This window comes from Bombus vancouverensis, unplaced genomic scaffold (assembly GCF_051014615.1).
Source record: "Bombus vancouverensis nearcticus unplaced genomic scaffold, iyBomVanc1_principal scaffold0075, whole genome shotgun sequence".
Taxonomy (NCBI): Eukaryota; Metazoa; Arthropoda; class Insecta; order Hymenoptera; family Apidae; genus Bombus; species Bombus vancouverensis.
The window spans coordinates 39081-183259 of NW_027468966.1; the positions used below are offsets into that span (position 1 = coordinate 39081).

General features: G+C 35.4%; 9 protein-coding genes, 4 long non-coding RNA genes and 4 pseudogenes across 23 annotated transcripts; 10 read left to right on the forward strand and 7 right to left on the reverse strand.

Annotated features, from left to right (window-relative positions):
• Positions 1-267: 267 nt before the first annotated feature.
• On the reverse strand, positions 268-6721 carry LOC117164322 (omega-amidase NIT2-A-like). Of its 2 annotated transcripts, none has more exons than XM_076627569.1 (5): positions 6594-6721; positions 2087-2271; positions 1517-1685; positions 1009-1242; positions 268-857 (listed from the first exon to the last, which is right to left on the reverse strand). In XM_076627569.1, the coding sequence occupies exons 2-4, from the start codon at positions 2168-2170 to the stop codon at positions 1109-1111; spliced, it is 387 nt and encodes a 128-aa protein (XP_076483684.1). In that variant the 5' UTR covers positions 2171-2271; positions 6594-6721; the 3' UTR covers positions 268-857; positions 1009-1108. The 2 variants fall into 2 exon arrangements, with proteins under 2 accessions (XP_076483684.1, XP_076483685.1); XM_076627570.1 differs by having other exon boundaries at positions 268-860.
• Positions 5111-10019, forward strand: LOC143305015 (venom serine protease Bi-VSP-like). Its single transcript, XM_076627571.1, has 9 exons — positions 5111-5289; positions 5361-5515; positions 5844-7276; positions 7489-7584; positions 7661-7939; positions 8015-8283; positions 8367-8463; positions 8626-8730; positions 9163-10019. The coding sequence occupies exons 2-3, from the start codon at positions 5384-5386 to the stop codon at positions 5997-5999; spliced, it is 288 nt and encodes a 95-aa protein (XP_076483686.1). The 5' UTR covers positions 5111-5289; positions 5361-5383; the 3' UTR covers positions 6000-7276; positions 7489-7584; positions 7661-7939; positions 8015-8283; positions 8367-8463; positions 8626-8730; positions 9163-10019.
• Positions 10020-12613: 2594 nt separating this feature from the next.
• LOC117164188 (rRNA biogenesis protein RRP5-like) lies at positions 12614-17816 on the forward strand (annotated as a pseudogene).
• Positions 17817-34348: 16532 nt separating this feature from the next.
• On the reverse strand, positions 34349-34467 carry LOC117164300 (5S ribosomal RNA; annotated as a pseudogene).
• On the forward strand, positions 34368-36823 carry LOC117164016 (uncharacterized). Its single transcript, XR_004465548.2, has 3 exons — positions 34368-34493; positions 35467-35552; positions 36022-36823. It is a non-coding gene; the product is annotated as an uncharacterized LOC117164016 (long non-coding RNA).
• Positions 36824-37195: 372 nt separating this feature from the next.
• LOC117164014 (katanin p60 ATPase-containing subunit A-like 2) lies at positions 37196-40969 on the reverse strand (annotated as a pseudogene).
• Positions 40970-40980: 11 nt separating this feature from the next.
• LOC117164015 (uncharacterized) lies at positions 40981-55181 on the forward strand. 5 transcript variants are annotated; one of them, XR_013061684.1, is made up of 6 exons: positions 40981-41068; positions 41820-41915; positions 45861-46067; positions 47160-47308; positions 52958-53208; positions 54393-55181. XR_013061684.1 is itself a non-coding variant. In XM_076627573.1 (5 exons), exons 3-5 carry the CDS (start codon positions 45962-45964, stop codon positions 53096-53098), a joined length of 396 nt encoding a protein of 131 aa, XP_076483688.1. In that variant the 5' UTR covers positions 40981-41068; positions 41820-41915; positions 45861-45961; the 3' UTR covers positions 53099-55181. The 5 variants fall into 5 exon arrangements, 1 of the variants encoding a protein (XP_076483688.1); XR_013061685.1 differs by having other exon boundaries at positions 41823-41915; XR_013061686.1 differs by lacking the exon at positions 40981-41068 and adding an exon at positions 41257-41678.
• A 542-nt stretch (positions 55182-55723) lies between these two features.
• LOC117164017 (omega-amidase NIT2-A-like) lies at positions 55724-63889 on the reverse strand. Of its 2 annotated transcripts, none has more exons than XM_076627575.1 (5): positions 63735-63889; positions 58962-59146; positions 58392-58560; positions 57884-58117; positions 55724-56194 (listed from the first exon to the last, which is right to left on the reverse strand). In XM_076627575.1, the coding sequence occupies exons 2-4, from the start codon at positions 59043-59045 to the stop codon at positions 57984-57986; spliced, it is 387 nt and encodes a 128-aa protein (XP_076483690.1). In that variant the 5' UTR covers positions 59046-59146; positions 63735-63889; the 3' UTR covers positions 55724-56194; positions 57884-57983. The 2 variants fall into 2 exon arrangements, with proteins under 2 accessions (XP_076483690.1, XP_076483689.1); XM_076627574.1 differs by lacking the exon at positions 55724-56194 and adding an exon at positions 57377-57732 and having other exon boundaries at positions 63735-63888.
• Positions 61896-63066, forward strand: LOC143305018 (venom serine protease Bi-VSP-like). The gene is made up of 2 exons (XM_076627576.1): positions 61896-62656; positions 62985-63066. Exons 1-2 carry the CDS (start codon positions 62525-62527, stop codon positions 63021-63023), a joined length of 171 nt encoding a protein of 56 aa, XP_076483691.1. The 5' UTR covers positions 61896-62524; the 3' UTR covers positions 63024-63066.
• A 78-nt stretch (positions 63890-63967) lies between the features above and the next one.
• On the forward strand, positions 63968-66297 carry LOC143305017 (uncharacterized). Of its 3 annotated transcripts, XR_013061690.1 has the most exons (7): positions 63968-64469; positions 64682-64777; positions 64854-65132; positions 65208-65476; positions 65560-65656; positions 65819-65923; positions 66001-66297. It is a non-coding gene; the product is annotated as an uncharacterized LOC143305017 (long non-coding RNA). The 3 variants fall into 3 exon arrangements; XR_013061689.1 differs by having other exon boundaries at positions 63968-64489; positions 65819-66297; XR_013061688.1 differs by having other exon boundaries at positions 65819-66297.
• Positions 66298-86208: 19911 nt separating this feature from the next.
• Positions 86209-88340, forward strand: LOC143305016 (carcinine transporter-like). Its single transcript, XM_076627572.1, has 2 exons — positions 86209-86556; positions 87389-88340. The coding sequence occupies exons 1-2, from the start codon at positions 86339-86341 to the stop codon at positions 87567-87569; spliced, it is 399 nt and encodes a 132-aa protein (XP_076483687.1). The 5' UTR covers positions 86209-86338; the 3' UTR covers positions 87570-88340.
• A 5375-nt stretch (positions 88341-93715) lies between these two features.
• Positions 93716-101203, forward strand: LOC143305007 (organic cation transporter protein-like). The gene is made up of 9 exons (XM_076627564.1): positions 93716-93857; positions 96683-96878; positions 97208-97466; positions 98435-98627; positions 98734-98839; positions 99572-99675; positions 99741-99955; positions 100351-100526; positions 100985-101203. The coding sequence occupies exons 1-9, from the start codon at positions 93802-93804 to the stop codon at positions 101201-101203; spliced, it is 1524 nt and encodes a 507-aa protein (XP_076483679.1). The 5' UTR covers positions 93716-93801.
• Positions 96682-98702, reverse strand: LOC143305008 (uncharacterized). Its single transcript, XR_013061681.1, has 3 exons — positions 98566-98702; positions 98244-98348; positions 96682-97440 (listed from the first exon to the last, which is right to left on the reverse strand). It is a non-coding gene; the product is annotated as an uncharacterized LOC143305008 (long non-coding RNA).
• Positions 101204-101415: 212 nt separating the features above from the next.
• LOC143305023 (carcinine transporter-like) lies at positions 101416-110244 on the reverse strand. The gene is made up of 8 exons (XM_076627579.1): positions 110207-110244; positions 109071-109281; positions 107970-108248; positions 107342-107352; positions 107013-107227; positions 106082-106257; positions 104983-105155; positions 101416-104901 (listed from the first exon to the last, which is right to left on the reverse strand). The coding sequence occupies exons 1-8, from the start codon at positions 110242-110244 to the stop codon at positions 104805-104807; spliced, it is 1200 nt and encodes a 399-aa protein (XP_076483694.1). The 3' UTR covers positions 101416-104804.
• Positions 110245-134628: 24384 nt separating this feature from the next.
• LOC143305020 (uncharacterized) lies at positions 134629-141213 on the reverse strand. 3 transcript variants are annotated; one of them, XR_013061693.1, is made up of 5 exons: positions 140986-141213; positions 139344-139525; positions 138690-138794; positions 137918-138213; positions 134629-137513 (listed from the first exon to the last, which is right to left on the reverse strand). It is a non-coding gene; the product is annotated as an uncharacterized LOC143305020 (long non-coding RNA). The 3 variants fall into 3 exon arrangements; XR_013061692.1 differs by having other exon boundaries at positions 140518-141034; XR_013061691.1 differs by lacking the exons at positions 138690-138794; positions 140986-141213 and having other exon boundaries at positions 139344-139476.
• On the forward strand, positions 134970-139815 carry LOC117164961 (glutathione S-transferase-like). The gene is made up of 4 exons (XM_076627577.1): positions 134970-135111; positions 136069-136236; positions 138184-138326; positions 139354-139815. The coding sequence occupies exons 1-4, from the start codon at positions 134970-134972 to the stop codon at positions 139519-139521; spliced, it is 621 nt and encodes a 206-aa protein (XP_076483692.1). The 3' UTR covers positions 139522-139815.
• A 1389-nt stretch (positions 141214-142602) lies between the features above and the next one.
• LOC143305019 (glutathione S-transferase-like) overlaps positions 142603-144179 on the forward strand; it is a 2138-nt pseudogene continuing 561 nt past the window's right edge.

Genomic DNA, 144179 nt, shown 5'->3' on the forward strand with positions numbered 1-144179 from the left:
TATTATGTACAGTTATATATATATATATATATATATATATATATATATATATATAATAATTCTATATTGAAAAAAATATGAAATTAACATGATATATACATTACTACATAAGTTATATATAAAATATGTATATTATACCCTTGCCTACTGACTGATATGAATTTCTTTCGGTCTCGAATGCGTTAAAAGAGAGCGCAAAGAAGTCGAAATTACTTATTGTAATTAGTAAAACGACCTGAGAGGCAGACAGATACAAGAAAGAAGGAATATTATATTAGCGGCATTATCATGTTTTTGCTCTCTTTAATTCTTTCATCGAGACAGACAATCTACAGGTATTAATCGACCAATTTCTCCAAGCTGATAACTTCGAATTGATGTTTATATATAAGAAGTGTCGTTAAACGATACGTAATTGCCTTTTGATCGTAAATTTTACTATCAAGGGGTCTTTTATGTATGCGTAATCATTGTGAATTATAACAATTTATGTGATCGATATTAAAGGTGTTTAAAAGCATGTATTTTTTTCTATATTATTATTCTCCTATATTATTATCCTATATTATTATAGCATTCCTATATTATTATAATATCCAATTACATGTTGATACACAAGATATACAGATTATTATTTATAACGTTTTAGTTTTCTTAATTGAGTCATTCATTTAGTACAAATGATAAGAAATTAGTAATAATTCACAAAAAAAGGATATCGTAGTAGAAATATTATAAAAAAACATTTTCTGTTTTAGTGTAGAGTTACTCCTTCTTACAGACAGTGTCGTACAAATCTGTACGTCTCTGAGAAAATGTAGGTATCCGAGCCCTTACTTCCTCAACAACTTTTAGATCTGCTAGAAAAAAGAAACATACGAAATAATAAGTAATGCTTACTAATAAATTCAACAAATACAAAGGAAGATGGCTAAATCGATAAATTAACGAGACTAAAAATTAATTACATCATGGATCTCTCGCTTTTAATTTTAAGCTGTAAATTACCGATATCGGTGACTGCCATATTCTCTTGAGTTTACAAATCGTAAAGAATCTTTCCTCAGGGATTGGTCAACTGTGTATGTCCCCATGCGACGTAACTTGCTTAAGGAACACGAGCCGGTGATATGCAGGCAACGTATAATTGATTATCATTCGCTCTGGAACGCTGAAGTAATGACCAGTGCAGTGGTCCAGTGGTCATATTGAATGCCGCTGGATATATCAGCATTTGGCAACCTAACCCAGAGAAGCAGGAAATATGAAGCCACCGAATACCAATTAACTTCGTAGTTGCACGGTTCACATTCCATCATTTCTGAATATGCGAGGACAGTCCTCTTATTGTGCTTTTAATTCTTTTATTTGTTTCATTTTCAGCAAATATACTGGTTTTTTAAATTAAGCTTCTTTTTATACAGAGTTACAGATTATATTAATTTTATATAGAATATATTTAAGAAAGATATTTAATTTTTTGCTAGTTAAGTATTGATCGATTAAGTTACTGTACCTTTGTTCCGATAAATGCGTGCCATTTCCTCGAATCTAATATCATAGCAAATGCCAATACCTATTTTGCAGCCCTTCACATCGAACGTCGTTAGGGAGTTACCAGGACTGAGTGAATCACTCTCTCGAAAAGTAATCTTATTAGGAATGTCGATGTCGAATAGATGTACCTAATAACATAAAAATGTGGTCGCTAATTATATTGCTGCAACTTTTGTAATTTAATATCAAAGTTACCAACTCCTAAACTTTAATTATTTTTTATTTAATAACTGACAGCGTTTTTATCACTTTCTTCTATTAAAAAATCTTATCATTTAATAATGTTTAAAAAGGAGAAAAAATAAGTATAATAATATTTTAAGTATGTGAAAAATTTATACAACAACAAACACATTACAACAAAAATGGGCGTTTCCCGTATCATAACGTATTTTATAAACCGTAAATTATAGAATTGGTTATAGTATACGTATGTACATATGTATATTCCTAAATTATTCCTAGATAGAGTCACTTTCTTCACCCCGATATTTTCAAATTCAAAGCCATAAAGGAATATATTACTTACCTTTCGGTGTCTTGCTATCAAAGTTCCATCGGGACCCCAAATAGTACAGGTATTGTACAATTTATCGCCCTCTATTTCAGGCATCGTACCACCAACTACATAGATGTTGTTTTCTTTAGCTGCGTTCGATGAAGCAACGCTCGTTTCACCATCAGGAATACTCTCGCCGTATTTAGGAAAGTACTCTGCATTGCAATATTTCAATTAATGAAAAATAACTGTCTTTTGTTCCAACCATAAATTAAATTGAAATGTTTGTCAGTTTTTTATTTTCTAAATTATCAAAATAACCAAGTTTTATATTTCGACTTAATTAAATATGCAATTTCTTAGCTAATAGTATATATAATAAATTGTTTCTACAGGTTCAAAATGAAAAATGAATATTTAGAAATATTTAATTACGACAATGCTATTTGTGTTAGCATCAGTGGCTTGTTACTCAACGACTTTGCTAGTATAAGTACCCAATTATTAGTATCTTAAAAAATATATTTATACAAAAATCACGATAATCATGAAAATGGGGAAATCCTATATTCTCGAATCAATTCACAATTTATTTTGTATATTAATTAGATTCCGCGCTCATCAGTACGTACTCACTGGCGACATCGAGAAAATGTATCGGCAATTCCTCGTACGACCAGAGGATCGGAAATATCAAAGGATATTATGGCGCAGCGCGAGTGGAGAAACAGAAACATATGAGCTTAACACCGTAATACTCTTATCATAGAAATAGAAGCAGTCCTCAATTCCCGCCCGCTAACTCCTATCTCCACCGATCCAAATGATCTCCTAGCCCTCACTCCCGGACATTTCCTCATTGGCGATTCATTAATGTGCTTACGTGATCGAGATTTCAGAGACATTCCATCGAACCGACTCTCCAAATGGCAGCATATCCAACAGCTTAAACAACATTTTTGGAACCGCTGGCATAAGGAGTATTTGAACGAGCTAACCAACCGCAATAAATGGAGCAAGGGTGGACACAGCATCCAAAAGGGCACAATCGTCATCCTCAGAGAGGACAACGTTCCCTCCATGCATTGGCCTCTGGGCCGAGTTATCAAGGTTCATCCAGGCGCCGATGGTGTCATCCGGACAGCTACAGTTCAGACGGCAAAGAGCATTTTGGATCGGGGCGTCAAAAGGCTTGTCCCACTGCCAATTCAACCCGATCTCGAGAAACCCGAACAACTAGCCACCGAGACGAAATAAGATGGGAACTTCAACCACACCTCGCTAGTTTGATCGGTACCCTCTCAACGGGGGGAGAATGTTACGCCATGCGGCTTACCATAGGTCATATTCTTAACTATCGATAGCGCCACTATAATGTCGCAGACGGATCGTCGCGTCTGCCCGGCAAACAAACATTGTAGTGGCAAGCGCGTGGTTCATTAAGCAGGGCGACTTCCAGAAACGTCGACTCGTGGCCCGTATTTTACCTCGCAGTAAAAGAATGTGGCGTGATCCGAACGTAGTGGGGGTCGCCTTCCAGAAAAAACGAAAAAAATCGAAAGGCGTTCAGAACTTTTCGAGAAGTCGAACCGTCAACACATGTGGTATGTCGCGCTTTACTTATCAACCAAAACGCAGTTACATTTTTTTTGTTCCATTTATATCTTTCTAGTTAATAAGTTGTTGAAATAAACATTAATTTATTTGTGTTAATTCTGTGGAATTTCATTGAACTACCCTTATTATCATAATCGAAATAAGGGGATCGATCAGTTCGTGGCGTCGATTATTTAATCGTAACGGGAACTTACAACTCTCGTTGACGTGCTATCCCGCGATCGCGTCTCTCCGCGAACGGTCGAAACAAAATGATTCACTAAAAACTGTCCTGAATTCCTAAGAATTTATTTACCGCAAAACTGACAAAGTGTTTATTTAAAAAATGAGGTTGAAGGTAGTCCTTTTCTTTCATTTCATTCATTTTCATTTTCTTTCTTAAGTATGGCTAACACAATATCTAATCAATTAAAATTTTATATTTTCACGTGAAAAGTTTCTTTAGATAATTATTATCAACATGTTGACTAACTCTTACGGATTAATACGTGTCTGTAGGGCAATCCGGTGGACTTGATCGGCTTTTTACTTCGAAAGTTGAGTAATCGGTGTCGCTTTCTTACGCATCTTTGAACTGTATAAATGTTTTAAAATTGTTTGATCCAGAATGTACGTACCACACCGGACAATCAAGAAGGCACGTTTTATGTCTTTCTTTCCGATTAATAATAAGCCATTTACTGCAAAGAATGAACTTTAAAGGCATTAAACAGCACATCAATGTACATTTCAATTAGACTAAATAATAATGCTATGATTTTATCGGTAGTAACTTTACTTATTAACTTGAATTATTTCTTTCTTTTACTTCATGTTAGGAAGAGTATCTTTTTGCTTGAAATAAAAAATTGATATAGGAGTAATAATATAGATAGAGATCAAAAACTGTTAGGGCAGAAATTACACGTTTGAACTTTATAGTTCAGTATAGTTCAAATAGAAATTATATAGAATTATTTAATAATTTGTATTCCACTGGAATAAAAATTTAATTTCTGTCTTTATCAAATCTCTATTTCAGAGTATTTGTACGTATGTACTTATCGTCTGCTGTATGATCGAATATCGAATAGGTAATAATCGTTGTTACTCGTTATGTGAGAAAAAATTATGTATATTCACAACTATGACTATTGCATTTTAGGCGCTTGGCCATGGATCGCTGCATTAAGTTTTCGTAATCCCCGAAACCCAGACAAACCACTATGGAAGTACGGAGGTTCCCTGATAACGGCTAGGCATGTTTTGACCGCAGCACATTGTGCACATATGGATGGAATAGAAAACATACACAATCATAATATTGCCATTCTTAGATTGGTGGAGGAGGTGCCATTTTCGAGTAAGTCCTCAAATATATATATATATATATATATATATATGCTATTGAGTATTACTGAAGTATCATATTCTGAAATTTCTTACTGTACACATATATTGTGTCATAAAGCGTGTACAATTCTTTCTCATACTTTTGGTCATTCGTTTCCTGCATTTTCATTTATTCTTTTATTTTTCAGGGTACGTATATCCCATTTGTACGAAAGAGCCCCTACGAAAGAGCAACTTCGTCGGCTATAACCCCCTTGTTGCTGGATGGGGAGCATTAAGATATAGTAAGTGATATCAATTTTATAATAAAATTAAACAGTTCCAGTCTTAAATATCTTTCTTATTTTCTTCGTAGGACGACCACGACGTAATGCATTAATGGAAGTACAAATGCCAGTGATTAAGAACGCCGAATGCAAAATAGCTTATTCCAAATTTCCTAATGCACCTGATATCACTGATGGTATAATATGCGCCGAACATGCTCAAGGTGGAGAGGATTCTTGTACGGTAATTAAGTTACAGAGTTACTACAAACTATACGGTATCTGAAGACACGTCAATTTGAATTAACATCAAATCGACGTCTTAAACATTAGAAATAATAGATAAACACAATTTAATAGTTTTGCCCACTTCTCACACCTCATTATGGTATTTAGTCTAATTTCCTTCTAATCTTAGTTTTGTTCAAAATACATATAACATGTACATTATAAATTGGAGTATTTCTATACACAAATCAATAGAAGATTATTACTGTATATAAGTATAATTTCAATACAATTCGATCGATATATTTCAGTATCTTTGATTAAAAATTTAACGATCCTTTCAGGCTGACCGCGGCGGACCACTGCTGATACAACATGAATTAACCTCGTATTTAATAGGTATTGTGTCTTACGCTTATAAGTGCGGCACAGCTGGCTATCCCAGCGTTTACACTAGGGTCACATCGTACCTTGACTTCATTCTCCAAGCGATGGAATAATATGATATTACTGTTCCATAAATATCATTGTGTAAAAAACGTAAAGTTGGATTTTCTTATTGTGGAGATAAGAAACAGCTCAAATTTACATTGTTTTGTACGTTACAAATTATAGGCTTAAAATGTACGAAATGTAACTTTGAAACGACACTAATTTTTTACGCACGATAAACCTCCACGACTTAGGTATGTAAAGATGATAAACGTATATTAATTCTATTAATTTGGTAATAATAAACCAACTTTCTGAGAAGTTCTGTAAATTTCGTTTCTGTTGTATCAAGAGAATAATGGAATATTCCACTTAGATCGTATACTTCTTGTATGTACATACAAAATTTTCCGGCTAATCTAAAACACTTCATAAGATAGAGAGCTTCTGGAAATTCGGACACAGAGAGTACATAAAATACAAGATAAGTCTCGTGTCTTTCAAAATTATTTTTTATTCGCTAAAAACGTCCTGTATATTCATGCAATCACATGCAACCTCGAAACTTCACTTATTTTTTATCACTTTCCAATTCAATACACTGTTTCTGCATTTTTGACTATATGTAAGAGAAATTTCCATTCAGCCAAAGGTGTACTTACAGATTATAGATTCCTATACGACTCTCGGTAAAAATTTATCCGCACTCCAGATAGTTAAAACTTCTGTCGACCATATTGATCCATCTGCACTCTTCGTATGACGTCTATATCTGTTCAGTGCTGCTGCGTAGGTTTCATTGTGTTACGTCAATTCGTTTGTGCAGGATGCTGTGATTCGTTTCTTGTGGTCTGAGGTTATGTTTAATGCCTATATTTATCAAAGATTTAATGCACATTATGGAGAAAGTGTTTTGTCATGAAGTGTGTTTGAATGGGCACAAAAGTTCAAAGAATATCGCACAAGTGTTATGAAAAAACAGCTGGACGCCCGTCCACATCCACGATGACAACATTGAACGTGCTATCTATGGAATAGACGAGTGACACTGGATAATGTGGCAAATCATTTGCAAATCAGCCACGGCTCTGCTTATGCAATAGTGCACGACAGATTTGGGTTTTAAAAAGTTTGTGCGAGATGGATGCCGAAAAAGCTGATGAAAAGGTGAAGACGACGATGCATTCGTGGTTTGCAGCTCAGCCCAAAACATTTTTTAACGAGAAAATATGAAGGTCCTTCAGCAAATGGACAAAGTGTATACAGAAATTGAGTGATTATGTCAAAAAATGATGTATGTCTTTTTTGACAATTGCTTAAAATAAATTCTACACCGACAGAGAGGGTAACTTTTTACTCACCCTCGTAAGACACTTAAATTTCCAATCTATTATGATGAATAAAAGAGTTTATACTATTAAATCTAATTGTATTTTGTTGCATGAGAGTACACGTGTATGTGATGTACATTACCTTTATATCCCCTTGAACGCTTCAATATTGCGCATATATACTATATTTTGTGCAGCTTCTATAAAATTTTGTATGTTTGTTTAGGCTGTTAATCGAGAGGCTGGAGTACAAAGAAGTGGCACAATGATGTGGGCTGATGACATTTATAATTATCAAGGAATCACCCCTACATTCGCTCAGGTATATATCGTTGACTATAATGTATTTAACATATATGATTGTTAGAATATTAATAATTAATTTTTAATTCTATCAGAATTTTAATGAAACTGTCCCTTGGGAAGGAAGAACTGATACCTTGATATCAGGGTTTGTACATCCTATATATACGACAAATTTTAGAACATTATATAACGAAGAACCAGATCGTCGTGGCCATGTGATGTGAATAAAAGGACTTGAATTTGATGATATTTTTATAATGTTAGATAACATAACTAAGTATCTTCACAGTAAGATAGGATGACATGGTTTACATGATCTTAATGTTGTTCACTTGAGTGATGATATTATAAGGAAAAGTGTAATATCACAGGTAGGATGATTCATAATTTAGAACTACTAACTCATGTATGTATTAAAAATTAAAGAAATATATTAAATTTTATAGGATATTTATGTTTAGTAACCAGTAATTCAGAGATTGGTATTCATGGTTACTATAACGAGGCTGTAGAAACGCACCCTTTCTTCTTTGCAAATGGTCCTGTATTTATGTCTAAGCCGAAACTGGAACCTCTGAATAATTTAGATTTATTCTTGTTATTTTCTAAAATACTTATCTACAGTATACCATAAGGAATGATACCGTATCACACCTAATCAAGTGCCTTAAGAAACATCAACAGGATATCACAGTAATCCCTTATCGACTGATATGTAAGTAAAAGTTATGTGTCATTGTTATACACAGTTATGTGTTAGTGTTATACACAGTTATTTATCATTTTCTATTAATTCAGTTGTAGCCACTACAATATCTATGACACCGGTAGTAATTATAAGATCAATAATGATGTTCTATAAGAGGAAATGATGATTAGGAACAAAAACTTACAGGTAAGTCAAAGTATATGTTATTTGCCATTTGAAAAGAAAGTTACTAACTTAGAATTTTTTGATAAATAACAATTGTGCAAAATATATTGGATTTCAAATTTGTCAAAAATTGAAATTTAAGAAGCATTGTAATAATATAACATTAATATTTTGATTTTTCAGGAGATATCATGCGGTGGATGGATAATATGTAAAAAATATTAAGCAGTATATGAATTTTCATATTGCGTAGAGATAACAAAATGAATTTTAAAAAATGTCGACATGGTAATAAGAAATAGCATCATGACAAAGAATATATAAACACAGTTTCATTTTTTATAAATAAAAATTTGTTGTTCCAGATTTTGAAATATAGTGAAACGTTTAATTAGTATCTTAATATCTTTAAATAATTATTATTTTAGAATCAATTGTAATTGTATCATACGTACTTTTGAATTCGTGCAAGAACATATGTAATTTTGAAGTAGTTATTATTAGGAAATTGTTAGACGCGAACAGTATGCGAAAAGTTAGTATGCAGTGTAATAATTATCAATCAAAACACAAGAATTAAATTCTTGAGGAAAAAATTTCCGGAATTTCTTATTTACATGATTATAAAGAAATCCATAATAAAAAGGAGCTGCTTTCTAATACTTCTCTTCCTTGTAATGCCTACGTTAATAATAACGAGGTTCGACTTTTTGTTTTTAGAGGGATACTGGAAAATTTGAAAGTACAGTACCATTGGGAAGAAAATCACGATATTGAAAACGATATTTGCAAGTAAATTTCCAAAAAATCTGTTTTCAAATTTTCGCTTTCTATTTCACATTAAAAGAAAGGGCTGCCTTCTTTCTCTGCAAGACAAAACAAACATTCTGAATCTCGTATCAATGAATGATGTCAATAAGTTATTTTTCTTTTCAGATTGAACAATATTCCAGATTTATTCATAATTTCATACTACGCGAAGAATAGACTTTCATGGGTATATAAAGGAAATATTAAGTATAGGAAAACTCTTTTTCGTTGTAGGTGACATATGCTTCACGGTTGAACACAAGTATTTTTGAACACATATAAGTGAAAAAGTACTCTTATGGAGAAAAAGAATTGATACCTTCGATTGACATTAGATAATGTATATAAACTTATGAACAATCACTATCGGTTTGTATTTTAGGTGCACACGCAGATTTGTTGGAGTTCTTATAAAATGTACATCCTGTACGAACGTTTTATTCTTCCAAATTTTACGATACTATGTCTCATATAATAACTATATGGATTAAACGTAATATAAATGATCCGAAAATAGACTCGAACGACATTAATTGTCTTTCTATTTATATCAATATCGAAAATACAAGTAAAGCTGGAACAATAGTATGCAAGAATGGACTATTTATTATTTTAAACCAAATCATAGCATATTCAGAATGCACAGTATTATCATGAAATGTAAATGAATCAGTTGTAAACGAACGATTTTACTGTAAAATCGTTGCCTCCTTTTTTTCATCTGAAATATAGCAGCAATGAGTACATTCTTTTAATATATAATAAAACGAGATATCTTTATAAAGTTACATATGTCATCACTGGTAACTGTTATCTCGTATGACACCAAATATACCGTTAGTATGGAATGATATTTTTATGAAGATATACTTTAATGATAGATTTTATGAATGAAACGTTATATAAGAAAAATTATCTCTTGTTATTCTATGATGTGTAGTAGCTAATGAAGATTAATTTTACAAAGTATTGGAGCAAAAGAGAATTAAAAAATTAAAAAGATCTAAATAAGATTGTTCGTGTGGCTTAATTATCTCAATTCTGGTACACCACTTGTTACATTCTAACTAATTAGCGCTAAACAATAACTTGCAAATATTAAAGATATTAACACCTTAATATTAACACCTAAAGGTTTTCAGGAAATTTTATAATATTTGATTATTGTATATCTAGTCATTGATTGATAAAATTTCTTGTATAAGCATAGATCGAGGTTGACGTCATACGCAGATTGCATATCATTGACAGGTATCGTTTTAATTTATTTTATGGCTAGAATCATTTGAATATTATACGAATAATTATTTCCATTCGAACGATTAATAAATCACGTACCTATAAAAGATATATTATGAAAAAGACGTGACGAAACAAAAAAATATTGGAAATTCCGTTGTCATTAGATCAATTATTTTTGCAATGATTTTTATTTCCATGTAATTACATATGAAATGGGTAATTCATTAACATCTCCTCGAATCGAATATAATTCGTTACACTTCACAACGATTCAAATAATGGACGGGAAATATATAATAACTTTCCTGTCCTTGCGTTAAAATAGTACTGTACAAATCAGATGATACAGGAAATACCCAAAAAACCCAATTACATCCACATTGCATGACAGCACACTTGCAATGGATTTTTGTGATTTCAATGTCACAGACAATGACACAACTAATCAGAACACGTTCGAGGCTATAGACATTGAAATTACCGCGTGTTTAATACGTTTAAAGCATAAATCTAAATTTCACGCGATTATTTCTTTGTACATTGTGAAACTCTTAAATTATCTTAATCGAATAAATAATCCTAATGTAATAAAACATCTTGAAATAGACCTAGATATCTGAAACAGAAACTCGAAGGATAAGAAATCCTAAAAGGTACTAATCCTAAAATAACAAACTCCTAAATAATAAACAAGTGATAAAACCTGTTATAAATAATAAAGCTTACCTGGAATAATCAAATCCTAACTAATCGAAAATAAAATAAGGCAAGCAATTCTTAATGTTTCAAGTAATTTTTCCGAAAACACAGAAAGATAGAGAAATTAAAAAGACGCAGCACAAATTGCAGCACAATGAAAGTTTCAGAGCGATGAATACGATCGTATTAAACTAAATAATTTTCAAAAGTGAAATTACACTGAAACGTATATCGATGATATTTGTCATTTCTACGATCTGTTTCGCTTGATCGTGCTTCTTTTCTGATGTAAATTCAATTTATAATACGAACTAAGTTTCCTTTATTATTATTAGTCCTGCGTCTTTTTAATTCGTCACTTCTTTTATTTCAGAACAATGACGGGCTCCAAGATGCTGTTCGGATGTTTGGCGTTAATTGCTTTTCTGCATCCATTAGTTCACGTTTGTACTTCGAGTAGTACAGCTCAAGGTTTGTACTTCGAGTTGTCTTTTTCCATGCACTTCAAATTCCAATACGATCTGGTCACGTGGCCTTCGTACAATTTCGAAATTTTACCTGTTTGGTAATCGTCAATGAAAAAAGAAGTTATGCGTGACCTCAACACATTGAAACAATTTTTATGATTTTTTATTTGCCGGTTGGTCAGCAAGTTAATGGAAACATTTCACTTAACTATTCGCGTTAATTTCTTCGGTTTAACTTTTGGGAATTGCTTCGTTAGCTTCGGGAATATTCCAACGATTCGTTTTACGTACAAAATAAGCATGATAAATATTACATCACGGTAATGTAATATCGGAATATATTAAAGGTGTAATTTTGTCCGATTAATTATAATTTATTAATAATGGATTGAAAATACAGATATTAGTTAGACAGAGAAACGATGTTTGATTAACAGGAAAACTAAATGCAACGCTCGTATTTTTTATATTTGGTAACTCTCTCTCTCTCTCTCTCTCTCTCTCTCACTAGCAACTCTAACACTCGACAATTCTAACGACTCTATGCTTCGACGTCTCGATCAACTCTGACCCTCGCCAATGCATTCCTGCTCGGTCGTGCTCGCTCTTGCTCTCGTCCTCTCACACACACACACACACACGCACACGCACACGCACACGCACACGCACACACTTTCTGGCTCACATGCTCTGGCCTCTCGATTGCCACTCCTTGAAATATGAAACCGTACTTCTGTTTTGACGCTGTTTATCTTTTCTCGCGTCACTGTTACTAGGCGCTCTTGGATGTAAACAAACTACAAAAAGACGACGTACACGGTGTTTTCTAATTTCAGCCGATCTTCAATCAAAGCTATTCTACGATATTACAGAATTATATTTCCCCCTTTTTAATTAATTATATATATATATATATGTCGGGTTTACATTAGAATTAGGGTTAGGGGCGTGAAACGAATCTTCGTTTGGGTTACACGTTGTCGTTATGCAATAGAGAAGACATTGACAAGTGCAAATACGATTATTATAGAACCGGACAAGTAACCGTGGTAGTTAGGTACTCGAGAAACTAATGACAATGATCCTAGGTTCAATAACGATTCCGCTGTGACATCAATCACATCTCAACCTACATCAGTGATAATACATCGACGGCCGACTCTCGAACACTTTTGGACACATCACCACCTTATCATCATAGCATACACCAAGACTGTGACGCACCTTAGTCCACATCAGAGATAGGATATGGACCCCCGACCTTTGGACACTTTTGGATACATCACCACCTTATCATCATAACATACACCAAGACTGTGATGCACCTCAGTCCACATCAGAGATAGGACATGGACTCCTGACCTTCGGACACTTTCTACATCATAACCTACACCTAGCCCCTCAACATCCTAAAACCAAAACGTATATAAACCGAGACTTCACCCAGCTCGGGCAGTTCTTGTTCTTCTTCTAGTTGCTGTACTCATATAACCCCTTTTCTCCAGGTCGGTATTATTTTGTAAGTGTGAACATTTATAATAAAGTTTTATAAAGGAAAATAAGTAGTTGGGTTACGACTCAGCCTTCTTACTACCACACAAGTACCGACTTTACGTGACACCGCGGTCGACGGGATGATAGATGAACGTGCTCACAAAATCTAAGTTGGACGCGTAATATTCACTGGTCGTAAAGGGTTACTCTTTTCATCGATGAAATCGCGAGCGAGAATGCCTTTCCCGTCCTGATGATGCCACAGAGGAAAACTATAATGGGGTGTGTCTAAGGACACGAGATCATCGGATTCGTCGAGAAAAGCCTTCGTTCAGAAAGTAAGGGAAATTGGCGTTGCTGCTAATTGGTCAATCTCCATATCGGTGGTTAGAAAAAGATGCTAGCCGCCCTCGAGGGAAAGTTGCTAGTGGGAGACGCCGCTCGTTGAAAAATAGGTCTCCCCTATTTTCCCGTAGGTGGGACAAAGACTGTTTGTCTGTTTGAAGGACTTTAGTTGACTAAATCTTAAGATTTATAACGGGCCTTCAGGCTAGCCGAACATGTACTGCGGAGACGCATCGACATCTGGCAATAATCTTACTCGGAGAATAGGCTCTGCGTGTGATGAGCTACAGGACAGAGACCGTTGGAATGTTTACCGTCGCGTGCCGTCACAAATATTTCTTTTAAGGAGGGCTATAGAATTACTCCATACCTTTGTTAGACAAAGCGTTCATCCCTTGGCCGCGACTACGTTAGGCGACGGACTGTCGCCTCGAGCCAAAGCTCACTATCACTAATCTCGAACAATTACAATCGGATTGAACAACTACAATTGTTTAATTACAGCTATAGTAGACTCTAGGTTATAATGTTGCGGGATTATCCAAAATTCCAAAAGCTCCGGTGTTCTTTCATCTCCGACAAATATAAGTACTGTCGAGAGACGCTCGTACAAACGTATTCGTAAAAACAGTGTATGATTGCTCGCATATGACTCGATAACTCGTATAACTCCGTTAATTACCGTTAATAACTCGTGAAACTCGAATTATAACTGACTCGCTCGCGACTGCTTCCTCTTATTGATAAATGATTTTTTGTCTATTACACGCCTGTCAGATTTCTTTACGAGCAGAACTGTAGCAAGTGCTATTGTAGCAGAATACAAAAAAATGATGCGTGCCTATGTGGGTGTCACGTTTATCTGCAGTTACGAAAATCTGAACTTTAGAAAGAGAACGTTGTTGTGGAAGTAATGATAAGTAAAGTGCGAGTGTTTGTGTAAATTCATATTTTTATAAATTGAAAAAATTAAATCTGAGCAGACGATTGTTTTATTATAAATGTTATAAGGAGTACTATATCTTGTATATTTCATACCTCGTTCGGTCTAATACTTCATATATGAAACCTATAGTGGTCATTGTTATCTATATTCATTCAATTAATATTTATTATTAATATTTATATTGAAACAATTTATGTTTATGTCTATGTATGAAGCATAAAAGTTTCAGCAACTATATGGTACGTGGTATTAGCATTATGCTAGGCATTATTTTACATTAGTCTTTGATTCCCGCTCTCTCGCTTGCGCGAATGAGAAGGATTAGGTTCTTACTTCGTTGGAATTGAAACTTATAACTCAACTTAATATGCCTTCGCAATTACTTAACTTGTGACTTAGAGAGTACACGTAGATACCCCGACCATTACACTAAACGATTGTATGTGCCAGTTTATAAAATATGTACGTTGTCATTTACTATATAACATTTAAACCTGGCGACGTGGTAAATGTAAAGATTACAAATATTGATAAACTGAATGATTTCGTTAATGTACAACTTGGTAAATTTAATGTTCAAATTCCACCAGATCATATATCTGACGAAGATCTAAGTCCCTTACAAAAGCTGAAAGTCGACAAAGAAGTAGAAGCAAGAGTCTTGTTCCTTTATATAGGCCGAAAAAAGTATATCTCACTTTGAAAAGGTCTTTAATAACGAGTGACTTGCCCATTTTAGGAAACATACAAGACGCGAAAATTGACTCGAAACACCACGCAACTATCGTTCAAATACATAAGCGTGGAATATTGGTAAAGTTTTTCGGGGATGTCAAAGGTTGGATTCCACATACTGCCCTCGAGCTGGAAACATCTAACGTAAATTGAAACTATTCAGCTGGACAAACAATTTTGGTAAAAATTCAAACAGTGAACACAGATTCGGGAAAAGTAGTTCTAAATGTGGCTAATCAAGACATAAAAGTTGAAGAAGCAACATTCGATATTGGTGAAGAAGTAGAGGGCACAATAATAGAATCATCCGCTCAGGGATTATATTTAAGAGTCAGTAGATATAAAGGACAAACTGTTAGTACAGGATTTTTACTAGATGGTCACATGTCACCTTGTATGGAGATTGCAGCTCTACTAGCATCAAAATATGTTCCTGGTCATACACTTTCAGCTCTTCTATTTGCTACAGTACCTAATTTAATTTTAACTAGGACTTTTGCAACTCAAGGAAGGTACAGGAATTTTGAAAAACTGAAAATAGGAGACTGTATACCTTGTACGATCAAGGATATGGGTATAAGACTGGTATAAGACTTATTTTTCCAGTTGCAGAATATACGCCATTTGGATATGTGTCCCATAGTAACGTTAGTAATTTTAATCTACTGCACACAAACCAAATTTTATTGGCAAAAATATTTTCTATTAACAGGAAAGAACAACAATTAAGACTAACATTACCGCTAAAGAAAATATACATTGAATCCATTGATCCTGTATTTTAATAAATTAGTAGAACTTTCAAGGAATTCATATTACAAAAACAGACCCATTGCATCTGTCAAATTAGGGCAGAGAGTTACTGGAGAGATTGAAAAAATTACGCCTGATTGGTTGGTTGTTCAATTGCAGAATAACTTGCTAGGTATAGTGTCTAAGAATCATTACTCTGAGAATAAAAAAATAGGGGACAAAATTTCTGGGACGATTATATGGAAAAATTACGTACACGAGCTTGTCCAATCGACCACGTTATCGTTAATAATGCATAAGTGCCAAAATAAGTGCCAAACAAAATAAGCAAATACAATTTCCTGACGGTAAATTGCTACGTGGTAGAATCTTAATGGTGACAAATTGGTTTATCCTGATGCTCCTTCAAGGTATTGGCAACGGAACTTTAGCTGCGATACCTGTACGTCGTCACATAAATAGTTTACTGCCAGATCTAACACCTTATACTATTCATTCTAAAATTAAATGTTACACCTCATTAAATTTCAAAAAATCCGATATTATGCCTCTCAGCGTCATAAAATCTGCATTTGAAAAGAAGTGTTGTGTGAGAGAGAAATCGGATGATAATAATAACTTAAAAAGAAAGAAGCAAAATCAAGAGTACGTGGCACTCGCCAAAAAAATAAAAATTGAAAAGTTACGGGAAGACGAAACATGAAAAACAAAGGGAAACGAAACAGAGAAAAACCAGAGAAAGATTTAGAAAAGGAATATTCAAAGAGAATGTGTGTTGAACAAACAGGAGAAGAAAAGATTAAACTGGAAGATACCAAAGCTTCCGAAGAAGATTTGAAATATGCTGACTCAACTCTCCTTCAGGATAAAGAGTCATCTTGCGATAGTGAAGATGAAGTAGAAGAAAAACCAAATCTGAGAAATAAGAAATTATGTGCCGCTGAACGTCGAGAACAAAAAAGACAGGAGAAACGTGAAATACGTCAAAGAGAAGAAGCACTCGCCAATAACCAGTTACCAAATTCTGTACATCAGTTCGACAGATTAGTTTTAGCTAGTCTAGACAGTTCAATAGTATGGTTACAGTATATGGAATATCATTTACAAACAACAGAAATCGAGAAAGCAAGAGCAGTTGCAAGAAGAGCGGTGAAAACGATTAATTTCAGGGAACAGAAGGAAAAATTAAACGTTTGGAAGGCTTGGTTGAATTTGGAGTCTAAATTCGGATTTCCTAAAGCACTGAATGATGTTTTTCAAGAGGCAGTGAAGTCTAACGATTCACTGAAAGTATACAGTCACATGTTGACTGTTCATGTCGAGGCTAGCAGGCAGATGGAACTAGAGAAAACAATTAATACCATGATTGGAAAATTTAACTGTATTCCCGAGATGTGATTTAATTGTGGAGAAGGGTTGCTAAAAATGGGTTTGAGGGACAAATCGAGGCATATTATGCAGAGAGCATTCCAATCTTTGCCAGCATCTGAATGTATGTACACTACAGAAATAAAGAGAGAGCAGTAACTCTGTTTGAGCAAATTCTAAGTTCTTATCCGAAACAGGTGGATATATGGTCTTGTTATGTTGATTCTCTAGTTAAATCTAATGATACTGATATAGCAAGGTAAAAATATTTTTTCAACTATATTTTGTCTTTTTAATTTCATACAGAATTTATCTTCTAATAATTTGTATTTACAGGAAAGTTCTAGAGAGAGCAGTTGTTCAGGCATTACCGCCTAGAAAGGTAAAGATCCTCTTTAAAAAGTTCATCAATTTTGAAGAACGAGTTCTGCCCGAGCAGTCGAGCTATGCGTACGTAAAACATAGTGCCTCCGACATTGTGCGACAAGAGTAGAGCAACAGAACCAATCGAGGATGGAAAAAGTACCATCAATAAGAATACTAAACAAAGGAGAAACATACACTATAAGCAGGGCAGTAGACCAACAGAGCCCAATTAAAACAACAAGAGAAGTACAGGACTGCGCAAATACAAAAGAAATAGAAATGGAAATAATACAAGAAGACGACGTAAAGAGCAATACTAACAAGGATCTACCACAACATAACGAAAGTTGGAGAACTGTAACTCCCAGCAAAAAAAGAAAAATAAACACAAACACAAACGATAGGAGGACCACAGAAACAGAAAGTCAACAATGGCTACAAGAAATTCCTACACAAAACTCCTTCAGCTCACTGACAGAAGAGATGGACACAGACCCTACAGAAAAACCAAGAACACTCACTCCCAAGCCACCACCAATCTACATAGACGCAAAAATAATAGACCCCCTCATTGATCTGCTAAACAGCACGGCAGGAAAAGAAAACTGCACTATCAAACAGCTCAAACTGGACCAGGTAAAAGTACAGACTAATACCCCAGAAACCTACAGAAAAGTAACTAAAGCGCTAAAGGAAGAAAACGCTGGGTATCACACTTGCCAACCCAAATCCGACAAGAGCTGCAAAGCAGTAATCAGAGGTCTACACTCCAAAACAAATACAAACAAAATATGCGAGGAATTGGCCAAGATCGGACACCAGGTAAGAACGATCAACAATTTAGCCAGATTTGACACTAAGCAACCACTACCGCTATTCCTAATAGAGTTAGAACCGAAAAGCAACAACAAAGAAAAATTTGAAATTAAAAAAATCTCAAACACAATAATCACAGTCGAGCCACCCAGATATAGAAAAGATATACCACAATGCATGCGGTGTCAACAATACGGACACACAAAAAACTACTGCAACAGAAGCCCGGCGAACACAAGCCAGCTACAAAGGCTGCGTAGTCAGAAAACAACTACAAAGCAAACTCTTCCCGCCGATTCGAAACAGGACACACAACAATTTCCACACGCAACAAGACAACACAGAATCTATGTCAGCACCAAATACACAGCATGTAATGAACAATAACCACACTAACACCAATACCGTCAAAAACCGAAGCTACGCGCAAATAGTCAACCGGTCGTCACCCCTAGATAATCAAGAATAGAACAACCACAGCAACGACGCTACAGAAATCAAAGAGTTAATAAAACATTCCATAAAAAACACCGAAATACTCACAAAAATGATAAGCGAACAAAACGAACTCCTCAGACAGCAAACACAGCAGATAACAGACATGTTACAATTACTTACTAACGTGATGAGCAAAAAATAAAAATAGACACGCTTAAAATAGCAACCTGGAACTCTAACGGCCTACAACAAAGGGCCCTAGAAACTAAAACATTCCTGTATAGCAACAACATCGATATACTACTCGTTTCAGAAACACACCTCACAATGAAAAGCTATATAAAAATACCGCACTACACCATATGCGACACCAAGCATCCTCCAGGGAAAGCACACGGAGGGATGGCAGTAGTAATAAAAAACATTAAACATCACCTACACAGTCAGGTCAGTAAGGAACATATACAAGCAACCACCGTTACCGTACAGACTAACAGCAACCAACTGCAGTTGTCAGCAGTATACGTACCGCCGCGACACAAAACTACAACGCAAATGTGGGAAGAGTACTTTCGACACTTAGGTGACAAGTATATTGCAGCGGGAGACTACAATTCAAAGCACACACTATGGGGATCAAGAATCACTACACCTCGAGGTAGAACCTTGGAAAAATACATTAGAAACAATAACCTCAATATATTATCCACAGGAAGACCGACATACTGGCCGACAGACCTGAGCAAAATACCTGACCTGCTAGACTTTGCAGTTACAAAGGGACTAAACGCAAATAAACTAAACATAGCACCCAGCCTCGAGCTTACCTCCGACCATACGCCCATAATAATTGAATACAGAAACAAAGCAATACTTTACAGCAGCACAGAGAAGCTATGCAATAAAACCACCAAATGGCAAATATTCAAAGAAATAATAGAGAGCAAAATCAGCTGCAACATCCCACTGAAAACACCTGAACACATCGATCAAGCAGTAACAACATTCACAGAAACTATCCAAGAAGCAGCAAGGGCAACCACTATACCTGAAACAACCAACAGACAAACAAAAACAGTTCCACTAGACATCCTCGAAAAAATTAGAGAAAAAAGAAAAGCGAAAGCAAAATGGCAAAAACAAAGAACAAAAGAAAACAAAAAACACCTAAACAAACTCACAAAAGAAATAAAAGACAAAATAAAAGAGCACAATAACAACGAGTTCACAAAGTTCATCGAGTCACTATCTGCTCACGAGAACTACAACTACTCCCTATGGAAAGCCACAAAAAAAATAAAGAAGACAATAAAACTGGTACCAGCAACCAGAAGAATGGGCAAGAAGCAACGAAGAGCAAGCTGAAGAATTTTCCAACCACCTATGCAACACATTCACCCCACACAACATCAACAACAGCAACCACAATAGCCATACGGACGAGGACGCGCTAACTACTAGTACACCAACTGACAATCACTACACCATACCCAAAGCAACAGCACAAGAAATCAGAAACATAATTGAGAAAACAAAAAATAATTAAGCACCAGGAATCGACCTAATTAACGGCAAAATCTTAAAAAACCTTCCGCCAAAAGCAATAAGACAAATCACAATAATAGTTAACGCAATACTAAGAATACAATACTTTTCAAAAACTTGGAAACTGGCACAAATCATAATGATACCCAAACCAGGCAAGGACCCACACGAAATCAAACCCTACCGACCAATCTCACTACTTCCGATGTTCTCTAAGATACTAGAGAAAATAGTTTACTATTTGGGGATAAACCCCATAATAGAGAAGAATCAACTAATACCGGATCACCAATTCGGATTCAGAAACAAACACTCCACAATAGAACCAGCGCACAGACTCGTCAATGAAATCTTACAGGCGCTGGAAACGAAACAATGCTGCACGGCACTCTTTATGGATATCGAAAAAGCATTCGATAAAATAAACCACACTAGCCTACTTCAATCAATCAGGAAACAGTTCCCGGAGCAGAGATACCAATTAATCAAATCATACTTAAGAAGCTTCATAGTAAAAATCAAAGACACATACTCTGAAGTTAAAGAAATCAAGGCAGGAGTTCCGCAAGGAAGCGTCCTAGGACCAATTTTATACACATCATACACGGCCAACATACCAACAACTAACAATAGCAAAATACTGACATTCGCGGATGACACAGCTGTACTAGTCAGGCACACTAACCCTGCAACAGCAGTTACACTACTACAAGAACATATCGCAAAAATAGAAAAGTGGCTTCAAGCAAAACAAATTAAAGCAAACCCCGATAAATGCAACCATATTACATTCACACTGCGAAAACAGAAACCACCAAACATTGTACTAAATGGCACACACATAATACAAACAAGGCAAGTCAAATACTTAAGACTCCACTTAGATACACGACTCACATGGAAACAGCATATTAAAGCAACAACAGACAAAATACAGATGGCAAGGAGACAAATGTACTGGCTAACAAGTCGAAAATCCAAACTAAGCATAGAAAACAAACTAAAAATATATAAAATGATCATAAAATCAATCTGGACGTACGGAATAGCACTATGGGGAACAGCAGCAATGAGCCATATAACCAAAATAGAGGCAACGCAATCTAAAATACTCAGAACAATAGTAAACGCGCCATGGTACGTTAGAAACGAGAACATTCGGAAAGACCTGGGAATACCAATGGTCAAGGAGGAGATTAACAGAAGTGCAAGAAGGTACAGAGAAAGAATACCCAAACAAATACAACGCACCCAAACCGGCTGGCAGCGGAAACGGTCGACACATCAAGCATAAAAAGAAGATCTCACCTAGACCTAACAGAAGACCTAACAGATCTCACAAGGACATAACCTAACAAACACGATAATGGTACCCCGCTGGGGGTAGCCACCCACATGTTATATTAGTATACCGCTATAATATTTTACCAAATGTCCTACTGGACAAATTGTAAAAATTGGCTGTAGAATATGTAGAGAAGCAGTGTACAAAATGATTAAAAATAATAAAACATTTTGACACATATTTCATTACATCACGTGAGCAAAACCTATGTTACGTGGCGCAAGATGATCCGTGCGACGTCCTTCATTGTCGGACCGTCAAAACCCAAGCACCATTAAACAGGCCCTCAATAAATCTAAGGCCCCACCATAAAACTTTAACTTTTTAACGTCATTATTTTAACACATGTTTTAAGTTAATCCTTTTGTCCTGGAGGACTTTTTAAGCCTAGAAAGGTTTTCGGTTTATAGAGGGTTATTGGAAAGGTCCTTAGGCTTATTAGGCGCTCTTAAAAATTACGGAGACTGCGGGCAGTGACCTAACGGAAAAAGTGGATATTTATCTAACGGAAAATCCGGCTTTTTCCGGATTTTTTGTAAACAATGACACCCCCTAGCAAGGTTGGTAGGAGGTTTCCTTCTCCTCTCACCACTCATTAACATGACTGAAACCAATAGGCATCACATATCGTTACTCTCACCTTATTAACGAAAAGTGTGAGAAACGAATCCGCTTTCTTCGTTCAAGAAAACACACCCACACCGAGCTTTCCTCCGTAATTGCATGAGATCGGAACATCAGTCTCCTCTATTGCTACGTCAACTACAACAAGAAACTCAACTGTAAGGGCCTTGCTGTATTACCAAAGAATACTGTGCATGTGTATCGCATCTTCATACGCCAAATCGTCGTCTACGACATATATCATACGCAACGGCGTAAGTTCGTTGTATCAATTTGTTGAAAATATATAGTTTATAATCCTGTTAATCGCAGCGCTATATCACCTCAACCACCTCTATTATCTTAACGGAAATCAGGAGATCGATCTATTCGCGACGTCGATTATTATAATCGTAACGGGAATTTACGACTCCCGCTGATGTGTTTCCGCGCGATTACGTCTCCCCGCGATTGATTGAAAATACAACCTTAATTACACAATACCTAAAACAGTCCAGTTATGTAAAGTTTTCTACCACATATACAAAATACTATTAATATTGATACAGATAAAAATGAAAAAAGTAATAATAAATTGACATATTTACAATTTCTCTGATCTCAAGTGCGTCCTTTTTATTGATTATTCTGTAATGACAAAAACAGGAATATGTCTAATCAAAAATCTTTTAGTACGTTTGGGACGCAACTGCTCCATTGTGCAGCAGTAGTTTTAGCTAATCGATCGTTACAACCACGTCCGCGCTATTGACTTCTTCAGAGGTCTCGGCGACATTTGAATTGTGCCTGAAATTGTACAATTTGGTTTTGTAGGTACCCAGGTAAATACCCTTGTCCAAGAAGTCTTCGTTTTTGTACTTCCCGTTCGTGGTTATTATGTTTTGCGTCTATCTTCTTAAACATATTTTTTGAGGTAATCCATGCTGCGTCACGAAGACATTAAATAATGTAGATTTATATTGTTTCGACTCGAGATCTCTACCGATTCATTTATGTGATGCTCTGTATGAAGTGTATCATCGATCAATTTGAAGAGAGACACGATTTGAATTTTTGGACGAACTACAAATTTTTAATAGTTAGTAGCCAAAATTGAGAAGCTAAATCAAAATCCGCGCGGTCACCGTCTACTTCTTCATAAATGTAGTCATAGACTATGGACATAAAAATATGGATCGTACCATAGGTCTATGGTTTATTCATCTCTGGATATAATGTTCTTGATTCGTGATGTAGTCGCGCGTGGGTTGCCTCGTTGCTTATTGCCCCGGTGTGGCTGATTCCTCCATCTGGTTTAGGATCAGTTGTCTGCAGCTTGTGAAGCAAAAAAATCAGAGACTGTTGAAGAATTTTGAAGATAGATCTGTCTTATACTGTTCATTCTAAAATAAAACGATATATTTCATTAAGTTCCACAGAATAAATTATTGCGCCTATTTGCATGGTAAGATTTGCTTTCGAAAAGAAATACTATGTAAAAGACAAGTTGTGCGATAATAATAACCAAAAAGGGTTGATATTTCTAATTTCATAGTGTGCTTACTTCATAAATGAAATTTTGGGGGTGTCCTGGAGAAAGTACTTGTTACGTTCGGATACTGGCAAAGATTGCAATGCTCTCTGCATAATGTGCCTCGATTTTTAATAATCCTTCTCCACTATTAAATCATGTCTCGGGAATATGTTTAAACTTCCCAATCATGGTATTAATTGTTTTTTCTAATTCCATCTGCCTGCCAGCCACGACACGAACAGCCAACATGTGACTGTATATTTTCAGTGAACCGTTAGACCTCACTGCCTCTTGAGAAACATCATTTAATGAGTCAGGAATTCCAAATTTCGATTCTAAATTCAACTAAGCCTTCCAAACGTTTAATTTTTCCTTCTGTTCCCTGAAATTAGTCGTTTACACCGCTCTTGTCGCGACTGTTCTTACTTTCTCTATTTCTGTTGCTTGTAAACGGTATGCCGTATACTGTAGCCATACTATTGAACTGTCTGGATTAGCTAAAACTAATCTGTCGAACTGATCTACAGAATTTGATAACTGGTTATTGACGAGCGCTTCTTCTCTTTGACGAACTTCACGTTCCTTCTGTGTTTTCTGTTCTCAACGTTCAGCGGCACTTAATTTCTTATTTCTCAGTTTTGGCTTTTCTTCACAATCGCTAGATGACTCTTTAGGCTGGAGGAGAGTTAAATCAGGGTTGTTATCCCAGTAAAATCCATACGCAAATATCCTTGGCTTCCGCTCGTTATCGTCACCATTATTAACATTGTTAAGCGCATATCTCAAATCTTGTTTGGAAGGTTTGGTATATTTCAGTTTAATCTTTTCTTCTCCTGTTCGTTCAACACACGTTCGTTTTTCTCTGTTTCGTTTTTTATCTTTGGTACTTCTTGTAACTTTTCAATTGTTATTCTTTTGGCGACTACCATGTTCTCTTGATTTTGTTTCTTTCTTTTTAAGTTATTAATATCATCCGATTTCTCTTCCACACAATAATGGAAGATAGTGTCACGTAGAAGACACAGGAAATCACGAAATTAACGGATCATGTCTTGTGAATTTGAAGTGTGTAGGACGTAATAGATGCCAAAAAAAAAAACACTCGGAGATATTTAAACAGTATATTTATTAACAATTCTCTCTTTCGACACTTTGCGTAGAACTCGCGATTACACTTGACGATTCGCAATTCTCGGTTACAACTGATAGACGATGAGTTAAGGTGGCGATTGAGCAAAGTGCGCGATATAAATTAAGATGATGACTACTCAAGGAACGTAGAGGAACTGTCCTTCTGTGACGATGACGCTGCGGAGGTGTGACTAAGGGTACGAGATAATCGGATTCGTTAAGGAAAGTTTTCCTTAGGAAAGTGAGGGAAATGAACGTCGCTGTTAATTGGTTAATTTCTATGTTGATGGTTGAAGAAGGATGCTAACCGCCCTCGAGAGAAAGTTGCTAGCGGGAAGCGTCGTCCTTGAGGAAAACAGATTTCCCGTATCTTCCCGCAGTAGGTGTTAGAGATTTAGGGACTGTTAGGATAAAGACTGGTTGTCTGTTTGAAGAACTTAACTAGTTAACTAAATCTTAAGATTTATAACAGGTCCTCAAGCTAGCTGAACATGTACTGTGTAGATGCATCGACGTCTGGTAATCGTCGCACCCGGAGAATAGGGTCTGCGTGTGGCGAGCCACGGGACAGAAACCGTTGGAATATTTACTGTCGAGTACCGCTACAACTATTTCTTTTTAAGGAGAACTATACTATTACCTCATACTTTTGTCAAGCAAAGCGTTCATCCCTTGACCGCTGCTACGTTCGGCGACTGGTTGTCGCCACGAGCCCAAGCTCATTATCACAAATCTCGAACAATTGTAATCGAGTTAAGTTATAGAGGCTAAAATATTGAGGGTTTTCCGATGAATTCCAAAGGAAGGCCCCGGTGTCCTTTCATCTCCGACATATATATTTTGTGGCATGCTTGTAAAATCTAGACATCATTCTTTTGGTAGCTTTTTATGATTGTATCACAATTTTAAGATTAATTAAACGAATATTTAATAATGATTTTAATATCGAAAGTAACGATTATTATACTACGAATTTTTATATGAATAGAGTATGTTAGAATATGTGAAACATAAGATCCGGTCAAGTAATAGGAACAAACGAAAAACAGTTTTGTACGAAGAAAAACAAGAAAGATATAAAGAATAACAGGCTTTGTTTTCGAGAAAATTGATCTTGGAAATCTGTTTGAAACATGTAAATTTGGTTAGTTACCGATTAAGCAGAGGGAAGTTATTCGACGTGCAAAAATAAGAGAAAAATGTGGAATAAGATCTTTCCATATAAAGCTTCATTTTCAAGAAAAACGAATTACTTCGTGCTCAGTTGATAACACTGTTCAACACGTAATTTTGCAACCTTCAATTTCTTTTACCACCGTTCCTGGTATGCCATCTACACCAACCGCTTTATTCCGGTTCATCTCAGCTCCGGCATCCAGTAGCGCTTCCTTCGTGATCAAGCCCTCGCTGACACTAATACTCCCGTGGGTTCTACTTATATTTCCCCTCGGTCTCGTTAAGAAAAGCTACGTCATGATAGCCCTGTACGCCCTTCGCTATGGATCCCTGCCCAACGAGGCACAGAACTCCTTTCAACCCTTCTCCTTGTTGGTTCGAATCAGTTTCCTCATCTGCCTCTTCTTTTTCCGCAACTCCTAAATCCACTGTGCCGCGTCTCCAGTTCCTCTCGCCATTGCTCTCTAGCTCTTCTTCTCGTCGTCATCACCTCCTTTCTTAACTTCATCGACTGTTCACTCCGCCAATAATTATGATTTTTCTTGCTCATCGGAGGATAAACCCTTTTTAATTCGGAGGTACATGAGGTTTCCACTGTAACGGCATACATCGAGCCCTCCTGCATAGATGTCCCTCGGTACATGTTACTAAGCTTTCCTAATTAACCATTGCCACCAGGTGGCCCACTTAGCCAGATTGACACATACCATTTCATATTGAATAATACTTCACTTCATACATGTAGATGGCACCACTCCTTAATGTATCATAAAGCCCCTAAAGAAGGGGCCCGCTTACCTATTGGCAACCGTATGACACGTGCGCGTCTCATCACGTCGTTCAAATTATTATGTGAGCCCTACTTCCTACACTCCATTGCATATAAGCATTTGCATTTGCATTTCCCCTATCCCATCAACTCACAGTTGACCCTAGTGACAAGAAAACCTCACCTTGCCCCAATGCTACCACCCACATGTATCTTCTTCAATTCATCGATCTACTAATATTCATGTGCCAATCCAGCAGGTATTAATCGTGTCGAAGCCACCCAAAGGGCAGTGTTAGTGTATTATTGTGTTCCATCGTGTGCAATTGCATTCTCTATCATACTTCATAATCTTACACCATTTAAATCTATTATATTAATTATCATCTCGAAGCCAATATTAAATACTGTTGCGTTGAAAATTAATACAAAACCATTCTCGTTATTCAATTAAAAGTAAAATAAATAACGACTAAAACAAAAACAAAACACGATAAACAGACTTAGCGTGATGAGTTATTGTTATTAAAGGCGTTTTTAATCTTTCCATTCTTAACCATTAATTTAATAGTTTGTAATTAATTAATTAATTAATTTGTAGTTATGAAGCTATAATAACTCATCAATAAATGCGAACAACCAACGTCCTTTCGAATTATCTACAACAACGTACTCACGCATATTAAACATTTACTAATACGTTATATACATTAATTTATTACTTTTTAAATTATCTACTGTTTCCTATTAATTCCTTTCTTTCTAATTCCACTCTCTAATTCTTTCACTGTTTTCCATTATGAACTGACTTTATCTGATGAGTCATTATAGTTCCAAACATATTTATCCTAAGCTATTGTATTTAAATTACTTAAGGTTGAAAATAAATTTCTTCTTAAAACTTTATATTTATATAGTTCTTCAATTATATTATGTAGTATTCTACGTAATACTCCTTCATTATATTACCACTCTTTATTATATTTTATTGAACTCTGGCTTCTCCTAATTCAATTCTAATTTTATTTCCTTTTAAAGTTTTATCATTTAAATTGAGATTCGTAATTGCATTTTTTTATAGATACTCGACTTTACCAACTCCTCTTCATATTTTAATTCAATAATTCAATAATTTATTGCCTTATATTCTTTGATATTGTTCATCTATGACTCATCACGCCACGATTATCGAGCATTATACTTCTTGTTTCTCTCACATTTAACATTAGATCCTCCAATTATTCCATTTATTTTTGTTCAGCGAAGATATTACCATTTAATTATACCCAAACATATTGCAACTCACTCACTCGATCATAATCCACGTCGACTCCCTTGTAATATACACCCTTTTTTTTTTATTAACGTGGAGGAAATCCGCACTGACACCAGGTCGCTTCTGGGGAAAAGCGGCGTGGTAGTGCCGGACTCCAGCCGACTAAAACCTCCACGATGACCGCCCCGGCTGCGATTGAAAGGGGCCCGGGAATTGGTGTGAGCGATACACCGCCCCCCCCCCCGCCTAATACCGCCGCTTGATGGAGCCATGTATCATACACCCTGATATTCACTTAATACTATTCCACTCACACCAATTCTCCTATCACCTCATCCCACTTCACACCCCTTACAATTTATCGTAATAATTCATTGCACTTCCCTCCCTCTTTGTAATCCACTGTAACCCATTGCAATTTTGTTGAAATTCGCACAAGCATACTGTATTTTCGACCAGTCGTGGGGAGACGCTTTTGCTAGGAAATGCGTCAATGGAAGTCGTAAATTCCCGTTACGATTGTAATAATCGATGCCGCGAACAGATCGATCCCCTGATTTCCATTGAGATAATAGGGGTGGTTGAGGTTGTATAACGCTGCGATTAACAGGGTTATAAAGTATGTATTTCCAACAACTTTACACAAGATAATAACGCCGATGCGTAAGAGGTAAGTGAAGAATAAATGGATTGCTCTTAGATGAGAGAATCAGTGTAGAGACGATGATTGATCTAAAGACAGAGCTCGCGTCCTGGTAGATATGTTGTCGTCGACGAAGTCTTGAGATGTTGGGTATGTTAGAATGGAGAGTTAACTGAACTTCCGCTCTCATGTAATTACGGAGGAAAGCTCGGTTTGTAGGTATTTTTTGAACGAAGGAAGGGGATTCGTTGTTCACACTTTTCGTTATGAAAAGTGAGGGTAACGGTCCGCGATGCGGCTTGATTATAACCCACGTTAATGCATAAAGGTATGAGGAAGAAGCCTCCTACCAACGTGGCTCATGGGTGACCTTGTTCATGGGAAAAACCAGCTTTGTCGTTAGACAAACATTCGTTTTTCCCATTAGGTGACTACCCGCTCTCTCCGTAATTTTTAATAGCGTCTAATAAACCTGACGACTTGTCTAAGAACCAGCCATAAACCGAAACACTTATAGGATTAGAAAATCCTTCCGGATAAGCACATTAACTTGAAAACATGTGCTAACAGTTAAATTAAAAAGTTAAGGTTTATGGTGGGTCCTTAGGTTTATTGAGGACCGGAATGACGGTACGTGGACCATAGGCTGCCAGGCATTGTCGTGACCAGTTTCGACCATTTTGTTTATTGACGGTCGGACGAAATGCGTCGTCTCCAGGTTTTGCGTGGCGCGTATCCCAGGATGGGAAAGTCCCTGGAGCGAATTATATACGCTGTGCCGCAAGGGTTTCAATACAAACGGTCGTACAATATCGCCTGATACGTCGTAATCAGGAAAACGTATCTTCCTTAATTGTAATGCGGATGTATCGGACTTGATGATGTTGCGCAGCTCGGTGTCGTTTTCTTGCGCTGCGGCGAGAGTTTTATGGTCCACAGATTTCCCTATCGCTTCGATGCGAGATAGAGCGTCGGCTACATTATTGTCCAAACCTTTAATGTATCAGATGTCGGTCGTGAACTGTCCAATGTAGTCAAGATGGCGAAATTGTCGCGGTGAACATTTGTGTAGATATTGATTGAACGCGCACATGAGGGGTTTCTAAAACGTTTAACTGCGGTGTACAGAGCAAGAAGTTTGCGGTCATATGCTCTATATTTTTTCGCTGCGCGGAGGTCAAGGATTTTGTAACAAATCTTAACGACTGCCATTTGTCGTTTACGCGTTGTTGTAGTACTGCTCCTATGGCGTAATCGGATGCGTCTACCGCGAGGCTGACGGGCCCGCCTGGTATCGGATGCGCTAGTGTCACACGCTCAGTAATGTCACATGTTGAGAAGCAGTAATAGGGTGGACAAAACATACTGCATGCCACAGCTATCGATACAATAACCAGATAGTAACGGAATAGCCGTCTCTGATATACACTCGGGGATAATCCCTACAGGGGGACTAAAACCTCAGCATAAAAACCTTTCCAAATTAGCGCTCGATATCTTTTTTATTATAGCACTCTGAACCCTCACTATTTTGGATTCGTACAATAAATTTTACTACTGTTAGGTAGATGATACATTTACACTGTACATGTGAATGTGTGTGTAAGCGTCAGAGGGCGTCCAGGTATCAGTTGAGACAAAGACGATTCGAAGCTGTTAGAAGAATCTGGTGGGGTCGGTTGACAACAAGCGTGCGTACAAGAGGGTTATCGAGGTCTTCGGAGTGTAATATATGTCGGAGATGAAAGAACACCGGAGCCTTTGGAATTTTGGATAATCTCGCAACATTGTAACCTAGAGTCTACTATAGCTGGAATTAAACAATTGTAGTTATTCAATCCGATTGTAATTGTTTGAGAGTTATGATAGTGAGCTTGTGCTCGAGGCGACAGCTAGTCGCCGAACGTAGCCGCGGTCACGGGATGAACGCTTTGTCTAACAAAGACATGGAGTAATTGTATAGCTCTCTTTAAAAATGAAATAGTTGTAACACACGGCAATAAACATTCCAACGGTCTCTGTCCCGTAACTCGCCACACGCAGACCCTATTCTTCGAGTAAGATGATTGCCAGATGTCGATGCGTCTCCGCAGTACATGTTCAGCTAGCCTGAGGGCCCGTTACAAATCTTAAGATTTAGCTAACTAAAGTCCTTCAAACAGACAAACAGTCTTTGTCCCAACTACGGGAAAATAGAGGAGACCTATTTTTCAACGAGCGGCGTCTCCCACTAGCAACTTTCCCTCGAGGGCGGCTAGCATCTTTTTCTAACCACCGATAGGGAGATTGACCAATTAGCAGCAATGCCAATTTTCCTTACTTTCTGAACGAAGGCTTTTCTCGACGAATCCGATGATCTCGTGTCCTTAGACACACCCCATTATAGTTTTCCTCTGTGGCATCGTCAGGACGGGAAAGTCATTCTCGCTCGCGATCTCATCGACGAAAAGGTTGACACCTTACGGTCAGTGAATATCACCAAAGAATCTGACATAGAGTACGTACACCTACCATCCCGTTGGCTGCGTATTTGTTAGTGAACCTAAGACCATTGTCACTAGTGTTGCAAGTGTGTGATCATCGTCAGTTTGCGTCAACTCTGTAACCTTTTTGTTTGTGTCAATAAAAGTCACTTCCGTGGTCTAAGAAGATGGATAGCTTCAGTGAAGAATCATTACCTACCCCAAGTCCTCACCGTGATAGCGACTCGAGCCCGGACTCGGATCGTGACTCGACATGTCAATAGGAAAGGATGTACTTACTCTTAATAGGTGTGTACCCCTACGAGGTAAGACTTGGGCGAAGTGCGGTGATGTGTGAAGAAGGTTTCGATTTTAGGAGGTAGAACAGGATATCCTGAGAAGTGGAGTTTTATATTAAATTATATTAAAGTTATATTAATTTTATAATAGTAATATTATTATTATGGCAATAAACATTGTGCAGGTACGATGAAGTTTAGCATTTTTTACCTATTTAACAGCAGATAGTTTATTGTAATTGACTATAGAGTTTATACGATTAATTGTTTACTAATATCGACTACAGAAGGAGGTTTTTAACTCTCCATATATCTATCAATGTTTATGTGTTTTATTAATTATTACTTGGTTGTAAGCATATATGAAGGAGTTACTTACTTGCTTTTACTAATGTACTTACTTGAGAGGTAAGTCTTGGCTTGCGTAGTGTTTAGGGAACGAGGTTTTTGATATCTAAAAATTGACTTTGAATTATTATTCATGAAGTGGATCTCGCTAGGATATCTATGCTCATTTTAATAATGGACCATTGTTACTTGATTTGTAGAGAGAGTTAGTTTATATTTAGTTTTTATATGTCGGAGAACAGTCAGGAACAGGGTTGTGGGCGTTTGATAGACCTCCCTTGGAGTTGGCCATCGTTGTGTGATAACGAAGATACGGCCTGATGCTACGAGTATGGACATTACCGATTCGACAATCAACAGCGGTGGTTGGGCACTTGTGATGTTAGTGACGTTGGTCTTAGGTCCGATGACGAATCCACGGTCAACGGGATGAAAGATATACTTGCTCTAACTCAAACTCACTGATCGTCAGGCGCTGCTCCCTTCGTCGGTGGGATCTCAGGAAAGAATGAATTTTCGTTTCAATGATGCCACAGAGGAAAACTATGATGGGGTGTGTCTAAGGACACGAGACCATCGGATTTGTCGAGGATAGCCCTCGTTCCGAAAGTAAGGGAAATTGACGTCGCTGTCAATTGGTCAGTTTGGGACAAAGACTGTCTGTCCGTTTGGAAAATCTTAATTGCCGGAAAAACCCAGGTTTTGTAGCGGGTCCTCGGGCTAACTGGATTTGTGCTGTGTACGTGCCTCAACATCAGGTATTCATTGTCCGAAGGAACCGTTGGAATGTTTTACTGTCACTCTACGTACCTCTATTGGTATTTCTTTTAACGAGGGTCATACTATAACTCCACACCTTTGTTAGGCGAAGCGCCCGTCCCGTTGACCGCGGCTACGTTCGGCGACTGGTGGTCGCCTTGAGCCCAAGTTTATTATCACAAATCGCAAACAAGTACAATTGGGCAGGATGACAGCAGATTGTTTAATTACGACTGTAAACTTTAATTACAATTTTACGGATTTTCCCGAAGTTCCAGAGGGAAGGCTCCGGTGTCCTTTCATCTCCGACATATATGTTTGATTCTACTTACTATATAATGACAATAAATTTATATTTTATGTATTTATGTATATGAGGTACTTACTTTGAGTGATAGTGATAAATTGATGATGGCATGTGTCTAGCGAAGGAGGTTTTGATGCCTGTAAGCAGGCCTCGAGTTAGTTTTGTTAAGAGGATTATTATATTCTCTTGTTTGATTTTGACTATGTGATTGTTATGTTACGCTTTATGCTTTATATTTATTTTGTCTACTCAAATAGATGTACTAGGAATGATGTACTTACTTCTAATAAGTGCGTGCTCCTACGAGGCAGAGAATTGGGTGATGAATGTGTTGAGGAGCAAAGAAGGAGCTGATCTTAGAAAGTAGAATGAAGAATTATCCTGCGAAGAGGAGTTTATTTTAATTATATTATTATATTAATTGACATTGAGTAGGTATTATGGAGTGTAGAGTATTTTTACTTATTTATTAGGATACTGTTATTATAATCGACTTTTGATTTTAGAGTTGTACGATTAAATTGTGTTATTAATAATTGACTAGAGAATAAGGCTTTAACTTTCCATATATCTATCAATGTTTGTGTGTATTATTAATTATTACTTCGTTGTAAGCATGTATGCAGGATGTACTTAGTTGCTTTACGTACTTATTCTTACTTGAGAGGTAAGCCTTGGCTGGCGTAGTACTAGGTGAGCGAGATTTTTCGATATCTGAAAGTAGATTTGAATGATCATTTAGTAAGTGGACCTCATTATCATATAATATATATTTTATTTATTAATGTACTATTAATATGGTACTATGAGATTTATTATATATTAGGCTATTTTACTATAATAGGTGACTATGTATTAGGTATAGTTATTATGTTTTAATAATTGACTAGTGATATAAAAGTATGGAGTTTGGTTTTTGTCTATAGTATTATAAGGGATGTACTTACTTTAAGAGGTTGTGATATTAAGTGGGTTGCTTACTTATTGATTTAATTTATTTAATGGTTAACTATTGATATATAAGGAGGTACTTACTTCAAGAGATAGGGTTAATTCGAGGATGGTCTAACGTCATGCGAAGGAGGTCTTGATGCCGGTAGTGATGAACTAGTTTGCGATCGTTAGTGCTTTTAGCGGTGATTGATATGTTTATTAAGTGGTGAATTGCTGGTGGACGTGAGCGCACCAAGCCTGAACCTCACCGAGGGGCGCGGCGGGCCTAGCGCGCTTCGCCAACGCCACACGGAGTTCCCAGGCGATCACCCATCCAAGTACTCTCCGTGTCCGGCGCTACTTAACTTTCGTGATCTGACGGGAACGAGTGCACTCAGCGCGGCCAGGGCGTTGGCATTTCTATTTTTTACTTAACATGTTTGTAAGTAGTTGTAGCATGACTGTAATTTGTTGTGTTTGTTGTCTGAGTACTGCATTTTGCTCACATATTTTTGTTGACTGCAGCGTCGTTATTGTTGTTGTTTTGATTTTGGTTGTTTAAGGGTGGTGTTTAGTTAGTTACTTGTGCATAACTTCGGCTACCAAAGGTGTTGATGGGGTAGAACTGATGCCGATGGAATTTGACGAAATCGTTATTGTGTTTAAATGTTACATTCGTCCATTAATTGTCGTAGAATATCGAGACTACGTGATAAGTAACACACATTTTGAGTCGATCCGTTAATTTTCCCACGATCAATCTATCAAGTTACGAGACGAGAAATTTTTAATTTATAATAAAAATGTATGAGATTACGCTTTTTCGATGTACGCTTTTTCGAAGATCTGTAGCGCAAAGAACAATTCTCTCTCCAACGGTTTCTTTGATACATATTATAGCATCGCCGGAACACTGTTTACGAAAGGCCGACGAAACACATACAGTGTCGCGATAAAGCGTAGGTGCCGACGGGCCGAAAGTGTCGGGAAACTTCAATAGGCCTAATGGCCCACCGATATCCCTTTGGTCCTTCCGTAAAATAATCGGAAGAAGGCGTATATAACCAAAATAGCAGACGGTTACGAACACGTGCGTAGCGGGGATATTGAAAGATGACAAAGGGAAGAAAATTATTACTGGACGTCTAGGTTACATCATCGAGAACACAAAAAGGAAACAAATATGTCCTGACCATACAGGATCTATTGACCAAGTGCTCCCTTAAAATTCCTACTGTAGCGGTTCATGGCCATAAAGAAAGTTCCAGGGCTGAAGCGCACGTGCTGGCCTGTGAAATGTGACGTCCGAGGTCAGGACGTCGTCAAAGAATAGACCCTATGATTTACAATAAAGCGCAAGTGCTTTCGATAAAGGAAACTGATTCCCTACCCCAGAAGAAAACATTCTGTTTCAGGCACCTCGGTATCCTATATGAATGGCAACGAGGAAAGGCTAGAGAGACGCAGAGAGATACAACTGATCAGTGAAGTCGAGTAAACGGTGAGTATGCGAAGAACAATACCAGTACGGCCCAGGTAACGCGTGCTGGTAAAACTATCAGGTCTTCCACGTATAATTAATAAACTCATTGTTAAATCAATCCGCGGAGTATTTCTTTGGCACCGTACACGTCCTACCACCTCACTGATAAAATCGAAAATAAAATCTAAGGAATATTACAACAGACGGATCAATAAACAAAATTTCAAAATGGTAGATTTGTTACATTTAATGAAAGAACTTAGTAGAGGGAAATCTCAAACGGATATACAGAACCTCATAAAGTTCCCAATATTTTCAAGTACTATAATATTGAAATCGAAGTAAAAGGAATGCCATGGTCAATACATATAAATAAATTAAAATTAACGCGCTCGCAATAGATAGTGACGAGCATTCAAACAGGCGGACCAAACACAACAAACAAAAGCAACACGTTAATAATGGAAACTTTTCCTATTATATACAGTACGGGCATCGTTTTTTATGAACAAGAACAAGGAGAGGAACTCTACGGTCCTTGGGATGGAGAACTTCCAGCCTATCACCCGGAGGTGTATGGATAATTACTCACTTACTGTTACCAATTACTCCAACACGCTTATTAAAATATCTTCGACCGTATCATTTGTCAAAACTGTTATTACAATGTAGATGAAATGCCAAAAGCAAAAAGGAATCGTAGACGTAGAGGCTATAATCCAGAATGATCGAGCTCTGTATACGACTGTTAAACTCGATATTTTGTTATCGAACTCACGATAAGAATAAATATAATGACCGAGCCCTTCTCGCTGGGGCATTCGATTGTTGCATATTCACTACCGTAATCTCCAGGTCGCATTGACAAATTTTGAACAGATGTTACGATAATAAAATGAGCCGTGACACTTTAACAATTTATGATTTTACAATCCGCGGGAAAATAACATACTCAATATTCTGATTTGTGACTCAACAAAAATAAAGAAACACATTTATACGTCCTCTGTACTGCATATGTCGTTGAACATGTGGAAAATCGCTAGTAGCACATAGATTATGAAGATACATTTTGCTTGTTATGATATAGTAATCCTACTTTTTCAGCACTGTATCATATTTGGATTTAGGCTTGAAGAACGCTTCTACTTTACTAGTGTTGCTGTTTTTAAGATCTGTTTCTCGTAGTAGGTCTATAGAATTGTACTATATATTCAATATTACTTTATGAATATATTATGAAAATTATGTAAGAAAATTTAAATAAAAGGCAAATTTGAGGTAACAAACTGATAGAGCATGTTATATAAAATATGTTGTAAAACGAATAAACTCACTTCACTTCACTTTTCGTTCACTTTTTATAACACTTCGTGCTTTGCTTTTTTGTAAAATGTTTCGACGTATTCATTTTTTTATTATTTTTATGCAAAATTATGTTATTCTGCCAGAACTTTGTAATTTAATTCTCTCAAGTTAACTTACTGTTTGAAACTGACTCCCTTCTGCGAAAACATTTTTTGACTAAATTTACCCAGATATTTTCTGTATCCAATACTCAGATCCGATGAATATTCGGAGCAGTTCAAGGCTTGAATTTCGAAAGAGGTCCCGGTGCACCTTTATTAAGCGTCAAGTAGGCCAAGGTGAAGAAATTTACCTTTATATATGATAATAGAGTTTATTATGCAGATCTAACAGAGTAACGGTACAAAATGTTACAGAATGATTCAAAGTATTAAAAGAGACTGCGTCAAAATATTTTAACAGATTGATTCGAGCGCTTATTTTGGGGGGTTTTTATATCGTGCTTTCTATACTGTGTGACACTATCGTGGGGTTTTAGTCGGTAAGTCCGACACTACCCCGACAGTGTCCATGAGGATCTCCCCACGAAAAAAAAGTTCAAGGCTTGAATATTTTTAGAAAAATAATAATTTCACTGATCTTAGTATTAATTTCAGTGATTTCAGTAAAAATAAATGTAATTTTCAGTATTACTAACAATTTGTTTTATCCTCTTCCTACCACATTTTGAAATACAAATTTTTAAACCTAAAGTTCAATCTAACAATGAAGGTCATCATCGAGGTTGATACATGTTCCAGTTTCGAATATACATCAAAAGAAGTATTTCCTTTCTTAAGTTGAGGTCACAATAAGCATCTTCAATCAGCATTTTATTCTTTTGTCTTAATGGTGAAAACAAGTGATCGAAGAGATAGTACGCATCAAAATATAATACAATATGCTCAAATATACTACACAACCTGCTACAATATACTGCAAGAGTAATTGAGACCGAACACGGAAGACCAGGAACGATAGCGTCATAAGCAGCTTGTTCCTTTTTGTTCTTTATTTGGAGTTTTAGATTTCTTCCCTTACAATAAGTAGCTCTTTGTGATCTATCTGTTTCCTCTCCTTTTTCCATCTACTTAGGGACTCATTTTTTGGAATCCGCGGACACAGTACGTAATTGATCTTCATCGAGCAATCTTGTCAATACGCATCGTCATTTGCCACTCCCTCATTTGAAGAGATTTGATGATAGTATTCCTATTACGGCATGTATATATTTCATGATATGGAGCAATATCATATGATGGTAATAAAAATTTCTCGAACGATAATCCATTTATTTATATTTTTCAATATCTGTCCTTACGATTGCGTATTTATTTGTTCCACGTATCATATTTATCCATTTGCATAACTGTAGGTGACATTTTTTTAAACAATTTTGCTAATATTTCATAACTTTTTAATTCATATTTCAAAGTGGTAACAGGTGTTTCTTTCTTTTCAAGTCTCCTCCATATCGGGCTTATTTCTAGTAGCCACGCTTGCTTACAAAGCAATTTTATATCTGCACAAGAATATCTTTCAGTACATTTTACTATGTGGTTTACAATATCTGTATTTTCTAATAAGTGGTTGCTAAGGTATAATTTGAATATACCAAGTCGAGCAACTTCATTGGGTAATGATACGTATATTTGCTTTTCGAGACGCCTGAGTAAAGCTGCATCAATGCCCCTAATAACATATTTACAATAAATATTATCGTTCTATTATACTAATAATAATGAAGGAATACTTCAAACAACACAATAACATATTTGGAATTTGGAGAAATATTACGATATTTTCTACTTAGAAAACATTGAAATAACGTGATATACGTACCAAGGGGAATTAGTTGTAGCCAGAAGAACTACATTAGAATTCTCATTAGACACTAATCCATCCAATCTAGAAAGAAGTTCTGACCTGAATCTCTTTGCAGGTTCAGACAATATACAGTCTCCTTTATTTGTGGCGATCCAGTCAATCTCGTCGATAAAAATAATTGTAGGCGAATGACTATAGGCAAGTTCAAATAAAACCTGTTCAGTTTAACAAATGTATTATTCATTAAATATTATATTCGAAATTCCTTAAATTCATTGCCTCATCACGAATATGATATCATTTCGTTTTCCAAACAACTATTCTATTTATATATAAATGACGAAAAATAAAATCAAATCTTTTTATACCTAGAATCTCTCCTTCATAGACAAAGGAACAAAGAAACTTATATAGACAAAGCAACTTACACGTATATACTTCTCGGAATCGCCTCTCCATTTGCTGACAGTTATGTTAATGAGCTGGCAGTTATGTTAAAAAAAGGTGCAATGGCATTCTGTCGCGACTGCCTTCGCTAACTTCGTTTTCCCTGTTTTGTATATTTCTTGTAAACACGTACAGAAATGAAAAGAATACGAGTATCTTACCTGTACCAGGTGGGCCGTACAGCAAAATACCTTTCCAGGGGGAAAACGGGCCATCAAAAAAGATATGATACTTAAGGGGATACACAACGGCCTCCTTAACAGCGGTTTTACATTCCTCTAGGCCTATAACGTCATCCCAATGTACATTTAATTTGTTTACTATGATCTCCTGTGACGATACAAAGATAAAATGGCGTCTTCTCTATATTAAGTAAGTGTTACGTAATTTGATATTTGAAGCGTTACTGAAATCACGTCATTGTCGATATACGTTGGACGGTTTATCGACGGGAATTTTATCGTTTAAAAGCTTTACGATACGTATATTAATCGAAAATAACTTACGCATGAGATGTCCTCAGCAATTTTTCGTAATTCCGGATTATCTGAATAAAGCTTTGCAATGCATTTCAATATCTTCGATTGCATGGATTGTTCCATTGGGACGTTAAATAGCTCTTCTGATGAACGTCCATCACTCTCATTGGGGAATATTGACGTCACTGTCATTGCGAGATTAATATGATTCGCATTATCATCAGTTATCTTCTGCTGTAGATTCGTCTCTTTCACAGGCTCACTTCTCGCTTGTTTACTAACAGATTTGGCTTTTGTCTCAATACTTCTACAAACACTGGATCATATTGTAATACGATACGTTGAATACGATACGTTGAATACGTTGAATACCGTTTAATATCGTTAAATAATTTAAATTCTTACGTTTTGCTTGCATTTGTCACTTCCCTCGTCATTTCCCTTCCAGTTATTTTCTTACACAATATGGGATATTTTTGAAATTTCATCTTGTAATAATTTTCATACTCTGCAACGATAATTTCCAAATCGATGTTGTCGCAAACCCGATGTTCGGGAGATAGACGAGCTTCCCGGAATAATACATCGCTAACGTCTATATACATAAAAAAATGTAGTTTTTAATTAATTATAGTTTTTAACTAATTAAAAATATTTTTCGCAATGACTGAACACTATAAGATAACCATCAAACAACTGTTTTATCTCTAGGTAAGACAGGCAAAAGAATGTATTTACTATATAAATCCTCGAAGATAATTTCTTGTCTTCTGCTTTTTAATTTCCAATTTTTAGATGGATAAGAATAATTTGAATTTATACTTCATATATTTGTTTATAACTAGTTAATCTACATAATCGATTGAGTTATTCTTAACTACTGAATTACCGATGTCGAATTTTCAAATTTGGTTTCGCCTTCTCTTTCCATGATGTCCACTGATTTCTATTTCGATTGGTCACTGACACTATTCAAAAGAATTGGAACTAGGAATATATTTTAATTATAATATACTCACCCATTGTGTTCCAAATAATCACATACAAGGTATAATATGTTCCGATGACGTTCCGAAATACGACTCTCCTCCTAATGCAACATGGATATAGAAAGATGGATGCAACATGGAAATAGAAAGAGAACACCATGTATAGATACTTCCTGTCCATGTTTAATCAGGCATGCACACTAGTGGACACTGACGCTGCTCGTATACCGCTGTTACATATTTCCTGTACAAGTGCGCGTCATTAGACAAGGACGGAACATCCTCTCTCTACTTCTCTATCGCGTTTTTAGTTCGCTCACGCGCTCTGTACTTATATCTATTACATTTCCACCCTAGGCAGCGGCCGTGCAGTGACTTACAAAAGTTCCGAACGGTTCCATCCTGGGCGGACGGTTAATTGCGTTCGGTACTTCGAGGCAGAAAGGTGAGTACAGAATCGCTCCTCTTAGTACTCTTATTAGAAGTGTTATCATCGAATATAAGTTTTTTCAATAAATTCTTATCGTTTTACGATCTTTCTAGAATACAATGACGCCAGCAATCGATCATTTTCGCGAATTTATTGTAAATTAATTGGGGGAATATCTGGAGTTCTTTATCGGTTTCGACTGTAAAATCAGCAACTATTCGAATTTTTCATTCATAATTGTGACATTTTCGACACTTCCGTTGCCAAGACCCTCTTGAGAGATTTTTGGCACGTTCCATCACCCTTGTTAAACGAGTGCACATTGGTGGATATATTGATTTTAAAAACCAATACGTGTACGAGATTTATTATCTCACTGGGACAAAGAAATCCGTTTTATTCGCGAATTTTCCGTGTTTCTTCTTAATTTTCGTGAGTGTCTGGCGCGGAGCATTATTTGAATGAACTTTTCATCGTTCAGATTATATTTCGTTTAAAAAGATTGAAATTGATGTCGAGAAGAAATGAAACAAGGTGCTCGGGCATTCCATCGTTTCCCGGGGAAAGAGAAATATGAAAAAAACGGTCGTTCTTCCTTCTGCCATTTTCGTCCATTACCAAAATGGTATGACCCAAATGTCCCGGGCCGTGAATCAATCAAGCGAATTTTGAATAATTTTTGAATAATATCCAGTTAATAATTTGTGAAACAAATTAATTTCATTTTATTGTTGGAAACAAATTAGTTGGATTTTTCTTTCTTTAGCAGTTTTCGCCGGAGTTGACCTGACGTGCTACTTCAGTTTCCATCATCGCTTCTCGAAACTTCCAACGTCCTTGGTGTTGGAGTCTCCTTGACCAGGTGAGTACATAGCTTCTAGATACTCGTCGCTGTTCATCCTTACGAGCCTCTCGAGAAAAATCCGCAGTTAATATTCTGCTAATCCCTGCTGCTTTTAAAGACCATAAGTAGTCGTCCGTAAGGTTTAAAAGATTTCGAGTAGATTTGTATTACGTATTTTATCTTCTAATTTTTAAAGAGAGGGTCGTGTTTAATCAATTGAAAATGACGAAACTGTAATGGGACATTATTATCAAATATTAAACGTGGTTCCATTGGGTACTTTTATGGTCTTTGCGAGATATATATGCATTATACGTTGCTACTAGCAACGCGTAGCGATGAACGATGGAGAGCAGTACCTTCGTTATCTCGTCTCGGTTGTGTACATATCAGTAATGCACAGTACTCGTACTAAATATCTTACAAATTCCATACAGATTTTCAGATTAGTTTCGAATAATACCAACACGACCATGATAGTCACAGTACAGTATTAAATGGTGCCACTATGCATAATACACTCCTAAAATGTTTCTACAAATATATTTGTCCGAATATTTTTGTCAGCTACTATATCCTAACCACGGTTTATTAAACAATATATAGATTTAAAAAAGAATATATAACGACATTACTTGTTTAGGCTAGATTGGTTTAACTTGTATAGTTTTAGTAACTGTGTAAGATCAAACAAGAACTTATCGTTAGTTTGGCGAGATCTGATTACACGAAGCAACATAATTGCTTTGAAACTCAGGACAGAAAACAATGTCAACCGGTAGACGCGTTTGTCTGGTGAACGTGTAACGCGTGAATAATAGATAGCGACAATCACGCGAACGCTAGTTACAGCTGACTTGGCTTACATTGTAGCATTCAAACTAGAGTATACGAGCCGTAAGCACTATTGAAAGTTCAAAGACCGACTAGTGAGCTTCATCCTGTCTCATTTTTTAATCAGGCGATGGATCGACGAATCGTATTGATTTCGAGGATTATTATAGTTCTGTGGAAATTTTAAAGCGTGGTTTGTCTAATCTTGTCTCGTTAGCTACAGACTCTTTGGCGAGCAGCCTGAAACTTGATCCAGTTTCGAGAAAATGAAAAATTCGTTTCTTCTCTTTGCTTCCCTGTTCCTTCTTTCCTCCTTTTTCCCTTTTTACATCGCGTTAGGACCCGTTAAATAATATTGACTGCCGTGGACGCTGGCTGAGAAGTGCACTTTATAACTAGCTTTAAAATCACTGACGTCGATGAGGACAAAGGTAAGTTAGAGGGTCATTTATCTGAGCTGGTGTTATTCGACCTGAACCCTGCAGCTTTTCAGAGTTTCTTTCGTTTTTCTTTTAAGAGCAGAGATGTTAACTGGTCTCTTGTTACGTGTAAGAAGTATGTACTAAAGCTTATTTATCACCAATTGGTTGCTCAAAGTCGAGATATACATACCTATATTATATTAATACGTTACAGAAGATTACGCGTTAGTTAGCTTATGAGAATTTATAGTGTGTCACAGATCACAAAAGCAGAATGACTACTTTTTCATAAACGATATATGTATATGAATTGAAAGTTTAACTATTACGTCACATACTTCTCTCGATAAAGGTCGTCGAGTGCATATTGTTAAAGAATATTAGCCATTTGAATTCAATAGTTTCGAAGATACTAATGCTTCTGTGAAGTTTTTGCAGGCTGTTAATTTTTTATTGAGATACTACAAATTTTAAATAACTTCGATTAGAAATAAAAATCACATTACATTAACGCGTAGAATGTAACGTAACGTAGATAATGTAAATATAAATTATATTACAAGGAAACAATACGGGTAGGTAATGTGAAACATTCTGGTTAAAATTGCATCCTTTGAAGGCTAGGACACACAGTACTTACGAAGTAGATTAAGTACCAAATGGGGTACTTAAGAAAATTCATGTTGTCATTGTTTAATAAACATCTTCAGCTAATAGCTTTCTGCAAAAGCTGGTTTAAGTTATGCTAGCTTGTTCCTTATTAATTGCAATTATATTGTTCGTATCTCCTAGAGGATTAACAATCCATTTTTATAATGGATAATAAAAGTAAATTCCTATTAGGTTGTCCCAAGTTTCTTTCGTTTTATAAAGAAATGACAGTTATGTTATTCTATATTATTTTATATTAAATTGGAAAAAGGTGGATCACACGTAATTCAATAAAATAATATAAAACGAAAAATGTTGTACATCTATTACTTTCTTATAAAACGAAAGAAACTTTTGGAACAACCTAATATTTCTCTACTACGATGCTTCTACAGTGCTAAAATATTTGATAAAAATGTTAAGAAATTCTAATATTGATTTAAGCGTATCGATTTATCCACTCTTCATATTTGATCAAACAGAAATTGTTAATTATGATTTACACTTAAAAGCGGATTGCATATTATGAGGATAAATTATCAAATTCATCTCTAATATACACATTAGAGAATCATTCATAGCCGCAATCCTGTTTACCGCTAACATTCCTGGTACTCAATAATTCATTAGGTGTCTGCTTTAGCCGCACAGAATACACCTGTAAATAATTAATCGCCATTAATATTCCATCGACTTTTGAAAATCCCTCATGTGATCTATTTCATGCGATGAGAATATGTATAAATTGAGATTGCGATCGACCATCCTCAGTCGGATAAATCGAGTGATTCAAATTATAACACAAAAAAAAGTTAAAACTAGTTACATTATCTTTTTCAATTTTTATGTATTATTTGGCGGAAGAAACTTTGGTAATTGGTAAGTAAAGTTCACCTCCTTAATGTTAATGATTTTAATATGTTATTAAGCTCAAAGTTCTAAGGAATTTTCTATATATATATATATATATATACATATACATAACTGTGTGCGTATATATATAATATACGTATAACAGCCAAAGTTCAGCTCTCAAGTGTACGCAAAACTTTTATGTTCATTTTACGCTATACCAGTATGTTTCATGAATTTGTTTGCTAACAGTATCGAAACAAATAACAAGCAGAGGACGAGCTATTCATGAATTGTTTTGCCAGCGTGTACGCTCCCAATATTTTCTATTTGAGAAAACATACTTGTTGCTATTGCAACTACAAATATCTTTACAGTCGACGCTTTTGCCGCGAATCATTGACTAACATGTAAAATCGAGAAAAAACATGGTTTATTGTGATGGAAATGTGGAAAACCGCAAAACCGATATAGAAGGGAAAATAAAGGAAAGGAAGGTAGGGATAAGTAGAAGCTTGGGGCCAAGTTTAATTCACTGAAACCGAGCTGCTTGTATTATCGCAAAACAAAATTGCCAGTACGTCATTTCCGTACTCTCGTCCTCGCGAAAATGGTTTTGCTCGTTAAGAAAAAACGAAGAGACAGGGAAGAGAGGAAAAAGCAAACGGAGAGCGCTTTTAAAAAGCTGGCGAACCGTGTGTTACCACAACGAGATACGCGGTGCTATTTGTCGCTTTAAATTGTGTCGCAACTCGTTTTTGAGATCTTTGCCAGGGACGCGTTAAAACACGCTGCAAATATATTTCTGGCTTTTCTGGGGTTTAACTGAAATATGACAAATAACGTTGTAAAACATATGTACTTATGACTTACAGAGTAATTGAGTGTACAAAATATAATAGCCAGCGATTTAGGGCTTTAAAAGATCAAAAGAAAAGAAAAGAAAAGAAAAGAAAAGAAGAAGATAATATGTTGCGGCAGTTTAAGTCGATCTAAGAAAATAGATAACGGGAGGGGGGGGGGAGGGCAAAGCTAGTTAATCTGGAAAGAATCCAAGCGTCAATTTCAAGCATTTACAGAGAATCAAGCGGGCTGGTTAAGGTCGTGAGTTGAGCAATTATCCCGCGTTAGGTTCAATCAGGTTAGTCCCACGCGAAATTGATCCAACCATGCGAAAACGAGTGTATTCTGATTTCTGTCGCAGATACTTCTGGCTAGTGCAGTACCTACACGGTGGTTGTTGAAATAGCCGCTTCTCATCTATTTTCCGCAGCGCGGACATCATCCTTTGATCCCTTACGACTAATGAAGTTTTCAAAGATGTACGGCAGTTTGAGATTCTACTTGAAAATGATCATGATTGCGGTCTGCGTACCGCCTGCCCTTCTTTTCGTTCTTCCGTTAAAGACTGGTAAGTTGATACTGATTAATTATGCGATCGAAATCCTATATAATGGCTACAAAAAATATTTGCATCATTATTCTCGTTTCCTAATGAATCGCTGTTTTAATCAAGTTTTATATTGCATCAAATTTCTGTAGTTACACGAAAGTACTAAATTATAGAAAACTTGATATACACGGATTTAATTAATTGATAAATTAGTCGATATATAGGCATTATTATTTATTATATTATATATTATAGCCATTATATATTAGTAATGTATATATACACTTTTGAATTTTAGCCTTCTATTATTCTTATATCCTTTAAACGTCATTTCAAGCTACAAGCGACTTTAACTCAAATAGCTCGATTTCAAGTTCTAACGTATACTGTAAAGCACACTTGCGAAGTGAAACAGTAAACACGATATGAAAACTCTCTCCCCAGTAAGAAATCGAATATCCAATTTCAATCGTGCTTCATCGATAAAGCATCAATGCTACGTAGAAGCATCGTGGCAGCCGCAATGCGGATCCGTTGATCAAAAATTTCCTGGCACGATCGTTTTCGTAACGCTATTAGCCGTTTCAGTATCAGGGATGTTTTAAAAATCCGTATCGGATTGTACCATGAAGCGCAATAGCGCTTCGTTTATTTATTTACGAGAAGTGCCGATCAACTCGATTGCACTGCTCTTTTTTTTTGTCGAAACATACCTTTCAACGCGTTCACGCTTCACTTCATCAGCTATATCAGAAACGTTACACTAAAGAGTCAAAAGGTTGCCAAATATTCGTGCTTTACCTTTTGTTTGTGTGACGTTCTGTAATTGGTTTTCCAATTCAAGAGGTAATTTATACATTAGTTTTTTCTTTATTTGGTTTACGATTATTTGAAAGAAAAGTAATTACGAGAGGAAACTCTGATAGACTAGCGACAAGCTACGTTCGGAACCGAGCGCGCTGTGAATTGACAATCGTAACCAAACATCGCGACACAGTTCACCACACTATGCGTACAGCATGATCACGCTGAGTGGCGTTGAAACGGTTAACGTAACTGCGCGTACGACCGTCGAATGGCAAAGATATTCAAGCTGAGAATCGTTTTCAGATGCTACAAACAACCGCTGTGCTGACTTTGAAGGAGAAACCATTCGACATGATCTTACGTTTGAGCCGGGGCCTTCGGTTTGCAGTTTCTGCGTCTGCTACAATTCGAGGCTGAAGTGGTGCATATCGATCGTATGCAACCCGCCCGTAGTGAGTATATGCTCATTACTTAAACACTTAACACAACCAGAGAGAAACTAAAGCACACCGTTAATGCGAATAGGGTACACAGCGATTCATCTAACTTGCCTTGAATTACTTTTACAAAGAGAAACATGGACAGGAATAATTCTTTGTTACGAGTCGTTTAATTTATTCGTTCGTTAGAACGATTGGTCTGACAAATTCAAAGTCTTGTTCCGTATAAATATTTTGAAACAAGCACGTCATAAGCTTTGTATATTTTTTTTATCGCAACGAAACTGTTCAGAGAAATGTTGAAATTATTAATTACAAAAGAAGACATTTACGTTGTAAAAATGTTAGCGAAAACATTTGTGAAAAAGTTACTTTGTTATAAATTCTACAAAAGGAAATATTGAAAATCACGCCCCATTTATTCAGTTGCACGTATGAAAAGTATTTTGCATTCGCGCAAAAAAATCCCTTAAGGATACATATTTTATAATAATTGGAGTGTCAAAGTTATTACGCGGATTGGCGTACACGTGCCTTTTAATGAAACTAGGTTATTCATTTGTTATTCGTTCCTAACTTTCAACTTTATGATTTTTGCGGAATAAAATTTTATATTCCGGTTCAGTTTATAAATGATTCATTTTGAATTTAATAAAATTAGAGTTACAGCAGAGTAATTTAACAAAGAACAAATAATCATTTGTACTTTATTAAAATGTTCTTTTAGCGTCTCGTTTTAATATTTCTCTAATAATATTTTGTTAACCGTTATATTTAAATGAAGGTTTTCAAAGCAGAGACGTACTTTAACGTAGGAAATGGACGTACATTTATAATGAGAATTCAGAAGCAAAAATATTTCATACAAAAATAAATATTCCCCATGTGTAAATAGCTACGTTATGACTTTTATATGTATCTAACGTTTTTCCATGCAAGGTAACGTATATTTGCTTCTTCGCTTCTTCGCTTCTGAGTAGTAAAACCTGGCATTCATGCGGCTGATAGGTAGTTACGCGCTGACAACGAAAAACATAAAATGAATAAAAAACATGAGCCATCCTATAAAAAAAATAAAGCTGCTTTTATCTTTCATTACATATTCGTCAGAATATTGTTAATAAATATTTAAGTTCAGATTTCAGCTTAAATAAATGCATAGGATTGGACATTTATTTATATATGTATCTGCGAACGCTTTTTGACATAAAATTTTTATAACGACTAAAATGACATATTCCGATATTAAATTAATTTGATGAGAATAAAAACTGAATTTTTTAAACGAGATTTTGTATGAAGTTACATTTATTGGGAAAAATTCATTCTTTTATAATATGATAAAACGAGACTCATAGTCTGTATAAATCATTTCATGGAATATTATGTGTATGTACATGTGTTCTACGCTTTTATTATAAAAATGCTAAATGAACATAACGATCAAATGCATCGACAAATTGATTATCTTTTATTTGTTTCGAACTACAAATTGATTGAGACATTCGTGTTTGCTAAATTGCGAATTTAACGCAATGAAGTCGTCTGAATCCCTTGCGAGCATGTAAATATAGCGTCGAATTAACAGGTCAATTACTTGAGGTTGGAACTGAAAGAAAGAGAAAGATGGAGGAGGTCTTGCCTTTGAATGCTGGACACTTCTAAAGCCCACAGTTCGCTGAAATTGCCAGAGAATTCAATTAAATGGCAAATTAAACCATTGAACTGAATCTGTTTCCAATCGTGAGCTTGGAGGTTCTACCCTTTGAATTTTTAAACCAGTCAACCTTCTTTTGTACGTATGGTAACGAATATAATTCATAAACTAATGAAGTGTGTAATTCAATTGAAAGCTCTTTTCACTGAATTCAGTTTAGATTAAGAAAAATGATATAATAACGAAATTATCAATTTACAATTTATAGAGCGTATACTTTATTCGAAAGTGAAGTTTATTACTGCAAATATTAGTTGGCTATTTATAGCCTGTTTGAAAAGGTGATTTAATTTCGATTGATTTTCGATAAGTTTTTGTTGGTTTACTCAGGTTAATTAATCTCCAATAAAATAGAAATACCAATTCGGTAGTATAATTGCTTTCTTGCTTATTACTTTTTTACCAATTAGCGATGCACGATTCCAGACCAGTAAATATTTTTCCATCGGGAGAAGTCAGGTCGAGAGATGCAAGATTTATACGCTCATTCTGTCAGTTATCCCAGTGTCTGTTACGCGATAGAAAATGAACGAACTGAATAATAAATGCATTATCGGCATGAAGATTGCTTGATGTAGGCCACCGCTTTTTTTCTATCCTTCCGATACCATTTTTCTTTACTTTTTTTTTTTTTTTTTTTTTGCGAAACACTTTGCTAGTCGTGAGAAGCAGCAATTCCCTTCTGCGAATCAATTACGGTTCACGAGAAATTGTATTATAGCCTGGAACGTATTCAAATTATCTTCAATTATTCTCGGCTGTTTCCATTTCCATTCGTCTCTTACGTAAGTACTCGTTTGATGTACGTACATCGTGAGACAATAATCGTTAACACCTTTAATGTCTTCAGTATTATAGAATAAGACGCGAAAATACGTTGAAACCTGACTTTTAGATTCGCGAGACTCTATAAGGCTTCGAAAGTCTCTTGTTTCAGGCCGAATAAAAAATTGTAGATGAAGAATTACATTGCGAGGTCTGTTAAGGAAAATTTTAAATCGTATCGTTGTAATAGGATTATTTCAGCGAGGGAAATTACGTGTTGCGTGCGAAGCCACGAGCTTTCTTTCAGGCTAATATATATAATTGTCCTATCGAACTTTCCATCTAAACCGTTGCGCTCACACGTGGATTTTGCATTTCAATTTTCTTACTTACAGTCCAGTCCAGTGAGACCAAGTTAAATTTTTCAGCCCTCCGAGGTAGAATATGTTTTATAGAGAGACGTACAACGCCATGAAAGGGAGACAGATCAATAAATTGGGTTATCTTTAAATTACTGACAATCATTTCATCGACGCGGTTTCACCGACACCGAGTCCCCCGGCAACGTCTGACAAAGCTTATTTACCGATACACTGAACCACAATCATTTTACCGACCTCTTCCTTTGCTGACAGTTATTATACTCGCTGTCATATGTTATCGTTGATTATACATCTTTATTTACAAATTCGTTCCTGTGTATAACGAAACAAAGGAAGAAACGAAAATGATACGTTTCATGACGCATTGTTAAATTATTAATTAACGAGAGTTACATATCTACATGAATGCTTTGAAATGTCAGTTATAATTCATGAAAATGGATACAAGCCATTTTACTATACATAAATATAGGAATATAAGATGCTAAGTAATCTTCCTATGTAATCTCCTCCAGCTTTTTCTAGTTTGATCAATAATTATTAGTACATGTTAGGAAAATAAATAGAATTTTTGTTCTCAAGCGAGGTATAATTTAAATTTTGTATGTACACAAAAATGTTAAATTAATAATGATTATAATAATCAATAAACTATGATTACAGAGGATGGGTTTTTTGATAAAATGACATTCTGACAAATATATATAGATCGATATATATATAGATATAGATAGACAAATATATAGACTCTTACAACAGTAGTTATGAATGAACAGTAGTTATTGTATCAATTCCGTTCTTCAGAAGCTTCATTTGTGAAAAGACAATTCGCCAGAATATGGATTCACTGTAGTTATAGCTATAGGATTTCAATCTAGTTGACAGACTTGCTTTACGTAGAGAATATCTGTCTCTTGTTCTACCTTATCGCGATTCTCTCCTCATCTTATACGCTTTGTCGAGCAAAGTAATATTGGCATATATCTCGGCTCTGGTTACAATCATTAGTTTCCGCCTAAACGGTTAGAATCACATAGCTCGCGCTCTACTCTCGTTTATTCACCATTCAGGCCATATGGTCGCATGCGACGAGTTTTATGTTAATTCCGACCGATTACAATACCTTTCTTTCGTTTACAAGGAACGACGAGACTGGCAGTTGCGTGATTTGCAATGCAAAAGCCGCGATATCTGCACGATAACCTAACCTCAACCGATTTTGTTGTACTATTCTTATGTGGACTTCGTTTGTACCACTTTCGTAACAAAAATAGAATACGTAGAACACAGCATTCCGTTATGCGATATTGTCGATTCCTAACATCCGAAAAATCAGAGATAATTTTTTTCCCTACAGTTGTACATTTGTGTGAAAAATTACGAACGTAAAGTTGTTTGGTGCATGCACAGTCCTCCCCTACCCTGCATTTGCGTGGACATGCTAGAAAGATTCACTTTTCCACGGTGAAACTGTATGTATTATAATTTCATTTTTACAAAGGTCGAACATCCTACTATACATAAATTTAATATTAATATAAGCAGGTTTCCTGTTAAGTATTACATCTGACGTATAAGCACACGTGTGTACGAGCCTTGGTTTTAAATGTCTTATAGTAGACACCGAAAAGATTATTCAGTTGGATATCTGACTCAACATCAATATTTTACTAGGAGATAACATGTTAAGAACACGTTGGTGGATGGCATGGGAGATGATGAATGAAGACATACTTCTGTGAGATACATAAAATAGTAGTCAGAACGTATTTTGGCGCTTGGGGACAGCAACAGCTGGTGATACTGTCATACACCTCCATTTATAAACTTTCGAAAATCGATGTGACCTTCAAACTTTAGTGTATTCTGTTTCACAGCACAAAATATTTCCGAAACGTACGTTTATTGTTACAATGAACTTGACTAATGGCTCTGAAATACTATCCTTGAAAAAACAATGGGGGAATTAGAGCAAAAAAAAGAAGGAAATAAACAAAGACCTTGTTGGTTCGTAAAAATAAAATATGCTACAGGAAAAACTTTTTCCAACTGATTGAGATGCGACAAGCTTTAAAAGCTATGACGCGAATCGAGCGTTTGTCTACAAGAGCGCATTTTCGGTGGATATATAGATATACATGTATATGTGACGAAATATACTAAAGCAATATTGACCCTTTGTCGCTGAAAGTATCAAACTACAAAACTTCCTTTCAAATTTTCAGAATAAGGAAATCAGGATCATGATAAATAATTGGAACATAATTAAAAATAATATATCTTCTCTATAAGATAATGAATACATTGGTTCATTTAATTTTTATGGATATTCAAACGCTTCTGTGAAATAAAACGTCAAGATTATAGAGTATAAAATTCATAGCTATGAAATAACTAAAACTCTGATGTATTATTAAAAATATACGTTAGGTTCTATGTAGTGATACATACAAAGATTACATGTACAAACCCATAATTAACACAATGCTACCGCAACCATTCTGCAATCTACCTTGCCCAAAACACTCTTCCAGTCACCTCCAAACTCTTCAATTCTCTCCACCTAACCACCCACAAACCATTCACAAACATGCAATTCTCGACAAAAGAAGAACTTGTCGTCAGTTGTCCTTAACATCTCGTTCATTCATTTGGTCCCTATCCCCCTATTTCCTCCCACTGCGATGATCGCACTACATTTTTCCACGTCTCTATTCTATTCTCTGGATGACCTGAATTCTCGAGCAGTCGAGTGACGATTGATCTGTACAATTGATCGATTTCTGTTTATTACAGCCATGCAGGAAATTTCGTCTTGGAAAGCGATGTTGTGATTTCGAATGCTTGGACCATGTAAAAAACATTACCGGAACCGGTGAAATTTATGTCCTTGAGGATGAGAAATCCTCCAGCTCCTCGACTCACCAACAAACGTGATGAGCTCAATGGTGCTGTTGCGGCTATTTTAATTTTTCAACAAGGATCCAGATGGCGCCGTGGACGAAATTCAATCATTATAAACGTCAACGATCAACATCAGCCATCAGGTAATTTCATATTGGTGACTTATTTCTTCTGTGTTATTTCTTCTAATTTTATTGTTAGTTCTTCCATTTGTATTCCAAAAGATTGAACTCTTTTTACGTGCGTGTGTGTTTTTCTTTTTTTTGTAACTCGTCGAGTTGCAATTCTAATTTTTGCACTTCCTCCTTCATGTCCTCTATGTGCTTCTCGAACTCTTGTGTCGTCCTGTCTTTGTCGGAACATTCTACTTGAAGATCAGCGAGTTGATGCTCGGGATCGTAATTCAATTTTTGGTCATTTTATTGCTGTCATTTTATCAACTTCTTTCTTCTTCTTTCTTTTTTTTTTTTTGAACTTAAAATCTTGATTTAAGGTTTGTGTTTCACTATATGATTTATTATTATTAACTAGTTCAACATTATTTTCAGTAGATTTTTTTTTCGCGTGATTTTTATACATATTTAAATAGTTTAACATGAGCAAATGCATCGTACGTCAGATATACCATTTTTAATAAATTGTCGCCTTTACAACTCGAGTTACCTCTGAACGAGTCGCATGATTGATCAATAAGCCATGAGTAATTATGCAAATTCAGTATTTTTTTCATCTATCTATCTGAATATTATAACAAAGACTTTACATTGAATATTTTATTAAAATTGTAAGTTTTTCATAAACGCTTCAAAATCCACAGTCTATTGATCAACTCCTCTATCCTTTCTCTTTCTCCTCACTAAAATAGATAAATTCCTAATGTAGTTTGTGGATAATATTTTTTTTTTTTTTTTCTAAAGCAAATCACATTTATCATCTGATATATTTTTTGAAATAATTTCTGTCTGTACATTTTCTTCTTTTCCCTTACTCCTCTTTCTCTTTCTAATGAATTCTTTTTATTCCGTAAAATAGTTTTTGTATATTCAATTTTGTTAAGTGCAATCCTTATTTCTGATAACTTACTTTTATTAGATAATTCTTGTGAATCTTCTACTACATCTTCCATATCATTTTGAGTGCGGCTTCTACCTTCAGTAAATTTAATATCTTGAACCGTATCATTAATTTCAATAGCTCTTTCGGTATCAAGTAAATCGCACTTATTATTTAATATACCTTTTGAATTGACTTCTGTCTCTGTAGTTTCTTCTTTTGTATCTTCTTCGAGTTTTCTTCGTTCTTCTAATCCACCCTTCTCATTTTCTAGGATCTTCCTTGTTGTTACGCCGCCTAAAACATCTGCACGCCAGCCCGCGCCAGCTCGCGCCACCGGACAACAACCAGCCTGCGTAACGTCACTTCGACCCTCAATAAACCTAAGGACCCACCATAACTTTCACTTCCCTGTATTGTTTCGCCATGTGTCTTCAATCCGTTTGTCTTGAAGAATTTCTAAAGCTTAAAAATATTCTCGAAACACAGTCGGTTTTTAGAGAGGTCCTTGGGTTTATTAGTCGCACTTAAAACACGGAGAAAGCGGGTATGCACCCATTAGGAAAATCCGAATAGCCCTCTAATAAAACAAGCTATGTTTTCCTCACGCACACAGTCATCTATCCACCACGATGGTAGGAGACTTCCTACTCATCCCTTCGAGCAGTAGTGCAGGTCATGACCAATCGACACCGCGGTTCAAATTTTTTGACACATTGTACAAAGGTGTATATCAACGTAACTGTACCTGTATGTCTATATTCGAGATTATTTATCTATTCAAGATAGCAAAGTAAAAATACTATATAGAGGATTTAATTAATGTGTGGATCAACGTATGTATCACTATATGTAACAATAATATTGACTGTATATGTACGTGTGTAATAAAAGATTTCCGGTTTACAATGTTTACGATACTGATATAAAAATACCATATAGAGGATTTAATTAACGTGTATATCTACGTATATATCATTATATGTAACAGTAACATTATGTAATATCGTGATGTAATATGTTTACAAAACGTGGACAATAGAGATGTTAATCAGACAGAAGAGACGATTGTGGCTTAACTTGAACTATTCATACCAAACGTACAGAACACAGCGCAATCCACACTCTCTCGGCAACGCCACTCGCAACCTCCGTCTCCGCTCAACTCGCACTCGGCTCCTCGACTCGCACTCTGTGCTTTTCGACTCGCGCTCTGTTTCTCGACTGACTGTTGTCGCATTCCATTGCCCTTTTCCTAGGCCCACCGCACACGTGTTCTGCAGACGCTCGTGGCCAGGGTCACGTAGGTCTTTTCCACGAAACTATGCACTTGAAAAGACCGATGACACATTGATGGGCCCGACGGCGCCCCGGCTCTCGCGACACTGTTCATAGTTCGTCCGATATTTCCCAGGCCTTTCGTCCACGATACTACAATTATGTGCATATGCGTATAATATTGGTTAAATGTTAAATGTTAATATTGGTTAAATGCGTTAAAGTGAAATGTTATTTACCTATTCAAGATAGCAAAGTAGACATACCATATAGAGGATTTACTACTGTTAACACTCGGTATTCTCGTATTCAAAGTATTTAACCAAATAATTTGGGAATCCAGCGGACGAGCTTGTATTTAATATGATTATATTTAATATAACAACTTTACTCAATATACGCGTAGGATTTTAAATGTCATGAGGGTTGCAGCGGACTCAATTTTAATGTACCTCGATATCTTAGCTTCTTATAATATCCTAATAAAATGTCATTTATCGATTACAATTGTCCTGTCGTATTTTATAGTGTTTGCTTTATAAATGTGAACTTTATTCAAAAAGAGTTCATCGATGATTATCCATTACAGGTTGTTAATAAACCTGAATTATGCACAAAGGAATTGCCGTTAATAACTTAAGATTCTCTGCCCGTCGTACAGGGTACACATAGTAATTATTCTCGACGATCGTAACGTTTAAGTCCAATTCGAGCTTATAGTCCCATGCGAGTTAAACAACGACAATAGTTTGAATTTCTATTTGTTCGTTTGTCGTCTGTTTATACCCGGAGCACCTGCTGTAAACCAATACAAAATTTATTAGATCTATAAATAACACATATAAAACTTATTAATTTATAATTAATATAAAATAGGAGAGCACGAAACTTCCTATTTTATGGATATGTTAAATCTTTGTAAAAAATACCATATCATTAGTATCATTTTAATCGTTCTAAAGGATTTAGCCGCATAAAGCTGTGACCCTTGGAAGAATCGATGTTCACGCGTGACAAATTGAAATTGTGCGAAGGTTCCGGTACGAACATCACAAGCCGAACATCGATACCAGGGGCACAGGCACATGTTCTGGGTTCATTATATATTTATAAAAGGCTGACGATTCAGTAGATGGTCCGGGTAAATTTAAATTGTAAATGAACGCATTGCTGGTTTCAAGTAAAAGCCTGGATAAGAGCGGATATGGTATGAGAGTCTGTCGTGGAAAGGGGAACAGGCCGCTTTTATTTGTAAAGTTTGAATCTCCTCGATATTGAAGATGTTGAAGCTGCAAGTATGTATTTCATTTTAATCCATTCGAGACCGAGATTTAATTGTAAAACGATACCTAGGTGTCGGTACGATCTGAATGTTTAGTTGGAATGATTCTGTGTTTTACTCTCTCCAGGGTATTCTTTTCATACTTTGATTTTAAATCGATGACAATCTTAAATAGTATGCCTCATATTTTTAAAATATAAAATTATATACTATGTTATTCTATAATGTATTATGTACAGATATATATATATAATAATTCTATATTGAAAAAAATATGAAATTAACATGATATATACATTACTACATAAGTTATATATAAAATATGTATATTATACCCTTGCCTACTGACTGATATGAATTTCTTTCGGTCTCGAATGCGTTAAAAGAGAGCGCAAAGAAGTCGAAATTACTTATTGTAATTAGTAAAACGACCTGAGAGGCAGACAGATACAAGAAAGAAGGAATATTATATTAGCGGCATTATCATGTTTTTGCTCTCTTTAATTCTTTCATCGAGACAGACAATCTACAGGTATTAATCGACCAATTTCTCCAAGCTGATAACTTCGAATTGATGTTTATATATAAGAAGTGTTGTTAAACGATACGCAATTGCCTTTTGATCGTAAATTTTACTATCAAGGGGTCTTTTATGTATGCGTAATCATTGTGAATTATAACAATTTATGTGATCGATATTAAAGGTGTTTAAAAGCATGTATTTTTTTCTATATTATTATTCTCCTATATTATTATCCTATATTATTATAGCATTCCTATATTATTATAATATCCAATTACATGTTGATACACAAGATATACAGATTATTATTTATAACGTTTTAGTTTTCTTAATTGAGTCATTCATTTAGTACAAATGATAAGAAATTAGTAATAATTCACAAAAAAAGGATATCGTAGTAGAAATATTATAAAAAAACATTTTCTGTTTTAGTGTAGAGTTACTCCTTCTTACAGACAGTGTCGTACAAATCTGTACGTCTCTGAGAAAATGTAGGTATCCGAGCCCTTACTTCCTCAACAACTTTTAGATCTGCTAGAAAAAAGAAACATACGAAATAATAAGTAATGCTTACTAATAAATTCAACAAATACAAAGGAAGATGGCTAAATCGATAAATTAACGAGACTAAAAATTAATTACATCATGGATCTCTCGCTTTTAATTTTAAGCTGTAAATTACCGATATCGGTGACTGCCATATTCTCTTGAGTTTCCAAATCGTAAAGAATCTTTCCTCAGGGATTGGTCAACTGTGTATGTCCCCATGCGACGTAACTTGCTTAAGGAACACGAGCCGGTGATATGCAGGCAACGTATAATTGATTATCATTCGCTCTGGAACGCTGAAGTAATGACCAGTGCAGTGGTCCAGTGGTCATATTGAATGCCGCTGGATATATCAGCATTTGGCAACCTAACCCAGAGAAGCAGGAAATATGAAGCCACCGAATACCAATTAACTTCGTAGTTGCACGGTTCACATTCCATCATTTCTGAATATGCGAGGACAGTCCTCTTATTGTGCTTTTAATTCTTTTATTTGTTTCATTTTCAGCAAATATACTGGTTTTTTAAATTAAGCTTCTTTTTATACAGAGTTACAGATTATATTAATTTTATATAGAATATATTTAAGAAAGATATTTAATTTTTTGCTAGTTAAGTATTGATCGATTAAGTTACTGTACCTTTGTTCCGATAAATGCGTGCCATTTCCTCGAATCTAATATCATAGCAAATGCCAATACCTATTTTGCAGCCCTTCACATCGAACGTCGTTAGGGAGTTACCAGGACTGAGTGAATCACTCTCTCGAAAAGTAATCTTATTAGGAATGTCGATGTCGAATAGATGTACCTAATAACATAAAAATGTGGTCGCTAATTATATTGCTGCAACTTTTGTAATTTAATATCAAAGTTACCAACTCCTAAACTTTAATTATTTTTTATTTAATAACTGACAGCGTTTTTATCACTTTCTTTTATTAAAAAATCTTATCATTTAATAATGTTTAAAAAGGAGAAAAAATAAGTATAATAATATTTTAAGTATGTGAAAAATTTATACAACAACAAACACATTACAACAAAAATGGGCGTTTCCCGTATCATAACGTATTTTATAAACCGTAAATTATAGAATTGGTTATAGTATACGTATGTACATATGTATATTCCTAAATTATTCCTAGATAGAGTCACTTTCTTCACCCCGATATTTTCAAATTCAAAGCCATAAAGGAATATATTACTTACCTTTCGGTGTCTTGCTATCAAAGTTCCATCGGGACCCCAAATAGTACAGGTATTGTACAATTTATCGCCCTCTATTTCAGGCATCGTACCACCAACTACATAGATGTTGTTTTCTTTAGCTGCGTTCGATGAAGCAACGCTCGTTTCACCATCAGGAATACTCTCGCCGTATTTAGGAAAGTACTCTGCATTGCAATATTTCAATTAATGAAAAATAACTGTCTTTTGTTCCAACCATAAATTAAATTGAAATGTTTGTCAGTTTTTTATTTTCTAAATTATCAAAATAACCAAGTTTTATATTTCGACTTAATTAAATATGCAATTTCTTAGCTAATAGTATATATAATAAATTGTTTCTACAGGTTCAAAATGAAAAATGAATATTTAGAAATATTTAATTACGACAATGCTATTTGTGTTAGCATCAGTGGCTTGTTACTCAACGACTTTGCTAGTATAAGTACCCAATTATTAGTATCTTAAAAAATATATTTATACAAAAATCACGATAATCATGAAAATGGGGAAATCCTATATTCTCGAATCAATTCACAATTTATTTTGTATATTAATTAGATTCCGCGCTCATCAGTACGTACTCACTGGCGACATCGAGAAAATGTATCGGCAATTCCTCGTACGACCAGAGGATCGGAAATATCAAAGGATATTATGGCGCAGCGCGAGTGGAGAAACAGAAACATATGAGCTTAACACCGTAATACTCTTATCATAGAAATAGAAGCAGTCCTCAATTCCCGCCCGCTAACTCCTATCTCCACCGATCCAAATGATCTCCTAGCCCTCACTCCCGGACATTTCCTCATTGGCGATTCATTAATGTGCTTACGTGATCGAGATTTCAGAGACATTCCATCGAACCGACTCTCCAAATGGCAGCATATCCAACAGCTTAAACAACATTTTTGGAACCGCTGGCATAAGGAGTATTTGAACGAGCTAACCAACCGCAATAAATGGAGCAAGGGTGGACACAGCATCCAAAAGGGCACAATCGTCATCCTCAGAGAGGACAACGTTCCCTCCATGCATTGGCCTCTGGGCCGAGTTATCAAGGTTCATCCAGGCGCCGATGGTGTCATCCGGACAGCTACAGTTCAGACGGCAAAGAGCATTTTGGATCGGGGCGTCAAAAGGCTTGTCCCACTGCCAATTCAACCCGATCTCGAGAAACCCGAACAACTAGCCACCGAGACGAAATAAGATGGGAACTTCAACCACACCTCGCTAGTTTGATCGGTACCCTCTCAACGGGGGGAGAATGTTACGCCATGCGGCTTACCATAGGTCATATTCTTAACTATCGATAGCGCCACTATAATGTCGCAGACGGATCGTCGCGTCTGCCCGGCAAACAAACATTGTAGTGGCAAGCGCGTGGTTCATTAAGCAGGGCGACTTCCAGAAACGTCGACTCGTGGCCCGTATTTTACCTCGCAGTAAAAGAATGTGGCGTGATCCGAACGTAGTGGGGGTCGCCTTCCAGAAAAAACGAAAAAAATCGAAAGGCGTTCAGAACTTTTCGAGAAGTCGAACCGTCAACACATGTGGTATGTCGCGCTTTACTTATCAACCAAAACGCAGTTACATTTTTTTTGTTCCATTTATATCTTTCTAGTTAATAAGTTGTTGAAATAAACATTAATTTATTTGTGTTAATTCTGTGGAATTTCATTGAACTACCCTTATTATCATAATCGAAATAAGGGGATCGATCAGTTCGTGGCGTCGATTATTTAATCGTAACGGGAACTTACAACTCTCGTTGACGTGCTATCTCGCGATCGCGTCTCTCCGCGAACGGTCGAAACAAAATGATTCACTAAAAACTGTCCTGAATTCCTAAGAATTTATTTACCGCAAAACTGACAAAGTGTTTATTTAAAAAATGAGGTTGAAGGTAGTCCTTTTCTTTCATTTCATTCATTTTCATTTTCTTTCTTAAGTATGGCTAACACAATATCTAATCAATTAAAATTTTATATTTTCACGTGAAAAGTTTCTTTAGATAATTATTATCAACATGATGACTAACTCTTACGGATTAATACGTGTCTGTAGGGCAATCCGGTGGACTTGATCGGCTTTTTACTTCGAAAGTTGAGTAATCGGTGTCGCTTTCTTACGCATCTTTGAACTGTATAAATGTTTTAAAATTGTTTGATCCAGAATGTACCACACCGGACAATCAAGAAGGCAGGTGCCTTGACTACAGAAAATGTAAACCTCTGCAAGAAATATGGCAGATACAGTACCGTACAGCCACCGATTTTTATAGACGATCAGTGTGCAGATACCAGGGCAATGTTACGATCGTTTGCTGTCCGGACGATCCAAACAAAGAGAAGAGAGAAATTTTAATAAAAACTGTGTATAAGTATAAGGCTTGGCGACCACCATACTGTGGTTTTAGCAACGTCTCTCATACCAGGGTGGTCGATGGTAAACCAGCTGAACTTGGTACGTTTTATGTCTTTCTTTCCGATTAATAATAAGCCATTTACTGCAAAGAATGAACTTTAAAGGCATTAAACAGCACATCAATGTACATTTCAATTAGACTAAATAATAATGCTATGATTTTATCGGTAGTAACTTTACTTATTAACTTGAATTATTTCTTTCTTCTACTCCATGTTAGGAAGAGTATCTTTTTGTTTGAAATAAAAAATTGATATAGGAGTAATAATATAGATAGAGATCAAAAACTGTTAGGGCAGAAATTACACGTTTGAACTTTATAGTTCAGTATAGTTCAAATAGAAATTATATAGAATTATTTAATAATTTGTATTCCACTGGAATAAAAATTTAATTTCTGTCTTTATCAAATCTCTATTTCAGAGTATTTGTACGTATGTACTTATCGTCTGCTGTATGATCGAATATCAAATAGATAATAATCGTTGTTACTCATTATGTGAGAAAAAATTATGTATATTCACAACTATGACTATTGCATTTTAGGCGCTTGGCCATGGATCGCTGCATTAAGTTTTCGTAATCCCCGAAACCCAGACAAACCACTATGGAAGTACGGAGGTTCCCTGATAACGGCTAGGCATGTTTTGACCGCAGCACATTGTGTACATATGGATGGAATAGAAAACATACACAATCATAATATTGCCATTCTTAGATTGGCGGAGGAGGTGCCATTTTCGAGTAAGTCCTCAAATATATATATATGTATATATATATATATATATATGCTATTGAGTATTACTGAAGTATCATATCCTGAAATTTCTTACTGTACACATATATTGTGTCATAAAGCGTGTACAATTCTTTCTCATACTTTTGGTCATTCGTTTCCTGCATTTTCATTTATTTTTTTATTTTTCAGGGTACGTATATCCCATTTGTACGAAAGAGCCCCTACGAAAGAGCAACTTCGTCGGCTATAACCCCCTTGTTGCTGGATGGGGAGCGTTAAGATATAGTAAGTGATATCAATTTTATAATAAAATTAAACAGTTCCAGTCTTAAATATCTTTCTTATTTTCTTCGTAGGACGACCACGACGTAATGCATTAATGGAAGTACAAATGCCAGTGATTAAGAACGCCGAATGCAAAATAGCTTATTCCAAATTTCCTAATGCACCTGATATCACTGATGGTATAATATGCGCCGAACATGCTCAGGGTGGAGAGGATTCTTGTACGGTAATTAAGTTACAGAGTTACTACAAACTATACGGTATCTGAAGACACGTCAATTCGAATTAACATCAAATCGACGTCTTAAACATTAGAAATAATAGATAAACACAATTTAATAGTCTTGCCCACTTCTCACACCTCATTATGGTATTTAATCTAATTTCCTTCTAATCTTAGTTTTGCTCAAAATACATATAACATGTACATTATAAATTGGAGTATTTCAATACACAAATCAATAGAAGATTATTACTGTATATAAGTATAATTTCAATACAATTCGATCGATATATTTCAGTATCTTTGATTAAAAATTTAACGATCCTTTCAGGCTGACCGCGGCGGACCACTGCTGATACAACATGAATGAACCTCGTATTTAATAGGTATTGTGTCTTATGCTTATAAGTGCGGCACAGCTGGGTATCCCAGCGTTTACACTAGGGTCACATCGTACCTTGACTTCATTCTCCAAGCGATGCAATAATATGATATTACTGTTCCATAAATATCATTGTGTAAAAAACGTAAAGTTGAATTTTCTTATTGTGGAGATAAGAAACAGCTCAAATTTACATTGTTTTGTACGTTACAAATTATAGGCTTAAAATGTACGAAATGTAACTTTGAAACGACACTAATTTTTTACGCACGATAAACCTCCACGACTTAGGTATGTAAAGATGATAAACGTATATTAATTCTATTAATTTGGTAATAATAAACCAACTTTCTGAGAAGTTCTGTAAATTTCGTTTCTGTTGTATCAAGAGAATAATGGAATATTCCACTTAGATCGTATACTTCTTGTATGTACATACAAAATTTTCCGGCTAATCTAAAACACTTCATAAGATAGAGAGCTTCTGGAAATTCGGACACAGAGAGTACATAAAATACAAGATAAGTCTCGTGTCTTTCAAAATTATTTTTTATTCGCTAAAAACGTCCTGTGTACTCATGCAAGCACATGCAACCTCGAAACTTCACTTATTTTTTATCACTTTCCAATTCAATACACTGTTTCTGCATTTTTGACTATATGTAAGAGAAATTTCCATTCAGCCAAAGGTGTACTTACAGATTATAGATTCCTATACGACTCTCGGTAAAAATTTATCCGCACTCCAGATAGTTAAAACTTCTGTCGACCGTATTGATCCATCTGCACTCTTCGTATGACGTCAATATCTGTTCAGTGCTGCTGCGTAGGTTTCATTGTGTTACGTCAATTCGTTTGTGACCGTTGCGCGAGTAATGGCGCTTTGCAATGGTGATTTGCAGGAAAACAGTGCAGGATGCTGTGATTCGTTTCTTGTGGTCGGAGGTTATATTTGATGCCTATATTTATCAAAGATTTAATGCACATTATGGAGAAAGTGTTTTGTCACGAAGTGTGTTTGAATGGGCACAAAAGTTCAAAGAAGATCGCACAAGTGTTATGAAAAAACAGCTGGACGCCCGTCCACATCCACGATGACAACATTGAACGTGCTATCTATGGAATAGACGAGTGACACTGGATAATGTGGCAAATCATTTGCAAATCAGCCACGGCTCTGCTTATGCAATAGTGCACGACAGATTTGGGTTTTAAAAAGTTTGTGCGAGATGGATGCCGAAAAAGCTGATGAAAAGGTGAAGACGACGATGCATTCGTGGTTCGCAGCTCAGCCCAAAACATTTTTTAACGAGAAAATACGAAGGTCCTTCAGCAAATGGACAAAGTGTATACAGAAATTGAGTGATTATGTCAAAAAATGATGTATGTCTTTTTTGACAATTGCTTAAAATAAATTCTACACCGACAGAGCGGGTAACTTTTTACTCACCCTCGTAAGACACTTAAATTTCCAATCTATTATGATGAATAAAAGAGCTTATACTATTAAATCTAATTGTATTTTGTTGCATGAGAGTACACGTGTATGTGATGTACATTACCTTTATATCCCCTTGAACGCTTCAATATTGCGCATATATACTATATTTTGTACAGCTTCTATAAAATTTTGTATGTTTGTTTAGGCTGTTAATCTAGAGGCTGGAGTACAAAGAAGTGGCACAATGATGTGGGCTGATGACATTTATAATTATCAAGGAATCACCCCTACATTCGCTCAGGTATATATCGTTGACTATAATGTATTTAACATATATGATTGTTAGAATATTAATAATTAATTTTTAATTCTATCAGAATTTTAATGAAACTGTCCCTTGGGAAGGAAGAACTGATACCTTGATATCACGGTTTATACATCCTATATGTACGACAAATTTTAGAACATTATATAACGAAGAACCAGATCGTCGTGGCCATGTGATGTGAATAAAAGGACTTGAATTTGATGATATTTTTATAATGTTAGATAACATAACTAAGTATCTTCACAGTAAGATAGGATGACATGGTTTACATGATCTTAATGTTGTTCACTTGAGTGATGATATTATAAGGAAAAGTGTAATATCACAGGTAGGATGATTCATAATTTAGAACTACTAACTCATGTATGTATTAAAAATTAAAGAAATATATTAAATTTTATAGGATATTTATGTTTAGTAACCAGTAATTCAGAGATTGGTATTCATGGTTACTATAACGAGGCTGTAGAAACGCACCCTTTCTTCTTTGCAAATGGTCCTGTATTTATGTCTAAGCCGAAACTGGAACCTCTGAATAATTTAGATTTATTCTTGTTATTTTCTAAAATACTTATCTACAGTATACCATAAGGAATGATACCGTATCACACCTAATCAAGTGCCTTAAGAAACATCAACAGGATATCACAGTAATCCCTTATCGACTGATATGTAAGTAAAAGTTATGTGTCATTGTTATACACAGTTATGTGTTAGTGTTATACACAGTTATTTATCATTTTCTATTAATTCAGTTGTAGCCACTACAATATCTATGACACCGGTAGTAATTATAAGAACAATAATGATGTTCTATAAGAGGAAATGATGATTAGGAACAAAAACTTACAGGTAAGTCAAAGTATATGTTATTTGCCATTTGAAAAGAAAGTTACTAACTTAGAATTTTTTGATAAATAACAATTGTGCAAAATATATTGGATTTCAAATTTGTCAAAAATTGAAATTTAAGAAGCATTGTAATAATATAACATTAATATTTTGATTTTTCAGGAGATATCATGCGGTGGATGGATAATATGTAAAAAATATTAAGCAGTATATGAATTTTCATATTGCGTAGAGATAACAAAATGAATTTTAAAAAATGTCGACATGGTAATAAGAAATAGCATCATGACAAAGAATATATAAACACAGTTTCATTTTTTATAAATAAAAATTTGTTGTTCCAGATTTTGAAATATAGTGAAACGTTTAATTAGTATCTTAATATCTTTAAATAATTATTATTTTAGAATCAATTGTAATTGTATCATACGTACTTTTGAATTCGTGCAAGAACATATGTAATTTTGAAGTAGTTATTATTAGGAAATTGTTAGACGCGAACAGTATGCGAAAAGTTAGTATGCAGTGTAATAATTATCAATCAAAACACAAGAATTAAATTCTTGAGGAAAAAATTTCCGGAATTTCTTATTTAGATGATTATAAAGAAATCCATAATAAAAAGGAGCTGCTTTCTAATACTTCTCTTCCTTGTAATGCCTACGTTAATAATAACGAGGTTCGACTTTTTGTTTTTAGAGGGATACTGGAAAATTTGAAAGTACAGTACCATTGGGAAGAAAATCACGATATTGAAAACGATATTTGCAAGTAAATTTCCAAAAAATCTGTTTTCAAATTTTCGCTTTCTATTTCACATTAAAAGAAAGGGCTGCCTTCTTTCTCTGCAAGACAAAACAAACATTCTGAATCTCGTATCAATGAATGATGTCAATAAGTTATTTTTCTTTTCAGATTGAACAATATTCCAGATTTATTCATAATTTCATACTACGCGAAGAATAGACTTTCATGGGTATATAAAGGAAATATTAAGTATAGGAAAACTCTTTTTCGTTGTAGGTGACATATGCTTCACGGTTGAACACATGTATTTTTGAACACATATAAATGAAAAAGTACTCTTATGGAGAAAAAGAATTGATACCTTCGATTGACATTAGATAATGTATATAAACTTATGAACAATCACTATCGATTTGTATTTTAGGTGCACACGCAGATTTGTTGGAGTTCTTATAAAATGTACATCCTGTACGAACGTTTTATTCTTCCAAATTTTACGATACTATGTCTCATATAATAACTATATGGATTAAACGTAATATAAATGATCCGAAAATAGACTCGAACGACATTAATTGTCTTTCTATTTATATCAATATCGAAAATACAAGTAAAGCTGGAACAATAGTATGCAAGAATGGACTATTTATTATTTTAAACCAAATCATAGCATATTCAGAATGCACAGTATTATCATGAAATGTAAATGAATCAGTTGTAAACGAACGATTTTACTGTAAAATCGTTGCCTCCTTTTTTTCATCTGAAATATAGCAGCAATGAGTACATTCTTTTAATATATAATAAAACGAGATATCTTTATAAAGTTACATATGTCATCACTGGTAACTGTTATCTCGTATGACACCAAATATACCGTTAGTATGGAATGATATTTTTATGAAGATATACTTTAATGATAGATTTTATGAATGAAACGTTATATAAGAAAAATTATCTCTTGTTATTCTATGATGTGTAGTAGCTAATGAAGATTAATTTTACAAAGTATTGGAGCAAAAGAGAATTAAAAAATTAAAAAGATCTAAATAAGATTGTTCGTGTGGCTTAATTATCTCAATTCTGGTACACCACTTGTTACATTCTAACTAATTAGCGCTAAACAATAACTTGCAAATATTAAAGATATTAACACCTTAATATTAACACCTAAAGGTTTTCAGGAAATTTTATAATATTTGATTATTGTATATCTAGTCATTGATTGATAAAATTTCTTGTATAAGCATAGATCGAGGTTGACGTCATACGCAGATTGCATATCATTGACAGGTATCGTTTTAATTTATTTTATGGCTAGAATCATTTGAATATTATACGAATAATTATTTCCATTCGAACGATTAATAAATCACGTACCTATAAAAGATATATTATGAAAAAGACGTGACGAAACAAAAAAATATTGGAAATTCCGTTGTCATTAGATCAATTATTTTTGCAATGATTTTTATTTCCATGTAATTACATATGAAATGGGTAATTCATTAACATCTCCTCGAATCGAATATAATTCGTTACACTTCACAACGATTCAAATAATGGACGGGAAATATATAATAACTTTCCTGTCCTTGCGTTAAAATAGTACTGTACAAATCAGATGATACAGGAAATACCCAAAAAACCCAATTACATCCACATTGCATGACAGCACACTTGCAATGGATTTTTGTGATTTCAATGTCACAGACAATGACACAACTAATCAGAACACGTTCGAGGCTATAGACATTGAAATTACCGCGTGTTTAATACGTTTAAAGCATAAATCTAAATTTCACGCGATTATTTCTTTGTACATTGTGAAACTCTTAAATTATCTTAATCGAATAAATAATCCTAATGTAATAAAACATCTTGAAATAGACCTAGATATCTGAAACAGAAACTCGAAGGATAAGAAATCCTAAAAGGTACTAATCCTAAAATAACAAACTCCTAAATAATAAACAAGTGATAAAACCTGTTATAAATAATAAACCTTACCTGGAATAATCAAACCCTAACTAATCGAAAATAAAATAAGGCAAGCAATTCTTAATCTTTCAAGTAATTTTTCCGAAAACACAGAAAGATAGAGAAATTAAAAAGACGCAGCACAAATTGCAGCACAATGAAAGTTTCAGAGCGATGAATACGATCGTATTAAACTAAATAATTTTCAAAAGTGAAATTACACTGAAACGTATATCGATGATATTTGTCATTTCTACGATCTGTTTCGCTTGATCGTGCTTCTTTTCTGATGTAAATTCAATTTATAATACGAACTAAGTTTCCTTTATTATTATTAGTCCTGCGTCTTTTTAATTCGTCACTTCTTTTATTTCAGAACAATGACGGGCTCCAAGATGCTGTTCGGATGTTTGGCGTTAATTGCTTTTCTGCATCCATTAGTTCACGTTTGTACTTCGAGTAGTACAGCTCAAGGTTTGTACTTCGAGTTGTCTTTTTCCATGCACTTCAAATTCCAATACGATCTGGTCACGTGGCCTTCGTACAATTTCGAAATTTTACCTGTTTGGTAATCGTCAATGAAAAAAGAAGTTATGCGTGACCTCAACACATTGAAACAATTTTTATGATTTTTTATTTGCCGGTTGGTCAGCAAGTTAATGGAAACATTTCACTTAACTATTCGCGTTAATTTCTTCGGTTTAACTTTTGGGAAATGCTTCGTTAGCTTCGGGAATATTCCAACGATTCGTTTTACGTACAAAATAAGCATGATAAATATTACATCGCGATAATGTAATATCGTAATATATTAAAGGTGTAATTTTGTCCGATTAATTATAATTTATTAATAATGGATTGAAAATACAGATATTAGTTAGACAGAGAAACGATGTTTGATTAACAGGAAAACTAAATGCAACGCTCGTATTTACAACAAATAACTTGACAACTATTTGGTAACTCTCTCTCTCTCTCTCTCTCTCTCTCACTAGCAACTCTAACACTCGACAACACTCGCAACTCAATTCTAACGACTCTATGCTTCGACGTCTCGATCAACTCTGATTCTCGCAACACGCACACTTTTCGATTCGCCTTGGATAGCGAAACCGTCCTTCTTCTAACGCGTTTTTAAAACGCGATGGCGCTATCACTTTCTAAAAGCGTCGTCTTTACATTTCCGATGGCCACGGGCACATCCGACTGCCAGATATACAATGTATTATAAGAGTATCATTACCATACTTTTCATGAAAAGAGCAATTTTTCTTGATAACTATACTCTGTAACATAGATTGGAGTCGCTGATTTGATCCCTCTGATATCGTTGTCTTATGAGAGTCTCGCCTGGTCTTGATTGGTTCTGTTGACTCTTATCGTTGTGAAAAATCGATTCGTTGTGTACCTTTTTTGTATAGAGAATTATTTTGTGGTAGAGTATAATGTTGTAATATTTGTGGTCTTTACTTTACTAATTTTGTCACTGAGCCGCTCTTTGGTTCGTTGAGCGATTCATATTCCGCATATATTCCGTACTTGCTTCGCTTGGTACTTTTATAATTTTCGCAGTTACAATAAAAAATTTAATTCTTAACAGATTAAAGATTTAACCTCTTGCTTTATAGTGTACAATAATTTTTTTTTTTTCGTATAGGTTATGTGATCCATAGTTTGAGTAAGTAGTACATACATATATATATATATATATATATATATATATATATATATATATATATATATATATATATATTACGTGACAAGCTTTCATTTCAATCTATATTTAAGATTAATATTTTATCAGTTTCTGTTCGTAACAACATCGAAGTAGTCAATAAGTTTGAAGAGTATAATTAAGGAAGTTATGAAGCAAGAGGTTAAGAACAAATTCTGAAAGAGGTTATGTACAACTCAGTAGTACTGCTTTACATTACTTTGCGAATTACTTTTCAAGCATAAAAATAGTTTAACAGCCACTTATAGTTACTTCCTTACCATTACATTCATTAAATTCGTTTGATTTTGTAAACAAAATAACCACGCTGACCAGTCTCTCATTTAAAATAGAATTATTTTGTCATATATCCAACAGTTTACTTTCTCTTCGTAAATATTATTAATAATTTTATCAATTTCGTATACTTCCATCCTTCGTATAAGTGACAATGAATCAGAAGAGTTTCATAGCAATATTGAACAACATACAATCAACTACAACACCATTAGATACATCCACCATACAGTCAACTACAACACCATTAGATAACAGCAATACAATAGATTATAATTTTCTACGTGTCATTGATTCATCGTCATCATTTTCCATTTTTTTAGCATATGTAAAAACGTATCTGACGTAATCTTACCTCGCTCTTTGAGTACAAAAATCCATTCAAATGAAACAAAGGGAAAAGAAATAAGAAAACAAACACTCACATACGAATCTTCATTACATAACTGTATGTACTCCTCGAGGTATAATTACTCAGACACGTTACAGCGTACCTTCTTCGTTCCCTGATGGCTGATGTTGATCGTTGACGTTTATAATGAAAGAATTTCGTCAACGGCGCCATCTGGATCCCTGTTGAAAAATTAAAATAGCCGCAACAGCACCATTAAGCTCATCACCCAGAGTAGCTTTTGTTGCTGAGTCGTGGAGGAATTATTACCATCAACGACATAAACTTTACCAGTTCCGGTAATGTTCTTTAGATGGTCCAGGCATTCGAACTCGCAACATCGCTCTCCAAGACGGAATTTCTTGCATGTCTGTAGTAAAAAGAAATCGATCAATTGTACAGATCAATCGTCACTCGACTGCTCGAGAATTCAGATCATCCACAGAATAGAATAGAGACGTGGAAAAATATAGTGCGATCATCGCAGTGGGAGGAAATATATATATATATATGTACTACTTACTCAAACTATGGATCACATAACCTATACGAAAAAAAAAAAAATTATTGTACACTATAAAGCAAGAGGTTAAATCTTTAATCTGTTAAGAATTAAATTTTTTATTGTAACTGCGAAAATTATAAAAGTACCAAGCGAAGCAAGTACGGAATATATGCGGAATATGAATCGCTCAACGAACCAAAGAGCGGCTCAGTGACAAAATTAGTAAAGTAAAGACCACAAATATTACAACATTATATTCTACTACAAAATAATTCTCTATACAAAAAAGGTACACAACGAATCGATTTTTCACAACGATAAGAGTCAACAGAACCAATCAAGACCAGGCGAGACTCTCATAAGACAACGATATCAGAGGGATCAAATCAGCGACTTCAATCTATGTTACAGACTATAGTTATCAAGAAAAATTGCTCTTTTCATGAAAAGTATGGTAATGATACTCTTATAATACATTGTATATCTGGCAGTCGGATGTGCCCGTGGCCATCGGAAATGTAAAGACGACGCTTTTAGAAAGTGATAGCGCCATCGCGTTTTAAAAACGCGTTAGAAGAAGGACGGTTTCGCTATCCAAGGCGAATCGAAAAGTGTGCGTGTTGCGAGAATCAGAGTTGATCGAGACGTCGAAGCATAGAGTCGTTAGAATTGAGTTGCGAGTGTTGTCGAGTGTTAGAGTTGCTAGTGAGAGAGAGAGAGAGAGAGAGAGAGAGAGAGAGTTACCAAATAGTTGTCAAGTTATTTGTTGTAAATACGAGCGTTGCATTTAGTTTTCCTGTTAATCAAACATCGTTTCTCTGTCTAACTAATATCTGTATTTTCAATCCATTATTAATATATTCCGATATTACAAGTGGGGGCTCGTCCGGGATTGAATAAGACAGAGAAACGATACGATTTAACGGAGCTATTTGTGCGGGAGTAGAAAAGAATAGAATAAAATGGCAAACGTTGAAGACGAACGATTGTCGGGTGAAGAGGATTTGACGCTGGAGGAGCTGAGGAGTAAGCTCGCGCGAATGAAACTCCCTATATCTGGTGCGAGGTCAGTGCTGATTGCAAGGCTGAATCGGGCATGTAGGGCTGGACAATCGTATCCTAAGGGATCGACGGGCGGTGAAGAGCTAATCGGTCAACGAGATTTAGGAAACGTACAGAGAGCTGAGCGTGATTGTAACGAAGATGAAGATGTTGAGAAAATGAATACGAAGGAGTTGAAGAAGCGCCTCGCTTGTTTGGGTTTAAAAACGACGGGAAGAAAAGTAGAATTACGCGCACGGCTACAAGCGGCCATGGATGGTAACGACATATCGTCGGAAGAAGAAAGCGACGACGAAAGTGAGGATGAAGATGACAAGAAAAACGCAAGAGGATACAAGAGAGATACGCGAAGGGTGTATCAGGACCGTGATGAATATTGTCGAAGGGCATGCGTTGGTTCGACACTGAGTTTTAGAGACGTCGAAGATGCATTAGAGTCGTTTAGTGGCGACAAAGGTGAAAATGTCGAACGATGGTTCGAGTCGTTCGAGGAAGTCGCTGATACGTGCATGTGGTCGGATGGGCAGAAGGCAGTCTACGCGAGGAAGCTGCTGAAGGGATCAGCGAAAATATTTGCGAGCTTCGAGTGTCATGCCAGGACTTGGCATGAGTCGAAGAGGGGGCTAGTGAAAGAATTTTCGAGGAAAGTCAACAGTAGGCAAGTACATCAGAAACTTGAAGAAACAAAAAAGGAGAGTGATGAAGCATGTTTGGCTTACATGTACCGCATGCTCGAAATAGCCAACCATGTGGACATAGAGGAGGAAGCAAAGGTGGAATACATAGCGGATGGAATAATAGACGACGAGAACAATAAGGCTATATTGTACGGCGCTACGTCAATCAAAGAGTTGAGGAAGAGGTTAGTGATGTACGAAGAGCAGAAGAGTCGCAGAGTAAAGTCGATTGTGAAGCCGGCTAAAACCCAGAAGAACGGGAAGCCCAGTCAATCTGTAGATGCAATGAAGAAAAGAAGATGCTTCATTTGCGGTAGTGAGGATCATCTAAGTGTTAAGTGTCCGGAGAGGGGAGAAGGTGTTAGGTGTTCCGAGTGCAGCGGATTTGGACATATTGCAGCGAGGTGTACGGCACGACCGAAAGAGACTTGCGTAGTGTCAAGATCCGAAAAGGGGAAGTATGTGAAGGAAGTAATCGCAGGAATTAAGCTTCTATTCTCTGAAATTACTCTCAAATCTCAGAGTCAACCCTTCAAATTCTCCACACTGGATCTTCGATTCTTAATATTTGTAATATCGTAGAATAGCTTTGATTGGAGATCGGCTGAAATTAGAAAACACCGTGTACGTCGTCTTTCGTGGTTTGTTTACATCCAAGAGCGCCTAGTAACAGTGACGCGAGAAAAGATAAGCAGCGTCAAAACAGAAGTACGGTTCCACATTTCAAGGAGTGGCAATCGAGAGGCCAGAGTATGTGAGCCGAAAAGTGTGCGTGTGTGTGTGTGAGAGAGGACGAGAGCAAGAGCGAGCACGACCGAGCAGGAGTGTATTGGCGAAGATCAGAGCTAATTGAGTCGTCGAAGAGTAGAGTCGTTAGAGGTTTCGAGTCGTCGAAGAGTAGAGTCGTGAGAATTGATAGAGTTGTTAGAGAGAGAGAGAGTGTGTGTGTGTTAGATTCGTTGTGACGAGAGTGATCAAATAACTGTAAAGTTATTTGATATAGATACGAGTATTGCATTTAGTTTCCGTTAAATAAATATCGTTCTCTGTCCAATTTATATTTGTATATTCAATTTAATATTAATAAATTGTAAGTAATCGGAAAAAAATTTCTATCCTTATTTTCCGATATTACATATTTGAAGCATAAATTAAAAATCGACACATTGACTACTTCAAAGAAATTAGCCCGAACGAGACATAACTCGTTCATCGTGGTTTTCGCGCGAAGTATATATGCGGTTTCTCAATCGTTGTGAGATTCCAACGACGTTAATTCTGTCGAAACAGCGACGCGCGACGACGATCGCACATTCTGTTGCTAGCGAGTGCTTGCAAATCGCGACGATATCGAGCGTAAAGACTAAGCGCAAAAATGGAGGACACTCGGCGGGGAATTGGAAATGCTCGATGACGAAAGGTATTTCAAGGTGTAATTACATCCACATCCAATTGGATCGTACCTTCGTTCGGTTGCTAGGTCAACAACCTTCGATGTTATTCAAATAATGCAACGGCTGGAGCAGCCGGTAGCGAGTCGTAAAAGTTTCAATAAAACACGTTCCTGCTAGTGAACGTATGTTAAGACTTACACCGAGTTTTATTTCGCTACGCCGTTTACTAGTTCGAAACGATCGATTGCATAATAGTAGCTGTTTCTTTCATCTCGGAAACACGATCGTAAACGGTGACAACGATCCAGCTTATTCCTGATCGTGTTAATTTCCACGCAAACTTTGTAAACATTATACGTCGCGACGCTCTCGTTAACGCGTCATTTCCTCCAACTCGAAAGTCTTGCAACTTTGGTGATCCGTTTTCTGTGTAAAATTGGTTACGAGCATCAGGGGACTTATCGTCGTAATCGGTAAATTGTTTATTAAGGATCTACAGCTTTTAAGGATTTCTCTCTAGAGATTTAGAGATTAGAAGTTTCATTAACGCGTTATCGTGTCTCTAACTCGATCTTTTTTCGTGTAAATTGGTCACGAGACTTACGAGCTTCGTTGTAAATAGAAGATTAGTAATATTTCGTAGTTTCGTGATAGTATATAGACATTTTAGTGCTTAAACGCGCAATTTTTAGTTCGCTTTTCGCTCGCATCGGCGCTATGAAACGGATCAATATCTCAACACTTTCCTTTAGTTCTACGAATCATCTTTCGACCGGCTTTTCTTGGCCTACCGTTTCCTAACGCTGTCCTAATACTATCGTCTTGCTGAGATCCTTTTTCCGATTGTATCTTCTGCTTATTTTATTATAAATCCGAACTTTCATTCACGTCGTATGTTTTACAGCGTAAAATCCGCTAGAGCGTTCCAATAAATGTAACCAGTAGGTGCTCTAATACTCAAACGCACCTGTGCGTATCTCTGCATATTTGCTGAAAAAAAAGATGAATCTTACGTTACATTTTCAATATGCGTAATAAGCCGAAAATTTCTCTGATGCTAATCCTTCGTAACAAAAGGATGGCATCACTATATGCATAAAAATAGCATTTGGCAATCGTTAGAAACACAATACATGGATATATATGTAGTTGCCAAATTAACCTTCGCGGTGTTCAAAGTGAACGGCTAGAAACGATTGCTTTTTGCTATACGCGCATGGTTCGATTGCACCATAATTCGTTATTAAGACGTTTCGAGAGAGGCAAAGGATGTGGTGTCGCAACGTGTTGCGCTCGCACAATGCTCCTTGGATAAAATTCCCGGAGCGCGTATTATCGCGTACGCCGCGCGAACGCGTTGAACCTTCGCGCGAACAATGAGAGCGTGAAGGCGAAAAAATAGCGTCGAGCACGTAACATTCGGCCTGATATCCTTGATTGGCCGCGAATCGTCAACATGCACGGGACAGTTTTACGTAAAGACATTCGATCCGTACAATTATGTTAAGACGTCGACCATAGAACGTACTACGTTGATGCAATTAAAATTTCAATGAAACAGGAGAACGCGCGAATAACTAGTCACCCCGTTGTTGACCATAACGTACAAATACTTTTGTTTAAGAGCTGCTCGTTAGTGTTTACCGCGTGCAGCGATTAAGTGACGAACAAATTACGTTCAAAGGGTATAGAGCTCGTTCTCGATTAAAATTTTCCTAACTTTCTAATGGTATTAGAAATTATAACTTGAACGTATGTACGCGACTGGCGTATAAATATCAGGACAGCCGCGGATATTTAGTATAAATCGAATATGTGTTCCATTGTCCTTAATTTCTTTTATTATCGATTATTATTATTATAATTTTTATATTAATATTAATATTATTTAATATTTTAATATTAATATTATTTAATATTTTAATATTAATATTATTTAATTTATTCTATTATTGATTCGTTCCATTCCGTTTACGTCATAATACGTAGCCTGCGGATTTTTACGCATATTTTTCAGAATATAAAGGAAGCGAAAGAAAAAACTAGAAGCTGGATAAAAAATTGTTTTACCTCGATTAAACGTTACAAAGCGTGCTACTTTCCGATGTTTTATATATTTCCACGTGTCACACGTGTACTTTGCAATTTTGCCCTTTCAGATTTCACAGAAATGCATAAAACTTCCGTGACCTAATTTTTTGGCACGTGCACGTGCTTCAAAATAAATTCGATGATATTAAATACCAGATTATAGGAACCAGAAATGAAGAGTTCTACAACGATGGAATGGGTAAATGATTGTCGATCAGACGAAAGACAATAGCAAACAACGATATAGCGATGATTAATTAATGGAAGATTTTTTCCTTTCAGCAAACAAAAATAGAACTTAACGAACTCGGTAATTGATAAATGATTACGTATAAGATAAGTGCATTTTCCAACTGTGAGTCATAGTTAACGTTTAGTTTAGCCTAGGTAGGATCTTAGCTTTGGAGTAAGTAAGTATAATAGTAGCAAAAAATCGATAGAATTGTTAAAAGGCTGTGACTAATCCTGGTCGACTGGTCAGTTATCATCTGAATCTCTTGTTATTTTGCGAACACGCAGATTTGTTCGACATAAATTGCAAGACTTTTTGCTCCAGTGGATTTCCATGAACTTTGCGTCGCTCGTCAGGAGGAGAATTATTCATCGAGGGGTAGGAAGCATCCAGAAGAAGGACGCGAGAACGCGCAGGGTCTTAAGCTTCTCCTTCTTTTTTCCTCAAAGGGAAAGAAAAAAGGACAGAGGCGCGCTTCATTAGGAATTTCGAAACTTTGATCGAAAATTCGTTTAATCGAGGCGTTGAAATTGCTATAAGATTTCTGTGATGCTGATCGTGATCAGAAGTAAATCATTCGACTGTAGTTTTCTGTTGCAGCTGGGATGGGTTTGTCAGTATGATGCATTGCCAACCATAGCTCAAAGTATCTTCTTCATCGGCGCTATCTTCGGAGGATTAATTTTTGGATGGGTTGCTGATCAATGTGGAAGAATACCAGCTTTGCTCGGAGCTAATTTAATGGGATTTCTCGCTGGGGTGGCTACTGCGTTCACGGGTAGCTTCTGGCAGTTCACTTTGTGTCGTTTTTTCGTTGGATTCGCCTTTGATAATTGCTTCACTATGATGTACATATTAGGTAACCGTTTTTCAATAATTTCTTTTTTGCCCTGAAATTGAGTTTGAAAGCCACACAGTGGCTACAAAAAGTACTTGTACGTATGTATCCTTATTTCCCAATGAAGCGTCTCTCTTCCTTTTTTTTAAATCAGTTTTTACGTTTCATTTTGATAGCATTAATTATTTATAAGCATGTATGAAAGTATTACAAATGATACGAAAGCTAATATTTTAATCAGTTTTATCTTAAGACTTAGTCTTAATTAATTGGTATATATATAAATGCTGTTCTAAATACGATGGTGTACAGTTACTTTTTGTAATTACTGTAAGCAGGAAGATCTCTAAGTTTAAATAACAAAGTAATCTCTACAACATACTGTAAAACTGTTGTTATGCTTGATTTACGACTGACGTTTCTACAAGTATATGAATTTTGCAACAGAACTCACGTTGCCATGCAACAATTTAAATGAAATTGAAAACCATTCAAAGTTACGAAGAAAGATGCTTAAATACATATGAATATACATGAGGTCATACATATTTATTTTTTAACTGCGGCGTTTATATCAAAGAGAGGGAGAGAGACAGAGAAAAATTAATTTTCCTGTTTTATAAGAATTTCATGCAAGATAAAAATATGAAACTTTAAGATATTTAGATTTATATATACCATTGAATATTTATAATATTTAAAGGTAGTTAGTTCGCAATCATTTTCTATACTAATATTTTCCCTCTATACTCGCGATCAATTATAATTTTGTTTTCTCTTTTAACGAGACAATATTCTGATTACAAAGGATTAGTTGTTCAAAATTGCTTTTCATTTCTGGACAACTATAGCATACCAGGGTTTTCATAAATTTTCACTTCCCAACGGAAAGCGAAGGTAACGAATGAATGGTTCTACAACGAACGCTTCCACAACTATAAATCTATGTATATATATACATACATACATGTATATGGTTTTAATTAAAATGAACATCTTCTTCTAGCAAACTTATTTAAAATTCGTAAAAATATCACATAATAATATAAAACAATCAAGTAACATTCTAAATATTCCATTGAAAATTCTAATAAATTGTTTAATATAAGATCGATATAATTCATGCTGAATTCATTGTCTGATATCCATAATACAGGCAATTTATAATACAAAATTTTATTATAACTCTACATGAAAAAATTTCAATTATAATACTGTAGAAATATATTTTCCAGTTATTGTTCTAATATCAATATACTGAAGAGAAAATCTAGACTAGTCTCTGTCTTGAAAGATATTTTATACCCTGAAAGTACAGCGTTAAGACCCTGATTGAAACTTTTGAAGAGACTCTGTTGAAACGTAAGAACGCTGATTGAAAGTTCATCAGACGAGTCATTGAAACGAGTTTTCTTGATCGAATAGCAAGTTTGTCCTGCAGACAGCATTCCAATTGTGAAAATCGAGACCAAAGAAACTCAGGTGACGTGCATTAACCCTGAATCGATGACTCAAGCCGAGGTTGGAAAAATTTACAATTTGTTCGACAAAATAAGGCCAAGTTGACGAGATTCGTGAGCAAGTGGCTGGTTCGTTAATGATTTGGCGTTCGAATTTTCTTATTTCTATTCTAATTATCAAGGTCGATTAAACGATTGATCACGAATATTCGACGGAAATATTGAGAAAGAAGGCTCGATCTGTACGAGTGTAAATCGTATTTTAATCAATGACTTGAGAAAGTGAGGTATTGATTGAAACTAAGATAAGTGATACTAATTCGTTTCGAGCGCGTAACAAATTACATCATCGGATTCATTGATTTGCAAATAATTCTATATTCAGTTCCGTATTTATAATCGAGCGTAGCGAAGATAAAATGAAAGGGACGTGATTATCCGAGGGTCTCACAACTAGAGGAAAATCGATGGGAACGAGGAAATCCTTAATTGTAGAAACTGCGTAGAAAATACCGTGGAAAATATCATATATATTTTAATAGAAATATTTTTGTACTTTTTTTTAAACATTAAAACTTTAGAGCTTTAGAAGCTTTATGTATTAGTATACGTATTTATACAGACTTTGAAATTCATAACAAATTTCTCTAGATAGATGCGGATTTTTTGTATTGTTTCGTATGTATACTTGTGTCACTTTTCTTTCTAACGATATTTAGTTAAAAAGTTCGTCTATATCATTTATAATAGATTTTGTTTTTATTTATATTAATGTTAATTTTATATTAATAAAAATCACTGAAATTTTCAGTATCATCATTATTTAGTATCATCGAATTTCTTTCTTCTTTATGTTCCATATTATTATTAAAATTCTCTAATAAACATTCAAATATCCTATAGAATATTTCCATTATTTTTCACGTATTATTTGCAGTCATATTTTCCATATTTTATTATCGATAAAGTTTGAGTTGGTTCTTTAAATTCCTATTCAACATTCCAGCTAACCAGTCGATATCAATAACACGTGCCTTTCTTCCTGCCAGGATTTATAACTTATTCAAGCAGAACCTCACTCGACCAGCTCGTTGAAAGCGTAGAATTCGATCAACTTCATACAACTCACATACAAACTGCAGATAATGCTAACAGTGGGAGGAAAATATGAGACTGCAAAGCGTATAAACCTAGTAGTTTATAAAAGCATTTACATATTTGCCACAGAAAAATTATATGTATGTAATATCGTGATGTAATATGTTCACAAAGAGTGGACAATAGAGATGTTAATCAGACAGAGAAGACGATTGTGGCTTAACTTGAACTATTCATACCAAACGTACAGAACACAGCGCAATCCACACTCTCTCGGCAACGCCACTCGCAACCTCCGTCTCCGCTCGACTCGCACTCGGCTCCTCGACTCGCACTCTGTGCTTTTCGACTCGCACTCTGTTTCTCGACTCGCACACTGTTTCTCGACTCACTGTTGTCGCATTCTATTGCCCTTTTCCTAGGCCCACCGCACACGTGTTCTGCAGACGCTCGTAGCCAGGGTCACGTAGGTCTTTTCCACGAAACTATGCACTTGAAAAGACCGATGACACATTGATGGGCCCGACGGCGCCTCGGCTCTCGCGACATTGTTCATAGTTCGCCCGATATTTCCCAGGCCTTTCGTCCACGATACTACATGTATGTAGAATATGTGTTATATAAAACATTCTGAAATTTCATTAGCATTGTAATGATTATATTGGTAAAGTTTGAAGCATTTCTGAAGATGCACATAGAAGTTACGAGATATTTAATGCAAACATTTATTTAGTACAAATATACAGCATAAATAGTTATCTTAAACATGTAATAAATGGTTATCAAATATCGGGATTTATTAATATAATAAATGTTTGACTATTTTTATAATTAAATATTTTTGTAATTACTGTGAAATATATAATTACGCTAAATAATTTTGTATCTTGTATATAGATTTTTAAATTTACTTAATTGAAACTCTGCATTATAATAACCGTATTTATCATTCTGACGTCATATTCGATATAATTATTATATGACTTTATTACGATCCTAATGAAATTCCAATATATTCATGAATATATAACAGAAACGTAATAATACTTTGTTGTACTAATTATGATACCATCATATATAATAAATATAAATAAATAAAAAATGTCTATAAATGCTAAGATACTTTTACGAGCCAACAGGCGAGAAGGAAGAAACGAAAGAAAAGAAAGAAGAGAACGAACGTTAATCAGTTTCGAAACGTTAACAACGTCCTTGCGTTGGACGGTGCTCGCGTTTATCGATTGGTCGCATTGCGAGATATCGGTCAGATTATTATTATTAATACGATCGTCTGTAATTTATCTTTGCTAACTGTGCCGCACGGAATCTTCGTTTACAATAAATGAGTTGTCGCTTTTGATCGAGCGGTAACACGATATGAAATAACAGGGTGACGGAAACAGCTGGGAGAAAAGCGAATACTTTTTCTGCGCGAATAATGTAATGTTAAAGGCAGTAAACCTTGAGAGGCGAAGTGATGAAACGAGTGGTCTCAGAGAAGCTTCTTTACGTCTTCTTCTCCTTTCTGTATCCTTTCTATGAGAATAATATCTCGTCTTCAGAAGAGATCTCCTCGCCCTATCTACGCGTTGTAAAGGCAATACAAACTGAATGATACATATATTTAAAAAACGATATTTTGTTGGTTTTATGAATATTGATTTTTATAACGTGAGGTTCTTCTACTCTTATTTTCTATTAAATTAATGATACATATATTTTAGAATGGCTGTCGCAATGGTGATGATGATGATGGTGATGATGATGATGGTGATGATGATTTGCGAAAGAAGATGTTGAAAATTACAGACAGCATAAATAATATTTAGATTTCATGGAAGTTGATTTTTGTAATGCGAGGTTCTTCTATTCTTGTTTTTCATTAAATTTCTATGTAGAAAATTATTAAACATTTGGATATAACTGGGAGATTATTTCCGTTCATGCGTACCGGAGTTACTCGATGGTCTCGTACCGAAGCTGATAACCAACCCAGATTTTCAGGAAAGCGATTAATAGCTTAAAATTTATTCGTGCGAGATAATAATCCAAAATGTAGTTAAAGTTTTTAAGCATTGTTTGTTAGGATTACGAGAAAATGATGAATTAACAGTTATGTATAGACACGTTATATATATGTAGGAGGTCCAGAGCGTATTGGGAAAATTTACGGCGAATTAAACAGGAAATTCCGAGATATTTGCTCAAAATATCTGATTTGTGGAATTATCCTATAGCTATTTTATTTAATAAAAATTAATTCAGGTAATTTTAGAGAATAGAAATATCTGAAACTCGTGATTTAAACGAACGTTCGTCATTTTGGTTTATTATGAATTCTAATTGGTTCATTATGAAGCATGAAAAGTAAAGATCAATGGTACAAAGTGATTTTAAATAAGGAAGCGAGTTCCATGGTAAACATGGTTCGAGCATCGCAATTATAATAAAGCAAAAAAAAAAAAAAAAAAAAGAAACAACCACTGAGCGGTAATTATCAGGAAGCCACTAGTTACAACTAATTGAAGGTGATTCCGGATTAGAAGCAAGCCACTATTAAATGGCTAACACGGTTGCTTCATTAAGAGCAATTACTCCCTATTTTACGGCAACTACAAATAGACGTTGTTCACTATGATATATTTCCACGTGTTTATCGCATCTTGTCCTGTTATACGATTAAAGAGTTACAACCTTGCGTTTCTAATTTATTGGACGTATACGCACCAGACATTAATTTCGTCTACGTATTCGTGAAATTGCGAGATTCATTCATCGCGAAGGTCAGTTCAATTGTTCAAGATAACTTCTCATCGTTTTAATCTGTTTTCTTGTACGAAAATAGAGTAATATTTACTTGTCATTGCACTGTGGATATATATCGATATGTTCGTTCAGGAAGTCAATTGTTTTCATCGAATTAGACTCGACTTTCCGTAGAGAATGTTCGTTTCGACATAAATATGTATCTCAGGCTTATCGATCTTTCAATATCTACCATAAATAGCTTAACAAGGTAACACACGCTCGTGTTTGAATTATGTAAATGATCCTTTGACTCTAACGATCCGTTTATTCACAGTTAATTTATGATATTGCTAGTTACGCGTGATTCTACCTTTTGTATCTTTAAGAAATACAGGGTGATTGGTAATTGGTGGTACAAGCGGAAAGGGGGTGATTCTACGCGAAAAAAGAAGTCGAAAATATAGAATAAAAATTTAAAAATTTAAAAATTTAAAAATTTAAAAATTTAAAAATTTAAAAATTTAAAAATTTAAAAATTTAAAAATTTAAAAATTTAAAAATTTAAAAATTTAAAAATTTAAAAATTTAAAAATTTAAAAAATTTTAAAAATAACGTCAATTGAGACAACGATCTACAGTGAGATCCGTTATAACGAGACGTGATAAAGTGCACGCGTACCGAGCGAAAATTCAAAGTCGATTTTCTCGAAAACAAAGCCTCAAACGAAAAATTTTTATTCTATATTTTCGACTTCTTTTTTCACGTAGAATCATCCCCTTTCCGCGTGTACCACCAGTTACCAACCACCCTGTATAATTCGTAAATAGAAACGTATTCTTGTCGATAAGTATCGAAACACTTACGGAAATTTAAATGGGCTTGAACAATCATCGGGAAATTATTAAAGTCCTTGTTATTAGATCTAAACACGATTTAATCGTAGAACTAAACACGTTTGTTAAATTAATCTATATATTGTATATCTACTTTTTATATATTTGTAACTCAAATTTTTCTTCTTCATATTGCGTTAAGTTGCCCCAAAAGTTTCTTTCGTTTTATATTATTTTATTGAATTACGTATGATCTATTTTGTCCCAATGAATATAATTCAATAAAATAATATAAAACAAAAAATAGTATGCGTCTATTATCTCCTTACGAGACGAAAGAAATTTCTGCGACAACCTAATATATTGTTCCATTCTTTATTCACAGAATATTTCTTTCACAGATGATTCTTCTAAATATTATGTTTTTTATTCCAGTATTAGAATACGTTGGACCAAAGTGGATGACATTCGTGGCGAATATGTCGATCGCAATATTCTTCACATTTGCAACTTGCATTCTACCCTGAATCGCCTATTATTTGGCCGACTGGAGGATGACCTGTATTGTCACCTCAGTTCCTTTTGTTCTAGCCGTAGGTACGCCATGGTTGATACCGGAAAGCGCTCGATGGCTGGTCAGTCAAGGTCAGATAGACAGGGCCATTAAAATCCTTGGTAAATTCGAGCGAATCAACGGCACCAAGGTGCCCGATGACATCTATAGACGATTCCGGGTAAATAAACCGATTACCGCAATCTTTTCCGTATTTTCTACTTTTATGATCTTTCCTGCTTTATGTGCGTTCTATAAATACCAATTTATATGCCTTTAAGCATATCATATAATCATTTTCTTTGAATAGAAGTCTAATTGGGTCTTTTACGTAATGAAAATTTGTTTACAACCTAGTAATTTTATATCTTATTCATCACCTAAATTGCCAGCGATAAATTGCTGTCAATTTCTGTTATTGTCTGTTATTGTCTATTTCTGTAATGTTATTTATTGAATTTGTATATTGTTTTTATCTTTGAAAATTTTTATACAAATAGATTAAACATTTGGAAACTGCTCAGTCTATGAATAGATCATGGCAATATTAACATTAATGTACGATATAAGGAGATAATCGACTTTCAGAGGTTTGATGTTTTATAAAGTAAAATGAAAAAATTTGCGAACGTCCAAGTAAACTATTTCGAAAGGATCGTCTCATACAAATATAACATAAACTTTCTTCCGGATTTTATCGTAATCTTTGTACACATAACAGATTCACATAAATTTGTAAGAAAAACAGACAAACGACATTAACTAGTTAAAAATTTGCTAATAACAGGAAACCTGTGCCAGAATCTACAAAGAGGAGGAAGCAGACAAAACGTACTCCGTGTTGGATCTATTTAGAACGCCACGACTACGGAATATCACGATTCTATTTATTGTTATTTGGTTCGTATCGCTATTAAACAGATATCAAATAGATTGACGTAAAATCGGAATTGTATCTTGTAAAAATCTCACGAACAGTTTTATATCTTTTGTCTAAAAATACTTCATTTCTGAAGCAAGGAATTTGCTTCTCACATGAAATATGATAGCGTGCTTTTCTTTATCATATGAAATTGTTTTACGAAATATAGGATGGCGATTTCTTTGGTGTTCGATGGTCACGTACGAAACGTCGATAATTTAGGCCTGGACGTGTTTGTTACGTTCACGATTGCTGCAGCAACCGAGCTGCCTGCTGACACGTTCCTCACGCTCGTTCTTGATCGATGGGGCAGAAGATGGCTGGCGTGTGGTTCCCTCGTCATTTCTGGTATCTTCAGCATCTGGGCTTCTGCCGTTTCCAATAGTTCGTACATTTCGTTTTTATATATTCACCCTTCTATATTACCGATCAATCTTCTAAATAACCTAAGTCGATAATTTTGACTTAATCAGACGAATATTTTTCATTCGTATAACATTGTGCTTTTTGAAAGGAAGAAAATGTATATTTTGGAATATTTATAACATGCAAATGCTTGTAGATTATTTGCTACATTGCTAGAATAGTTTCCAAGCCCTATCATGTATCCGTTGTAAAGATATTTTATTTCCCCTTCTACTGCTTTGATCATAAGATCGCTTCGTATTTCCGCATATATCAAAGGGCGTTGGCAATAGTCCTCAAAATGATGGGCTTCAGCGCTCCAGCAGTGCTATATGGCTTTCAGTAGCCGTAATCCATAATACAATCCCTTAGATTCAAATTGGCTAGATTAACGTTTTATAGATAAGAAGCTTATTGCTTGTGCTTAGCTTAGAGCTAAGCACGCTTATATTAAGCTGAGCAAATGCTTGTATCAACTATTGCAGACAACCAGACAAATTACAGACAGATAAAATAATTTCTTCCCTTTTTATTCCTTAAAATTTTCTAAAATTATTTCATAAAAAATTAGAATTAAAAACTAATGCTAAAATTTTTTTTCAGGTATATATACAGCTTCTCTGGCAATTCTCGGTAGATTTTGGATAAACATTTCATACAATATCGGTCTCCAATATGCGGCTGAAGTATAACCAACTGTGGTTAGAGCTCAGGGTGTAGCTTTGATACATATAATGGGATACGTTGCTAGTATCCTCGCACCCTTCGTAGTCTATCTCAATGTTGTGTCCTCGTTCCTACCTCTTCTTGTGCTGGGCACACTCGGAATTATGGGCGGTCTTCTGACTCTCTTTTTGCCGGAAACATTGAATAAGGATCTTCCGCAGACGCTGCAGGACGGCGAGGATTTTGGAAAAGATCAGAAGATGTGGGATGTACCTTGTATCGGAAGGTAAAATCATATAAAGGAACTTTCGGTCTCCTTTTTTCAAAGATATTCACAGATCTTCAAGCTCCAAGTTCAAGATTCTCAAGCATTCTATTAGATCTACATCTTCGTATGCTTTCGTATTACTTTCTTCTTAAAATCTGTTAAATCTCTCAAAAGAAAACTGGACTATCTTCTTTCTTCAAATGCTTTTTAAATCTTTTGAACAGAAGAGAAGGATCGAGTTGGGAAGTTATTCAAATCTTTAAGCGATTGGATTCAATATTTTTAAACGCAATGTGTTACGCCACGAGGCGTACAACAGGCTGTATTTTCTAACCGTCGCTCGCGGTCCTACAACATCGCAGACGGATCGTCGCGGCTGCCCGGCAAACAAACATTGTAGTGGCAAGCGCATGGTTCATTAAGCAGGGCGACCTCCAGAAACGTCGACTCGTGGCCGTTATTTTACCTCGCGTAAAAGAATGTGGCGTGATGCGAAAGTAGTGGGGGTCGCCTTCCAGAAAAGACGAAAATAATCGAAGGGCGGGCAGTTCCTTCTGACGAGTCAAACGTGACACACCGAACATAGCAAACGAATTTATCTAGAGATCAAAGTCGAGTCAAATTTCTATAACATCTTCATCAGATTATTGTAAAATATATTGTTCTATGTTAACCTGTTAATACAGTGTTACATTCATTAAACCACCTCTGTTATCCTAAACGAAACAGGGGAACGACTATTTCGCGGCGTCGATTAACATGATCGTAGCGAGAATTTACGACTCTGGCTGACGCGTTCTCCTAGCGGCCGCGTCTCTCCGCGAACGGTCGTAACACAATGTTTTGACAGGAAACGCGAGGACGAGGAGACACCACCGGTCGCCATGTTCCGATCATTTTCTAGATGCAGTGCGAGGAATTCGATGAGAGCGTCGCTTCGCGGTGAACCTTTAAGGAGTAGCATGCTACGGAGATCGAGTATAAAATCGAGGAAAAGCGAAAACTCGATCACAGAGGTCGAAAGGCTGTAGCGAAACGTTCACCACGAAGTACAATATTTGTCGCGTTGATCTCGAGCAAAGAATCTTTAGTCTTCCAAAAACGTGCAATACATGTATTAGAGTAAGACAAGTTACTGAATCCAGTAATCTTAAATTCCACCGTCATTAATATTCATTATCACAAAACAGCGGATTTTTATGCAATTATGGGTGATTCGAAGATACGAAAATTTATAGAATGCGTATGACGCAAAATTTTGTAAAATATCCAAATGTACAGCACTATCGATGATATTTAATGGATAGAAACATACTTTTGCCCAAGTCCTTTCGATTGTATCAAATCTTTCAATTGTATTATTGTATCCACGAAAATATGCATTTGCATAGAGATCCGCAATGCAATTATCATCGCGATTTTTCATCAACAATGATTGATTAAAAATTCAATTATTAGGCGAGCGAATAAAAATTAGAGTAAGAACGTAGGTTAAAATAATTGTCGTAAATTGTCGTGGGTAGTTAATGTTAAAAATTAGTACTTTCCTTTGTTATAAAAGTTCCTGAAATTGTTCGTACAAAAGCTCCATCTTATAGAATATAGTGCAATAATCGTTATACTAGTAAAATAATAACATCATAAATATACAAAATATATTAACGAGATGAAAATAATATGGACAACGTGGTGTATGGCCACGAGTTTTGTACATATGTACGTGTAAGTATTTGTAGATCGATTAGCAATCGCAGAGACCTCGTGCGCATGTCACGCGACGAGATAGCGCGATTGTTTTTATTATGATGTAAATCGTTCTTAGATGTTTTGTAATAAAACTTGCCAGTAAAACCTTCCCTGGATTCTGCTAATAGTTCTTCACCACTTGTTCCTTAGTCGATTGAATTAACGATATAAATAAGTATGAGATTATCTTAGGAAATCTCATTAATATTTTTGTCGACATCTGCGACGTAAAAGCGGGGTAATAATATTTTGAAGTTTTGACGACGCGTTGCTTACTATAGATATTGTCTGTACAGGATTCATCAATTTTTAGAGAGCCTAGTCTCGCCGAGATGGACATAATCCTCTTTAAAGCTGAACGTTTTAACACGTAATCCCACTAGCAAGCCATTGCAAAAATGATATTTCGATTAATGATGGAAAATCGCTTTTGAAGACAGAAAAATCTTCTTCGAAGGAAAAATTTGACCTAAATCTTTCGAATAAAATTAACGTAAAATCTGTGTTACGCCACGAGGCTTACCATAGGCTGTATTTTCTAACCGTCGCTCGCGGCCCTACAGTGTCGCAGGCAGACCGCCCTATCTGCCCGTCGGATCATATACAATGTATCGACGAGAGCATAGTTGTTGCCAAGCAGCGAGCTCTAGAAACGTCGATTTTTGACCGTTACGTTTTTCACGCAAGAAGAGGCATACGTGATCATAGGCGCGAGCGGTGGCGTGACCCGAGCATAGTGGGGGTCATCTTCCAAATGAGACAAAGGAATAATCGAAGGGGATCAGTTCCTTCTGACGAGTCAAACGTGACACTTCGACAAATCTGACGAGCAAACGAATTTATCTAGAGATATCATAAAGTCGAGTCAAATTTCTGTAACATATTCATCATATTATTGTAAAATATATCATTCTATGTTAACCTGTTAATACAGTGTTACATTCATTAAACCACCTCTGTTGTCTTAACCGAAACAGGGGAACGACTATTTCGCGGCGTCGACAAATTTAATATCTTTCTCCATAATCTCCATAAATCTGCAATACCCTTCCTTTGTATTTGTGTGCGTTATTGAATTGAATAAGACACCGATATAACAAGTTATAAATCACAGTTTATTCCAACAACGTCTCTCCGCGAACGGTCGTAACAATCTGTATATAAAATCGATAATTTCAGCATTCAACATGCTGTATATTATAATGCCAAGTTCACGTTATGTTCATAAAGAGTACAGAGATAATCTTCCAAGAAATTTCTCCCTAGAAGTGCTTGAAATCTCTTCTTGGAGAATCTTAGAAATGCGCGAAGAATATTCCAATTTCAGAGTGTTTCGAGAAATATCGTCGAGCTACAAATACCTGGAATTCGAATCGCAGCGAGTATTCGACGTATGCGTGGGAGTCGTTCGTGCTGTTACAGTGGAGAAACATGTTTTTGTTTTTACGGAGGTACAATTCAAGACTAATTGTAGATGTAACGCGATTTAAAGCTATAATAAGCGTGGAAAAACCATTCGCGATCGGCCAATTACTTTTTCCACTGTCAATTTATTAATTACGATTGCTTCTGAAAGTTTTCCTACGCGTAACTGCTAAACGAGAATTTTCCCATAGATCCCAGAAATTTCGTACACTTACTTTGCCATACCAGCTACCACAAGCAACCAAGAAAATATCGATGTCTTAATTTTCGCAACTTTCAGACATTCTTGAAATTTAGATAAATACAAATACAAATGCAAAACAATGCCGTTATAGATAAATACAAAAATTTCGAAGTTTTCCGCTTCTCAGAGAAATTTTGCTTGCATGTGTACGCAGTGCTCAGAAACTCGGCAGATTTAAGCCTAAAAGGATTAAAATTCGATGAAAAGATTACGAGATAATAAACTTCAAAGTCGATTACCACGGAAGTTTACATCGTGTGAAAGATTAAAAGGAATATTCTGACGAGCAGCTCTTAATAGTTTCAGCGTCTGATCCTCTAAAAACGTGACATTAATTGTTCGTGCCAAAGAGGCAGCTACGAATTGCAAAATATCGCGAGAATTCGATCTCGACGGGCGTAGAAAAGGCAGGGGCGGGAGAACAAAAGAGGATAACGTCTCAGATTTAAAAATGCGCTTGTCACATGATTTTTAAAACTTGTTTTTTTCGGTATCTAAAGCACACTTACAAACACGATTTTTTTTTTTTAATTCGGTGAGCCGCGGAGAGCTGAATACGACTTTCGTATGGAAAGTCACGAAGGTACGATACGTTATATTTTTGCGAATTACTTACTTCATCTAGTCGGTTTTTTTCTTCTTTTTTCTTGAAGGAACGCATGGTTCTATATCGCTCTCTTTCTCTTCTTCTTCTTCAATGTAATTTTCACGTAGGAGACTTATCCGCCTCAAGTACGTATTATAATCTTTTATTGTAGACCATCGACGAAATGATTCTTCTCGATACCGTTTAGTAGCATCGTTATGGAAAATTCTTCTCTCTTCTCATTTTAATTCCCTTAACAGTCAATGGAATCCGATGCTATGCGCACAGCTACGTACGTGCAGTGCTATATCATCTCTATTCCATAAATATCGTTCACTGCCCCAATGTTAAGGTTCAACATACGAGAGTTCGCGACCTTTATCGTAGTTTCTGTCGCTAATTAATATTAACGTGATGCAATCTGAAGCGACGAGTAATGAATATGCCCCTCTAGCGTGACGAGTTATCGATCATACATGTTACGAGACGATTGTACCATTATTCGGTGCCAACTAGTAAGGTTGCGGAGAAGCATGCTGTCGACGACAGACGAGATTAATCTTACTGATTGCAGTCTTGACACAGACACGCACATATGTAAATGGGACACTTGTAAAGTTTCTATCACGATCGTTGTATTCTTTTTTTGCTTACGTAAAATGTGAAAGGCATTGTGACTCGTTTGCGATCATTGATAGTTTGTTTGGTGAGTGTGCTGTTATGAGTGGGATTAGTAGATGAAAAGATGATTTAACGTGGCGATTTTTATGATTGTAAATATTGACATCTTTTGACGCCGATTTGTATGTTTTTTTAATATTAATATAGAGTGGAATAGATACACCATTGGGGATTAAATGTTTTTAATCTTTCGTTTCTAAGCTTTAATTAATTACGTTTCAGAGTTACTCGAATGAACTATATCTTAAAGAATAAAATTCGAGTTTGATTATGCGTTCGTAAAAATTGGATTAAATTTGAGTTATTGCCACTTGAAGACACTTCGTTACAATAATCATTGTAAATAAAATTAAGAAGTTAAGTAAAACTAGGAACATTATATTTGTCTACGATTTTTTACATTTCTGCGAGACGCACATGTTTCATTGCTAACGAAATAATTAAATTTATTATAAAATATGAAGGTAAATACGCTTCGTATTAGCAAGTTAATTTTCGAAAGCTAAATGTAGATATTATTATTTGAATGTCATAAATACCCGATACAACAAGTACATACATGAAGTGACACACACTTGTGTATTCATGAGTTTTTAATTGCCTTCTACGAGTTTACGAATTATAAAATTTTATAATTACAAATTACACATTCGAATGATAGATTATTTAAATATTTAAATACGTGTAATAAAATTTCGATTTATTCGATAAATATTATGTTCAGATAAACTCTCCGTTTTGTCTACTTTTCATATCTTTTGGAATCTTGTTAAAAAATAATGAAAAATGGGGTTCGTTATAAATTCATGATTTAGTTAACGATGTTCAAGGACGTTTAATCTGAAGGATCAGAAGGAAAATCACGATCGTTACGAGACAACGTGAGAAAATTTAATGCCGCAGATTGTCTGAAATCAGCCATAATCGCATTGTTACTTACTGAGCGATTCTTAGATCCTTTAGTTCTGTTTGTTTTGCCGACGAAACACGTATAACATGATGTGTTACCGATACTAGGTGATAAATGAACAATAAGGAAGTGAAACTGGTAAATTCCATGAAGGAATACATTATCAGTTTGGAAAAGATAGATGATCAAGATAGATCACGATCATTATGTATTAGTATGGCAAAATGAAGACTGAAATATTTGTACAATATTACAGTAAATAATTAATAACAGATTTCGTGTTAATAAAATGATAAAAAATATTAAATTTAGGTTTAATATTTTAAGCATTTAAAAAAGATGGAACAGAAAACTGTGATAGGCTTTGATCTTTGAGTATTAGATGGTACGATAAGTATCGTTTTCGAAAAAAGAGTATTAATAAATGTAAAGCATTTTAAAAATGAAAATTTTCCATTAGCGAATTTCTCGTCTCTTCTAGTCAGAAATTAAAATTGAATGAACTGTTTTTGGGTAATATTATGGAATTCTCTTCAGTTACGTGTTTATAATACATAACAGAAATGTATCTATTGTTCAAGATCCATCGTTCTACTGTTATGGAAACCAGAAGCGAACACAGATTTCCCTCAATCCGACCTCTACACAGTCAGTGAAAGCATTTTCATACAACAAAGTAAAGATAAAAAATTTTCCTTCGACGACGCAATGCGATTCCAGTCACGTTGCTTAATGATCTATCAAGGTAGACAGGATTCTTGAGGAACCAATGTAATTACGTGACTACGATCATAATTTTTCTAAGGTCTCTGTACCCATAAACAATATTGTGATCCCGTTTGTTATTTAATATAATTACTTATATCTAGTTATATTTAGTTATTAAATATTAGCATGATTTACTATATGTAATTCAGTAAATCGGTACAAGATCTAAAGAAAATATTTCTTACGTATGATTTTGACGAACTTTGTGTAAAAATCTATAAAACTAGAAGTTGCTTAGTTTATATACAGATAAAGAAAATCATCGTTTATATCGTCGAGATATCACATTTATATCATTTTAAAAATAAAAATTCTTCATCAAAGCAAAGAACATTTTCATAAAAAATTACGAACAGAATATCTCGATTCTACAATCTACTGTAAACAAGATAAGTATCGATAATGAATAAATCTTGACATTGAATTTTATTCAAAAAGTTTTATTCAAAAGTGATATCAAATAATCCGTAATGACATTTATTACTCCAATCATATCAGTCAACTACTACCTACCGCGTAATACGCAATCGATTTTCAAACGCACCCCCCCCCCCACCCAAATAGAGTTTCCAGTGTAATTCTGTTATTCTTGAATCTTCGGCTTGTTTTTCATTTTTTAGCTCACTTTAAAATTTCTTCTGGCTTCAATTGTGCCACGATTTAAAGTTTTCCGTGTATACGTTTAGGACGTTACTGCGTGCGGAAATAGTACAGAAGGCCTCTAATTATACCGTCTACAATATTATTTATAGACTTTGAACCATATAGTACGTAAGTATGTAATTGTATATCTGTCGTGGTTCATTTTATCCTTCTCTGTTGCGTGAATCAGCGGTTAGGAGCGACACTAAATCAAGTGGGAATGAAACTCGTTGAAACAACGCTAGACATGGTAACGGATCCATGACTGTGCTTCTGTTATTACCAACGCCAGTAACGGTTAAACCTATTGCATGTGTGTAAGTTGGAAGTTACGTACATAACTTATGCACACCCGTTGTGTGTTTCGCGATCCCATATTTCTTTTAATTTGAATTTTATGAAACTTTTTGTTCGATAATTGATGTGCCATATTACATCCGTCACATTCAATGTTATATGGTGTAATTTCTTTAGTTGTGGTGTTATGTAAGTTACGAGGTCATTCCTGTGTTTGGACATGTGTTTGGAATGTAATGTGTATCTTTCTCTTCGTATGTACATACTGAGTAGAGACTGTCTGTCTTTCGCTAGAAGAATATTCTGCATATAGTTATTTACTGTTCTTGATATTTGATTTTGGAAATTTAATTTTCGCTTTGCTTGTATCTTCGAGCGTAAGGTGAAATTTGTACAGACATATCTAGTAATTTGTTAATCGTACTGTTCGAAATTATTGTGTGTGTGAATATTTCGGTGAATATAAACTACGAAAACCTGTCCTTGATTTTTTATGGTAACAAAGCAGTCTTTTCAGAAGAAACAATATTCATAAATCAGTCCCTTCGCAAAAAGCTAATTCTACGAATCTTGTTAGAAGAAACCGGTTGACGAAACTACGTGTCCCTTCAGGAGAGGTCTAATTTATAGAGGTAGCTTGCAAGAAAAAACCAATCTCACAAAAAGCTTGAGCATTCTTAATTAATCCTCTTTAGAATTCAATTACATTTATGCCTTTTGTAAATATTAATTCTAAAATAACGATGCTAACATTTCTAACCTACAGAGTATCAACAAATAACATAACGCAATTCCCCATTTCAATTAAATATGAAAAATATGCTAGAGTCGATCCAAGATCAAACCCGGTAAAACAAACGACAAATTTACCTGAAAAATCCACTGAATTCGTTTCAATACATTCGTTATTTAAATTGCAAAAATCAGTTGTGTTTCAACGTCAATTTTTAACACCGTCCATATATCGCAATTTTAGTACGCGACAAGACGACAATACAATTCATTTCAACACCATTGAAAAGTATGGCTGGCTTCGGACAACCGGTTTCCGGCGTGGCGCCACTATGCTTTGGAGAAACAAGGAAATACATATGTATGCACCTTGCTTTTTGTGAGACAGAAGAACTCTGTGTCTCTGTTCTACCAACGTCGCTGTTGCGACGATTTGCCGCAAACCTAAATGGAGTTCGATCAATGGCGACGCGAGCACGTGGTCCTCGATGTCCGCGATCGGAAAATCGTGTTTTCCAAACTATTTCTAGTTTCGCCGGTTCCACTGTCAATCAACGTTTCTTCCTTTGGTTCCGTTTCTCTTCGATTCTCTCCTTTTTTATTGGCAAACACGTGTCACCGAGTATCGTGTTCGTCTTCGTTAAGCAAGCTTATTTCATCATATTTGTACAAGACTTCGTGAACATCGGACGTTTTTCTCCTCTCTTTTCGAATAAGAAAATCCTATCGTTGTTTAACTAACAATTGCATTTCTTTAAATGGAAATGTGGTCGTGTCTCCTTTATATTTTCAATTAGCCAGGGAATTTAGGTTTATTGCCGTGGAAACTTGATCGGTTGTTTACGTAAGGATCTGCGACTCTGCTTCATCTTCGAGGAAAATTTCATCGAATACAATCGTTTCACTCAATGATTGGATCAGTCGAAAGGGAGATTCCGTGACTGCCTGTATAAATATTGATCATAGTGTCTCTTGAAGGGAAGCTGTACCAATCTTGTTGATTTAACTACTGATCCTACTTTATCCTCGAGAAAAATTACTTACTTTGATTGTTTGACCATTAATTTTAGCGTTTCTTCGAGGGAAACAGTGTTGATCGCTCGAGTCTGCTTCTTTCTCAAGGTAAATTGTATTTACTATTTACTCGATCAGCTATTTTATTTTCTTTTCCCGGAGAAACCTTGTTTCTCGCCTGTTTGACCATCCGCGCTATTTCTTCTTTGAGATAAACTGCAGCGATTATTCGTGTAATCAACAAATCTACTTTTTCTTTCTTTACGATGGAAATCGTATGTTTAACGAAATCTCGCTTGTTTAGTCATTGATTCCGCTAACTTTTCCAAATAAATCGTCAATCATTCGCTCGATTGCCAATTCTAATTTTGCTTCGAAGCAAACTGCGTTGATTATTCGTATAACCTTTTTAATAGAAACTGTTTTTCGCCTATTTTATCGCCAATTTCCTTTTCGAAATAACATGTATTAATTATTCGTTTAATCGCAGACTTTATTTTATTTTATTTCTATTTCTATTTCGTTTTATCATCGATTTTCCGCCGTCTTCAAAGAAACCCACGTGAATTACTTTAATTGCTTTTTCAAACTAATTTTATTTCTTTACTTTTAAATTAAGAAGCAGCAACGAAAATGCTACAATAACGGAAAAATTCTTCGGTTATCTCCACAAAGAACACGAAGTTATCGAATTTAGTGTATTGAGACATTTTGTTCGTTGGAAGTTAGTCGACGACATTTGGGACGGAAAGATACATTTGACATGATTTAGTGTGACGTTGAGAGAGAAAAATGGTTTGATCGAGGGTGCCCTTAATTACTAATTTCATAACTTGCTGTTAATCGATCTGACAGTGATATTAGTGGATGTGGTTGGTAGTGCCTGATTAATCGTGATCGATATTTTGAACAAAGAGCAACGAGAAACGATCGCGATTTCTGGAATTTCTCGAATTTTCGAACATTTCGAAAATTATTAGAAAATATTGTAGAAAAATTTCACGATAAGATACAAGATATTTTTGGATTACTCTGTCTGGACTTTGGTTCTTATTTTAATAATTAAAATGATCAATCATCTATCGTATGGGGTGTTTAGGATTAAGATAGCGATTCCAGTGACGAACGTTTATCCCTATTACGAACAATGTCAACGGAAGGACGTAAACTTCACAGAGCTGTTGAAGAGCGATAAGAGCCTGAGCTCATCGGGCTTCCAAACAAACAAAACGATAAAATGTACTCAATGGGAGTATAATTTTACGCAGATTCCATATCCTAGTATAGGAACTGAGGTGAAGTATTCACATCGTTGTCTGAATCGCATGCTTCGAAATTCTTACACTTCTGCTGCGTTCTTTGGGTCATTTCCGATCTAATCTAATCTTGTTATAGTAAATTTCTTAAGTTTAAAGAAAGTATAAGACGATAATTGTTAATACGGATAATTCCTCGTTCCGATTTTACGCGAACGTTTTTTTCAGAGCCTAAAGAACTCTTTCATTCATCGAACTGCGAGCAGAATCGAGATATAAAAATTCGAAGACCGCAGCAGGATTAAAATTATATTCTGAAAAATATGAATCTGGTTTTTCGCTGACTAACTCTTAACCTTGGTGATTAGCTAGATTGGGTATGCGACCGAGAATACCTCGTATCAACGGCGCAGGCCATCTTCTTCTGCGGATCCATCATCGGTGGTTTCCTAGTCGGTTGGATCGCCGATCACAAGGGTCGTATCCCAGCTTTAATGTTCTGCAATGGTATCGCCCTTTTTGCCTCCATTTTCACTGCCAGCGCAAATAGTTTTTGGTCATTCGCCGTCTGTAGGTTTCTCACTGGACTGGCGTTCGATAACTGTATCAACATTCCTCTGATTATCGGTAAGCCTTCTACGAAGTAGAAAGTGCGAGAGGTTCGACCGATAAGCCAATGTTTCAGTCACGCGAGAGATAACGTTAGTATGAAGTCAATGTTTCTATTACGTGAAAGATGATGTTGCGTGAGAAATTTTTGATGAATTGTTCCTCGAAGATAATTTTGACGTTGCTGTACTCGATTGAACTATACGGTTCGAGTTCTTGATTCAAGAGCTTTTGCCACCACCAGAGATGAATATATTGATTTTGTTATTGTTAAAGATCGTTTCATCGATTTTCATGTCGTCGAGGATAGTTATATCTTGATATTCTTAAATCGAGTTATACAAGGTGGTTGGTAACTGGTGGTACAAGCGGAAAGAAGTCGAAAATATAGAATACAAATTTTTTTTTTAATTCTTCCATCGAGACAACGATCTACAGTGAGATCCGTTATAACGAGACGCGATAAAGTGCACGCGTATCGAGCGAAAATTCAAAGTCGATTTTCTCGAAAACAAAGCCTCGAACGAAAAATTTTTATTCTATATTTTCGACTTCTTTTTTCGCGTAGAATCACCCCCTTTCCGCTTGTACCACCAGTTACCAACCACTCTGTATATTCGTTCGAAATGAAAATTATCACAAAATTTTCAACACGTAATTCGTTTAAATACGTTAGAAGCAAAACACGTGCATTATGTAGCGCTTTTTGTTATACGGACCAGCTCAAACTCGGAACATTCACGTTTGCAGAGTAAACGGATTAATTTAAAATCGGAATTATATTTATAATCTTACAATTATCCTACAATTATGTTGATGGTATCGTTCATTCGGCTCGTCATCAATCGCTCCATATTAATAATAACCGGTTTCACTCGATAAATCTTCCATGTTCTATTACTGCAACATAAAGAATAATCGTCGTTAAGTATCTTGATATAATAATCAGTTATTCCGAGAGTCATCGATGATCAATTATCCCACAGTTCTCGAATATATGGCTGTTTCGAAACGAACGTTGGTCGTGAATATCGCCTTTGGCGTATACTTCGCAGTGGCCAGTACAATTTTACCATGGATAGCCTATTATATCGCGAACTGGAGATATTTTACTTACGTTACTGCCATACCGCTGTTATCTGTCGCTATCACACCGTGGATTCTTCCCGAGAGCGCCCGGTAAGTAAACTCCTAATCGTTCGATTATTCGAATTCCCAACTTGCGCTTTGAGATTTATGCAAATTTACTTATCGATCCATATCACTCGTATTTGCTCTGTTCAAGTTGGTACGTTTCCAGCGGGATGATGGACAAGGTTGTTGAGAAACTACGGAGAATAGCTAGGATCAATCGTAGAAATCCAGACTCGCGTATTTGCGATATATTCGTCGTAAGTTCGATCAAATAGAATTCTAGAAAGCTTACGCGAAATCATACGGTACAGTACTTGAATCTGTGCTGACAGATATATTTGATTCACGTCGAAAACACACAGACTCGCGAATGTATTTTAACATGCATAGACAGGTTTTAAAAATGAAACGCGATGAAAAATGAAATATGAAATGAAACTTGACTGTCGCGATTCCATTGTGGTATTATATCGATCTCGTACAAAATTTGAAGTAAATCTGGGAATTTATATAGAAATTATAAAATATTTACAATTTACAAGTACAATCGGGGATAAAAATAAGCTGCTATAGTTAATGGAAATAGATGTGAAGAAAGTATAATCAAATTAGTATCAGCCTCATATACTTGAGTTTTATTTATTATATTTCCTTCTAATAGTATGCAGGTAGTTCAGCAAATGATTGAAATGAATTTTTACATTTTCTCCACTAATCCACTTAGTTTTGTTCCCGACTGTATTTCGGATCAGAAAAGTATTTAATCAACCAACCACCCATTATATTAATAAATCTCGATATCAAAAGCCATGCCGACTAATTCCATAAAACAGAATGCAAAGTGCCACTGTTCGTGCTATCTATTAATGACGAATAAAATGAAAATAAAATTTCTTTTCAGTGTGTTATGAATTTTGAACTGTGTAAGGGCTAAAGGCACGACTCGTATTATATCTTTCGTTAATTATTCTCGAAATAAATTCTTGCAGAGTAACATGGAGGCACCTGACAAAATTCAAGAATCAGCGACGCTGCTCGATCTGTTCAGAACGCCACGGTTGGCGAGAAACACTATTCTTCTAGTTGCATGCTGGCAAGTATAAGATACGAGTTCATGTTGCGAGAAAACCTTCATAAATAACCGATACAATCTTGTAGGTGTTTCACCCTGATCCCGTTCGACGGTCACGTGTATTCATTAAAACTTATCCAGAGCTCGGTGTTCGTGTCGTTCTCGATCGCCTGTGCCACAGAACTTCCAGCTGGGTTATTACTCGCCCTGTTGCTCGACCGATGGGGTCGTAGACTCTGCGGATTTCTCACGATGGCAATGACCTGTGGACTCAGTATCGCTGAACTTATGCTGCATTCCAGTAAATATATCGATCTGTTTATTAAAGTAAAATTAAAACGATTATAATGACGTATTATTGAGAAAAATCTGAAATTAAGTTTATGATGAATGTAAAAGAATTTTGGTAACTTCGAAGGTATTAATCTTGGAAAATAATTATTTTGATGGAACTAGAATTTAGGAATTATTAGGAATTAATTTAGTGGCGAAATTGAAAGAGGTGTGCACATTTTAGAAGCAATAATTTTCTATATGTTGGTTTTCTAGAATTTGGAGATTTATAGAAGTTTAAAGTTTGTGTGAAATTTTAATTTGATTTTGATTAAGCTTCGATCGGACTATATTTTTAATTAAACTTACAATCAAGTATTGTGTATCCAGGATTAATTTTGTATTTTTTAATTTATTCCCCAGTGCTCGCGAAATTAGTAATGTCAATATTGTCGCGATTCTGTCTGAACATGGCAGCCAATGTTGGTCTTCAGTATGCAGCAGAACTTCTGCCCACGCCAGTCAGATCGCAGGGCGTATCTTTCATTCATATTTTCGGAATAGTTGCACACTCTTTGGCGCCATATATCACTGACTCGGTAAATAAATATTTATACTACTATTGTTGTTACAACATTTTTGAAACACCGCTAAGTACATCCACGTTCAACTTCTCTTTAATTTATTCCAAAAGATACAATAAGCGCTATTAGAAATTATGAAAAAGTTCTCATGTAAATTTTCTCATGAAAATGTAAAATAGTTTTTTTCTTACCTTAAAACAAGTTGTTTCCTGAAGAAATTAAATATTATAAAAATCTGATCAAAATATTTCTCACTTTCTAGAAAGCCCGTTTTGGAAGTTGCAACCAACGCTTTTCTTTAACTGATCTTTAATCAAAAAATTGAAATTTAAAATAAAAAATGATGGAATAACTTAAGATATGAAACTATATTGGTTGAAACATTCTAATGAAACTTTTTAAATGAGAAATACTTTGACCAGATTTTCATGGTATTTAACCTTTGCTCATATAAATTAATATTTGTTCATTAGGCTGCAATTTGGGAGGGATTTCCAATGCTCATTATCAGCACGGTGTCCTTTTTTGGCGCTGCACTGGTTTTGTTCCTGCCGGAAACTGTCGGCCAGAATCTTCCTCAGACTATCAAGCAAGGCGAAGAATTCGGAAGGGACCAACATTTCTGGTCGTTGCCTTGCTACCATAAGACACACTTCAATGGACATCAACACTATCACTCCTGTGAACGATAATTATCTGATTTTTAATACTAATTCAATTAAAAAACACGAAGGAGGATTCGTGTTTTTTTAGAAGTAACAATATTACAAGCGGATCAGTCTGACGATTTTTGTACGAGAAAAAATCGGAACATATTTTTCTATTCTCCTACATTAATTTTTATTTTTATCGTTTACGTTTAAGAATTTGTAAGCCTTAATTCTAAAAAGAGCGAGCTTAGAAATCGTGTTCCTATATAATTTTTATTATTATCTTTTAAGAGCTTTTATAATTTTAATGCTAATTTTCACTTGCGTTACGCACGTTCGAATCGTTCAGCGGTTGGTGCTAATTTGATATTCAAAGATATTACGTAGAATAATATCGAAAATGTTACGTAAATTAATAATTACGTAATTTATTAATTACGTAAATAATAAATTAGGGAGATTTAAATTTTTGATTCCTTTAATGTTTTTAACATTTTTTACTGGAATATATTGGACAAAATCTTATTTAAAAAAATAGTACGTTTAGATAATTTTTCTTTGTGAAAAGAAACAGTTTTATATCTTTTGAACGATTATCCACGTATTTTTAACGATTATTTATCTATTCGTTATATTTTTTTGTACGATTTTAAATAACGTACAATATTAATAAAATCCAAGCTTGAAGACTTTTTAAATTATTGTTATAATTTCTTCAGCACCAACTGCTGGACTTTTATCTATCTAAAACGAGTTGTGCGTACATTAAAAAAAAAAATAACTCTAATTGACTGTTTCTATGGTTTAGGAAGAAGAAAAAAAGAAAGGAAAGAATATTGTAAGCAAATCGTGCCATCGTATGACGATCAGTGTTCGTCGTTGTACCAATAACAACGCAATCAATCTGAAGAAACCTATTCATAGTATTCATAATCATCACTCACGTATACATTCGCGTATACACTCACGTCCATAAGATTGATTCGCCGAATAAAACTTCCATAAACCTTAATATAAGAAACAATTCTACTTTTTATTTGCACACACATCGACGAATCCCCCGAACAAAAATAAACTGCTAAATATCTCTATAATTAAATACATTAATGCTCGATGACCCTCGTTCATCATTATACGTCTAATCTAACTCCATCCTATAATTAGGAGTTCTACGATAACGATCACTTATGTTACAATGTATTAACCCTTAACAGCCGAACTTAATTATAATTAATTATAGAAAATGAAATGCTTCATTATACGGATATTTGAAGTAATATTCTGTATTATACAGGGTGTCTGGTAATTGATACTGTGATAACCAGTGGTTAGTTAATGTGGTTAATAACCAGTGGTTAGTTAATGTGGTTAATAACCAGTGGTACAGAATAATACTATGTGAAAGGATCTGTTGAAAATATAGAACGAGAGATTTTCGTACGACGTTCGAGAGAATGAAATTCTGAAGCTTTGTCAACTCGTGTTCACACGACATTCACGAAACATATTCAAAATTTATTTTCTCGAAAATACGAAGAATCATCAGTTACGAAACACTCTGTACTATATCACATTATTATATCACTATCGTATTGATAAGAAATGTCGATATTATAACTCCTTAAGACTCCCTTAATATTTATTTGCGATTCAGCTTAATATGTATTGGCCCTGTGTAATTTCAAGATTAAAAATATAAAAGAATTCATTCCTGATTACGATATCGTACATGATTTACAAAATCATCGACCGTCAAGGGTTAAATGAGAATTCTCTCGTCCAGAATTATTTTCCAGACGATCGAATTATTATCCATTGCATCACGAGGATCGAACTAACTTGTAGCCTTGAACAATTATGTACAGTTGAATCTCTAGCGTAGGAATATTTCAAAGAATCTCAGGTTTTGAGGAACGATAGCTGATATTTGCAACGAACAATAGTATGTCTTTTTAATCGGTAACTGAAAGCAGGGGCTAGTCTCATAAGTACGCGAATGATTCTAACGATCGAATGATTCTAGTTGCTAGAATCATTGTTTAAAGGTGGTATAACGGAGATTGTGCGCTTAAGACGAACAGGTCGGAGGATCGAAAGGAACGAGATTGGAAATATTCGCGTCTCTTCACGAATCAGAATTTTACTATTTCTAATTGAACACGTGACGGAGTTTCGATCTGTTTCAAGTAACATTTAAACCTGAGCATTTTCAAAATTAACTCATTATCTATCAATTTTTCTTCTAAAATTTGTATATAATTCTATAAATTATTTACTGCTTTTTCCATTGGATTTAAACAGAACAATTTCGGAAGAATGTCGAACATTATGTTAATATCCTTTGTATTAAAAAAAATTCCTGCTTAAAAAGATCCTACAACTTTCATTTTATAATCTCAATTGGGTATGATGGTAGCTAATGAACGCTTAGCAATTAATTGTTTTAATGCATTCCATTTTATGAATGATCAGTAATTACGGATTCAAGGATACTTATCAGAAGTAATATTCTTATTATATCTAAATATATCAAATAGAGATATTTCTCGTATTAATACTGAAAGATCATAAAAAAGAAAATATCATAAAAGAATTTCAATCTTGATGTTTCATTAGAATAATATATATATATGTATGTATATATTTAAATTAAATAACAGAGATCTCAGAGTTTTCAAAGCGTTCAACGTGTTGATGCATAAACGGATGATGAAAAAAAGCCACGTTGATCGAGCGAACGCAAAATACACTTCGGTTTAAAAGTCGATCGAAACTCTCATTTCAAGTGTCGGCGATTTATGAATCACCTATATTGATACAAAGGCGATTCGTAATAAAGGAGACAAGTTGAAAGCTTGACAATGCGCGAAGACAGCTCTCTTTTTGTGTTTCGAGTCTCGTGGCAATCCTTTGTTATTCACGGTATTTCATAGTTAAATCAATTCAACTAGAGTATTCCTTCAACGAGAAAAGAAAAAAAAGAGCAAGAAGAAAAAGATATAGCTCTTTCTTTTCGATTTTTAAAGCGAAAGATGCATAAATACTATGGTATATTATTTCTTTATATATCGTTTCCTTTAATACGTATATCCAATACTGAATTTAATTGTACATTTACATAAGATACTTGAATCGTTTCTCATTTCCAACACTTTACCGACGTTATAGTACGCGAAATAATTACATCGCAATATGTGAACGCAACGTACTTTAAATGCTGCGTTCTTAATTCTTTAAATTTCTTCACATTTTTATACAGTCATTCCAATTAAAAAAAGATAAAGAAAATTATCTTGTGTGCAACAAAGCTACTTCGTCGATGAAGCGTCAATTAATTGCTTAAACGTATACCTTGTGTAATTTGACGATTCTTGTCTCTTTCACTGCAATAATCGATACTTCCTCCTAGTTTCTCTCAATAGCTCTCCAATTTCAATACGTTCGTAATATCTTAACATCTAACATCACACGCACACGTTTAATAACTATATTTACAACGAATTTGGCAAGTTTCACGCCACTGGCAATTTCATGTCACTGACAAGTTTCATGCCATTGACAAGTTTCATGCCACTGGTAAGTTTCACGCTACTGGCAAGTTTCATGCCAGTGGCAAGTTTCTCGCCGTCGCCAAATCTAACCGCTATAACCTAGTACAATCCATTTTTTGAACACTGCCAGTAAACGCTGGATTTGAAAGGCCTTTCTTCTTTCTATAAGATTTTTTCAGCATTTTGCTCCTGTCAAATTGAAATAAACGGTTATTAGTAAACTTATATTGACATAAGGCGGAGGAAGAATATTATAGAATCTATACTTACGAGGATATACACGGAACCCACCAGAAACTTTGTTCCTTGCCGAAGTCGTTACCCTCCTGTAGGGTTTCTGGTAATTCCTGGTTCAACGTTTCTGACAAGCCAAGGGTCAGGAAGGCGTGTCCAAAAGACAGCAAACCGAGGGCAACCAGCGGTAAAGATGGATCAATGTCAGCCTAAATTAAACGAAAAATATTCTCCCTTTTATACGCTTCCCCTTATACGCCTTCCCCTTATACGCCTTCCCCTTATACGCCTTCCCCTTATACGCCTTCCCCTTATACGCCTTCCCCTTATACGCCTCCCGTTATACGTCTCTCGTTTTACGTCGCCCGTTATACGTCTCCCTTTAGACGCCTCCCTCTGTGCGTCTCCCGCTATACGTCTCCCTCTATACGTTTCCCTTTATACGTCTCCCTTTATACGTCTCCCTTTATACGTCTCCCTTTATACCTCTTTTAGAAGTAATAGCGATTAATTCCGCTTTCCGATAATTCCTTAATTTCCCTTCGATTTTCGGGAAATAAATGGATACTTCCATAAGTTCATTTTCGGTAATAACATTACACAAATAATAGTATACTTTGAGGTAAATTTATAATTCAGAACAGAATAACTTACACAATAATCGAGAGTGTCCTCGCAAATATTCCTCTTCGTATTTTTTGTATACTTAATATTTTTTTAAATATTAATAAAGAATATTGGTTAAAGACAGAATTTGAAGAAGTTGTCAATATACAAAGGATCATTGGTGTTACCTGTGTAACGAGATTTTGTAAACATTCGTTTCATTTAGAAACGAAGCTATAGTGTAGTATCGCAAACCTGTAAATAATTACAGACAATAGAAAAGTTACATTTCCTTCACAAAAAAACGAAACGGAGGAAAATATATCGAAAATCTATCTTGTTTCCGTGATTCGTAAGATCACAAGAAGAATCCATGGCCGACAAGGAACATAATTTTTCTACAAATTAAACCAACTTAAAAAAACGTATTTCAATAACAGATAATATTAGTCGTAAATTAAAAAAGAGGTTGAGTAATTTTCGGATCGTAGAAATACGATGTCGTTAACAGAAATTTCGATTCACTTACCAGATAAATAATGTAAGGTCCCAAAATGTGGGCGATATAACCGATGATATGGATCAAAGACACGCCCTGAGCTCTCACCACAGTCGGCAGCATTTCCGCTGCATATTGGAAACCAATATTCGCGGCGATATTCACCCCAAGACGCGCTATAATCGCCATGGCAACCGTTGTCGAACCTTGAATAAGTTGAGAAATATGTAAATGCCACGATCGCCGCATTCCACGCACGATACATACGCCCGATGCGCGCATGGTCCAATTAAAAATTAAATGTCATCCCTGTCGAGTATGTGACGTTGAGAAATAAATGTCAATCGTTAATGGAATAGGATTTAAAGGCGAAAAAGAAAAAGAAAAGAAGAGAAGAGGAATATTTGTATAAAAAGATTTTATAAGATTCGATTATTATTAATACTAAGTAAAATGACCGGATTGTATAATTGTAAATTCTCTATAATACGATTTTAAATAATACGGGTCTATATTATTATGTCGTTCAAGTCTGTTGTCTATAAACGATAAAAGAGAATTCGAAGGAAAGTTTTGTTGCAAGATGAGGAAATAAAAATAGTAAATTGTTTTATAACTACAACGTTCTATTCTAAATACGGATTAAAAAATGTCTATTTTCCACTCCTTAATGTCCTTGAAAACGCGGATATCCCCTAACGCTACCGCTTATCTCCTTACTATCTAACAAAAACATTATTCTTGCATCAAGCACGAGCTTTCATTTCTCAATCTCCCAAAGCTTTCGCCGGAGAAGCTTCAGAAAAGCGCTTTTTAAAACGACCGTCGATCGATAAAACCGGATTTTTTCTATAAAATTCACCCCCGCTTTCTCACTGCTATTCACACGTTCCTGCTATTTTATTGAATAATATCGATTGACAAGTCATTTATCAAGAAATAAAAAAAGAAAAAATGTTACCAGAGGGGGTAGCGATGGCAACGAAGGAGAAAATGCCACAGAGGAACATCGATGCGAAACCCATCCATCGTCTGCCCCATCTGTCGAGGAAAAGGGCGAGTAGAACAGCGGCCGGAAGTTCCGTGAGGGACGCTAAAGAGAACGACGTGAAAACGTCGGGGTCCAGAAGTTTCATGTTCCAAACGTGGCCGTCGAACACCCACACCATCAGCAACCTAGAAAAAAATCAGCCGAGTCATACATAATTCACGCTGGACTTCAAGATCGTTTATTAATCCTTCGCATACTCGTTCCCTCGCGTTTGACGTTTATCGATGCTAATTATATACTTAAGCAGGTTCTTAATGACCCACATAAAATGCCCCATATACTCTCTTAATGTTCATTCGAGTAGTTTGTATGTAGTTTATGGTAATTTGTGTCTATTTTAATACTGGTTTTATAAAGACAGGGAAGTAGCGTCGAGGCTGATTTGTAACTTGGTTGAATTAACGGTATAATATAATTGGAATATCGCGAGGCTGAGAGTTAAGAACATATTCTTAGTTAATTTTATTTTAGGAAATGCAGGAAGATTCAGAATTATCGTAGTATTAAAAACAAAGAAAATATAAGAAACGTAAAGGAAGTATAAAATTGAATACCTTTCCTATCTACAGGGTGGTTGGTAACTGGTGATACAAGCGGAAAGCGGGTGTTGTACGCGAAAAAAGAAGTCGAAAATATATGTCGGGTTATGGTTAGAATTTTGTAACAACTCTTCACGTGAATTAGCCATTGTTTCACAAAGTCGAGATTATATTTACACGTATGTACAGGACTATCACAAAGCTTAACAAATAATAAGTCTAATGAATAATAAGTTTAACGATTATAGTAATAGTTAATCGATACCGGTGCCTCATTATTAGGTCATAAATTATAGTTTTCCTATTCTCAACAGCTTTTTCTCTCTTATAATTTTCTCGATGACTCACCGATAATGAAAAGCACGTTGAAGCAGTTATCGAACGAGGTACCGACGACTAATCTCGCCAGACAGAAGCTCCAGAAGCTGTTGCAAAACGCAGTGCCGACAGACGCGATGGAACCAACCGCGTTACACGCAACCAACGCCGGAATTCTGCCACAATGGTCGGCTATGTAACCGAATATTAAGCCTCCAAGAATGCTGCCGACGAAGAAGGCCGATTGTGCTGCTGAGCCGAGGAATGCGTGGTCGCATACCCATTCCAGCTGAAACAGAAAAGGGAGATGCTTTATGATTGCGGCTAGTTATGAAAAAACACCGCGTGGTTGGAAAATCGATAGAAGGTGAAGAGAATAAGGAAGACGACGAAAGGACGAGTAATAAATTCCGTAGTTTTTTAATATCATCAGAATTGAGAATCTGAGTCGTAGGTTAGTTAATTGTAGTCTTTTGGTAATATTTTTAGTAATAAAATAGTAGAGGTAGTTTGCATAATTCTTGGATATGATTAGAGAATTTGTCATAGTGGAAGGAATATAAATTTGTTAAGTAGAAGATAGTATCTCCCGATTTAAGTAGGACTTTTTTAGTAATAAAATAGCAGAAATAGAAATTAGAAATAATAATAATAACAATAAATATTCGATAAAAATTTCTTGAGTCGTAAGAAGTTACCAAATGCGTATTTATACGTTCAATTCGAAATATCTGTCTATTGTACAGTTGTAACTTTCACTTTCCGATTTATGCGATATTATATAAACGGATTCATGTTCGTGATTTAATACGCCGAGACGTACAAATAATTAAGGATGACAAGGTTAATTTTATGTTCCGCTATAAACGAGCTCTGTTAAGATGCAAACAGCATAACAAGTAATTACACCTACGTCTAAGTTCGTGCAACCAACAAGGACTTCTTTTATAATGGCTGCATTATATGCTATCGTCAGCAGCTTTACGAAAGACCGTAAATATTTATAGAACGACGGTTCCAACAGTTTTAATTTAAATAAAAATTTGTTAATCGGTGTCGAAAGTTTGAAGTTACTTTATATAAAGAATATAATTTTCTCTTGTGGTTTTACCTCGACAGCTATAGATTTGTATGGTATCATCGTGTGATTAAAGGTCCATCCATATTGGCATGGTTTTATTGGCCAGGATGGGTCTGCCTCTCTGATACCACTCTCCAATATGTCGGTATAGTTCACATTGTACATGTTACATCGCGAAAACGAAGTCGCACCTTCCGCTAGCAATTCCTCACTCGACGCTGGAGGCATCGATAGTGCAATCCTACATAAAACAAGAATACGTTACATTAACGGTGATGAAATTTGCAAGAAGTATTTTTAAGAATACTAATTTTCGTTTGATTTTCTTATCTTTTTTTAAATAACCAAGGAAAAATGACAGCAAATGGTAGAGAGAGGGAGAGAAATTGGAAAAATAAGATGAAAATTCTACTCAAAAGTGCATAGTTTTTAATCCTAATCTTAAATTAGTCCAATTCCTTGAAACTTAATTCGAATCCTGTTTAAATAAAAAAAGTGACAAAAGTAATATACATAACAATATAAAAATCTATAATAATTTCTCTAATAAAGAATAACGACGATATCAGTAACAGTAATAACACATTATCTTTAATAGTGTTTACATTTTTGCATTTTAAAATTTTCTGTAAAAATAAAATTCGCATAAAAATCCGCGGCCTACTTATTATTTATAAATCTGCTGTTTCAAAAAAAAAAAAAGAAAAAAATCAAAAATGGGAAAAGTGAAAGAATAAAGTAACAGGAAAAGCACAAAATACAAAAGAGGAAAAGAGACAATGACCGTAAAAATAGGAACAAAGGCAAGAGCTGGAAGGACGATCGTCCCGTATCTATTGCACTCCGAGGCATCCGAATTGTGTTGGGATTTAATTACCGATCGCTGCACGTATCGGTGAGTCTATTTCCAGACAAATAAACGGTACGCGGGGAGATTCGAGAAATTGTGCGAAACGAAAAAAAATTTCCTAGCCGATCAGTTCGCGGAACACGTAATGAGAACAGCCACAACGGCGGACATAGGAGCCGAACTGATTCGCCGGGCCACCGAGGTGGCCAAGGCTGCCGAGGCACCCCGCGGCCACAAGGGCACGCAGGGGAAAACCCTGAAGGAGGCGGCGAGAACCATCACCGCGGGCGTGACAGAGTTAGTGAGGAGAACGGACCCTGTCACCGACGCACTCGCTATAGCGCAAGGACGCATAGCAACACTGGAGGCGGCGGTAGAGGCACTCCGAAAAGAGCCGGCCTCGCGCCCCACCGCGGATGAGAGCAGCTACAGGGCGCGTCTCGCTGCAGTCGAGCACCAAGTAGAGGAGATGAGATCCTTGCTGCACCGACTGGAGGAACAACTGCAGGGAACAGAAAAAGGAGAAGGAAAGGAGGTCGCCCCTGCCGCGAACACGAGAGGGATGGAGCCTGGAGCCCCAAGCGCCTCAGCGCCCAAGGGAGGCCGAACGGCTGTCACCGAATGGCAGACCGTCGGAAGGAAAAGAAGAGGAAAGAAGAAGGAGGCAGGGAAGAAGCAGTCGGCGAAGCTGATCCCCGAGACAGGGGCGGAGAGCCAGAGGAAAACTCCGGAGAGTGGATTGGAGAACGCACGAAGAGGGGGAGGCAGGGGGCCCCTCCCGCGCGCACCGCGAACGTCAGCGGTAACAATCATCCTGACGGACAAATCGAGCCAATCCTACGCGGAGGTGCTGGCTGCGGCCAAGGACAGTGTCTCCCTGACCGAGCTCGGCATCAACACGATGAGGATGCGGAAGACCATCACCGGAGGTGTCATCTTAAAGGTCCCTGAGGACCAGGGAAGGGAGAAGGCCGCAGCGCTCGCAGCACAGCTGACGCGGGCTCTGGACCCGAACGAGGTCCGCGTGGCGACCCCCTTCCGAGCCGCGGAGGTAAGGGTGTCCCTGATAGACATAGCAGCCACCAAGGTGGAAATCCAGAACACCCTGGCGAGGGAGAGCGGCTGCAAGCCGGAGGACATCCGGCTGGGAGAAATCCGCCCCGCCCGGAACGGACTTGGCACCGTATGGATACGAGGCCCTGCCAGTGCAGTGAGGAAACTGGCCCAGGCTGGAAAGGTCGCCATAGGCTGGTCGACGGCGAAGGTCGAAGCCATCGAACGGAGACCGTTACAGTGCTACAGGTGCCTTGGGATAGGACACACGGGGAAGACCTGCACCGCCAAGGAGGACAAGGGGCAGCTGTGCTTCAGATGCGGCGAACCAGGGCACCAGGCGAGAGCATGCACTACTGCGAGCCCGAAATGCCTGCTCTGCGAGGCGCTTGGAGCACCCTCGGTGCACAGGATGGGGGGACCGGCCTGCACCCCCTCGAAGAAAGGAACGAAAGGAGCCGCCCGCGGATCCACGGCTGCAAGAGGCAGCGAGAAAGGCTCCTCGTCGCAAAGCGACCCTAAGCCCGCGAACAAGGAGGTAGGCGCGGAGGAAGCCACTAATGGGGTATTATTAGGTCGTCGAATAAATTCGTGTTGCAATGCGTTCATACCTTTTTATGTGTTTTACGAATACAGATCGATAAACGATCAAGGTGATCGATCTTATGATATACAGTGACTCACGGAAGTACTCGAACACTTTCATATCACGAAACGTTCTATAATTTCGTTAGCACTCTAACGAGATACGATTATCGAGATTATAATAGTAAAATTTGGAATCAATCTGAGATTGTATATTGAAGATATATATACATGAGACAATGTATATATATTTCGCAAATATATATGTTAAATGAAAAATTAATATGTATATAACACATGATGATGATTTTACTACGTACATCGTGGCTTATTATTCTTATTAATTTAGCGAATAATTGACTGCTCAAATACTCTGGTAATTTTTATATATAAAATAACAATAATATATGTTTCCAATAAATATATGAAATTTCTATATACACGTTTAGATCTGTTTCAAATTTTCTCAATGTAATTACGACGATCGTGTCTCACTTCAGTGTCAATGAAATCTCAAAGTGTCTCGTATAAAAATCACCAAAGGTTTGTTTAAGTGCCAGAGTACTTTCACGTGAGCGACTGTTGTTTTAGTAGCAAGTTCTCTTATGTCTATCTCTTCGTTACATTTAGTCGGATAATTTCTCATGTTTATCAACGTGTTATGATCTTTCTCTTATTAAGCGGAGAAATCTCTTCTTCGTTAAATTTTCTTAAACGGGTTCAAGGTGAGGTGAACCACATTGTTGAAATCAAGATGAAGAAGATGAAATCTAAAGTCGAGATGAAAGGAAGTAGATGTTTGTATTGTCTAGATATATTGCCATGCTACTTTTTGACACGATATAATCTTAGGTAAAGGCTAATTCAAGGCGATACAGAGTGTACTGGAAAAAGTGATTTGAATTTGCTAGAGAGGAAGAGAAAAGGAAAGATCCTTGAACATTTTTGCAAGGTTATCGCAAAATGGAGGATACTATCGAAGGCTTATTGCTGTCACTTGTACGTTCTAACTGGAGTGTCCTTTAAATAATTTGCTTCTTATTAGATCCTTTTTGCAAATAGGAAGATAATATTTTTGGGACGTGAGAATTGTTAAATAAAAATGTAATGTAATCAGATGTAAATTGTCATTGGAATAGAAGAGTTTGTTTAGAAGAAATGATCATGAAATACACAAAATGTATCGTGCGTAATGTGTAAATAATAATTAATTCTAAAGACAATTAATGAAAATTTTAAATAATAGAGCTCCATACCTCCGGTTCCTGCTTATTTTGACACTGTGCAGAATGTCACACGATTGTTGCCTTTTTTTTTTAAAGATTATTCAGTTAAGAAACAAGCACCAATAAAAAAGCAATTATAGTTAATTATTAAAAAATCCAAGTAGGTATTACATAAATAAAATTATCAAGGAAGATATTTATCGTAAAGATTGTGTGCTTATGAAAGAAGTAAACGAAATTATTGTAGCGCCATAGTAATTTGTATGAATCTTTGAATCTTGTTTAAATAAAATTTTCGATAAAAATTTGATTCTATCAGTGAACGATTACTACAGTTAATTGCTGGATAATTAAAACAAGTAAGTAAAATTATTGTTACAATAATCCCGACAAATTTGTGACATTTATATTTCCGAGATATAAAATGTGAAATTAATATAAAACTTATCACGTGATATTTAGACTTCTATTAATGATACGAGAATTTATGACTCCCCATTTTCTCCCTTTTTCTTTCTACAGTTGAAAGTCAATCTGCTGAAATAGGAAACGTCACATAATGCTGTATATCATTCAGAAAGTAAAAATCACATCGATTAATAACGTCACCATCAAGGTGTTAGCTAATCCGTGGCCAGGGTCAACGTAATAAGGCACACCTGAGATTGATGACAGCTGTTGATGTATCACTACTCTGTTATTATGTATTTCTGTAAGAATTCTATTGTGTATTCCATTGTGTCTCGATTAAACCATTCAACAATTTAGTCTATTAATAATTTCGACGTCTCTTTTTCTATCTTGATGAAAGATACATTGCCACATTTACGCGTCTTGAAGTGACGTTTCCGGTTTATGCTGAATTTTATATATAAATCTTTCCTCTGTATTTTCGAGCTGACATTTTTCGGCATCTACATTCCCATACAAAAGTTTTCGTAATAAAAAGGCTATTTATACTCGAGTAAAGTCTTATAAAATTTCAGCGTAGAGTTAACGTATTTCGTAACAAAACAATTAACATAACTGTTTTATTCTTGCGTAATAAAACAAAAAGTAACTACGATATAGAAATAAAACTGACCAATTCTATCGAGGTTAATTAATCGTTCCGTTTCTGCGAAATGAACCCTATCTACGTATTTTGATACGTAAAATTAAAAACTTTCCAAACATCGAAATCGATCAGTTCAGCTTGTCAGATTGACTCCTACATGCTTTATTTAAACAAAGAATGTCAATGTTTTCAAGACATGCGGATTACTTGGAAATGATTGTACATTTGTCATTTTCCCAGTGTCTGCTGGTATTTCTATTCTTTCTTCCAAGAGTAGAAGCTATCGTAACGATTTGTTATATTCGTTACATTAGCATGATCGATCGTGCGGAGCAAATGATCCACGTTTCGTGTACACACGCCCTCGTTACGCCGTGTTTTTCCCTAGTGATCGAGTGGATTTCATCATCGGTAAAATGCACTATATCAGACGTCGCTGACATTAATATTCAAGGTATTTAACGTTTAAAGACGCGGGCGTGTCGAGTAGTGCCTCTCGGTAACAGGCAATTCGATTGGCAAGCAACGAGGGAAAAAGCTGTTACACAATAAAATAATAGCCATTATGACTAATCGCGCGAGTGGAACTCGCGAGTATCGCGACCCTGACTAATTGTAAGCGAGTACGCGAATTGCGGTTGAATGGAACGTGCTGTCGCGTCCCGGAAACTCGAAAAAGTCAAAGGGAAACGCAATTTCGCGATAATGAATGTGGAATGTATTAATGTACATGGTGTCTCATTTTGATCGTTCCACGCAAACATATATCCTAAACTATACGTAATTCGAGAAGGAGCGTACAATAAAATTGTACGGTTTCAATTGGCCCATCTTACGACGTTCAATTGGATTTGTCTAAGTGGAAGCGTTTACGAGATTCTAAGATAACCGTTGTTTCTTCCAATTGAATTATACGTTTTATCTTTCATACACCATCCGATGCACTTTTTAGTTCTCTACGGAAAAGTATCAAGGTAGTTGTATCTGAAAATTCTTAGCTTAAAAGATATATCATTGTTCATTTCATTAAAATTGAGCGTGTGGAGGACAAGAAACATATAAACGTAAGTGCGCTGTGTTATCTTTCCTTGTCTTTCATGCGATAAGTTTTACAAGGTTGAAGCTGGAATACCTTTTGAACTAATCATTTTTCCATTGAAGTACTCTAATACTGGTTTGTAGGGAATTAAAAAATCCATCGAATAGCGTATGAAAAAAATGTATGTAGAAATCCATTTGAATAAACGAAGGTCACCTTGAGATCTCGAAGCTATGTATTTTTCGAAGAAACACTTCTTTCGAATAATATACGGTTTAAGAGATATTTGCCTGGCTCGATCAAGACGAGACACCTTGTATATACAGGCTGTTGCAAAAACATGATAGGTGCAAGGATTTTGTTAAAGGGAATAAGAAATAATTTCGAAATACACTTAGCATTGTAATTATTGATATATTTATTTAGTATAACATTGTATTTATTATATCATACTAGTTAATTAGGTCCAAGTGTATTAATTTCGGTATTTGGTAAAATTTTATATTAGGAAAATGAAATATAGAAACTCATTTAATTCTAAAAAATGGTTCTTTATTATTCATATTGCTCGATCATTTTTCAGCGTGGGAAAACCATGATTATTCAGAAGCAAATCTGAATTTACTTGAAGTAGTTCTTATATTAATAATTTAAACTGTATTTTTCTTTATTCCCATGAGTATGCCATTCCGTTCTCTGATATAGTGTTGCCAGAATTTCGTACAGGCGTAGAATTATAAGATCGACCAGTACAGATTCCAAAATCAATGCTTTCAACGTAAAATCTAATTTTGTATTTCTATGTAGGCTGACTTAATTTACTAGTCTATAAACGATAATTCAGTTAACACATTAACAGTCGTCGATGTAATGTAATGTTTCGTAATTAAAGTACTTCCTACTAGGTAAGACAATTATCAATGGCTCTGAGGGATTTCCTGGATTTATTTGAATTAATTCTAGGAAACGATTAAGGTTTAATATTCGTAGGATATCGTTCTGCAAAATTATTAAACGCGAGTATATTACATTGCAACGCGCTGTAGTTAAAGATCTATAATGTTTAAGAGGAAAAAAAAAGAAATAAAAAATATCGAGAGATTTTTGAAATCGATGTTCTTAATTTAAAATGTAATTTTGTCTCTTCTTATACTGACATTTAATAAGCTTAATTTACTCAACCCTAATGTAATTAAATTGCAACAACGAATATCTTCGTAATGTTATAATATTAATAATATATAAATATTGTAATATATATTTTATCACAGTTGTCAATGTCTACTACAAGATCTTCATGTTTGTGACACACGGCATACTATTTGCCGCGATACGAACCGCATCGTTTTTGATTTTCGATCGATTTGAAAAGTTGCTATGACATACAGTAACTTAGTTGTATATCAATCTAGTGATAATACGATTTTGATTTGCGCAGAGTACAAGCTATTTCAACAAGTTGGTAAAATTTATTACCATGTAATATGATTTAATACCGCAACGTAATTTAAAAGACTTTTGACATATTTTTTCTTTTTTTCTCTCATCTAAATAATGTCTTTGATACACGAAAGTGTAAATTTACATAAATATCCTTGATCAAATTTGATTCTCACGCGAATAGTATAACGATGTGTTGTCACGATAAGCATTTTTGTATTCGAGTAAAGTCTGATCGAAAAAGAGGACTGAAGAGGGTTATACGATGGAAGAGAGGCTTGCAGAGAAGCTGGGAAACAGTTTACAAGTCGGGCTAGGAAATGGAAGATTGAGTAGTTTAGTTGTATGTTGGAAAAGAGGTTATATGAGAGGGACTGGGAAATAGAATCGAAAAATTATGCGTTCAAGCTTATTGAAAAGAACTTTTTTTAAGAGTGTTCGTAATATATTCATCGTACATGTTTGAAGGGATTTATTTGATACATCTGAGATTTATGTAGCTTTTGCTTGTGTAATTCTGCTCATTTCTTATAGATGCCTTTTCTTTGTCGCAATATAATGTTATTCTTAACATGCAATGACATTTCCAATGGTGTTCCCTATCCTCGCATAATACGTATCGGTAATTCTGTCATAATACTTCATCTATGCACATATGCAGTCGACTACGTCCGCGATATGTGTAATACGTTTGTATCAGCTTTAAGATTAAACAATACTGCTATTGAGTTGGAAATTCATCCGATTGTTCGCATCGTACAGTGTGTAGTGTAATAGTGGATATTAAACAATAAATATTTGCTACGATATGTATAACTAATTGCTTCAGTTCGCAGTCAGAATTAGCTCAAACTCGCGCTATATCCAAAAAAATGTTCTTAAGTTACACAGACGGTTGTCTGTCATCTCGGAAGATGCAGTCATTGAAATCAGCGTTTGAATGTCATATTTTCTGGATGATATAATTTTCATCGGTAAAATTAGAACATATGAATTATCACAAACCAGGAATTAAGCCAAGTTTACGCAACGTGTTTATGCACCAGTTATAGTTTACATAAGAAATTCCAAATTATTTACATAATACGTCATACTAATACGTCAAAAAAATCATTTACTAAAATCCATGTCTCATCGAAATATGAAAAATACGAAAAAGAAAGCAGGAAACTATGGAGAACGATAGAATTCGATCGAGGAATCGGTCTCGTTCGGATAAAGAGGCTCTAGAACGCACGCAGGCCTAGTGGCCCCGATACTGGAAGAGGCCTCCATTGTGCGAAACCCACGAAGATGGAGATAACGTAATGAAACTAACTGGCTTGCTCTGACCAATTAACCAACCCAACTACGGCATAATATTTAACGTACACTCGCCGCCTTCCCCTATTCACGTGGCCACGTTTACGCGATGGATATAGCGTTACATGAAAACGCGTTGCGAGGGAATCTCGCGTGATGATGAATTCGCTCACGCGGATCATCCCAGCGTGAGTTACAAGTACCTTCACGCGATTGACGGATCAAATATTCATGGCAATTCGATTGGAATTATATTTGTGGGCCATAAAAATATTCACCTTCGCGATTTTATCGATCTATTCAAGACAGATTGGAAATCGATGTGTCGGAGATGAAAGAACACCGGAGCCTTTGGAACTTTGGATAACCCCGCAACATTGTAACCTAGAGTCTACTAAAACAGTAATTAAACAATTGTAGTTATTTAATCCGATTGTTATTGTTCGAGATAGGTGATAGTGAGCTCTGGCTCGAGGCGACAGTCTGTCGCCCAACGTAGCCGCGGCCAACGGGATGGCAAAAGGACGTACTCACAAAGTCTAAGTCTGGTTAAAACGTGAAATAACCACTGATCGCGAAGATGTTACTCTTTAGTCGATGAGATCGCGAGCGAGAATGACTTTCCCGTCCCGATGATACCACGGAGGAAAACTATATTGGGGCGTGTCTAAGGACACGAGATCGGATTCGTCGAGAAAAGCCTCCGTTCAGAAAGTAAGGGAAATTGTCGTTGCCGCTAATTGGTCAATCTCTATACCGGTGGTTAGAAAAAGATGCTAGCTGTTTTCGAGGGGAAGTTGCTAGTGGGAGACGCCGCTCCTTGAAAAATTGGTCTCCCCTATTTTCCCGTAGTGGGGACAAAGCTTGTTTGTCTGTTTGATGGACTTTAGTTGACTAAATCTTAAGATTTATAACGAGCCCTCGAGCTAGCTGAACATGTACTGTGGAGACGCATCGACATCTGGCAATTATCTTACTCCAGGAATAGGGTCTGCGCGTGGCGAGCCACGGGACAAAAACCGTTGGAATATTTACTGTCACGTGTCGCCACGAATATTTCTTTTAAGCTATAGGATTTTAAGCTTTTGAGCTATAGGATTACTCCATACCTTTGTTAAACAAAGCGTTCATCCCTTGGCCGCGGCTACGTTGGGCGACAGACTGTCGCCTCAAGCCAGAGCTCACTATCACCAATCTCGAACAATTACAATCGGATTAAATAACTACAATTGTTTAATTACTGCTATAGTAGACTCTAGGTTACAATGTTGCGGGGTTATCCAAAGTTCCAAAGGCTCCGGTGTTCTTTCATCTCCGACAGATGAAATATTTTTATTCTCTGATTTATAATTTTGGAAGTGTAAGGATTTCGTCGAGTGAACGAAGAATATTCGTAACGGAGTACCACGTCTTTAAATCAGGAATTTTTGATAAATAAGTAACGTAAGGTTTTCTGAAGCAGATTACTGCAAAAAAAAGAAATTCATCATAAATATTTATAATATTAGATAAATATTAAAAATGCCTTTTTATGCAAATGCGAGAGGTATATTACCATGAGACTGCGTTCGCATGATAACGATGATAATGGTCGCAGAAACTGTTTTTTGCCTAACGGTATTTTAACATAGACATCGTGTTTTTTGATGGTTACAAAAAAAAAAATTAAATTTTATAGATTATGTATAATCAATTAATTCAGTGATCAGAATTTTAAAGAAACTTTTTAATAGAATAAATGAGAACTCGAAAGGGCAAATACGTGGAATTGTAACGATGTGTTAAGGTGTAGGAAGATTTAAGATTAAGCTGTTACTGTTAATTTGTGTTTCCGCCTGTTTGCACGCGTCTGACCATAGACAGGCACGCTCTACTGCGGCTGCCAGGCATCCGCTGCACGTGAGCAATCGTATTTGAATATAACATCTGTTTAATTTGTTTTTATCAACTTTGTGTACCACTAATTACCATTGGCGAAATTCAGAAATTATTCCTATTTCCTCGAAACAAAAAACATAGAATCTCGTCTTTTTAGATATATGATTTTACTTAGATATGTCTTACAGCTCGAACACCTAACCGATTTTCTGTACATTTAGTATTTATAATAATAGACTTTAGACTAGCTTCACGTACGAATATACAGGGTGGTTGGTAACTGGTGGTACAAGCGGAAAGGGGGTGATTCTACGCGAAAAAAGAAAATATAGAATAGAAATCTTTCGTTCGAGGCTTTGTTTTCGAGAAAATCAACTTTGAATCTTATCTCGTTATAACGGATCTCACTGTAGATCGTTGTCTCGATGGAAAAATTAAGAAAAAAATTTTTATTCTATATTTTCGACTTCTTTCACCCCCTTTCCGCTTGTACCATCAGTTACCATCCACATCCATTCCATATACATCCTGTCCATAAAATTATGAAATACCTACATTTTTCAATTATGTTCAAAATTCTACAGACCTCCCCCTTCCCCGAAATCTCATTTTGCGCTTTCGTCAATCATAAAAGTTTATTTGCGAAAACAAGCAGCCCAAGAAGAACAATTTGCGTCAGTCTAAAATTACCATCACGCATCAAGGAACGTACCTGACGTCAACAAACCTGAAGCCCCTCCCATATTTAACTCTACTAAGCCAACCACGGGAGTTCCGCGTTCAAAATACCAATCGTCCGTTTATTTGCATGAGAAAAGATTTGTCGGTGGCTGGGGAGGAAACGAGCCGAAGCGCGGATAGGTGAATGTCGGAAGAGAAGGGGAAAACCTTCCGAGTCCTGAAACAATTTTCGTTTCGAACAGCTCGTCCTGCTGGTGGGGAGGGTTGCATAAATATTCGAGGCTGCGCATCGTGCTCGACATAGCTGGAAACTGCTGGCAAGCGAACAAGTGGTGGAGAAGGAGCACCAGGACCTTAGTTTCGCCACAGCTCAGTACCAGTTGCGCTCAATACGAGTGTTCATTCAACCTGCTCGAAAGGGTGGAATTCCAACGTGAAGACATTGAGTTCGGTGACATCGGTGAGTTTAAATCCACTATATCTTCTATGAAATCATCGTGACGCTAAATGTAGTTACAAGAGATCATTCTAATTTATTTCTGTGTGTAATTTCTTTTCTTCATTTCGCGTGGTTTCTTACTTGGTCAAAAAGGTGAGGAACTTTTATGCGAGGATACTGTTGATAAATTTGCATCGTCCATCCTTTATTGAATTTATACGCAAGACCATCGACGTTGAGTTTCGCTCGATCATTGTCTATCGAATAATTATAAAATTTATTCTGATTTTTGTGCGTCTTCGGTCCTTTCCTTAGCTTTGTCCGATTCTTTTTTATTTGATCTGATTGATTGTAGCAATTTAAATACGAGGAGACTGCTGGTCAGTTCGAATCGATTATTTTCTGTGCAGTAATCGTAGCAAAATGAATATATTCTAATTTATACGTGTCCTTTGTCCCACTTTGTGCCCGCTCTTTTTCCCCTACTTTCTACTGTTTCGAGGCATGAATGAATCCTCTGAACTTGTTGCTCTAGCAGTGAATGAAAAGTGAAGTTTAGGATTGGAAAGTGAAATGAAAGTTTCAATTCCTCGCTTGTGTTTCACTTGTGGAAAGAATCTTCATCAGAAGTTTGACATTTTTGATAGACGCAAGTGTTTGTGCTTACATTTTGATTTTAGAAAGAATTTTGAATTGTATATGTCGATTACGTATATTGGTCATTTAAAAAAATCATAAACACTGTTCAAACTTCTAAGGTACAATAAGAAAAATACAATGTTCATCATTTTATCTTTCCCATGCATTACTGTACTATTACTTAGTGCTGGAAGTTATAAATACCTCTTGTCGTAACTTATCAAAATGTTCTGTTCAATGATATAGTCCCATTCATCCTCTGTCATTCCCACCCACCATTTACATCTCATAACATAATAATAAAACAGTAGTTGACATGATTAATAACATATTAAAAGCATCACCTAGAAGAGATGAATTATTTCATAATATAAACTTTCATGTTTATTAATCCCTTAATGTTTTTGTATTCTAATACTTTTGTATATCGCTTATGCTGTAGGTTGAATATGCAAATTAATATTTTTATAGATATAATTTAAATAATACTCGATAATAGCACTGGATAATATTACATCGAGTACTATTCCTCAAATATTTTACACGTTTTTCCATATTACATAATGGAACATAATTTTTGTCTAAATTACGATGCTTCTAATTAAATTTAAATATAAACGAAAGATTGCTTTCCTTCAAAGTTATTGAAATTCGTAAGAAAAGCGAAAGACAAAACAGAATCGATGTATCGATTAATTCCTTAAAAATTTCTACTCGATAACTGGCCCTTAACATTTCACGAACTATACGCGTTTTAATATTCATGGTTACAAGAAAGTAAGAAGAAAGAAGCCGAAATAGGTCGACGCGTGTTAGCGGCATATTTTTTATTCATGTACCCACTTCAAAGTCGTCTATACGTACCTCACCGACCTAATACGAACAGCTCTCTTTTCGGTCTCCTCCCTTTTATTTCTCTCGCATTTTTCTTCTTCCATTTCCTCCTCCCCCCTCACTCTCTCTCTCTCTCTCTCGTTCGTTCCTTTGGCCTGGATATTTTTCGCGTGGTTCGAGCAACGATGAATTTCCGTGCCGCGAAATTGATGACACGAGGCATAATGAAAATTTATCGAGTATAATAGCCGACGTTCTGATCAAAGACCAAGCCAATCCGTGCCTAAAAAAAAAATTTTTGGATACCGTCAATGAAGCTGTATTATATTTACATATAAACTATATTATATATGGGACGCAGGTGTTCTATATTAAACATGGCTAAATATAGGTAAATGCAATTAAATAGAGTTAAATATACCGTAATGAAATATATTTAGTTTATGAAACTTTTCCTAAATTAAATGGGAAAATTATTCGCATAGTTGGAAATTCGTATAGTATCTATAATAAAAATTTATAAAATAACAAGACAGCTCAGAGGACTTTTCAATATTTTTTATTTCGATATATATACTGCATTTCCATTAATCTTCGTTTCAGATATTTTTAAAAGGTACTTATTAATATCACTTCTAGTCATTTTTTAACATTATTCGATAAAGTTACATTAACAAAATCGTGTTTTTCAATTATACCATTTACTACTCTTTATCTTCATGATTATAATTGATTATACAAGTATCCCATATATCGTAATGAAGCAATTGTGTATAGTTGTAGCATTGTAAAGTTATGACTCTGAGACAACAAAATCGTAAAAATTCTTAAAAAAATTGGCTGACAGAATATCCTACCAAGTATTATTTTCAGCGAAGCAACAGGTTTTGTCAAACGTATAACCTTTATAAATTTCTGACGTAAAGTATTTCAAATCTATCTTCTCCAAAAAGAAGAACGTCGTAGGATAAAATTGTACATTTTAAAATGTACATTGTAAAATTATACATTTTCGATTAATGAGACACACTAAATATTTGAATGCTACGAAACTCGTAAGAACCAGTTGTACTATACTTTAACCAGTTACACATACTAAACGGTATCAAGTAACTTATCGATCAGTATCGCTTTCCTTTAATATGAAAGAACGAAATAAACGTAGAACAGAATTTTTACGAACGGAGAAAGTATTAGGTTGTCCGGAAAGTGTCTTTCTTTCGCAAGCGTGTCTTTTACAACGATGCACCTTCGTACAAACGTAAAACCAAGTCTGTGAAATTTATCTCAACAGAACAAATTGGATCGTACGTAATTCAACAAAATAATATACAACAAAAAAACGTTGTGCGTCTATTATTTCCTCATAAAACGAAAGAAACTTTTTGGACAAGCTAATAGTTTTCGAAAGATTTACGACTTGTCTATGGAAGACGAGGGATTGAAAGAACGCCGAAGAATGAGGTTCAATGGATGAACCAGCAGGAAGTTCTCGAAGCAGCCGCGAATCGCGAGTACCCCCTCGAAAAGAGATGAAAGTGAATCGAAACTGTAAGACTGTTACGACTTTTCCTCTCCGATATTCGTGAATTGAATCACGGTCAACTCAGCTTGAAAGAGAAGTTCGATTAAAAATCTTCTATTGTTAAATTCCTTAGTCACTCAGGCAGATCCATGCGATTAACTCTTAATTAGTATTCTTGGTACAGCAATAGTTACTCAATTTTAGAGTTTCAATAATATACGTTGATTTGTACTTCGTACTTTACGTAATAAGTATCATTGATATTATTTACGGCGTAACACTAAATAATAATTTAAATTTCAATATTGAAATTCTGTAATCATATATTAAAATATTGAAATTGTATACTGAAAGTATTTCATTCTGTTAGCTTAATTTGCTCAGGAGCCACGCTGATCACCTTCATAAATTCAAGCACAGAGAAAAATAACAGAAAACAATTACAAACGCTTTTGAAAATTTACCTTGGAGCCTGTGACTTTTTACAATTCCTTGCGATAGATAATTGCAAATTTGGAAAAATAGATCGTTCGTTTTTTAGCATGCTGAATATTAATTATATACTTAAATAATTAAATCGAGGAATTTTACATTAATTTTATATTTTTCACAAGGCTGATCAGTTTCTCGTGTGAAAATCTCAATGAAAAGAATTCATATGCTATTATTAAATTAATCCTCGTCTTAAATCCTCGTTACTAATCTAATTTATACAAAATAAGGTTACACACTTGCAACAATAAAGAAGCTATAGAGCGGCGAAGATATCCTCAAAGAAGGAGAGAAGAATCAATTATACGAGCCATTATTCGCCACTTACCTAATCTTAAATCTAACTGCAATTGTCCTTTGTTAATTTTATGATTTCCATTACGCGAATCGAGTTGAGTGTAAAAATTCTGTTTTACGACTAAACCATATTTACGACTAAACGAATCCTTACAAAACATATATATAAACATAAACATATATATAAACATTATAATGCAGAGATTGGAACACAATTCAATTTCGTGGACAGCATGTGTTCGTGATCAATCGACGCGTCAGATAATTTATTATTGAATAAACTGGCCGGTGGCGTCTGCGTTTCATGATTGGCAAGTCGATAACGATACAACCGATAGGTAACCGAAATAAATGTTCTACATCTGCGAAGTAAACGTTCTTCTACTAAGCTTTCGACGAGTGAATATTTCTCTTCTTTCTTTCCATCGATAAATCGCGTATCTCTTAGTAACATTCAACTAAATTTTACAAATTTCACCATAGGCAGAGTAATTCTATAGCCGAAAGATAGAAAAAAAGAAAAAAATGGAACAGCGAAAGAACCAAGTCAATTTCCCTCTTTCATCCAGTTTCAGAGCGAAATACGACATATATGATATTTTCATGCTTCAATTTACGATCAAAGGATATTCAGAGTCGCAACTTTTTATCGAATCGAAACTCCCAAGCTGCATGTTTCACGCAGAGGAAATGGGAGAAAGAGTTACATAAACACTGATAAGTGAGCCAGTGAGAAGTTAAATTGATCGATTCCATTTTCAAACAAGTTTTTTCGTTCTAAAATCCGATCGACTAAATCGCTACACTCACTGCTGATATTTATTTAAATTTATGTTTTTATAGAGCGCGACGAAGGAGAAGAACCTAGACAGAAATTTATTTTACTTACTGAACTATTAATAGCTGCTAGACTTTGCATATTTGTACACTTTCGCGCGTATTTTTACATCTTTCAATTTACCGTAAAACCTTATTCACATTGAACTCTTCAGAAACCAAACGATTAATCTCAATAGAGTCAACCTTCTTTACAAACAAGGTATTTCTATATTGCAACTATTTTGAAACATATACACGTATGAAATATAAACATATTTTTCATCCTAATTCCGGACACTCTTTTCACATGGATTTCGTCAAAATTATGCGGCCTTGCGATTAAAAGAAATTTTCTCGAGAAGTGTCGCGATTAGGCAACTTATTGGTATTAACAGATTATTAACAGAAAGACAAAATAAACTCCGTTACACAAATCGGATGATCAAGTTTTCGGAGGAGAAAGAGAAAGAGATAGAGAGGGAGAGAGAGAGAGAGAGAGAGAGAAACAAGATTTATTGAAGGGAGGATGAGGGAACGGAAACACTTTGAGGAAACACTTTGAGCTCTATGCTTCGACCTGTCCAGCCGCCAATCGAATTAGCATTGATTTTGCGTCCATATCGTGGAACCATGCCGTATTTATTGTTTACCAGGTTTCCTGTGTCCTATGAATTTCAGTTTTTCCGCAAGATGCCGCAAGATGCAGCTCGTTTTCCTTAGACTCCGATGTGAAATCGCGCGAAAAAGTAAGAATAAAGGCGTTTCCATTGGATCGCGATTGCACTTTATCGTATTAATTAACTCGACATTACAGCGTAGTCCTAGAAAATCGTATTAATCGAGGTAATCCGATGCAATTGATTCACGGCCAGCGTACTGCTGCGCATCACGCGAGTCGTTGTCTCAATTATTGAATTGCTCGTTGCGAAGTATTGTAGCGGAACCTCGGAAACGAAATTAACGATGTAATTGGGGACAGGATGCATTGTAACGATGGAAAATATTTTAGTTATAACAGCTAATTCGAAGGTTGAAAAATATCGATCGAACTGTTTGCTGGTGTTCGCCCAAGGATTCGAACATGTAGGGGTATAGTGGTTGAACAATTAGATCTGGTCATATCTGTTAATTTTTCTGTCGTTATTGCATAATTCATTGTATTCTTTGGTTTACTATATACACGTATCCCGTTTGATAAATTATATTTCTAATTTTCGTTAATAATATTAATACTTTGCATTCGAAGGTTTCATTTATTCATATTACCAGATACTCCAAGTAATTTCAGTAGAAAGAACGTGTTTTCGTATAATTGGTTAAATATATGCGTAGAATGAAGAGTCATAGCCGCATCACTCATCACCTACTCACTCACTCACTATCATCGCGCAGTGCGATACGATTTTGCTTGGTAGTGTAATATATCTTCGGCCAATACGTCGGTTTATTTTTCTGATTGTATCTTACCTGTTCGTTGCAAGAATACGTGAGATAATTATGATTTGACAGGTTAAGGACAAATTTTTAATTTATTGATTTATTAAATTTTTAATTTATTAATTATTTAATTTATTTGATATTATTAGCGGAGCCCTCGATTGCGAAGGGTTATAGTAGCGTCGAATAAAATTGAAATTGTTAATAGATCATTTTCTGATATTATATTTCAATGGATCTTCGTGGAAATTGGAATAATGTCTGATTCTATTATTTATCTTAGAAAACTTGAAAAACTAATTAATTATTCGTATCGAATTAGTAATATTCGTTTGTTTGTAAAATGTACTTGTCAAGATAGTATTATATAAAAATGCTGAATCTCGACAGGTTAATTTCTCATGTGAGTTTTCTCGTGTGAACTACATTCGCTTCTCTATGTACGTACATATGTACTCTCAAAATTTCATTAAAATCGTTCTTACGTTATTTTAAAATCCATTCTAAAATCGATTCTATGATGACAACCAACGGTGTAACTTTATAATTCGATGAAATTTTCCAATGCATTTCAAACAAACAAATTTTTACAATCCCAATATAGAGAAGGTATAAAAATAAAATAGTTATTTTTCTTGCTCGGTTCTAGATGAGAACAATAAAAGTTGCGTGGACAGTGATTAAATTGCTTTAAGGAAAAACCTCCTATTTTTTGTTTTATATATTGACTTTTTGTTGCAATATTTTCCAAGAGCTTCGACTGGTATCGAGTCGTATAAAATCGTAGAAAAAGGCGCTAGTATTCTTTATAGTTGCATAGCTTCCATCATCGCCTGGGTAATAGGCCTCGCTTCGTCTTTGACGCGACAATCTCGTTACCAAGACTTCGATCCTCGAGTTGCTTAATGCGATATCGACATCAGAACGATGCCTCGACGAGCAATTCATCAAAAAAGTTTTTTAAATTTTATTCGTGTAATCTCGAAAGTGACTCGATATTGACCGAGAATAATACGATGTTTCATTTATTTGTCGAAGCTTGGGTGAAAATTTTCCGCCGACAGATTTTTGATTGCAACCAACGACATTTGAAATTACTGACACGAGAAATAGAAATTTATTGTCATAACTAGCAACGTTGTAAATTGTTCGTATTTGCTTTGATACGAAGATGAATTGGAAATTATTAAAATTTAACAATTTAATAGCATTTACAATTATTCTTATTATCTCATTTAATTATATCATAATTGACAATACAGAAGTGTCACTGTTTCTGTATACCTAAATATATTATGTAGTATCGTTTGTTTTTTTACAATAACTGTGCAATTCCATCGTATTGATGCCTTTTCTACTGTAATTCTACTCCTAACTAATTACATTGAATCAATGTCAGTCATTCGCATAATAACAATTCTATTCCCTGATATTCCCAACCCGAAAGCAAATATCCTCTTCCAAATTGTTGCGTATGTATAACCATCCGATTTCTATAGTGATATATTAGCCGTACTGTATTATGTGGATTCTTCGTTGTACGAACGTAAGTAGTCAAGTGAAATTTGTGATGTTCCTTGATCTATGTACGTTACGATCAGTTTGCAACAGGCAACGGCAGTTTTCCCGAGTCGTTGCACGTTCAGCAAGAAATTAATCAGCAGTGAAGAAAAATATAAAGTTCCCCTGTATTTCTAACTTTGTACTCTGTAATGTCACGGTTTCTAATCTTTCATCCATAGTTCATACTTTAAGAAAAATTAATCAATTACATTAATTACGTTGCTTAAAATCATCGAATTTATCTAGTCGGTTAAGCGTGTAAAATCGACGAACGGAAGATTATTCAATGAGAAAACTCGACATTACCAAAATGAACGTTTGCCCATGTTGAAGTAGCATTTAAAGGATGAACGCGATACTCAGCGTCGAGTCGAAAACGTTTCGAGTTCGAGTTTCTATTCGCCTCCATATGAACCCATTGAATAATCGATACGAGTTGCTCGTTACACGGTAATTCCTTGCTTGCAAATTTGAAAGCCACCCCCATAGGCCCTGTTAATCGGTCAGACTAGCGCAGAGACGCGTTTCATTTGCTATAATTCGATCTTCGGACGGTTTAGTTATCGTCGCATTTTGACGCTGCTTACCAGCAGATTAATCTCTAGCAAACAATTGATAGGCGTCACAAACAGACCAGTTGCTTCGTAGTTAGCGAGTCTCTGGACGTTCAAAATATGAGGATCCAGCTGATCCACCATTACAATTAATCGGATTAATTCTCACTCCCTCTCGCCAAGGGATATATGTAATTGATTTTCTGAATCAGGGATGGCTATTCCGATAATATACAGTAAATATAAAGTATAGCGAAAATACATAGTAAATCGAATTTTTCCTTTTCATTTCTTAACTTTATCTGTTCTCAAGATACATAGCTTTTGCAGTTTTCCGTAATGGGACAGAAAGCGGAACGTCTTTAGGCTACCATCTTTTTCTTTTTACAATTTAAATTCGTTTCTTCAATGTCCGTTAGAACATTTTCCAGCCAATATTTTCTAAAATTTCACACGTATCCTTCCTTCGCTATAAGACGCGAGATACACGTGTACTTCAGCATCGACGTGTCTTCAACTCATCGACGCCTCTTTCTCGGCGTTTCCCATAGTCCGTTTTCCATTCTGTCCGCGTTTCAACCCCCGACCACATTTTCTGTGCAACGTGTACACACATCCAAATATGGGTTGACTGCGACACGGGAAAACTCAGCGTTAGAAACGAACGAAGAAACGCCTAACCATCGTGAAAGCGATGTGAACGCGGAAATCGGATGAGGCGAAGTTAATTTCGACTATCAGCCAGCTTTGGGCAATGAATCTCGACGATTTCCGCGAGCATATTGGACTTATCTGCTCCAGCACGCCTTACAATCACGATAACACCTTCTGTTGCACGCACGTGTACACGCAACCCCCTCGTTACCCTCGAAACGAGCGGTCAGAGATCCGTGAACAAGATTGAAATTCGTTACGGTTACGGAAGCCGTTTACGAGCCTATGGATTACGAGGGTCGTTTCGAAGAATGCAGTGAGCGATCCCATGGAGCGTAATTCTTAGCCCATTAACGGGCAACGTTGCGTTAGCGAATTTCATCTGTCACCTTTTCCCCAATGAATTTGCGTTATCGAATTCTATTTGTTAACATTATCACCACGACAAGCAATTCCAAGGATGAGCTTCGCGTTTACCTCGCCTCTACTTTTTCTATCTGGATTCTACAATTTCATGAGTTTCAAAGGATGTGGATAAAACGGCATTATGAGAAACTGTTGGTTGATTCTTCATGGGTTAACGTAGTTTTGAAGAAATTCTTCCAGGAACCGGGAAGAATATTAAACATTGAAATCGGATACAGTACCAATTCTGAGAACTTTGAAAATGACACGGTACCACAATGTCGCTATAGAGACCAATATAATGTTACTCTAGAGGCTTTCACTGCTCGAATTGTCACAATTATTTTTTATACTTCCGATCCTTGATCATGCCAAAGCGTTATTTTTAAAAAATAAAATATATAATAGAAGTGTGTATAGAACTGTTGAAAGGGTCCGTGTAACAGACTTTCGTCGATGATCTATACAACTAAAATTCTTAATATTAAATTCAATTCTTAGAATATTCAAATCTATCTATAGTTTGATCGAATCTTCGATTATAAATCGACGTAAAATTTTTGGATACTACAAGCGTAGCCATCGTTCAGTATCTCGTAAACGTCTGATGAAGAAGTACATGTTACAAGGCTTATACGTCAAATCTATAGAACACCTGAATATAACTGACTTCCCAATATTTCAATATTCCAGGTCCCACAGCTATATCGGATGTCGATTAATACGAAACATGAGAAGTCAATCAATCGATATGTTCAATGGCACGTAATCTTGATAAAAGCTGTACAAACTTGCAGTCCTTTCCTTGTTTATAACGGGAAATTGAATACTTTGTAATTAAATTGTAGAAACAGAAGCAATAAAATGTTGCGTGGCCTGTCGCAATAACGTAACGAATCGATATAATGGTTGCCACAGATTAATTAATTAATATCAATCCCGCGATCCTCCATCGCAACTGTCTTTATTTCCGCGTAGTTTGTGTCGAATTCGTCGCGTTTCATCGTGAGAAATCTTCAGCCGTTCCAAAAGTTTCGTAAAGATTAATCCTTCATAATTGAAGAGCGGAAGTAGATAAAGTTGCCAGTATCGAAACTAAAGTTTTCTGGGAAACGACTGTTTATGAGAAATTGTTTGTTTATGGGAATGTTATTTATTAGAAAAATATAACGATACTTATTTATTACGCATATTATAATACTTTATATAATTTTACGATATCTCTATTCTATCGTTTCAAAGATCTGTTAATTAACGATAAAAAAAATATCTTCTTTATATCTTAAGAGAAGATATGTAAGTCCATTATGTAGTTTGCTTAAGAAGGTCAGTAGAGATTTTCTTATCTGATGGGATAATTGAGGCAGATTTATCTACGCACATGTTCAAGCACGATGGAGGGAGTTTGCTGGCACATGGTGCACACAGTCTAATTTAGGGAACTAATCGTATAACATACATCATACACAACATATATCACGTATGAAACGTTAAAAACTGTACGAATTATTATGATTACACTTCCCTTCATATTTAGTGATATTAACCTTCATACAAACAACCTCTTCAAGGAAAAACAAAATTCTTTTTCGAAAATGGCACTTCCAATTCTTCTTATTCTCACTATTTAATTGCTAGCCGTATCAAGTAACAACGAAAAAAATAATAATATCTAAACGTTAAGCAGGTCCATATTTTGGGGGATACAATTAAAAAAGTAAATCGTCGGTGGAATATTGTTTCACCTATCAAGAATTTTGGAAGATATAATTAGAAAGGTACAACCTGGGTAGAAAATTGTACTCCTTATCGAGCATTTTTGAAAATATAATTGAGAAAGTGGAATCTGGATAGAAAATTGTTTTACCTACGAAGCATCATAAAAAGTAAGTTTAATAAAACTATACCTTGGATATTTCATATATTTCTTCATATTATACGCATTCGTTAAAATTTTACACTCCCAAACATCCTGCTATACTTGCACAAAAAAGCGCAGTCTAGTAATATCCCCCTCACTGCTCCTCGCATTTTCTTTCTAATCATCTCTCGTTCGCTTTTCCTGATATTATTCTCAGCGTAAGTTCAGAGTGGCGGTTTTTAAACTCAGGAACGCGCGGCTGTTCGTTAAATGAAATATCAAACGTAAGAATTGCCGCAGTCTTAACGCGAGATAATTCATTTCGTAGCACAGAGCGCACGTCGTTGAATATTAATTCATATCTCATATAAGTTGCGAATAAAAAAAGCAGATAAAAGAGGACAAAAATCCGATAATTACCGCGAATCTTTACGCAATTTCAAGAAATACAAAAGAAATTTGTTTGTAAGCATGCTACTAAGTATTATTAAAAGTACTGTACTTTCGATATTTTACATATTCTTGCATATTTTCTACATTTTTCTGTATTTTTGTATCCTTAAACTTTCCGTAAACGCGTAAACGTCTGCGCTCTGACAATGACAAGGAAGATTCTACTGATAAAAATAAAGCATCGAATTTCACCGAACTCTCAGAAATGTAATTCTCAGATCACATAAATTAAAAAGAAAGAACAAAAGAAAATACAAATATATATATATATGTATATATATAGTATGTATATAGTATGTATATATATGTATGTATATAGTATGTATATATATATATATACATACGTAGCCACAAATCAATTTGGATCACGACAGATAAAATAGGTAGCAATAATGTCTCCACGAACATTATCATAATTTATTGGAATTTACATAAAAGTCAAAGAATGCTACTGTTTCAATGACACGGCGTTTTGTACAGTTAGATAAATATGAATTGTGTGTTTGAACAAGTGTTCGGTCGTGTTTCACGCGACGAAAAAGGAAATCACAAGACAAGGTGTCGCCTCGTTGGAAGCAACAAATCGCAATACGAGGGTGGAAATTGGGTGACACCGGGAGGATTACGAGGGATGAGAAATCTGTCGAGAGCGTGAAAGGCTCGCGGTCACCGGGTTTCTCCAGTTCTGTCGCTTTTAACGCCGAGTTCTACCGCTTCGAGGATAGAAGCTGCGAAATATCGAGGCCATTGTCCAAAGATTTTCAAGAATATCCGATGCAACGTCTTGAAATTTACGAGAGCAAGTCTGATAAATTCTTATCTCTGGTACATTCGTGGCCAATTTTTTAATACCCTCGTAACTTGTAACGACAAATAAAAATATTGGTACAGGCCAATTTTTTTTGGATAAAATCTTGTGTGAATTTACAAAAAATACGATTCTTCGTTTAATTTTTTCCCCTTATTGTCTTTACATATTTGGAGTTTAAACGCGTTATAAGTACGTTTTTTTTTAACATGATTACGTAGAATTCTTATTCTGAATAAATTATTTGTTTCCGCTTCATAACTGTTTCTAAATTACAGTGCATTTAATCTTGAAATGCACAGTAACATTTTATACTTTTTACGTTCTAAGGAATTTTCAGGATCGGTTAAAAATTAAATTACAGTAATGGTAATACTCAATATTAATGTCAGACGTGGATACTTCACTGTTTTGTATAATAATTTGTTATCTTGGCATCGATCAAGGTATTTAATATATAAAGCATACAGATTAATAAGAATTTTAATTAATCCTTCTTCTATAGTATTCACCGTTCTTTTCAAGCTCGTACCATTTCAAATAGACTTTCGAATAGATTTCAAAGATTTGTCTGTTCAAATAAAACGCGATCTTTTTTATTTCCCTATCAGTCGTCCCGTTACTGTTCCGTAGTTTCCAACAGATTACAGATTCGTTTAAAAAACATTTGTAACGAAAAACAAACCCACTCGCAGAAATGTTATTCAATATCGCATTTATAACTTTCATAGACATCCTCCTCTCGTTGCTATCATTGTAAACAGATTGAAACTTCGTTTGCAAACACTCGCGATTAAAAAAAAAAAGAAAAGAAGAATTAATCTTAAACAATTTTATCTTGTGTTCCATTTATAATATTCATAATTGTCTTCCCGACGTTGTATCATTTTAAATGGCTTTTTTCTATCCATCTATGTTGCAGCGAGATCAACGGTCCTAATTACTAAATTGCACGATGTGTTCATACAAATTCACTTTTTATGAACGCGATGAAACGAAATGAAACCTAAGTAGAGATTTGTTTTCTCATCAAGTATAACGAGTTTTATACTTTGGATAGATTGCCTCGTTGCGAGAAGGTCTTAATCGTTTATAATTGCGATTAAGTAATTGCAATAAGTCATATTTTTAAGAAACGGTCTCACATGCTGTCACACACTCTAATTAGAAAAGGATCATGAAACATTCGGTTTATGATATTATTTGTTTGTAAATCTTCCTGCTTCCGGAAACTTTTTTAAATATGAAAATATTTATATACAAAATTAAATATTTTTTTCAATATCAACACTTCTTGCGTTTATGTTGTCCTAGTCAGAATTATATTATTTCGTGTATCCTGTTGCTTTTTATATGATAGTCCTCCCGTTGGCCGCGGCTTCGTTATCAAGCCTGAGGCCCTCGTCACTAGTGTAACTATCGACAATAAAGGTACCCCACGCGCGACCGGACGATGGAGAACTTCAACGCAGAACCGCTACCTCCCGCGAGCCCTCCCCGGGAGGGCGCCTCGAGCTCGGACTCGGATATTCAGACTCGACATATATATTATTATATATATTATATATACTATTATATCTATATAATATATGTATTTATATCTATAAATATATGTATAAATATATCTATTTAAAAAAATAAAGTTGACCTTCATATATCGCCAATAATATCGCGTGCGTAAAAAGAAACTAATTACATTTAATTCTTTTTTTACATTTATTTATTTTTTATTATTATTTTTTTCACAACTAATTACATTTAATTATTACATTTACATACATTTAACTATTATTACATACATTTACATACATTTAATTATTATTTTTTTCATAATTATATCTCGTTTGAAATATTTTTCGACATAATTAATTGTTTCAAAAACACATATTCCAGCCTTCTAAATGATTTATTTTGCGTATTATACGAATTATTCCATCTATAAATAAATTGTTCTCTATACACACAAACACGCACACAGTCTGTTAATTACACGAGTTAATTGTAACATTTTTCTCGATAAGTTGACAGAGCAAGGAAAATGAGCGACGGACATACCTACAAACTAATCTACTTCAATGCCCGTGGTCGTGCCGAACATATACGGTATATATTTGCATATGCTGGCATCGAGTATACCGACGAGAGGATCCCCGAAGAACTCTGGCCTGAATACAAGGATTGTAAGCGTGAAGAATCGATTTTTACTTTCATCGTTCAACTCTCAGATATCTACCATTTACTCAAACTTTTCTGTATATAAATCTTTCGTTTCACGTGCAGGCTAAACTTACTTAAAGCAAAATTTCATACGGAATAAAGTCGAACTTTTCATTAAGTTTTGCTTCCGTAATATCGTGTTTATCGAATACCAACTTAATTCACTTACGATTCTCGAATTTTTGTGTTGCAATCTTTATTGTTTTCAATGAATCGAAGCATTTCGAATATTTTGAGAAAACCGTAAATAGGTGATTTAAAATAGGAATACAAAAATACTTCTACGTTTCTCGTTAATTTAAAAACTTTTTAGGACTTGTCGGAAAAAAAGGATAAAAAATTGAAATCAGTTCGGAAATGAACAAGAACACAGCTAAAAAGTCGAAAGAACAAAGCAGACATAAAATTCGATCTTCCGTTGCGACATTTCTATCGTAAATAGTATAATAAAAGTTTTACGCAGCATAGTCTTCGATATAATCTTATATGTCGCTTGCAGATAGAGAAACCAAAAATCAACGTAAATCTGTAAATCAATCCTGTCGGTGTAAAACACAAAATTACGTTCGCAAGAGACATTCGATTTATATTCCTTGCATTTCAATTTTCATTACAAGAACCGTGTACATTTTCTAATATTTTTTCCGTGTCTGGTATTATCTTTTATCCTTGATTTTAAAAACTTTAGGTTCTTCCCAACAGTCAAAAACACGCGATACCATGTCCATCGTAATCGTAAGAAAAGAAAAAAAGGAGAAAGAAGACATTTCTGTATTTCTTTACTAGGCCATGTTGATTAAAACCGAAATGATTTCGATTCATCTATTCACAAGAACGCAACGGCCTCGGAAGCTGTGTTGTGATTTCCTATCGATCGTTTCCCTCTACACAGTGTTCATATGAGCCATGTTTGTTCTTAGCAATGCCTTATAAAAAGCTGCCTGTGCTGGAGATAGACGGGAAACCGGTAGCGCAGAGTAACGCTGTGGCGCGATACTTGGCGAGGAAGTACGATCTAATGGGAAAGGACGAATGGGATGCGATGATATGCGACGAGCTCGTCGATACTCTTGGAGATTTGAAGCAAGGTGAGTAACTGATGAGATGACTTTGCATTTGTCTCACCACAGAGACAGACGTTCAAGAATTCATTGTGAAAAGACGAGTACAAACAAGATACGTATGTCTTTCCGTTAAGCGAATGTTACAGTTTGTTTGCAAAAGTCAGTTTTTAGATTATAGAATCGTAGATAGAATTTAGAGGATAGAAACTTTTAGTAGTCACTTTTAGTTTAGTAAAGTCTTATCGACAATAAGCAGACTACGTTATGATACAACGATTCCAACTGAAGATTTCTATCGACATCACGAATTCGATGGCTTCCAAATTTTCTTCTCTGCAATCTCAGACGCTCAACTCGAAAGAATCTTTTAGATCCCCCGACAAACACTCGACTCAGGTTATCTATTATCGTAATCTTCCTACGGGATTTTTTTTAACTGCGTTGCGTTAACGAATAACGGGATAACATCACGTTTCTCTCAACGCCTTTCAACGTTCTACAACTTTTATTCTTTGCAAATCCCTGTCTCTATATGATAAACGCTGGTTATCCGCGGAAGGAGCGAGGACAACAAAGTGTTACTCAATGATCAAAGACAGGAAGATCCTGGTACGCGATAACGTTACTAATTTCCAATTACGATATGTGTGATTACGTAACATCTGCTGTCTGCATAATGCGTTAACGATCCGCGCGTTGATCGCATAAATATAAATCGAAGGGAATGGAATCGCTCGAAACTCATGCAACTATCCGCAGGTGTTTAAAATCGTGTTTTTACACCGCCAACGTAACGTCACGCCAGTCGAATCGAAAAATTATTACTAGACAGAGAAGGTGAACAAAAAACGAGGTAAATAGGCTACCGATTGAATAATATCATAACGATCGTATCTCTGGTTTTTGCTCGTCTTTTATATTTGTTTCAAATGTATAAAATATAATCGTATCGATATCGTCCACGATTAAAGCCATCCATCCGCCATCGACGAGGAACGAACGATTATATTTTATCATTTATGCGAATCCTTCTCTTCTCTTCTTTCTCTATTTACGCCCCTCGCCTTGCTTCGTACCGCCGATGATTCACAATTCGATGCACCTGAACAGATGGAACGTCGCAGATTTTTCCATACGATAACAAACGTGTTTTTGATGGCCTGCTTTAAACCGTGACGATCGCCATGACGTGCATCAATTGTCGAATGATGTAGTGCGACGATACTCCTACGCAACTTTTTTTTACGCTGTTTTTTCCTCCATTTTTTCTTCCTGTGTGTTATCACATGATCACGAGATACCTGTATAGAAGATGCAAAGAGTCTGTGAAGAATTTACAGATATTTAAGATTATCATAATGATTAAGCAAAAGCTAAGACGCAAAATATTGCTCAAGATGTAATTATGTAATATTTACTCAATTTCTAGAAGACTGTTTATATCTTGTTGTTATTCTTGATATGGAGATAAATATAGTATACTTTATTAAGACCTAGATAAAAGACTTTTTTCTCGTTTCTCTTCTCTTACTTAATCACTAAGAGTTATACAACGTTTATTCGATAATTCTGCTTCTCCTGACCTTTCCACAAATGGTTGTTTATATCTCGACATTCTTGGTACTTTTAATCAAATTTTAATAACAGTACTTTACTCGTCAGAAGTAAATAAAAAAGCTCTAAGTAGAAGCAAGGATTTACTTACCTTTCCTTTCTCGAATCTCAGTTAGCAATGTTGTTCCTCTTGAAAGATTCTCCAAGTTTCCAAGACAATTTCCACGCTGGTAACATTGTATATATTTCAAGTATCGTGAACCACAGGAACTTGTTGAGGCAATATTGAAGAAAGCAAAGAGAATGAAGAAATTGTAGGTACTATGAGAGGCTACTCCTTCTTTCACAACTTATTTTCTCTTCGTTTGGGGGGAAAAACACAAATGAACGTAACGGTTGGTTTCATATACGTTTCAGAAATCTGCTACTATCGCATGGTGGAGAATCCTGAAAAGAAGGAAGCGAGGAAGAATCAACTTTTGAACGAAACAATACCATTTTACTTGACTAAATTCGACCAGATTATTGGCAAAAATAAAGGATATATCATTCCTTCTACCGTAAGATTTTTTATCCAAATTTAATGTTAAAATTTTTAGTCTTTGTGCAAACTGGGCCATGTTGTCCATAAAAAATTATTGAAACTTTGTTGCGACAAGACAGCTTTAATTGTTGAGAGCAGAGTGTATTTTTAAAATTCACTCCTGTTAGTTTATGTACAAATGAATTTGCCAAGATTTTCAGCTTTTAGATAATTATTCATGTATCTTCCTCATCAAGTTTGATAGAAATTATTACTATCGTAATCAAAGCAAAGATTAAGATATGTAAAATCATTTCTCTGGATATGACACTCTTGTTTAATGAGTGATAAATGATACCATTCGAAATATCATATTTATATAATATATAATGATACTTACAAGTGTAATCACTTAAGTACAGATATCTGAATTTTTCTCACTGTCACTGACATAGATACGTATTATCGTTCCTTAGATTACTTGACCAGTTTATTTCTTTCATCACTGTGTTATTATATAATAATAATAAATAGTCACATTAAATTAATTTAGTATGATTATGTTGTTTAATAATACGTGTTTCATTGCAAAATATTTAGCGATTGAAGGGCTCATAGGAAACATGAAAGTGAAAGAATACTAGAATCTAGAGTTTACGATTTCAATTTCTTTAACGAGATATTTATCATATTACACAATTCCTGTAAATGTATTTGTAATTATATCGCCGAAGAATTGTATTTAATTAAGCTATGAAGTTGTGGAATCGTGAGAAGGCTTATTTTTATAGAACTGTCTAATTTCCATTCGACATTGATTCAGGATACACATTACTCTTTTTTACATAATACTAGTTTTGTCATTTTTAATTAACAAATACCTCCAAAGGTTGAAGTTTCTAAAATTATCCATTAAATTCTGACAATAAAATAAAAATCCAAATTCTTCCTAAAAAGCTAGTGATCTTTAGTTAAGAGTTCGATTTTTCACATTTTTCAAGGTAAATTAAAAAAATTGTTTAATAGAGGAGGTACAAAATAAATGTATACAAACCTTTTTTCAGACGACATGGGCGGACTTCGTATTTACAGCGGCCCTTGAAAATTACGAATATATGTTTGGGGCATCAGCTTTAGATAAATATCCAGCTCTTCGAGCATTGAAGAGAAGGATTCATAGTATACCGGCCATTTCTGATTGGCTGATTAGGCGCCCATTCACCAACAGTTAAAAAGCTAAAAATGTGTGGAAAAAAGATGACCAGTACACCAGTATATATATATATATGTACGCTGGCATCGCTATGTTGGTAAATGTTCGATGTTATACGTGTCGTAAAATGTAACAGTTCTATTTAAAAAAAAAATTTCGTTTCTATGAGTACGTTAAAAGTTTAACTATAAAAAGTCTCATCTGAGCTGTGCTCCTTTATGGAAGGTATTATTGTGTTTGAAAGAACACAATATATAATAAATGTATGTATGTTGTATAATAAATGTATGTTCTTTCGAAAAAAGTTCGAAAATTTTCTTTCTTTTATTCGTACTTAACTTTTTAATAAAATGCACGATTAATTCTTGTGTCTCGTTTAAACAGCTTTTGGTCTATCGTTATTTCGAATTATTTGAACATCGTGTGAATTTACTATTTAATTTTACAATATCATTTACTATATAATTTTACAATTATAATTTTACAATATCAATAATTTACAATAAGTGAGGGAGAAATCATTGAATGTTATATCTAGATGTCTATATACTATTTTAAACAATACTTAACTCGAGATACTCGTTTCGTCTCTTCATGATACTTACTGGCAATACCGAGTACAAATATGATGTTCTTTGAAAATAAAAAATGGATTTGAAAACGTTAATGCACGTAAATTAAATTTGGTTTGGACATATATGACACAATTTGTATGGACAATGAAGAGTACGAATCTACGAATTTCGAGGTAAAAGTATTGATATATGTATCGATATTTCTGGTCGTTACAATATCTCTAATCAATACAAAGTTCTAACTGAATGTTAGAATGTTAAACGTTAAAACGTTTAAAACGTTAAAATGTAATAATAAAGTATAAAGTATAATAAAGTATAAAGTATAATTTCGTCTGTGGTATAATCTTTCTATTCCATTTTGTTACGTCGCACCGCGAGCAATATGGCAACCAGATGTCACCGGATACTCGCAGCGTATCCTCCATAGTTTCAAGTACCTTCCATAAATCTCATAGATTTCCTAGAAAAGGTCCTTCAAACCAAACAAACGTCTGTTTCCGAAGAATTTCTAAAGACTATTGTCTACCCCGACTGGACAAGGGAAAGTTAGTTTTTCTCACGTATGCTGCAACTTTCCTCCCACTAACCACTTTCTCTCGAGGGTGGTTAAGACCCTTCGTTAACCAATTAACAACGAAGCCACTTCCTTCACTCTCCTAACTAAAATCGTCACCTACAAATCCGATGGTCCCGTGCGCTAGACACACCCATCCTTAGCTTTCCTCCGAGACAGCATCGTCTCCCAAGACAGTTCTGATTTCACATCCTTCGAACGGTCAATATCCTTCCACCGGGTAGGACACACCCACAGATCAGTCACTCATTCATCTCGTACATATTCTCAACGCGAGAATTGATTGTAATTTCAACAAATAAATAAAAAAAAAAATCTCGTACATACGCACCAGCGTAACTGCCTTCGTTATAAGTTGTTGGAATAAACGGTGAAATATAACTTACTATACTGTGTCATATTCATTTAACCACCTCTTATCTTAACCGAAACAGGGGAACGACTACTTCGCGGCGTCGATTCACCGAATCGTAGCGAGAATTTACGCCTCTCGCTGCTGCGACTGCGTCTCTCCGCGAACGGTCGTAACACATTGATCGACAGAAGTACTAAACTCTAATAACATAAATTTATATATTTTCTATTTCCCAGCCACCAGTTTTATGGATTTTTCTATCTTCTGTACTACTTTTATCCCTTTTATTTTTTCTTACATGAGATTATTGTAAATTTAATATCATTTGTTCGCAATATTTGTTATTTATCTTTCCTTGAATTTGAAATTTCGCGCTTCAATGTTGTGTGTTGTTCGACGTTTTATCGAACGATGTTTATCGAACTAGTTTATGAATACATACATAATCATTAAAGAATCTATAAACCTTACTAGTTTGTTTTTACTAAGTTTTGTTACAGAAAACATGTTCTCATAAGTTTTCAACTTTAATTTATGGAAATTTATTAACCTTAAACTATAAAATCATTCAATGAGTCTTTCCGGATGTTTTTATGTAGTCATAATTTCACATATCAGCACAGCTCCACCAATAGGATAAGAGTTACATGGAAGCAACAGAGGGGAAGAAGAACATATAGAGATCTAAAGGTTATTTTTGTCTCATTCAAGTTTCTGTTAACCGGCTTGGAAATTTCCTGTGCTTGTTTCGACTTTGAAATCTTAAAAAAAAAAATTGTAAGTAAATAGTATATATATAGTATATATATCCTAAATCAAAGTTTCTCTTTATAAATAATAAACCGTTTAAAAACTATATTTTGTATGTTTTTTCCTTATTCATAATTAAATAATAAATATGAAATACTTCTACAGAAAGCCGACATCCTTCAATTAACCGAACAGCAGATGATTTAAAAATTAGTAGTTGAAAGAAATAAATGTTATTACATGTTCATAATTGATCGATAAATTTAAGTATACAATTAGAAAATGTTTCTTCTTTATTGATAACTAAATAATACAGATAAGATACAAGATACTTGTACGAAAAGTCGGCGCGTCGTTCAATTAACGGAACAGCAGAGGATTTGAAAATTAGTAGTTGAAAGAAATAAATGTTATCATATGTTCATAATTGATCGATAAATTTAAGTATGCAAGTAGAAAATGTTTCTTAAGTTTGGAAGAATATATAATCATGCTGAATGTTTTGTAGTTACGAAAGTTGTCTACAAACATACATTGTACATACGACTAGTAATGGTACTAAATTACTGTTAGAGGGTCTTGGGTGTATAGAACCATATGGTTAAATTAATACTAGAGATAACGAATCGTGCGAATGTAATTAATATTTTGAAATGCGTTGTTTGCATTAATTGATAGTTTTCTTATAAACTTTTTTATAAACAATTTCATTGCTATAGAAAAAAGATAAATGCCGGTAATATGTCTATCCTACTTAAATAGAAAGTGCAATATTTTGTTATAATATTTGGCGCAAGTTTATACATTATTACATCCAAAAATAATATTCTTTTTATATCTAAGCTATATTAAAATATAAAGATACAAATAGCTATGCGAGTAGTTAGTAGTTGATGCTTTTTACTTAAATTGTCTTATACTTCATAATTTGTAATAATATAATTCTTGTCATCAATGATTCTTTGTTTTTACTTTGTATATATTATACTTCCAGGAAGATGCCGCTCTATAAATTGACTTACTTCCCAGTTACGGCATTGGCAGAACCAATCCGTTCTTCTTCAGCTATGCTAGTATTCCATTTGAAGATGAACGTATCAAAAAGGACGTCTGGCCAGAAATAAAGCCCTGTAAGCTTAAAATTTAAAGAAATTCTGTTTCTTAAATCTCATCTTTCCTAATTTAACTAAAGTAGCTAAATAAAGTAGAACACAATTATGCAGAGTATAACAGAGATTATTGTTTACTCTCCATTGCTCTATAAGATATGTGGGAGAACAATAGGTATTGTTAAGGAGACAATGCCCTTTGTTTGCTGATAAATTATCAATAAATTAAATTATATCTTTCCAAAACAGATAACAGGAAGCTAGATATTTAAGAAGCATCATAATCTGTTTGTTCGATAGAATCTTTGATTCTATTAGTTGTATGTTTTTAGTGACTCCTTATGGCCAGCTTCCTATGCTCGTAGCTGATAGAAGGAAGGTTGCTCAGTCTACAGCTATTTGCCGTTACTTAGCCAAACAATATGACTTAGCTGGAAAGACTGACTGGGCAAATCTTCATATTGATGCCACTGTTGATACTATTCATGATATTCGTCATAGTGAGTATCCAGTGCTGTTTTGCATAAATCTTATGAGAATCTTGATAACAGATAGTACATATCTGTTCAGGTATTTATTAGTTGAAATCCGATTTAATATTTGATTTAATCGAACGATACACGTATGTCAACAATACAAGACAAAGGATTAAAAAGGATTGTAATTCTATCTTCAGTATCATTTAAATTTCGCACAACACTGTATTCAAATTAGTATAACATTAGCGAATAGTATTTAACTGAAAACAAATTTTCAGAAATTGCCGCCTTCCACTATGAGGAGGACGAGAAGGTCAAAGCTGCAAAACGCAAGGCTGCTGAAGAGACGCTGCTGTTCATTTTAGAACGTTTGGACCAGCAAGTGAAGGAAAATGACGGCTACTTCTACGATGGTACTCTCTCTTGGGCTGATTTAACATTCGTTGCTCTGCTCGATTATTTGAACTTTATGTACAAGTCTGATCTGATCGAGAATTACGAGAATCTGAAGCTGCTGGAGAAAAAGGTCCTCCTCCTGCCCAAGATCAAAAACTGGATTGAGAGACGCCCAGTTAGCGAATTTTAAACTTCACGATTGCTTATGGTTTTATAAGCGTTTAAAGATTGCGGTCTTAGTGTGTTGAGAGAATGAAGAACGAATCGTGTTGATGGAAGTTTGTATGGAATATACTGATTGCTTTTAACATTCATTAGTTCCAGTTATTACCGATATTTTTGTCATTTAGTTAGGGTTTTCCCTTTAGATTACGTTGTGATAGAGAACTATTATTTGTGTATCCCTGTTAGAATTTAATCTTGGAATTAGGATTAA

Excerpts from the sequence above, each read along its gene's own strand:
- LOC117164322 (XM_076627569.1), bottom strand. The coding sequence starts at position 2,170 with ATGCCTGAAATAGAGGGCGATAAATTGTACAATACCTGTACTATTTGG. Across the intron at positions 1,686-2,086 it reads TGATAGCAAGACACCGAAAG|GTACATCTATTCGACATCGA; the intron begins GTAAGTAATATA and ends TTATGTTATTAG. Across the intron at positions 1,243-1,516 it reads ACGCATTTATCGGAACAAAG|GTTGCCAAATGCTGATATAT; the intron begins GTACAGTAACTT and ends TCTCTGGGTTAG.
- LOC143305015 (XM_076627571.1), top strand. The coding sequence starts at position 5,384 with ATGGAAGTACAAATGCCAGTGATTAAGAACGCCGAATGCAAAATAGCT. Across the intron at positions 5,516-5,843 it reads GTGGAGAGGATTCTTGTACG|GCTGACCGCGGCGGACCACT; the intron begins GTAATTAAGTTA and ends CGATCCTTTCAG.
- LOC117164015 (XM_076627573.1), top strand. The coding sequence starts at position 45,962 with ATGAAGTTTTCAAAGATGTACGGCAGTTTGAGATTCTACTTGAAAATG. Across the intron at positions 46,068-47,159 it reads CGTTCTTCCGTTAAAGACTG|ATGCTACAAACAACCGCTGT; the intron begins GTAAGTTGATAC and ends AATCGTTTTCAG. Across the intron at positions 47,309-52,957 it reads TCGTATGCAACCCGCCCGTA|CCATGCAGGAAATTTCGTCT; the intron begins GTGAGTATATGC and ends TGTTTATTACAG.
- LOC117164017 (XM_076627575.1), bottom strand. The coding sequence starts at position 59,045 with ATGCCTGAAATAGAGGGCGATAAATTGTACAATACCTGTACTATTTGG. Across the intron at positions 58,561-58,961 it reads TGATAGCAAGACACCGAAAG|GTACATCTATTCGACATCGA; the intron begins GTAAGTAATATA and ends TTATGTTATTAG. Across the intron at positions 58,118-58,391 it reads ACGCATTTATCGGAACAAAG|GTTGCCAAATGCTGATATAT; the intron begins GTACAGTAACTT and ends TCTCTGGGTTAG.
- LOC143305018 (XM_076627576.1), top strand. The coding sequence starts at position 62,525 with ATGGAAGTACAAATGCCAGTGATTAAGAACGCCGAATGCAAAATAGCT. Across the intron at positions 62,657-62,984 it reads GTGGAGAGGATTCTTGTACG|GCTGACCGCGGCGGACCACT; the intron begins GTAATTAAGTTA and ends CGATCCTTTCAG.
- LOC143305016 (XM_076627572.1), top strand. The coding sequence starts at position 86,339 with ATGGGATACGTTGCTAGTATCCTCGCACCCTTCGTAGTCTATCTCAAT. Across the intron at positions 86,557-87,388 it reads GATGTACCTTGTATCGGAAG|GAAACGCGAGGACGAGGAGA; the intron begins GTAAAATCATAT and ends ATGTTTTGACAG.
- LOC143305007 (XM_076627564.1), top strand. The coding sequence starts at position 93,802 with ATGACTGTGCTTCTGTTATTACCAACGCCAGTAACGGTTAAACCTATT. Across the intron at positions 93,858-96,682 it reads GTTAAACCTATTGCATGTGT|GATTAAGATAGCGATTCCAG; the intron begins GTAAGTTGGAAG and ends TGGGGTGTTTAG. Across the intron at positions 99,956-100,350 it reads TGAACTTATGCTGCATTCCA|TGCTCGCGAAATTAGTAATG; the intron begins GTAAATATATCG and ends TTTATTCCCCAG.
- LOC143305023 (XM_076627579.1), bottom strand. The coding sequence starts at position 110,244 with ATGCGTCCTTGCGCTATAGCGAGTGCGTCGGTGACAGG. Across the intron at positions 106,258-107,012 it reads TGCCATCGCTACCCCCTCTG|GTTCGACAACGGTTGCCATG; the intron begins GTAACATTTTTT and ends AACTTATTCAAG. Across the intron at positions 104,902-104,982 it reads TGGGTTCCGTGTATATCCTC|GAGCAAAATGCTGAAAAAAT; the intron begins GTAAGTATAGAT and ends TCAATTTGACAG.
- LOC117164961 (XM_076627577.1), top strand. The coding sequence starts at position 134,970 with ATGAGCGACGGACATACCTACAAACTAATCTACTTCAATGCCCGTGGT. Across the intron at positions 135,112-136,068 it reads CTGGCCTGAATACAAGGATT|CAATGCCTTATAAAAAGCTG; the intron begins GTAAGCGTGAAG and ends GTTTGTTCTTAG. Across the intron at positions 138,327-139,353 it reads GATATATCATTCCTTCTACC|ACGACATGGGCGGACTTCGT; the intron begins GTAAGATTTTTT and ends ACCTTTTTTCAG.